This window comes from Phoxinus phoxinus (genome assembly GCF_949152265.1).
Source record: "Phoxinus phoxinus genome assembly, chromosome: 23".
Lineage (NCBI taxonomy): Eukaryota > Metazoa > Chordata > Actinopteri > Cypriniformes > Leuciscidae > Phoxinus > Phoxinus phoxinus.
Genome location: NC_136898.1, coordinates 23,002,509 through 23,125,099, shown reverse-complemented (window position 1 = coordinate 23,125,099; position 122,591 = coordinate 23,002,509). Strand labels below are relative to the sequence as shown.

General features: G+C 41.6%; 2 protein-coding genes and 1 long non-coding RNA gene across 4 annotated transcripts in view; 1 reads left to right on the top strand and 2 right to left on the bottom strand.

Annotated features, from left to right (window-relative positions):
• Positions 1-1,345, bottom strand: part of LOC306991629 — a 1,533-nt gene extending 188 nt beyond the window's left edge. Inside the window, exons 1-3 of the long non-coding RNA XR_013796136.1 lie at positions 898-1,345; positions 405-436; positions 1-279 (exon numbers count right to left, since the gene is read on the bottom strand). The exon at positions 1-279 is cut by the window's left edge and continues 188 nt beyond it. This is a non-coding gene — a long non-coding RNA (uncharacterized lncRNA). The remainder of the gene's footprint in view (positions 280-404; positions 437-897) is intronic.
• Positions 1,346-67,135: 65,790 nt separating this feature from the next.
• tmem267 (transmembrane protein 267) lies at positions 67,136-73,535 on the top strand. 2 transcript variants are annotated; one of them, XM_079600719.1, is made up of 3 exons: positions 67,136-67,314; positions 68,179-68,589; positions 71,314-73,535. In XM_079600719.1, the coding sequence occupies exons 2-3, from the start codon at positions 68,218-68,220 to the stop codon at positions 71,647-71,649; spliced, it is 708 nt and encodes a 235-aa protein (XP_079456845.1). In that variant the 5' UTR covers positions 67,136-67,314; positions 68,179-68,217; the 3' UTR covers positions 71,650-73,535. The 2 variants fall into 2 exon arrangements, with proteins under 2 accessions (XP_079456845.1, XP_079456846.1); XM_079600720.1 differs by having other exon boundaries at positions 67,243-67,314; positions 68,182-68,589.
• A 3,364-nt stretch (positions 73,536-76,899) lies between these two features.
• On the bottom strand, positions 76,900-122,251 carry il11ra (interleukin 11 receptor subunit alpha). Its single transcript, XM_079600434.1, has 12 exons — positions 122,070-122,251; positions 103,183-103,279; positions 96,505-96,571; positions 95,886-96,046; positions 91,502-91,616; positions 90,196-90,365; positions 89,869-90,038; positions 85,481-85,628; positions 83,906-83,995; positions 82,295-82,394; positions 82,098-82,177; positions 76,900-79,935 (listed from the first exon to the last, which is right to left on the bottom strand). Exons 2-11 carry the CDS (start codon positions 103,277-103,279, stop codon positions 82,099-82,101), a joined length of 1,197 nt encoding a protein of 398 aa, XP_079456560.1. The 5' UTR covers positions 122,070-122,251; the 3' UTR covers positions 76,900-79,935; position 82,098.
• Between the last annotated feature and the right edge of the window lie 340 nt (positions 122,252-122,591).

Genomic DNA, 122,591 nt, shown 5'->3' with positions numbered 1-122,591 from the left:
CGCCTCTGCAGTCCCATGTCTTCTCTAATCAAGTCAAAAACTCGTCCTCTCGGTCTCTTCTTCGTGGTGCTGATGCTGGTGCTCGTGCTGGTGCCTCTGGCTCCTCCTCACCGTGGGCACCCACTGCTGAACTTGACCCTGGTTTGTCCTCAGGGATTAAGGCAATGAGGACAGGGAGTGCCTCTGTCCCAACACCTCATCCATGAGGACAAACCAGGGCCAAGTTTCAGCAGTGGGTTTCCCACTCACACCCTCACCTGTCCCAGGACACTTGCAATCCTAAGGCAGAGCAAATTAACCATGGCTTGTTAACAACAACAGCACAATACATTTCAGCTAAGATGTGTGTATTAACTTTCTTACTTGGTATTTTTTTTTTTTTGGCCTGTATGAGAGTTAATTACCTTCCCCAGCAGACCCATTTTCTCCAGAATTGCTATAAAAAAGCAGAAAAGGGTACATGAAAAATTAAAACCTTAAATTATAGTTAAAGGTTTTAACCTTATAGTTAAAACCTTTGTAGACGTAGCTTGCATGACACCACTACAAAAACACATAAAAGTAAAACCCCATTGCCTTGTCTACTGCTTTTCTTATTGTTGTGGGCTTTATAGGGTGAGTGATATTTCTTATAATACACAAGTGAGACAGACTAGTGCAAATATTACAATAAAAATGTATTTAATTTATTTATTTAATTGCAATTTAATAAATTGAGCTGTCTGCTCCTTGCTCCCTGAAACAATTATTAAACTAAATATTAGGACAAGTTGTATACCACCTTACAAATGAAGCCACGCAATGGTGATGAATGAGTTAAGATGAAGTTTGTAAGAAAGAAAAACTTGTGGCTTTTAACTCACTAGCTATTTGAGTAAATGAAAACATAATACTTACATTTAAATGTGAATTTGCCGTCCACCACCGAACTCTCGGCCGTCATTTTTTATAATAATAATGCTGTCGTCACCGGCGCGCGATGGCTTATGGGATAGAATCAGGCCGCAAGGATCCGTTTATGCATCCTTTCTTTCACGGGGAAATGAAGGGTGCATTTGGCGTCGCTTTTGAATCAGGGTAGCCTTCGTCGCGCCGCGATGACTCAACCGGCCTTCGAATACGGCCTTTGGATGATGCCGAATTGAATTGGGACAGCCTTCATCGCGCCGCGGTGACGCAATCGGCCTTAAAATGCGACCTCCAGGTGTGCAGCCTTTGAATTGGGACATCCTTCGTCGCGCCGCTGTGACGTTTCGTCGTGCCGCTGTGACGCAATCGGCCTTCAAATACGGCCAATCGGCCTTCAAATACGGACTTCGGAGGCTGTAGCCTTCACATTGGGACACAGCTATAGGCTACTTGTGTTTAGAACAGGTCTTTCTGATTCTGATCAGAACCGAAACCGTGTGTAATGAACAACGTTGATTAATTTTTTTGTACTTATATAAAAAAATTTGAGGGTGTACTTATAGTTTTAGACAAATCAATCCATTTTACAGTTTATAATAATCATGACTAAAACAGAAAGTCCTAATCTATAATATCAATTAAATTCGATGTGAAAAAATGGCCCAGTTCTCTTAACAAACAAATGTTTCCCCAACAGATGGCAGCATATTTGTTTTCATTTTGCGTGCATGGACGTTTTAGTTCATAAAATTGCATTTCTTTTTCATAATACAAATATTTGAAGTATAATTTTCCTATAGAAGGCATAATAGGAATTTTCTGTATCAACAGTACAGTGACATTACACTAAAGATGCACACCAACCATTGACAATATATAGGCTAAATCCAGCTAAGTGATGCTTAAGAGGGTCTAAACGTGGATCAATAGGCTGTTGGTCCACCAACAATACAGCAGAACTCGCTCTTTTCTTGTGTCGCAGAGGGGAGAAAGGTGGTGACGGTTCCCACTATTTCAACCAAGGAGGTTGAACCCAGGACACTATACCTACGGCCCACTTGTGGTATGAGGCCCACCAATATGAAGTATTAAACCTTAAATATCTCTGGTGTGACGGTTGAACCCTCGCCAGGCCTGGTGGGCATTAGGCGCATTCACACCAAGAATGATCATTAGTAGATAACTAGCTAAAGATAACTATAGCGATAACTATATTAGCGTCCACACCAGCGGATGATATCGTTCTGTTTATTATATGAGTGCGCTTGTCTGCAGCTTTAAATGCTCAAGCTCTTTAATAAAGCAGGATGGATTCTGATTGGCTGTCAATGTTTAATCGTTCATTTTCACCAGCTAGAGCATTTAGAGCAAAAACCGTTCTGAAAGTGATTCCAACAATATTGTATCGTAATAGCTGAGGTGTGGACTCTGCTATTCACTTATATTTAGTATGATTTTTGGATCTATATATCTTTATCGTTATCATTCTAGGTTTTGTCCTTGGGGTGAACATTGTTTCAGTCTCGTTTCCTTCAGACCCTCTCACTTATGGGGTTAGAGTTGTTCCATTATATACATAGATTATGATCCACAAGAGATTCACAAAAATGAAATAAATTCACAAATAAATCACTTCTTGTGCATTTGTGGAACACAAATTGATCATAAATTCGAACAAAGCACCCATAGAATACAAAATGAATCTGTTCCTACCCCAAGTGTAAAGCAAAACGTGATTGGTTGTAGTGAGAATGTGCTACGATTGGTCAGCACAATGTGGCCGTTATCTGATTGGCTTGAGTAGACGGTGGGTTTTTAGTGGATTTGTGTGCACATCTTGATGCTAGAAATGTTTCAAAATCCACAAAAGAGTGCGGTGATCCACTGGTGATCCACAAATGAGTGCGGTGATCCACAAATGAGTGCGGTGATCCACAGGTGATCCACCAATGAATGCCAGGAAGAGTTGTGTTTGTGACATACAAATATATTTATTTTTATTTGGAATAATGGAACTCCTCTCTGTCTGCTATGCACTCAAAAAAAAAAAAAAAATAGGAAGGTTGTGCACTTTACATATATTTATATTTAGTTTACTTATAATAATTGTGTTTGTTGACTTTAAATGTGTTTTTTTTTTCTATTAAGGTCCACATAATTATGTCTCAATTATTTAACAGTAAAAAAATCCTGACGTGTTGTCTAAACACAAACCATTTATGTTAAGTAAAAAATTCTTACATCCAGAGGGTGGCGGTATAGTGCGACGCCAACTGCAAAGTTTGCCCTAACTTAATTTGATTGTGTTCAATCTGCTTAAATATATGTACAATTTAAGTTGACTTAATCCGTTTGTGTTGGATTACATGAATGATTTGTGTTGCATTAACTGAAGCTGGGCGGTGCTTGTTAGTTCCCAGCATGCTTTGCATGTGGTTGAATTAAGAGAGAATAAATGTTCAAATTAATATGTTTTTTTGAGAAAATGAGAAAAGGGGAAGACTTGATAGTGTGTAATTGTGTTTAATGTTCAATTACATTGGAATTATTAGAACCATTTAAATTACAGTGGTTACCATGTGATTAATTTCAACTATATTGGCTGAAGGAGCATGTAAATCTTAGCATTTAAGATGCTAATATGTGCTACTGCTAGCAAATAGCTTACTATAGTCTATCTATCAATTTAGTTATGTGTCACTAAAATAAACGGAATATTAAAGGACAAGTTCGGTATTTTACACTTAAAGCCCTGATTACAGATCGTATCTGATCAAATATAACGGTTAAGATTAAAATTTGGACACATGCTCCTGTCCCGAGAATTTTAGTTTTATTTAGCTTTCCCCCCCCCCACCCCCACAATGGTTGTCTATGTGCACTGGCAGATTCCTTCCTAAAACACATTAAACTTTCGTTTACAAAGACGTGAAACTCACCGAGTGGTCAGGGGTGTTCACTGATACGGCCCAAAAAAAAAACGCTGAAAAAGATGCTTTCCAACAGGTTTTATCGTAGTGTTTGTCCAACTCCATTGATTGTATTGAATGTGCTGTGTGACGTTATTCCTCCGCCGCTTCTTCTTCTGCTTCTTCTGTGTATTAAATGAAATGCCAGCGGTTTGCTTGCAATTGGCAAAGGTGCATTATCGCCACCAACTGGTGTCTATTATTCAAGCTCTCAACGGAAGAATCTGGGTGTGACGCGTTTGGCAAAATAGGTCCACAAACGCTAAATAAAACAAAAATTCTCGGGACAGGAGCATGTGTCCAAATTTTAATCTTAACCGTTCTATTTCATCAGATACGATCTGTAAACAGGGCTTTAAGTGTAAAATACCGAACTTGTCCTTTAATGGATGAATGAATAGAAGGAACACCTAAATCATGTCAGGAAGCCTTTAAAAATTCACTTTGAGACTATTAAAATAGGGGTCGCTTAAAATGACTTAATTCCATGATGTTGAAGTTACATGAAAAAATTATGTTTGTTTAACGTAACCCAGTTATGTGTGACCAGTTGACATAAAAACCTGTTTTTGAGTGTGTGGCGAAGTCTCCTCGCCACCTTCCCATGAGCAAGCTCTCTCTGTTGCCTGTCCCACATCACCCCTGGTCACACAGGGCCGTTGCTACGGCACGGGTTGTTGCTGTTGGTTCCGGGTGGGGAGTCCCTATGGTACGTCTACAGCTAGAGGACACAGAAACGCTATAATGTCATTCAGAAACTCCAGTCTCCCTGAAGGCACGAGGTCCTCAGTTCATCTCCCAAGTCTAGAAGGCATTCTCCCTCCTAGTGTCAGTCAGCCTTCCGTCTAGTTACCACTCTCGGACAAACTACCACATCGACTGGGAGGGGTACAGCACATAAGAGTCTCCTGGATCTGGCCTTACTTACCAGCTTCCACACGGATAATGATTTCAATTACTGAACTAGATTAAAAAGTTCGTTGAAACAAACTTTAAGTTGGCTTGTGAAAGTTTGGACCAGATAGTTTGAAAAAGTTTAAAGTTTAAAGTAGTTTGAAGTTTAAATTAGTTTAAAGTTTAAAACAGTTTAAAGTAGATTTAAGTTTAAAGTAGTTTACAGTTTAAAAAAGTTTGAAGTTTAAATTAGTTTGAAGTTTAAAGTAGTTTAAAGTAGTTTAAAGTTTAAAGTAGTTTACAGTTTAAAGTAATTTAAAGTAGATTGAAGTTTAAAGTAGTTTACAGTTTAAAGTAGATTGAAGTTTAAAATAGTTTGAAGTTTAAATTAGTTTGAAGTTTAAATTAGTTTAAAGTAGTTTAAAGTAGTTTAAAGTTTAAAGTAGTTTAAAGTTTAAAGTAGTTTACAGTTAAAAATAGTTTAAAGTTTAAATTAGTTTAAACTAAAGTAGTTTACAGTTTAAAGTAATTTAAAGTAGATTGAAGTTTAAAGTAGTTTACAGTTTAAAGTAGTTTAAAGTTTAAAATAGTTTGAAGTTTAAATTAGTTTGAAGTTTAAATTAGTTTAAATTAGTTTGAAGTTTAAATTAGTTTAAAGTGATTTGAAGTTTGAAGTAGTTTAAAGTTTAAAATAGTTTAAAGTATAGTTTGAAGTAGTTTAAAGTTACTAGGGTGTTTCTAGAGGGTTGCTAAGGTGTTCTGAGTGGTTGCTAGGTGGTTGCTAGGGTATTTTGGGTGGTTGCTAGGGTATTTTGGGTGGTTGCTAGGGTGTTATGGATGGTTGCTATGGTGTTGCTAGGGAGTTCTGAGGTATTTTGGGTGGTTGCTAGGGTGTTGCTAGGGAGTTCTGAGGTATTTTGGGTGGTTGCTATGGTGTTGCTAGGGAGTTCTGAGGTATTTTGGGTGGTTGCTATGGTGTTGCTAGGGAGTTCTGAGGTGTTTTGGGTGGTTGCTAGGGAGTTCTAAGGTGTTTAGGGTGGTTGCTATGGTGTTGCTAGGGTGTTCTAAGGTATTTTGGGTGGTTGCTAGGGTGTTGCTAGGGAGTTCTGAGGTATTTTGGGTGGTTGCTATGGTGTTGCTAGGGAGTTCTAAGGTATTTTGGGTGGTTGCTAGGGTGTTGCTAGGGAGTTCTAAGGTGTTTTGGGTGGTTGCTATGGTGTTGCTAGGGAGTTCTAAGGTATTTTGGGTGGTTGCTAGGGTGTTATGGGTGGTTGCTATGGTGTTGCTAGGGTGTTCTAAGGTATTTTGGGTGGTTGCTAGGGTGTTATGGGTGGTTACTATGGTGTTGCTAGGGAGTTCTAAGGTATTTTAGGCAGTTTCTAAGGTGTTATGGGTGGTTGCTATGGTGTTGCTAGGGTGTTCTAACACAGACACACACACACACTCAAGAGTTTTTGAGTTTAGAGTTTAGTGAATGCATGAGTTTAAAGTAGTTTATAAGTTTACATGAGTCTATGAGTTCAGAGTTTAATGTATATTAGCATCGGTTAGGGCTGAGGATAGGCACTCGGCCTGCGGCCTCGTGCCTACGAGTGAGTTGTAGTTTGAAGTTTAAATTAGTTAAAAGTTTAAAATAGTTTGAAGTGGATAGATAGATGAGTTTATGAGTTTACATGAATCTAAGAGTTCAGAGTTTAGTGTATATTAGCATCCTGGAGTTAGGGCTAAGGTGAGGCACAAGGCCTGCGGCCTTGTGCCTACGAGCGAGTTTTTATAGTTTTTATTCATAAAAAGTTTAAATTAGTTTAAAGTTTAAATTAGTTTGAAGTTTAAAATAGTTTGAGGTGGATAGATAGATGAGTTTAATGAGTTTAATTGAGTCTCAATGGCTCATATAGTGTATAGAATGGCAGTTTGATTTAGTCTAGGCTTTCAAGGGATTTTGATTTGAATTTTTGGCAGTTATGGCAGTTTGAAACCCTGAACATTCCGCAATGTTAAGTCAATGGGAAATTCAAATGGTTTTTTCCGAGTTTTGATCGTCATTTATAGGAAAACCGTAAGTCCGATCAGTCTGAAAAGATAAAGCAACGCGAGTCAGAACAGTTTCCGTGTCTGAGCCGAGTTTGGTGTATGTAGAGTTAAAGCTCTAGGAGGAGTTAGAGTCAGAATTTTTTCCGCTCAGAAGAAGAATAATAACTAGATTAAAAAGTTCGTTGAAACAAACTTTAAGTTGGCTTGTGAAAGTTTGGACCAGATAGTTTGAAAAAGTTTAAAGTTTAAAGTAGTTTGAAGTTTAAATTAGTTTAAAGTTTAAAGCAGTATAAAGTAGATTTAAGTTTAAAGTAGTTTACAGTTTAAAAAAGTTTGAAGTTTAAATTAGTTTGAAGTTTAAAGTAGTTTGAAGTTTAAATTAGTGTAAAGTTTAAAATAGTTTAAAGTTTAAAGTAGTTTAAAGTTTAAAGTAGTTTACAGTTAAAAATAGTTTGAACTTTAAAGTAATTTGAAGTTTAAATTAGTGTAAAGTTTAAATTAGTTTAAAGTAGTTTAAAGTTTAAATTAGTTTGAAGTTTAAATTAGTTTAAAGTGATTTGAAGTTTGAAGTAGTTTAAAGTTTAAAATAGTTTAAAGTATAGTTTGAAGTAGTTTAAAGTTACTAGGGTGTTTCTAGAGGGTTGCTAAGGTGTTCTGAGTGGTTGCTAGGCGGTTGCTAGGGTATTTTGGGTGGTTGCTAGGGTGTTCTCGGTGGTTGCTAGGGTGTTATGGATGGTTGCTATGGTGTTGCTAGGGAGTTCTGAGGTATTTTGGGTGGTTGCTAGGGTGTTGCTAGGGAGTTCTAATGTGTTTTGGGTGGTTGCTAGGGTGTTGCTAGGGAGTTCTAAGGTATTTTGGGTGGTTGCTAGGGTGTTGCTAGGGAGTTCTGAGGTATTTTTGGTGGTTGCTAGGGTGTTGCTAGCGAGTTCTAAGGTGTTTTGGGTGGTTGCTAGGGTGTTGCCAGGGAGTTCTGAGGTATTTTGGGTGGTTGCTAGGGTGTTGCTAGGGAGTTCTGAGCTATTTTGGGTGGTTGCTAGGGTGTTGCTAGGGAGTTCTGAGCTATTTTTGGTGGTTGCTAGGGTGTTGCTAGGGAGTTCTAAGGTATTTTTGGTGGTTGCTAGGGTGTTGCTAGGGAGTTCCGAGGTATTTTGGGTGGTTGCTATGGTGTTGCTAGGGAGTTCTAAGGTATTTTGGGTGGTTGCTATGGTGTTATGGGTGGTTGCTATGGTGTTGCTAGGGAGTTCTAAGGTGTTTTGGGTGGTTGCTAGGGTGTTGCTAGGGAGTTCTAAGGTATTTTTGGTGGTTGCTAGGGTGTTGCTAGGGAGTTCCGAGGTATTTTGGGTGGTTGCTATGGTGTTGCTAGGGAGTTCTAAGGTATTTTGGGTGGTTGCTAGGGTGTTATGGGTGGTTGCTATGGTGTTGCTAGGGAGTTCTAAGGTGTTTTGGGTGGTTGCTAGGGTGTTATGGGTGGTTACTATAGTGTTGCTAGGGAGTTCTAAGGTATTTTAGGCAGTTTCTAGGGTGTTATGGGTGGTTGCTATGGTGTTGCTAGGGTGTTCTAACACACACACACACACACACTCAATAGTTTTTGAGTTTAGAGTTTAGTGAATGCATGAGTTTATAAGTTTACATGAGTCTAAGAGTTCAGAGTTTAATGTATATTAGCATCGGTTAGGGCTGAGGATAGGCACTCGGCCTGCGGCCTCGTGCCTACGAGTGAGTTGTAGTTTGAAGTTTAAATTAGTTTGAAGTTTAAAATAGTTTGAAGTGGATAGATAGATGAGTTTATGAGTTTACATGAGTCTAAGAGTTCAGAGTTTAGTGTATATTAGCATCCTGGAGTTAGGGCTAAGGTGAGGCACAAGGCCTGCGGCCTTGTGCCTACGAGCCAGTTTTTATAGTTTTTATTCATAAAAAGTTTAAATTAGTTTGAAGTTTAAATTAGTTTGAAGTTTAAAATAGTTTGAAGTGGATAGATAGATGAGTTTAATGAGTTTACATGAGTCTCAATGGCTCATATAGTGTATAGAATGGCAGTTTGATTTAGTCTAGGCTTTCAAGGGATTTTGATTTGAATTTTTGGCAGTTGGGGAGTTTGAAAATCTGAACATTCCACCATGTTAAGTCAATGGGAGTTTTTCCGAGTTTGATCGTCATTTATAGGAAAACCGTAAGTCCGATCAGTCTAAAAAGATATAGCAACGCGAGTCAGAACAGTTTGAGTGTCTGAGCCGAGTTTGGAGTATGTAGAGTTAAAGCTCTAGGAGGAGTTAGAGTTGTAAATTTTAGGCAGAAGAATAATAATAACTAGAACGTACATTTCCAGAAGAAAATGTGAATGGTGCTTGCAGTGGCAAAAAACACGACCCGGTTGCTAGAGTGTGGTAGGCTACATGATTGCATACGAGCCAACAACCATGTCTGTACGATGTTCTGCTGCTGAGATATGGCTTATTCATGTTGTTCGGTTGGTTGCTAGGGTGTTCTGGGTGGTTGCTAGGTGGTTGCTAGGGTGTTCTGGGTGGTTGCTAGGGCGTTGCTAGGTGGTTGCTAGGGTATTCTGGGTGGTTGCTATGCGGTTGCTAGGGTGTTCTGGGTGGTTACTATGGTGTTCTGGGTGGTTGCTAGGGTGTTATGGATGGTTGCTATGGTGTTGCTAGGGAGTTCTTAGGTATTTTGGGTGGTTGCTATGGTGTTGCTAGGGAGTTCTAAGGTATTTTGGGTGGTTGCTATGGTGTTGCTAGGGAGTTCTGAGGTATTTTGGGTGGTTGTTAGGGTGTTATGTGTGGTTCCTAGGGTGTTCTAAGGTGTTGGGTGGTTGCTATGGTGTTGCTAGGGAGTTCTAAGGTATTTTGGGTGGTTGCTAGGGTGTTGCTAGGGAGTTCTAAGGTATTTTGGGTGGTTGCTATGGTGTTGCTAGGGAGTTCTGAGGTATTTTGGGTGGTTGCTAGGGTGTTATGAGTGTTTAAAATCTCTATTAAACGAGTGCATTATAATGAGTGCACGAGGCCTGCGGCCTCGTGCCTATGAGTGAGTTTTTATAGAGTATTTAAAATCTCTATTAAACGAGTGCATTATAATGAGTGCACGAGGCCTGCGGCCTCGTGCCTATAGCCTATGGTTGCTAGGGTGCTGTAACTGGTTGCTATGATGTGGCTATGAAGATTTTAGGCCATTACTTATTGGCTGCTGGATAATATAAATCCTCTGAGGGAGAGAGAGGGGGAGACATGCAGGGGTGTCAGGCCCTTTGTGTCTGTGTGTGTGAAAAATGACAGTTGGGATTTGAATTTCTGAAAATTCCGCAATGTTAAGTCAATGGGACTTTTTTGGCCGCTTTTTCGTCCGCTGTGCGAACATCGTACACCCGATCGCTTAGAAAAGATATAGCACACCTCTCCTCAATGAGCCGGTCGTTTTGACACCTCACTCAGGGGTCTGTGACAAACGGTGCGGGGCGAGTTTCGCGCCAAACTTTGTCCAGAATAAAAAGAAGAAGAAGAATAATAAGTATGAGCAATAACAATACTGTTGCCTTGCTAAAGCAAGCACCAGTAACTAGAACGTACATTTCCAGAAGAAAATGTGAATGGTGCTTGCAGTGGCAAAACTCATCACTCGGTTGCTAGAGTGTGGTACATGATTGCATACGAGCCAACAACCATGTCTGTACGATGTTCTGCTGCTGAGATATGGCTTATTCATGTTTTGGGTTGGTTGCTAGGGTGTTCTGGGTGGTTACTAGGGTGTTTTGGGTGGTTGCTAGGCAGTTGCTAGGGTGTTCTAGGTGGTTACTAGGCAGTTGCTAGGGTGTTCTGGGTGGTTGCTAGGCGGTTGCTAGGGTGTTCTGGGTGGTTGCTAGGCGGTTGCTAGGGAGTTCTGAGGTATTTTGGGTGGTTGCTAGGGTGTTGCTAGGGAGTTCTAAGGTATTTTGGGTGGTTGCTATGGTGTTACTAGGGAGTTCTGAGGTATTTTGGGTGGTTGCTAGGGAGTTATGAGGTATTTTGGGTGGTTGCTATGGTGTTGCTAGGGAGTTCTAAGGTATTTTGGGTGGTTGTTAGGGTGTTTTGGGTGGTTGCTAGGGTGTTCTAAGGTGTTTTGGGTGGTTGCTATGGTGTTGCTAGGGAGTTCTAAGGTATTTTGGGTGGTTGCTAGGGTGTTGCTAGGGAGTTCTAAGGTATTTTGAGTGGTTGTGTTATTAAACGAGTGCATTATAATGAGTGCACGAGGCCTGCGGCCTCGTGCCTATAGCCTATGGTTGCTAGGGTGCTGTAACTGGTTGCTATGGTGTGGCTATGAAGATTTTAGGCCATTACTTATTGGCTGCTGGATAATATAAATCCTCTGAGGGAGAGAGAGGGGGAGACATGCAGGGGTGTCAGGCCCTTTGTGTCTGTGTGTGTGAAAAATGACAGTTGGGATTTGAATTTCTGAAAATTCCGCAATGTTAAGTCAATGGGACTTTTTTGGCCGCTTTTTCGTCCGCTGCGCGAACATCGTACACCCGATCGCTTAGAAAAGATATAGCACACCTCTCCTAAATGAGCCGGTCGTTTTGACACCTCACTCAGGGGTCTGTGACAAATGGTGCGGGGCGAGTTTCGCGCCAAACTTTGTCCAGAATAAAAAGAAGAATAATAACTAGAAGGTACATTTCCAGAAGAAAATGTGAATGGTGCTTGCAGTGGCAAAAAACACGACCCGGTTGCTAGGGTGAGATACATGATTGCGTACGAGCCAACAACCATGTCTGTACGATGTTCTGCTGCTGAGATATGGCTTATTCATGTTGTCCGGGTGGTTGCTAGGGTGTTCTGGATGGTTGCTAGGCAGTTGCTAGGGTGTTCTGGATGGTTGCTAGGCAGTTGCTAGGGTGTTATGGGCGGTTGCTGGGCAGTTGCTAGGCGGTTGCTAGGGTGTTCTGGGTGGTTGTTAGGCGGTTGCTAGGGAGTTCTGGGTGGTTGCTAGGTGGTTGCTAGGGTGTTCTGGGTGGTTGCTAGGCGGTTGCTAGGTGGTTGCTAGGGTGTTATGGGCGGTTGCTGGGCAGTTGCTAGGCGGTTGCTAGGGTGTTCTGGGTGGTTGTTAGGCGGTTGCTAGGGAGTTCTGGGTGGTTGCTAGGTGGTTGCTAGGGTGTTCTGGGTGGTTGCTAGGCGGTTGCTAGGTGGTTGCTAGGGTGTTCTGGGTGGTTGCTAGGCGGTTGCTAGGTGGTTGCTAGGGTGTTCTGGGTGGTTGCTAGGCGGTTGCTAGGCGGTTGCTAGGGTGTTCTGGGTGGTTGCTAGGTGGTTGCTAGGCAGTTGCTAGGGTATTTTTTGTGGTCGCTAGGGCGTTGCTAGGCAGTTGCTAGGGTATTCTGGGTAGTTGCTATGGTGTTACTAGGTGGTTGGTAGTTGTCACAGATGGTTACTATGGTGTTTGTAGCATTTTCTTGGCATGATTTAGCACTTAGCTAATCAAAATTAGCATGTAGCTATTCACTGCTAGCATGTGTAGCATGTAGCAAGTCCTGTTTGCTAGCATGAGTCAAAAGAGCCAACCCCCATCTCTATACGATGTTCTGATGCAGAGATATACGCCTTGCAAAACGGTTGCTAGGGTAATCTGTTTGGTTGCTAGGGAGTGGCTTGGCAGCTGCCTATCATGAAGCTCCGAAGTCAGTGTGAATGTATAAACCAACCCCCATCTCCATACGATGTTTTGATGCAGAGATATAGGTCTTGCAAAATGGTTGCTAGGGTACTCTGTTTTGTTGCTAGGGAGTGGCTTGGCAGCTGCCAATCATGAAACTCCAAAGGCTGCTTGTCAGTATGAATGATATAAACCAACTCCCATGCCTCTGTGACATTCAGAATGGAAGATATCCCTGTCTGGATTTTGGTTGCTAAGGTACTCGACAATGGTTGCTAGGGAGGGGCTAGGAATTGTTGAGGTGATTCGGGATTGGCTGTTTTCTGCCCCGAGTCAAACGAGCCAACCCTCATGTTTCTATGACACTTCTATCCAGAGATATCCATTTGATGTCTTTCAATGGAAGTCTATGGATTTTGTTGCTAAGGTGCTCTAAATGGTTGCTAGGGGCGTGGCCTGATAGCTTCACAATGATCCTGAGAGACTGATTGGTCGTCTGAGTAAAATGAGCCCGCCCCCTTGTCTCTATGACACTGTGATCCAGAGTTATGTTCAATACAAATGCGGTTTCTATGGTGTAGGACAGCCCATTTCATGGGCTGTCCTACACCATAGTACGTGAATGGGGCAACTTTGGGCCGGTCCTGCCCCCCAGGGGTGCAACTTTTACCCCATTGTGTGGTATGTTGTTACAGAGCCTACCAGCCTCTTCAAATGTGATCCAGAGTTATGTTCAATAGAATATCGCTTACTATGGTGTAGGACAGCCCATTTCATGGGCTGTCCTACACCATAGTACTTCATTGGGGCAACTTTGGGCCCCTCCTGCCCCCCAGGGGTGCAACTTTTACCCCATTGTGTGGTATGTTCTTACAGAGCCTGCCAGTCTCTTTAAATGTGCCAAATTACACGTTTCTGCGACATCCTTGCTCTGAGCTATGAGTCTGTGAATTTTGGTTGCTAAGCTGCTCGACAATGGTTGCTAGGGAGGGGCTAGGAAGTGTTGATGTGATTCATGATTGGCTGTTTGCTGCCCTGAGTCAAACGAGACCACCCTCATGTTTCTATGACTCTTCTATCCAGAGATATCCATTTGATCTTTTTCAATGGAAGTCTATGGAACTTGTTGCTAAGGTGCTCTAAATGGTTGCTAGGGGCGTGGCCTGATAGCTTCACAATGATCCTGAGAGACTGATTGGTCGTCTGAGTAAAATGAGCCCGCCCCGTTGTCTCTATGACACTGTGATCCAGAGTTATGTTCAATACAAAATCGCTTACTATGGTGTAGGACGGCCCATTTCATGGGCCGTCCTATGCCATAGACAATGAATGGGAAAACTTTGGGCCGCTCCTGCCCCCCAGGGGTGCAACTTTTACCCCATTGTGAGGTATATTCTTAAAGAGCCTGCCAGCCTCTACAAATGTCGTAAATTTCACATTTCTACGAAATCCTCGCTCTGAGCTATGAGGCGTTTTACGTTTTTTTCAATGTAAGTCAATGCGTTTTTTTTCGCTGCTATTTCGCCCGTCGGGCGAACATCGTACGCCGGATCGCTTATAAAAGTCATAGCACACCATTCCCAAATAGGCCGCACGTTTTGACACCTCATTCATGGGTCTGTGACAAAAACTGCGGGAGGAGTAGCGAGACGAAAAAAAAGTGGAAGAAGAAGAAGAAGAACTAGAACGTACATTTCCAGAAGAAAATGTGAATGGTGCTTGCAGTGGCAAAAAACACGACCCGGTTGCTAGGGTGTTCTTGGAGTTTGCTATGAAGATGCAAAGGTGTTCTGGGTGGTTGCTAGGGTGTTCTGGGTGGTTGCTAGGGTGTTGCTAGGCGGTTGCTAGGGTGTTCTGGGTGGTTGCTAGGCGGTTGCTAGGGAGTTCTGGGTGGTTGCTAGGCGGTTGCTAGGGTGTTCTGGGTGGTTGCTAGGCGGTTGCTAGGCGGTTGCTAGGGTGTTCTGGGTGGTTGCTAGGCGGTTGCTAGGGAGTTCTGGGTGGTTGCTAGGCGGTTGCTAGGGTGTTCTGGGTGGTTGCTAGGCGGTTGCTAGGGTGTTCTGGGTGGTTGCTAGGCGGTTGCTAGGGTGTTCTGGGTGGTTGCTAGGCGGTTGCTAGGCGGTTGCTAGGCGGTTGCTAGGGTGTTCTGGGTGGTTGCTAGGCAGTTGCTAGGGTGTTCTGGGTAGTTGCTATGGTGTTACTAGGTGGTTGGTAGTTGTCACAGATGGTTACTATGGTGTTTGTAGCATTTTCTTGGCATGATTTAGCACTTAGCTAATCAAAATTAGCATGTAGCTATTCACTGCTAGCATGTGTAGCATGTATCAAGTCCTGTTTGCTAGCATGAGTCAAAAGAGCCAACCCCCATCTCTATACGATGTTCTGATGCAGAGATATACGTCTTGCAAAACGGTTGCTAGGGTAATCTGTTTGGTTGCTAGGGAGTGGCTTGGCAGCTGCCAATCATGAAGCTCCAAAGTCAGTGTGAATGTATAAACCAACCCCCATCTCTATACGATGTTTTGATGCAGAGATATAGGTCATGCAAAATGGTTGCTAGGGTACTCTCTTTTGTTGCTAGGGAGTGGCTTGGCAGCTGCCAATCATGAAACTCCAAAGGCTGCTTGTCAGTATGAATGATATAAACCAACTCCCACGTCTCTGTGACATTCAGAATGGAAGATATCCCTCTTTGGATTTTGGTTGCTAAGGTGCTCGACAATGGTTGCTAGGGAGGGGCTAGGATGTGTTGAGGTGATTGGGGATTGGCTGTTTGCTGCCCTGAGTCAAACGAGCCCACCCTCATGTTTCTATGACATTTATATCCTGAGATATCCCTTTGATGTCTTTCAATGGAAGTCTATGGAGCTTGTTGCTAAGGAGCTCTAAATGGTTGCTAGGGCGTGGCTTGAAAGCTTCACAATGATCTTGAGAGACTGATTGGTCGTCTGAGTAAAATGAGCCCGCCCCCTTGTCTCTATGACACTGTGATCCAGAGTTATGTTCAATACAAATGCGGTTTCTATGGTGTAGGACAGCCCATTTCATGGGCTGTCCTACACCATAGTACGTGAATGGGGCAACTTTGGGCCGGTCCTGCCCCCCAGGGGTGCAACTTTTACCCCATTGTGTGGTATGTTGTTACAGAGCCTACCAGCCTCTTCAAATGTGATCCAGAGTTATGTTCAATAGAATATCGCTTACTATGGTGTAGGACAGCCCATTTCATGGGCTGTCCTACACCATAGTACGTGAATGGGGCAACTTTGGGCCCCTCCTACCCCCCAGGGGTGCAACTTTTACCCCATTGTGTGGTATGTTGTTACAGAGCCTACCAGCCTCTTCAAATGTGATCCAGAGTTATGTTCAATAGAATATCGCTTACTATGGTGTAGGACAGCCCATTTCATGGGCTGTCCTACACCATAGTACTTCATTGGGGCAACTTTGGGCCCCTCCTGCCCCCCAGGGGTGCAACTTTTACCCCATTGTGTGGTATGTTCTTACAGAGCCTGCCAGTCTCTTTAAATGTGCCAAATTACACGTTTCTGCGACATTCTTGCTCTGAGCCATGAGTCTGTGAATTTTGGTTGCTAAGGTGCTCGACAATGGTTGCTAGGGAGGGGCTAGGAAGTGTTGATGTGATTCATGATTGGCTGTTTGCTGCCCCGAGTCAAACGAGACCACCCTCATGTTTCTATGACTCTTCTATCCAGAGATATCCATTTGATCTCTTTCAATGGAAGTCTATGGAACTTGTTGCTAAGGTGCTCTAAATGGTTGCTAGGGGCGTGGCCTGATAGCTTCACAATGATCCGGAGAGACTGATTGGTCGTCTGAGTAAAATGAGCCCGCCCCCTTGTCTCTATGACACTGTGATCCAGAGTTATGTTCAATACAAAATCGCTTACTATGGTGTAGGACGGCCCATTTCATGGGCCGTCCTATGCCATAGACAATGAATGGGAAAACTTTGGGGCGCTCCTGCCCCCCAGGGGTGCAACTTTTACCCCATTGTGAGGCATATTCTTAAAGAGCCTGCCAGCCTCTTCAAATGTCGTAAATTTCACATTTCTACGAAATCCTCGCTCTGAGCTATGAGGCGTTTTACGTTTTTTTCAATGTAAGTCAATGCGTTTTTTTTCGCTGCTATTTCGCCCGTCGGGCGAACATCGTACGCCGGATCGCTTATAAAAGTCATAGCACACCATTCCCAAATAGGCCGCACGTTTTGACACCTCATTCATGGGTCTGTGACAAAAACTGCAGGAGGAGTAGCGAGACGAAAAAAAAGTGGAAGAAGAAGAAGAAGAATAATAAGTATGAGCAATAACAATAATGATGCCTTGCTAAAGCAAGCACCATTAACTAGAACGTACATTTCCAGAAGAAAATGTGAATGGTGCTTGCAGTGGCAAAAAACACGACCCGGTTGCTAGGGTGTTCTGGGTGGTTGCTAGGCGGTTGCTAGGGTGTTTTGGGTGGTTGCTAGGTGGTTGCTAGGGTGTTCTGGGTGGTTGCTAGGCGGTTGCTAGGTGGTTGCTAGGCGGTTGCTAGGGTGTTCTGGGTGGTTGCTAGGCGGTTGCTAGGGTGTTCTGGGTGGTTGCTAGGCGGTTGCTAGGGTGTTCTGGATGGTTGCTAGGCGGTTGCTAGGGTGTTCTGGATGGTTGCTAGGCGGTTGCTAGGTGGTTGCTAGGCGGTTGCTAGGGTGTTTTGGGTGGTTGCTAGGCAGTTGCTATGGTATTCTGGGTAGTTGCTATGGTGTTACTAGGTGGTTGGAAGTTGTCACAGATGGTTACTATGGTGTTTGTAGCATTTTATTGGCATGATTTAGCACTTAGCTAATCAATATTAGCATGTAGCTATTCACTGCTAGCATGTGTAGCATGTAGCAAGTCCTGTTTGCTAGCATGAGTCAAAAGAGCCAACCCCCATCTCTATACGATGTTCTGATGCAGAGATATACGCCATGCAAAACGGTTGCTAGGGTAATCTGTTTGGTTGCTAGGGAGTGTCTTGGCATTTGCCAATCATGAAGCTCCAAAGTCAGTGTGAATGTATAAACCAACCCCCATCTCTATACGATGTTTTGATGCAGAGATATAGGTCTTGTAAAATGGTTGCTAGGGTACTCTCTTTTGTTGCTAGGGAGTGGCTTGGCAGCTGCCAATCATGAAACTCCAAAGGCTGCTTGTCAGTATGAATGATATAAACCAACTCCCACGTCTCTGTGACATTCAGAATGGAAGATATCCCTCTTTGGATTTTGGTTGCTAAGGTGCTCGACAATGGTTGCTAGGGAGGGGCTAGGAAGTGTTGATGTGATTCACGATTGGCTGTTTGCTGCCCCGAGTCAAACGAGCCCACCCTCGTGTTTCTATGACTCTTCTATCCAGAGATATCCATTTGATCTCTTTCAATGGAAGTCTATGGAACTTGTTGCTAAGGTGCTCTAAATGGTTGCTAGGGGCGTGGCCTGATAGCTTCACAATGATCCGGGGAGACTGATTGGTCGTCTGAGTAAAATGAGCCCGCCCCCTTGTCTCTATGACACTGTGATCCAGAGTTATGTTCAATACAAAATCGCTTACTATGGTGTAGGACGGCCCATTTCATGGGCCGTCCTATGCCATAGACAATGAATGGGAAAACTTTGGGCCGCTCCTGCCCCCCAGGGGTGCAACTTTTACCCCATTGTGAGGTATATTCTTAAAGAGCCTGCCAGCCTCTACAAATGTCGTAAATTTCACATTTCTACGAAATCCTCGCTCTGAGCTATGAGGCGTTTTACGTTTTTTTCAATGTAAGTCTATGCGTTTTTTTTCGCTGCTATTTCGCCCGGCGGGCGAACATCGTACGCCCGATCGCTTATAAAAGTCATAGCACACCATTCCCAAATAGGACGCACGTTTTGACACCTCATTCATGGGTCTGTGACAAAAACTGCGGGAGGAGTAGCGAGACGAAAAAAAAGTGGAAGAAGAAGAAGAAGAATAATAAGTATGAGCAATAACAATAATGATGCCTTGCTAAAGCAAGCACCATTAACTAGAACGTACATTTCCAGAAGAAAATGTGAATGGTGCTTGCAGTGGCAAAAAACACGACCCGGTTGCTAGGGTGTTCTGGGTGGTTGCTAGGCGGTTGCTAGGGTGTTTTGGGTGGTTGCTAGGTGGTTGCTAGGGTGTTCTGGGTGGTTGCTAGGCGGTTGCTAGGTGGTTGCTAGGCGGTTGCTAGGGTGTTCTGGGTGGTTGCTAGGCGGTTGCTAGGGTGTTCTGGGTGGTTGCTAGGCGGTTGCTAGGGTGTTCTGGATGGTTGCTAGGCGGTTGCTAGGGTGTTCTGGATGGTTGCTAGGCGGTTGCTAGGTGGTTGCTAGGCGGTTGCTAGGGTGTTTTGGGTGGTTGCTAGGCAGTTGCTATGGTATTCTGGGTAGTTGCTATGGTGTTACTAGGTGGTTGGAAGTTGTCACAGATGGTTACTATGGTGTTTGTAGCATTTTATTGGCATGATTTAGCACTTAGCTAATCAATATTAGCATGTAGCTATTCACTGCTAGCATGTGTAGCATGTAGCAAGTCCTGTTTGCTAGCATGAGTCAAAAGAGCCAACCCCCATCTCTATACGATGTTCTGATGCAGAGATATACGCCATGCAAAACGGTTGCTAGGGTAATCTGTTTGGTTGCTAGGGAGTGTCTTGGCATTTGCCAATCATGAAGCTCCAAAGTCAGTGTGAATGTATAAACCAACCCCCATCTCTATACGATGTTTTGATGCAGAGATATAGGTCTTGTAAAATGGTTGCTAGGGTACTCTCTTTTGTTGCTAGGGAGTGGCTTGGCAGCTGCCAATCATGAAACTCCAAAGGCTGCTTGTCAGTATGAATGATATAAACCAACTCCCACGTCTCTGTGACATTCAGAATGGAAGATATCCCTCTTTGGATTTTGGTTGCTAAGGTGCTCGACAATGGTTGCTAGGGAGGGGCTAGGAAGTGTTGATGTGATTCACGATTGGCTGTTTGCTGCCCCGAGTCAAACGAGCCCACCCTCGTGTTTCTATGACTCTTCTATCCAGAGATATCCATTTGATCTCTTTCAATGGAAGTCTATGGAACTTGTTGCTAAGGTGCTCTAAATGGTTGCTAGGGGCGTGGCCTGATAGCTTCACAATGATCCGGGGAGACTGATTGGTCGTCTGAGTAAAATGAGCCCGCCCCCTTGTCTCTATGACACTGTGATCCAGAGTTATGTTCAATACAAAATCGCTTACTATGGTGTAGGACGGCCCATTTCATGGGCCGTCCTATGCCATAGACAATGAATGGGAAAACTTTGGGCCGCTCCTGCCCCCCAGGGGTGCAACTTTTACCCCATTGTGAGGTATATTCTTAAAGAGCCTGCCAGCCTCTACAAATGTCGTAAATTTCACATTTCTACGAAATCCTCGCTCTGAGCTATGAGGCGTTTTACGTTTTTTTCAATGTAAGTCTATGCGTTTTTTTTCGCTGCTATTTCGCCCGGCGGGCGAACATCGTACGCCCGATCGCTTATAAAAGTCATAGCACACCATTCCCAAATAGGACGCACGTTTTGACACCTCATTCATGGGTCTGTGACAAAAACTGCGGGAGGAGTAGCGAGACGAAAAAAAAGTGGAAGAAGAAGAAGAAGAATAATAAGTATGAGCAATAACAATAATGATGCCTTGCTAAAGCAAGCACCATTAACTAGAACGTACATTTCCAGAAGAAAATGTGAATGGTGCTTGCAGTGGCAAAAAACACGACCCGGTTGCTAGGGTGTTCTTGGAGTTTGCTATGAAGATGCAAAGGTGTTCTGGGTGGTTGCTAGGGTGTTCTGGGTGGTTGCTAGGGTGTTGCTAGGCGGTTGCTAGGGTGTTCTGGGTGGTTGCTAGGCGGTTGCTAGGGAGTTCTGGGTGGTTGCTAGGCGGTTGCTAGGGTGTTCTGGGTGGTTGCTAGGCGGTTGCTAGGCGGTTGCTAGGGTGTTCTGGGTGGTTGCTAGGCGGTTGCTAGGGAGTTCTGGGTGGTTGCTAGGCGGTTGCTAGGGTGTTCTGGGTGGTTGCTAGGCGGTTGCTAGGGTGTTCTGGGTGGTTGCTAGGCGGTTGCTAGGGTGTTCTGGGTGGTTGCTAGGCGGTTGCTAGGCGGTTGCTAGGCGGTTGCTAGGGTGTTCTGGGTGGTTGCTAGGCAGTTGCTAGGGTGTTCTGGGTAGTTGCTATGGTGTTACTAGGTGGTTGGTAGTTGTCACAGATGGTTACTATGGTGTTTGTAGCATTTTCTTGGCATGATTTAGCACTTAGCTAATCAAAATTAGCATGTAGCTATTCACTGCTAGCATGTGTAGCATGTATCAAGTCCTGTTTGCTAGCATGAGTCAAAAGAGCCAACCCCCATCTCTATACGATGTTCTGATGCAGAGATATACGTCTTGCAAAACGGTTGCTAGGGTAATCTGTTTGGTTGCTAGGGAGTGGCTTGGCAGCTGCCAATCATGAAGCTCCAAAGTCAGTGTGAATGTATAAACCAACCCCCATCTCTATACGATGTTTTGATGCAGAGATATAGGTCATGCAAAATGGTTGCTAGGGTACTCTCTTTTGTTGCTAGGGAGTGGCTTGGCAGCTGCCAATCATGAAACTCCAAAGGCTGCTTGTCAGTATGAATGATATAAACCAACTCCCACGTCTCTGTGACATTCAGAATGGAAGATATCCCTCTTTGGATTTTGGTTGCTAAGGTGCTCGACAATGGTTGCTAGGGAGGGGCTAGGATGTGTTGAGGTGATTGGGGATTGGCTGTTTGCTGCCCTGAGTCAAACGAGCCCACCCTCATGTTTCTATGACATTTATATCCTGAGATATCCCTTTGATGTCTTTCAATGGAAGTCTATGGAGCTTGTTGCTAAGGAGCTCTAAATGGTTGCTAGGGCGTGGCTTGAAAGCTTCACAATGATCTTGAGAGACTGATTGGTCGTCTGAGTAAAATGAGCCCGCCCCCTTGTCTCTATGACACTGTGATCCAGAGTTATGTTCAATACAAATGCGGTTTCTATGGTGTAGGACAGCCCATTTCATGGGCTGTCCTACACCATAGTACGTGAATGGGGCAACTTTGGGCCGGTCCTGCCCCCCAGGGGTGCAACTTTTACCCCATTGTGTGGTATGTTGTTACAGAGCCTACCAGCCTCTTCAAATGTGATCCAGAGTTATGTTCAATAGAATATCGCTTACTATGGTGTAGGACAGCCCATTTCATGGGCTGTCCTACACCATAGTACGTGAATGGGGCAACTTTGGGCCCCTCCTACCCCCCAGGGGTGCAACTTTTACCCCATTGTGTGGTATGTTGTTACAGAGCCTACCAGCCTCTTCAAATGTGATCCAGAGTTATGTTCAATAGAATATCGCTTACTATGGTGTAGGACAGCCCATTTCATGGGCTGTCCTACACCATAGTACTTCATTGGGGCAACTTTGGGCCCCTCCTGCCCCCCAGGGGTGCAACTTTTACCCCATTGTGTGGTATGTTCTTACAGAGCCTGCCAGTCTCTTTAAATGTGCCAAATTACACGTTTCTGCGACATTCTTGCTCTGAGCCATGAGTCTGTGAATTTTGGTTGCTAAGGTGCTCGACAATGGTTGCTAGGGAGGGGCTAGGAAGTGTTGATGTGATTCATGATTGGCTGTTTGCTGCCCCGAGTCAAACGAGACCACCCTCATGTTTCTATGACTCTTCTATCCAGAGATATCCATTTGATCTCTTTCAATGGAAGTCTATGGAACTTGTTGCTAAGGTGCTCTAAATGGTTGCTAGGGGCGTGGCCTGATAGCTTCACAATGATCCGGAGAGACTGATTGGTCGTCTGAGTAAAATGAGCCCGCCCCCTTGTCTCTATGACACTGTGATCCAGAGTTATGTTCAATACAAAATCGCTTACTATGGTGTAGGACGGCCCATTTCATGGGCCGTCCTATGCCATAGACAATGAATGGGAAAACTTTGGGGCGCTCCTGCCCCCCAGGGGTGCAACTTTTACCCCATTGTGAGGCATATTCTTAAAGAGCCTGCCAGCCTCTTCAAATGTCGTAAATTTCACATTTCTACGAAATCCTCGCTCTGAGCTATGAGGCGTTTTACGTTTTTTTCAATGTAAGTCAATGCGTTTTTTTTCGCTGCTATTTCGCCCGTCGGGCGAACATCGTACGCCGGATCGCTTATAAAAGTCATAGCACACCATTCCCAAATAGGCCGCACGTTTTGACACCTCATTCATGGGTCTGTGACAAAAACTGCAGGAGGAGTAGCGAGACGAAAAAAAAGTGGAAGAAGAAGAAGAAGAATAATAAGTATGAGCAATAACAATAATGATGCCTTGCTAAAGCAAGCACCATTAACTAGAACGTACATTTCCAGAAGAAAATGTGAATGGTGCTTGCAGTGGCAAAAAACACGACCCGGTTGCTAGGGTGTTCTGGGTGGTTGCTAGGCGGTTGCTAGGGTGTTTTGGGTGGTTGCTAGGTGGTTGCTAGGGTGTTCTGGGTGGTTGCTAGGCGGTTGCTAGGTGGTTGCTAGGCGGTTGCTAGGGTGTTCTGGGTGGTTGCTAGGCGGTTGCTAGGGTGTTCTGGGTGGTTGCTAGGCGGTTGCTAGGGTGTTCTGGATGGTTGCTAGGCGGTTGCTAGGGTGTTCTGGATGGTTGCTAGGCGGTTGCTAGGTGGTTGCTAGGCGGTTGCTAGGGTGTTTTGGGTGGTTGCTAGGCAGTTGCTATGGTATTCTGGGTAGTTGCTATGGTGTTACTAGGTGGTTGGAAGTTGTCACAGATGGTTACTATGGTGTTTGTAGCATTTTATTGGCATGATTTAGCACTTAGCTAATCAATATTAGCATGTAGCTATTCACTGCTAGCATGTGTAGCATGTAGCAAGTCCTGTTTGCTAGCATGAGTCAAAAGAGCCAACCCCCATCTCTATACGATGTTCTGATGCAGAGATATACGCCATGCAAAACGGTTGCTAGGGTAATCTGTTTGGTTGCTAGGGAGTGTCTTGGCATTTGCCAATCATGAAGCTCCAAAGTCAGTGTGAATGTATAAACCAACCCCCATCTCTATACGATGTTTTGATGCAGAGATATAGGTCTTGTAAAATGGTTGCTAGGGTACTCTCTTTTGTTGCTAGGGAGTGGCTTGGCAGCTGCCAATCATGAAACTCCAAAGGCTGCTTGTCAGTATGAATGATATAAACCAACTCCCACGTCTCTGTGACATTCAGAATGGAAGATATCCCTCTTTGGATTTTGGTTGCTAAGGTGCTCGACAATGGTTGCTAGGGAGGGGCTAGGAAGTGTTGATGTGATTCACGATTGGCTGTTTGCTGCCCCGAGTCAAACGAGCCCACCCTCGTGTTTCTATGACTCTTCTATCCAGAGATATCCATTTGATCTCTTTCAATGGAAGTCTATGGAACTTGTTGCTAAGGTGCTCTAAATGGTTGCTAGGGGCGTGGCCTGATAGCTTCACAATGATCCGGGGAGACTGATTGGTCGTCTGAGTAAAATGAGCCCGCCCCCTTGTCTCTATGACACTGTGATCCAGAGTTATGTTCAATACAAAATCGCTTACTATGGTGTAGGACGGCCCATTTCATGGGCCGTCCTATGCCATAGACAATGAATGGGAAAACTTTGGGCCGCTCCTGCCCCCCAGGGGTGCAACTTTTACCCCATTGTGAGGTATATTCTTAAAGAGCCTGCCAGCCTCTACAAATGTCGTAAATTTCACATTTCTACGAAATCCTCGCTCTGAGCTATGAGGCGTTTTACGTTTTTTTCAATGTAAGTCTATGCGTTTTTTTTCGCTGCTATTTCGCCCGGCGGGCGAACATCGTACGCCCGATCGCTTATAAAAGTCATAGCACACCATTCCCAAATAGGACGCACGTTTTGACACCTCATTCATGGGTCTGTGACAAAAACTGCGGGAGGAGTAGCGAGACGAAAAAAAAGTGGAAGAAGAAGAAGAAGAATAATAAGTATGAGCAATAACAATAATGATGCCTTGCTAAAGCAAGCACCATTAACTAGAACGTACATTTCCAGAAGAAAATGTGAATGGTGCTTGCAGTGGCAAAAAACACGACCCGGTTGCTAGGGTGTTCTGGGTGGTTGCTAGGCGGTTGCTAGGGTGTTTTGGGTGGTTGCTAGGTGGTTGCTAGGGTGTTCTGGGTGGTTGCTAGGCGGTTGCTAGGTGGTTGCTAGGCGGTTGCTAGGGTGTTCTGGGTGGTTGCTAGGCGGTTGCTAGGGTGTTCTGGGTGGTTGCTAGGCGGTTGCTAGGGTGTTCTGGATGGTTGCTAGGCGGTTGCTAGGGTGTTCTGGATGGTTGCTAGGCGGTTGCTAGGTGGTTGCTAGGCGGTTGCTAGGGTGTTTTGGGTGGTTGCTAGGCAGTTGCTATGGTATTCTGGGTAGTTGCTATGGTGTTACTAGGTGGTTGGAAGTTGTCACAGATGGTTACTATGGTGTTTGTAGCATTTTATTGGCATGATTTAGCACTTAGCTAATCAATATTAGCATGTAGCTATTCACTGCTAGCATGTGTAGCATGTAGCAAGTCCTGTTTGCTAGCATGAGTCAAAAGAGCCAACCCCCATCTCTATACGATGTTCTGATGCAGAGATATACGCCATGCAAAACGGTTGCTAGGGTAATCTGTTTGGTTGCTAGGGAGTGTCTTGGCATTTGCCAATCATGAAGCTCCAAAGTCAGTGTGAATGTATAAACCAACCCCCATCTCTATACGATGTTTTGATGCAGAGATATAGGTCTTGTAAAATGGTTGCTAGGGTACTCTCTTTTGTTGCTAGGGAGTGGCTTGGCAGCTGCCAATCATGAAACTCCAAAGGCTGCTTGTCAGTATGAATGATATAAACCAACTCCCACGTCTCTGTGACATTCAGAATGGAAGATATCCCTCTTTGGATTTTGGTTGCTAAGGTGCTCGACAATGGTTGCTAGGGAGGGGCTAGGAAGTGTTGATGTGATTCACGATTGGCTGTTTGCTGCCCCGAGTCAAACGAGCCCACCCTCGTGTTTCTATGACTCTTCTATCCAGAGATATCCATTTGATCTCTTTCAATGGAAGTCTATGGAACTTGTTGCTAAGGTGCTCTAAATGGTTGCTAGGGGCGTGGCCTGATAGCTTCACAATGATCCGGGGAGACTGATTGGTCGTCTGAGTAAAATGAGCCCGCCCCCTTGTCTCTATGACACTGTGATCCAGAGTTATGTTCAATACAAAATCGCTTACTATGGTGTAGGACGGCCCATTTCATGGGCCGTCCTATGCCATAGACAATGAATGGGAAAACTTTGGGCCGCTCCTGCCCCCCAGGGGTGCAACTTTTACCCCATTGTGAGGTATATTCTTAAAGAGCCTGCCAGCCTCTACAAATGTCGTAAATTTCACATTTCTACGAAATCCTCGCTCTGAGCTATGAGGCGTTTTACGTTTTTTTCAATGTAAGTCTATGCGTTTTTTTTCGCTGCTATTTCGCCCGGCGGGCGAACATCGTACGCCCGATCGCTTATAAAAGTCATAGCACACCATTCCCAAATAGGACGCACGTTTTGACACCTCATTCATGGGTCTGTGACAAAAACTGCGGGAGGAGTAGCGAGACGAAAAAAAAGTGGAAGAAGAAGAAGAAGAATAATAAGTATGAGCAATAACAATAATGATGCCTTGCTAAAGCAAGCACCATTAACTAGAACGTACATTTCCAGAAGAAAATGTGAATGGTGCTTGCAGTGGCAAAAAACACGACCCGGTTGCTAGGGTGTTCTGGGTGGTTGCTAGGCGGTTGCTAGGGTGTTTTGGGTGGTTGCTAGGTGGTTGCTAGGGTGTTCTGGGTGGTTGCTAGGCGGTTGCTAGGTGGTTGCTAGGCGGTTGCTAGGGTGTTCTGGGTGGTTGCTAGGCGGTTGCTAGGGTGTTCTGGGTGGTTGCTAGGCGGTTGCTAGGGTGTTCTGGATGGTTGCTAGGCGGTTGCTAGGGTGTTCTGGATGGTTGCTAGGCGGTTGCTAGGTGGTTGCTAGGCGGTTGCTAGGGTGTTTTGGGTGGTTGCTAGGCAGTTGCTATGGTATTCTGGGTAGTTGCTATGGTGTTACTAGGTGGTTGGAAGTTGTCACAGATGGTTACTATGGTGTTTGTAGCATTTTATTGGCATGATTTAGCACTTAGCTAATCAATATTAGCATGTAGCTATTCACTGCTAGCATGTGTAGCATGTAGCAAGTCCTGTTTGCTAGCATGAGTCAAAAGAGCCAACCCCCATCTCTATACGATGTTCTGATGCAGAGATATACGCCATGCAAAACGGTTGCTAGGGTAATCTGTTTGGTTGCTAGGGAGTGTCTTGGCATTTGCCAATCATGAAGCTCCAAAGTCAGTGTGAATGTATAAACCAACCCCCATCTCTATACGATGTTTTGATGCAGAGATATAGGTCTTGTAAAATGGTTGCTAGGGTACTCTCTTTTGTTGCTAGGGAGTGGCTTGGCAGCTGCCAATCATGAAACTCCAAAGGCTGCTTGTCAGTATGAATGATATAAACCAACTCCCACGTCTCTGTGACATTCAGAATGGAAGATATCCCTCTTTGGATTTTGGTTGCTAAGGTGCTCGACAATGGTTGCTAGGGAGGGGCTAGGAAGTGTTGATGTGATTCACGATTGGCTGTTTGCTGCCCCGAGTCAAACGAGCCCACCCTCGTGTTTCTATGACTCTTCTATCCAGAGATATCCATTTGATCTCTTTCAATGGAAGTCTATGGAACTTGTTGCTAAGGTGCTCTAAATGGTTGCTAGGGGCGTGGCCTGATAGCTTCACAATGATCCGGGGAGACTGATTGGTCGTCTGAGTAAAATGAGCCCGCCCCCTTGTCTCTATGACACTGTGATCCAGAGTTATGTTCAATACAAAATCGCTTACTATGGTGTAGGACGGCCCATTTCATGGGCCGTCCTATGCCATAGACAATGAATGGGAAAACTTTGGGCCGCTCCTGCCCCCCAGGGGTGCAACTTTTACCCCATTGTGAGGTATATTCTTAAAGAGCCTGCCAGCCTCTACAAATGTCGTAAATTTCACATTTCTACGAAATCCTCGCTCTGAGCTATGAGGCGTTTTACGTTTTTTTCAATGTAAGTCTATGCGTTTTTTTTCGCTGCTATTTCGCCCGGCGGGCGAACATCGTACGCCCGATCGCTTATAAAAGTCATAGCACACCATTCCCAAATAGGACGCACGTTTTGACACCTCATTCATGGGTCTGTGACAAAAACTGCGGGAGGAGTAGCGAGACGAAAAAAAAGTGGAAGAAGAAGAAGAAGAACTAGAACGTACATTTCCAGAAGAAAATGTGAATGGTGCTTGCAGTGGCAAAAAACACGACCCGGTTGCTAGGGTGTTCTTGGAGTTTGCTATGAAGATGCTAAGGTGTTCTGGGTGGTTGCTAGGGTGTTCTGGGTGGTTGCTAGGGTGTTGCTAGGCGGTTGCTAGGGTGTTCTGGGTGGTTGCTAGGCGGTTGCTAGGGAGTTCTGGGTGGTTGCTAGGCGGTTGCTAGGGTGTTCTGGATGGTTGCTAGGCGGTTGCTAGGGTGTTCTGGGTGGTTGCTAGGCGGTTGCTAGGGTGTTCTGGGTGGTTGCTAGGCGGTTGCTAGGGTGTTCTGGGTGGTTGCTAGGCGGTTGCTAGGGTGTTCTGGGTGGTTGCTAGGCGGTTGCTAGGGTGTTCTGGGTGGTTGCTAGGGTGTTGCTAGGCAGTTGCTAGGGTTTTCTGGGTGGTTGCTAGGGCTTTGCTAGGCGGTTGCTAGGGTATTTTTTTTGTGGTTGCTAGGGCGTTGCTAGGCAGTTGCTAGGGTATTCTGGGTAGTTGCTATGGTGTTACTAGGTGGTTGGTAGGTGTCACAGATGGTTACTACGGTGTTTGTAGCATTTTATTGGCATGATTTAGCACTTAGCTAATCAATATTAGCATGTAGCTATTCACTGCTAGCATGTGTAGCATGTAGCAAGTCCTGTTTGCTAGCATGAGTCAAAAGAGCCAACCCCCATCTCTATACGATGTTCTGATGCAGAGATATACGCCTTGCAAAACAGTTGCTAGGGTAATCTGTTTGGTTGCTAGGGACAGGCTTGGCAGCTGCCAATCATGAAGCTCCAAAGTCAGTGTGAATGTATAAACCAACCCCCATCTCTATACGATGTTTTGATGCAGAGATATAGGTCTTGCAAAATGGTTGCTAGGGTACTCTCTTTTGTTGCTAGGGAGTGGCTTGGCAGCTGCCAATCATGAAACTCCAAAGGCTGCTTGTCAGTATGAATGATATAAACCAACTCCCACGTCTCTGTGACATTCAGAATGGAAGATATCCCTCTTTGGATTTTGGTTGCTAAGGTGCTCGAGAATGGTTGCTAGGGAGGGGCTAGGATGTGTTGAGGTGATTGGGGATTGGCTGTTTGCTGCCCCGAGTCAAACGAGCCCACCCTCATGTTTCTATGACACTTCTATCCTGAGATATCCCTTTGATGTCTTTCAATGGAAGTCTATGGAGCTTGTTGCTAAGGAGTTCTAAATTGTTGCTAGGGCGTGGCTTGAAAGCTTAACAATGATCCTGAGAGACTGATTGGTCGTCTGAGTAAAATGAGCCCGCCCCCTTGTCTCTATGACACTGTGATCCAGAGTTATGTTCAATACAAATGCGGTTTCTATGGTGTAGGACAGCCCATTTCATGGGCTGTCCTACACCATAGTACGTGAATGGGGCAACTTTGGGCCGGTCCTGCCCCCCAGGGGTGCAACTTTTACCCCATTGTGTGGTATGTTGTTACAGAGCCTAACAGCCTCTTCAAATGTGATCCAGAGTTATGTTCAATACAAATGCGGTTTCTATGGTGTAGGACAGCCCATTTCATGGGCTGTCCTACACCATAGTACTTTATTGGGGCAACTTTGGGCCCCTCCTGCCCCCCAGGGGTGTAACTTTTACCCCATTGTGTGGTATGTTCTTACAGAGCCTACCAGCCTCTTCAAATGTGATCCAGAGTTATGTTCAGTAGAATATCGCTTACTATGGTGTAGGACAGCCCATTTCATGGGCTGTCCTACACCATAGTACTTTATTGGGGCAACTTTGGGCCCCTCCTGCCCCCCAGGGGTGCAACTTTTACCCCATTGTGTGGTATGTTCTTACAGAGCCTGCCAGTCTCTTTAAATGTGCCAAATTACACGTTTGTGCGACATCCTTGCTCTGAGCTATGAGTCTGTGAATTTTGGTTGCTAAGGTGCTCGACAATGGTTGCTAGGGAGGGGCTAGGAAGTGTTGATGTGATTCATGATTGGCTGTTTGCTGCCCTGAGTCAAACGAGCCCACCCTCATGTTTCTATGACTCTTCTATCCAGAGAAATCCATTTGATCTCTTTCAATGGAAGTCTATGGAGCTTGTTGCTAAGGAGCTCTAAATGGTTGCTAGGGCGTGGCTTGAAAGCTTCACAATGATCCTGAGAGACTGATTGGTCGTCTGAGTAAAATGAGCCCGCCCCCTTGTCTCTATGACACTGTGATCCAGAGTTATGTTCAATACAAATGCGGTTTCTATGGTGTAGGACAGCCCATTTCATGGGCTGTCCTACACCATAGTACGTGAATGGGGCAACTTTGGGCCGGTCCTGCCCCCCAGGGGTGCAACTTTTACCCCATTGTGTGGTATGTTGTTACAGAGCCTACCAGCCTCTTCATATGTGATCCAGTGTTATGTTCAATACAAATGCGGTTTCTATGGTGTAGGACAGCCCATTTCATGGGCTGTCCTACACCATAGTACTTCATTGGGGCAACTTTGGGCCCCTCCTGCCCCCCAGGGGTGCAACTTTTACCCCATTGTGTGGTATGTTCTTACAGAGCCTATCAGCCTCTTCAAATGTGCCAAATTACACGTTTCTGCGACATCCTTGCTCTGAGCTATGAGTCTGTGAATTTTGGTTGCTAAGCTGCTCGACAATGGTTGCTAGGGAGGGGCTAGGACGTGTTGAGGTGATTCATGATTGGCTGTTTGCTGCCCCGAGTCAAACGAGCCCACCCTCATGTTTCTATGACTCTTCTATCCAAAGATATCCCTTTGATCTCTTTCAATGGAAGTCTATGGAACTTGTTGCTAAGGTGCTCTAAATGGTTGCTAGGGGCGTGGCCTGATAGCTTCACAATGATCATGAGAGACTGATTGGTCGTCTGAGTAAAATGAGCCCGCCCCCTTGTCTCTATGACACAGTGAACCAGAGTTATGTTCAATACAAAATCGCTTACTCTCTCTCTCTCTCTCCATTTCATGGGACGTCCTACACCATGTTAAGTCAATAGGAAAAGTTTGGGCCGCTCCTGCCCCCCAGGGGTGCAACTTTTACCCCATTGTGAGGTATGTTCTTACAGAGCCTGCCAGCCTCTCCAAATGTGGTAAATTTCACATTTCTACGAAATCCCAACTCTGAGCTATGACTCGTCAAAGTTTGACGTAATGTTAAGTCTATGCGTTTTTTCGTCGACTTTTTCGCCCCTGGTGCGACCACCGCACCCCCGATCGCTTATAAACGTCATAGCACACCATTCCCGAATAGGCCGCACGATTTGACACCTCATTCATGGGTCTGTGACAAAAACTGCGGGAGGAGTAGCGCGTCAAAAAAGCGGCGGAATAAAAAGAAGTAAAAGAAGAATAATAAGTATGAGCAATAACAATAATGATGCCTTGCTAAAGCAAGCACCATTAATAATAAGTATGAGCAATAACAATAATGATGCCTTGCTAAAGCAAGCACCATTAACTAGAACGTACATTTCCAGAAGAAAATGTGAATGGTGCTTGCAGTGGCAAAAAACACGACCCGGTTGCTAGGGTGTTCTGGGTGGTTGCTAGGCGGTTGCTAGGGTGTTTTGGGTGGTTGCTAGGTGGTTGCTAGGGTGTTCTGGGTGGTTGCTAGGCGGTTGCTAGGTGGTTGCTAGGCGGTTGCTAGGGTGTTCTGGGTGGTTGCTAGGCGGTTGCTAGGGTGTTCTGGGTGGTTGCTAGGCGGTTGCTAGGGTGTTCTGGATGGTTGCTAGGCGGTTGCTAGGGTGTTCTGGATGGTTGCTAGGCGGTTGCTAGGTGGTTGCTAGGCGGTTGCTAGGGTGTTTTGGGTGGTTGCTAGACAGTTGCTATGGTATTCTGGGTAGTTGCTATGGTGTTACTAGGTGGTTGGAAGTTGTCACAGATGGTTACTATGGTGTTTGTAGCATTTTATTGGCATGATTTAGCACTTAGCTAATCAATATTAGCATGTAGCTATTCACTGCTAGCATGTGTAGCATGTAGCAAGTCCTGTTTGCTAGCATGAGTCAAAAGAGCCAACCCCCATCTCTATACGATGTTCTGATGCAGAGATATACGCCATGCAAAACGGTTGCTAGGGTAATCTGTTTGGTTGCTAGGGAGTGTCTTGGCATTTGCCAATCATGAAGCTCCAAAGTCAGTGTGAATGTATAAACCAACCCCCATCTCTATACGATGTTTTGATGCAGAGATATAGGTCTTGTAAAATGGTTGCTAGGGTACTCTCTTTTGTTGCTAGGGAGTGGCTTGGCAGCTGCCAATCATGAAACTCCAAAGGCTGCTTGTCAGTATGAATGATATAAACCAACTCCCACGTCTCTGTGACATTCAGAATGGAAGATATCCCTCTTTGGATTTTGGTTGCTAAGGTGCTCGACAATGGTTGCTAGGGAGGGGCTAGGAAGTGTTGATGTGATTCACGATTGGCTGTTTGCTGCCCCGAGTCAAACGAGCCCACCCTCGTGTTTCTATGACTCTTCTATCCAGAGATATCCATTTGATCTCTTTCAATGGAAGTCTATGGAACTTGTTGCTAAGGTGCTCTAAATGGTTGCTAGGGGCGTGGCCTGATAGCTTCACAATGATCCGGGGAGACTGATTGGTCGTCTGAGTAAAATGAGCCCGCCCCCTTGTCTCTATGACACTGTGATCCAGAGTTATGTTCAATACAAAATCGCTTACTATGGTGTAGGACGGCCCATTTCATGGGCCGTCCTATGCCATAGACAATGAATGGGAAAACTTTGGGCCGCTCCTGCCCCCCAGGGGTGCAACTTTTACCCCATTGTGAGGTATATTCTTAAAGAGCCTGCCAGCCTCTACAAATGTCGTAAATTTCACATTTCTACGAAATCCTCGCTCTGAGCTATGAGGCGTTTTACGTTTTTTTCAATGTAAGTCTATGCGTTTTTTTTCGCTGCTATTTCGCCCGGCGGGCGAACATCGTACGCCCGATCGCTTATAAAAGTCATAGCACACCATTCCCAAATAGGACGCACGTTTTGACACCTCATTCATGGGTCTGTGACAAAAACTGCGGGAGGAGTAGCGAGACGAAAAAAAAGTGGAAGAAGAAGAAGAAGAATAACTAGAACGTACATTTCCAGAAGAAAATGTGAATGGTGCTTGCAGTGGCAAAAAACACGACCCGGTTGCTAGGGTGTTCTTGGAGTTTGCTATGAAGATGCTAAGGTGTTCTGGGTGGTTGCTAGGGTGTTCTGGGTGGTTGCTAGGCGGTTGCTAGGGTGTTATGGGTGGTTGCTAGGGTGTTATGGGGGGTTGCTAGGCGGTTGCTAGGGAGTTCTGGGTGGTTGCTAGGCGGTTGCTAGGGTGTTCTGGGTGGTTGCTAGGCGGTTGCTAGGGTGTTCTGGGTGGTTGCTAGGCGGTTGCTAGGCGGTTGCTAGGGTGTTCTGGGTGGTTGCTAGGCGGTTGCTAGGGTGTTCTGGGTGGTTGCTAGGGTGTTCTGGGTGGTTGCTAGGTGGTTGCTAGGCGGTTGCTAGGGTGTTCTGGGTGGTTGCTAGGCAGTTGCTAGGGTGTTCTGGGTAGTTGCTATGGTGTTACTAGGTGGTTGGTAGTTGTCACATATGGTTACTATGGTGTTTGTAGCATTTTCTTGGCATGATTTAGCACTTAGCTAATCAAAATTAGCATGTAGCTATTCACTGCTAGCATGTGTAGCATGTAGCAAGTCCTGTTTGCTAGCATGAGTCAAAAGAGCCAACCCACATCTCTATACGATGTTCTGATGCAGAGATATACATCTTGCAAAACGGTTGCTAGGGTAATCTGTTTGGTTGCTAGGGAGTGGCTTGGCAGCTGCCAATCATGAAGCTCCAAAGTCAGTGTGAATGTATAAACCAACCCCCATCTCTATACGATGTTTTGATGCAGAGATATAGGTCTTGCAAAATGGTTGCTAGGGTACTCTGTTTTGTTGCTAGGGAGTGGCTCGGCAGCTGCCAATCATGAAACTCCAAAGGCTACTTGTCAGTATGAATGATATAAACTAACTCCCATGCCTCTGTGACATTCAGAATGCAAGATATCCCTGTCTGGGTTTTGGTTGCTAAGGTACTCGACAATGGTTGCTAGGGAGGGGCTAGGAAGTGTTGAGGTGATTCGGGATTGGCTGTTTGCTTCCCCGAGTCAAACGAGCCAACCCTCGTGTTTCTATGACACTTCTATCCAGAGATATCCATTTGATGTCTTTCAATGGAAGTCTATGGATTTTGTTGCTAAGGTGCTCTAAATGGTTGCTAGGGCGTGGCTTGATAGCTTCACAGTGATCCTGAGAGACTGATTGGTCGTCTGAGTAAAATTAGCCCGCCCCCTTGTCTCTATGACACTGTGATCCAGAGTTATGTTCAATACAAATGCGGTTTCTATGGTGTAGGACAGCCCATTTCATGGGCTGTCCTACACCATAGTACGTGATTGGGGCAACTTTGGGCCCCTCCTGCCCCCCAGGGGTGCAACTTTTACCCCATTGTGTGGTATGTTGTTACAGAGCCTAACAGCCTCTTCAAATGTGATCCAGAGTTATGTTCAATAGAATATCGCTTACTATGGTGTAGGACAGCCCATTTCATGGGCTGTCCTACACCATAGTACTTTATTGGGGCAACTTTGGGCCCCTCCTGCCCCCCAGGGGTGCAACTTTTACCCCATTGTGTGGTATGTTCTTACAGAGCCTGCCAATCTCTTTAAATATGCCAAATTACACATTTCTGCGACATCCTTGCTCTGAGCTATGAGTCTGTGAATTTTGGTTGCTAAGGTGCTCGACAATGGTTGCTAGGGAGGGGCTAGGAAGTGTTGATGTGATTCATGATTGGCTGTTTGCTGCCCTGAGTCAAACGAGACCACTCTCATGTTTCTATGACTCTTCTATCCAGAGATATCCATTTGATCTCTTTCAATGGAAGTCTATGGAACTTGTTGCTAAGGTGCTCTAAATGGTTGCTAGGGACGTGGCCTGATAGCTTAACAATGATCCTGAGAGACTGATTGGTCGTCTGAGTAAAATGAGCCCGCCCCCTTGTCTCTATGACACTGTGATCCAGAGTTATGTTCAATACAAAATCGCTTACTCTCTCTCTCTCTCTCTCCATTTCATGGGCCGTCCTACACCATGTTAAGTCAATAGGAAAAGTTTGGGCCGCTCCTGCCCCCCAGGGGTGCAACTTTTACCCCATTGTGAGGTATGTTCTTACAGAGCCTGCCAGCCTCTCCAAATGTGGTAAATTTCACATTTCTACGAAATCCTCGCTCTGAGCTATGACTCGTCAAAGTTTGACGTAATGTTAAGTCTATGGGATTTTTCGTCGACTTTTTCGCCCCTGGGGCGACCACCGCACCCCCGATCGCTTATAAAAGTCATAGCACACCATTCCCGAATAGGCCGCACATTTTGACACCTCATTCATGGGTCTGTGACAAAAACTGCGGGAGGAGTAGCGCGTCAAAAAAGCGGCGGAATAAAAAGAAGTAAAATAATAAGTATGAGCAATAACACTAATGTTGCTTTGCCATAGGCAAGCACCATTAATAAGTATGAGCAATAACAATAATGATGCCTTGCTAAAGCAAGCACCATTAATAAGTATGCAAGAGAACACTAATGTTGCTTTGCCATAGGCAAGCACCATTAACTAGAACGTACATTTCCAGAAGAAAATGTGAATGGTGCTTGCAGTGGCAAAACTCGACACTCGGTTGCTAGAGTGTGGTACATAATTGCATACGAGCAAACAACCATGTCTGTACGATGTTCTGCTGCTGAGATATGGCTTATTCATGTTGTTCAGGTGGTTGCTAGGGTGTTCTGGGTGGTTGCTAGGTGGTTGCTAGGGTGTTCTGGGTGGTTGCTAGGCAGTTGCTAGGGTGTTCTGGGTGGTTGCTAGGTAGTTGCTAGGGTATTCTGGGTGGTTGCTATGCGGTTGCTAGGGTGTTCTGAGTGGTTGCTAGGCGGTTGCTAGGGTCTTCTGGGTGGTTGCTAGGGCGTTGCTAGGCAGTTGCTAGGGTGTTTTGGGTGGTTGGTAGGGTGTTGCTAGGCGGTTGCTAGGGTGTTCTGGGTGGTTGCTAGGCGGTTGCTAGGGTGTTCTGGGTGGTTGCTAGGCGGTTGCTAGGGTCTTCTGGGTGGTTGCTAGGGCGTTGCTAGGCAGTTGCTAGGGTGTTTTGGGTGGTTGGTAGGGTGTTGCTAGGCGGTTGCTAGGGTGTTCTGGGTGGTTGCTAGGCGGTTGCTAGGCAGTTACTAGGGTGTTCTGGGTGGTTGCTAGGCAGTTGCTAGGGTGTTCTGGGTGGTTGCTAGGTGTTTGCTAGGGTGTTCTGGGTGGTCGCTAGGCGGTTGCTAGGCAGTTGCTAGGGACTTCAGGGTGGTTGCTAGGGCTCCACAGATGGTTACTATGGGGTTAGGGCTAAGGTTAGGCACGAGGCCTGCGGCCTCGTGCCTATGAGTGAGTTTTTATAGAGTATTTAAAATCTCTATTAAACGAGTGCATTATAATGAGTGCCTATGGTTAGTGCCTATAGCCTATGGTTGCTAGGGTGCTGTAACTGGTTGCTATGGTGTGGCTATGAAGATTTTAGGCCATTACTTATTGGCTGCTGGATAATATAAATCCTCTGAGGGAGAGAGAGGGGGAGACATGCAGGGGTGTCAGGCCCTTTGTGTCTGTGTGTGTGAAAAATGACAGTTGGGATTTGAATTTCTGAAAATTCCGCAATGTTAAGTCAATGGGACTTTTTTGGCCGCTTTTTCGTCCGCTGTGCGAACATCGTACACCCGATCGCTTAGAAAAGATATAGCACACCTCTCCTCAATGAGCCGGTCGATTTGACACCTCACTCAGGGGTCTGTGACAAACGGTGCGGGGCGAGTTTCGCGCCAAACTTTGTCCAGAATAAAAAGAATAAAAAGAAAAATAATAAGTATGAGCAATAACAATACTGTTGCCTTGCTAAAGCAAGCACCAGTAACTAGAACGTACATTTCCAGAAGAAAATGTGAATGGTGCTTGCAGTGGCAAAACTCGACACTCGGTTGCTAGAGTGTGGTACATGATTGCATACGAGCCAACAACCATGTCTGTACGATGTTCTGCTGCTGAGATATGGCTTATTCATGTTGTTCGGGTCGTTGCTAGGGTGTTCTGAGTGGTTGCTAGGGTGTATTGGGTGGTTGCTAGGCGGTTGCTAGGGTGTTCTGGGTGGTTGCTAGGCGGTTGCTAGGTGGTTGCTAGGGTGTTCTGGGTGGTTGCTAGGCGGTTGCTAGGCAGTTGCTAGGGTGTTCTGGGTGGTTGCTAGGGCACCACAGATGGTTACTATGGGGTTAGGACTAAGGTAACGAGTGCATTATAATGAGTGCACGAGGCCAGCGGCCTCGTGCCTATAGCTTATGGTTGCTAGGGTGCTGTAACTGGTTGCTATGGTGTGGCTATGAAGATTTTAGGCCATTCTGGGTGGTTGCTAGGTGGTTGCTAGGCAGTTGCTAGGGTGTTCTGGGTGGTTTCTATGGTGTTCTGGGTGGTTGCTAGGCAGTTGCTAGGGTGTTCTGGGTGGTTGCTAGGGCACCACAGATGGTTACTATGGGGTTAGGACTAAGGTAACGAGTGCATTATAATGAGTGCACGAGGCCTGCGGCCTCGTGCCTATAGCTTATGGTTGCTAGGGTGCTGTAACTGGTTGCTATGGTGTGGCTATGAAGATTTTAGGCCATTCTGGGTGGTTGCTAGGTGGTTGCTAGGCAGTTGCTAGGGTGTTCTGGGTGGTTTCTATGGTGTTCTGGGTGGTTGCTAGGCAGTTGCTAGGGTGTTCTGGGTGGTTGCTAGGGCACCACAGATGGTTACTATGGGGTTAGGGCTAAGGTAAGGCACGAGGCCTGCGGCCTCGTGCCTATGAGTGAGTTTTTATAGAGTATTTAAAATCTCTATTAAACGAGTGCATTATAATGAGTGCACGAGGCCTGCGGCCTCGTGCCTATAGCCTATGGTTGCTAGGGTGCTGTAACTGGTTGCTATGGTGTGGCTATGAAGATTTTAGGCCATTACTTATTGGCTGCTTGATAATATAAATCCTCTGAGGGAGAGAGAGGGGGAGACATGCAGGGGTGTCAGGCCCTTTGTGTCTGTGTGTGTGAAAAATGACAGTTGGGATTTGAATTTCTGAAAATTCCGCAATGTTAAGTCAATGGGACTTTTTTGGCCGCTTTTTCGTCCGCTGCGCGAACATCGTACACCCGATCGCTTAGAAAAGATATAGCACACCTCTCCTCAATGGGCCGGTCGATTTGACACCTCACTCAGGGGTCTGTGACAAACGGTGCGGGGCGAGTTTCGCGCCAAACTTTGTCCAGAATAAAAAGAAGAATAATAACTAGAACGTACATTTCCAGAAGAAAATGTGAATGGTGCTTGCAGTGGCAAAAAACACCACCCGGTTGCTAGAGTGTTGTACATGATTGCATACGAGCCAACAACCATATCTGTACGATGTTCTGCTGCTGAGATATGGCTTATTCATGTTGTTCGGGTGGTTGCTAGGGTGTTCTGGATGGTTGCTAGGCAGTTGCTAGGGTGTTCTGGATGGTTGCTAGGCAGTTGCTAGGGTGTTATGGGTGGTTGCTAGGCAGTTGCTAGGGTATTCTGGGTAGTTGCTATGGTGTTACTAGGTGGTTGGTAGTTGTCACAGATGGTTACTATGGTGTTTGTAGCATTTTCTTGGCATGATTTAGCACTTAGCTAATCAAAATTAGCATGTAGCTATTCACTGCTAGCATGTGTAGCATGTAGCAAGTCCTGTTTGCTAGCATGAGTCAAAAGAGCCAACCCCCATCTCTATACGATGTTCTGATGCAGAGATATACGCCTTGCAAAACGGTTGCTAGGGTAATCTGTTTGGTTGCTAGGGAGTGGCTTGGCAGCTGCCAATCATGAAGCTCCGAAGTCAGTGTGAATGTATAAACCAACTCCCATCTCTATACGATGTTTTGATGCAGAGATATAGGTCTTGCAAAATGGTTGCTAGGGTACTCTGTTTTGTTGCTAGGGAGTGGCTTGGCAGCTGCCAATCATGAAACTCCAAAGGCTGCTTGTCAGTATGAATGATATAAACCAACTCCCATGCCTCTGTGACATTCAGAATGGAAGATATCCCTGTCTGGATTTTGGTTGCTAAGGTACTCGACAATGGTTGCTAGGGAGGGGCTAGGAGGTGTTGAGGTGATTCGGGATTGGCTGTTTTCTGCCCCGAGTCAAACGAGCCAACCCTCATGTTTCTATGACACTTCTATCCAGAGATATCCATTTGATGTCTTTCAATGGAAGTCTATTGATTTTGTTGCTAAGGTGCTCTAAATGGTTGCTAGGGCGTGGCTTGATAGCTTCACAGTGATCCTGAGAGACTGATTGGTTGTCTGAGTAAAATGAGCCCGCCCCTTTGTCTCTATGACACTGTGATCCAGAGTTATGTTCAATACAAATGCGGTTTCTATGGTGTAGGACAGCCCATTTCATGGGCTGTCCTACACCATAGTAAGTCAATGGGCCAACTTTGGGCCTGTCCTGCCCCTCAGGGGTGCAACTTTTACCCCATTGTGTGGTATGTTGTTACAGAGCCTACCAGCCTCTTCAAATGTGATCCAGAGTTATGTTCAATGGTGGTTGCTAGGCAGTTGCTAGGGTGTTCTGGGTGGTTGCTAGGGCACCACAGATGGTTACTATGGGGTTAGGGCTAAGGTTAGGCACGAGGCCTGCGGCCTCGTGCCTATGAGTGAGTTTTTATAGAGTATTTAAAATCTCTATTAAACGAGTGCATTATAATGAGTGCACGAGGCCTGCGGCCTCGTGCCTATAGCCTATGGTTGCTAGGGTGCTGTAACTGGTTGCTATGGTGTGGCTATGAAGATTTTAGGCCATTACTTATTGGCTGCTGGATAATATAAATCCTCTGAGGGAGAGAGAGGGGGAGACATGCAGGGGTGTCAGGCCCTTTGTGTCTGTGTGTGTGAAAAATGACAGTTGGGATTTGAATTTCTGAAAATTCCGCAATGTTAAGTCAATGGGACTTTTTTGGCCGCTTTTTCGTCCGCTGTGCGAACATCGTACACCCGATCGCTTAGAAAAGATATAGCACACCTCTCCTCAATGAGCCGGTCGATTTGACACCTCAATCAGGGGTCTGTGACAAACGGTGCGGGGCGAGTTACGCGCCAAACTTTGTCCAGAATAAAAAGAAGAAGAAGCAGAACTAGAACGTACATTTCCAGAAGAAAATGTGAATGGTGCTTGCAGTGGCAAAAAACACGACCCGGTTGCTAGAGTGTGGTACATGATTGCATACGAGCCAACAACCATGTCTGTACGATGTTCTGCTGCTGAGATATGGCTTATTCATGTTGTTCGGTTGGTTGCTAGGGTGTTCTGGGTGGTTGCTAGGGTGTTCTGGGTGGTTGCTAGGCAGTTGCTAGGGTGTTCTGGGTGGTTGCTAGGACGTTGCTAGGGTATTCTGGGTGGTTGCTATGCGGTTGCTAGGGTGTTCTGGGTGGTTACTATGGTGTTCTGGGTGGTTGCTAGGGTGTTATGGATGGTTGCTATGGTGTTGCTAGGGAGTTCTTAGGTATTTTGGGTGGTTGCTATGGTGTTGCTAGGGAGTTCTAAGGTATTTTGGGTGGTTGCTAGGGTGTTATGTGTGGTTCCTAGGGTGTTCTAAGGTGTTTTGGGTGGTTGCCAATGTGTTGCTAGGGAGTTCTAAGGTATTTGGGGTGGTTGCTAGGGTGTTGCTAGGGAGTTCTAAGGTATTTTGAGTGGTTGCTATGGTGTTGCTAGGGAGTTCTGAGGTATTTTGGGTGGTTGTTAGGGTGTTATGGGTGGTTGCTAGGGTGTTCTAAGGTGTTTTGGGTGGTTGCTATGGTGTTGCTAGGGAGTTCTAAGGTATTTTGGGTGGTTGCTAGGGTGTTGCTAGGGAGTTCTAAGGTATTTTGGGTGGTTGCTAGGGTGTGCCGGGTGGTTTCTAGGCAATTGCTAAGGTTTTCTGGGTGGTTGTTAGGGTATTTCTAGGCGGTTCCTAGGGTGTTCAGGGCGGTTGCTAAGGTATTTTTGGTGGTTGCTATGGTGTTACTAGGTGGTTGGTAGTTTTCACAGATGGTTACTATGGGGTTAGGGCTAAGGTTAGGCACTCGGCCGCAGAGTATTTAAAATCTCTATTAAACGAGTGCATTATAATGAGTGCACGAGGCCTGCGGCCTCGTGCCTATGAGTGAGTTTTTATAGAGTATTTAAAATCTCTATTAAACGAGTGCATTATAATGAGTGCACGAGGCCTGCGGCCTCGTGCCTATAGCCTATGGTTGCTAGGGTGCTGTAACTGGTTGCTATGGTGTGGCTATGAAGATTTTAGGCCATTACTTATTGGCTGCTGGATAATATAAATCCTCTGAGGGAGAGAGAGGGGGAGACATGCAGGGGTGTCAGGCCCTTTGTGTCTGTGTGTGTGAAAAATGACAGTTGGGATTTGAATTTCTGAAAATTCCGCAATGTTAAGTCAATGGGACTTTTTTGGCCGCTTTTTCGTCCGCTGTGCGAACATCGTACACCCGATCGCTTAGAAAAGATATAGCACACCTCTCCTCAATGAGCCGGTCGATTTGACACCTCAATCAGGGGTCTGTGACAAACGGTGCGGGGCGAGTTTCGCGCCAAACTTTGTCCAGAATAAAAAGAAAAATAATAATAACTAGAACGTACATTTCCAGAAGAAAATGTGAATGGTGCTTGCAGTGGCAAAAAACACGACCCGGTTGCTAGGGTGTTCTTGGAGTTTGCTAGGCGGTTGCTAGGGTGTTCTGGGTGGTTGCTAGGGTGTTCTGGGTGGTTGCTAGGGTGTTCTGGGTGGTTGCTAGGGTGTTCTAGGTGGTTGCTAGGCGGTTGCTAGGGTGTTCTGAGTGGTTGGTAGGCGGTTGCTAGGGTGTTCTGGGTGGTTGCTAGGCGGTTGCTAGGGTGTTCTGGGTGGTTGCTAGGCGGTTGCTAGGGTGTTCTGGGTGGTTGCTAGGCGGTTGCTAGGGTGATCTGGGTGGTTGCTAGGCGGTTGCTAGGCGGTTGCTAGGTGGTTGCTAGGGTGTTCTGGGTGGTTGCTAGGTGGTTGCTAGGGTGTTCTGGGTGGTTGCTAGGGTGTTCTGAGTGGTTGCTAGGCGGTTGCTAGGGTGATCTGGGTGGTTGCTAGGGTGTTCTGGGTGGTTACTAGGGCGTTGCTAGGCAGTTGCTAGGGTATTTTTGTGGTTGCTAAGGCGTTGCTAGGCAGTTGCTAGGGTATTTTGGGTAGTTGCTATGGTGTTACTAGGTGGTTGGTAGTTGTCACAGATGGTTACTATGGAGTTTGTAGCATTTTATTGGCATGATTTAGCACTTAGCTAATCAATATTAGCATGTAGCTATTCACTGCTAGCATGTGTAGCATGTAGCAAGTCCTGTTTGTTAGCATGAGTCAAAAGAGCCAACCCCCATCTCTATACGATGTTCTGATGCAGAGATATACGCCTTGCAAAACGGTTGCTAGGGTAATCTGTTTGGTTGCTAGGGAGTGTCTTGGCATTTGCCAATCATGAAGCTCCAAAGTCAGTGTGAATGTATAAACCAACCCCCATCTCTATACGATGTTTTGATGCAGAGATATAGGTCTTGCAAAATGGTTGCTAGGGTACTCTCTTTTGTTGCTAGGGAGTGGCTTGGCAGCTGCCAATCATGAAACTCCAAAGGCTGCTTGTCAGTATGAATGATATAAACCAACTCCCACGTCTCTGTGACATTCAGAATGGAAGATATCCCTCTTTGGATTTTGGTTGCTAAGGTGCTCGACAATGGTTGCTAGGGAGGGGCTAGGATGTGTTGAGGTGATTGGGGATTGGCTGTTTGCTGCCCCGAGTCAAACGAGCCCACCCTCATGTTTCTATGACACTTATATCCTGAGATATCCCTTTGATGTCTTTCAATGGAAGTCTATGTAGCTTGTTGCTAAGGAGCTCTAAATGGTTGCTAGGGCGTGGCTTGAAAGCTTCACAATGATCCTGAGAGACTGATTGGTCGTCTGAGTAAAATGAGCCCGCCCCCTTGTCTCTATGACACTGTGATCCAGAGTTATGTTCAATACAAATGCGGTTTCTATGGTGTAGGACAGCCCATTTCATGGGCTGTCCTACACCATAGTACGTGAATGGGGCAACTTTGGGCCGGTCCTGCCCCCCAGGGGTGCAACTTTTACCCCATTGTGTGGTATGTTGTTACAGAGCCTACCAGCCTCTTCAAATGTGATCCAGTGTTATGTTCAATACAAATGCGGTTTCTATGGTGTAGGACAGCCCATTTCATGGGCTGTCCTACACCATAGTACGTGAATGGGGCAACTTTGGGCCGGTCCTGCCCCCCAAGGGGTGCAACTTTTACCCCATTGTGTGGTATGTTGTTACAGAGCCTACCAGCCTCTTCAAATGTGATCCAGAGTTATGTTCAATAGAATATCGCTTACTATGGTGTAGGACAGCCCATTTCATGGGCTGTCCTACACCATAGTACGTGAATGGGGCAACTGTGGGCCGGTCCTGCCCCCCAGGGGTGCAACTTTTACCCCATTGTGTGGTATGTTGTTACAGAGCCTAACAGCCTCTTCAAATGTGATCCAGAGTTATGTTCAATACAAATGCGGTTTCTATGGTGTAGGACAGCCCATTTCATGGGCTGTCCTACACCATAGTACTTTATTGGGGCAACTTTGGGCCCCTCCTGCCCCCCAGGGGTGTAACTTTTACACCATTGTGTGGTATGTTCTTACAGAGCCTACCAGCCTCTTCAAATGTGATCCAGAGTTATGTTCAGTAGAATATCGCTTACTATGGTGTAGGACAGCCCATTTCATGGGCTGTCCTACACCATAGTACTTTATTGGGGCAACTTTGGGCCCCTCCTGCCCCCCAGGGGTGCAACTTTTACCCCATTGTGTGGTATGTTCTTACAGAGCCTGCCAGTCTCTTTAAATGTGCCAAATTACACGTTTCTGCGACATCCTTGCTCTGAGCTATGAGTCTGTGAATTTTGGTTGCTAAGGTGCTCGACAATGGTTGCTAGGGAGGGGCTAGGAAGTGTTGATGTGATTCATGATTGGCTGTTTGCTGCCCCGAGTCAAACGAGCCCACCCTCATGTTTCTATGACTCTTCTATCCAGAGATATCCATTTGATCTCTTTCAATGGAAGTCTATGGAACTTGTTGCTAAGGTGCTCTAAATGGTTGCTAGGGGCGTGGCCTGATAGCTTCACAATGATCCTGAGAGACTGATTGGTCGTCTGAGTAAAATGAGCCCGCCCCCTTGTCTCTATGACACTGTGATCCAGAGTTATGTTCAATACAAAATCGCTTGCTCTCTCTCTCTCTCCATTTCATGGGACGTCCTACACCATGTTAAGTCAATAGGAAAAGTTTGGGCCGCTCCTGCCCCCCAGGGGTGCAACTTTTACCCCATTGTGAGGTATGTTCTTACAGAGCCTGCCAGCCTCTCCAAATGTGGTAAATTTCACATTTCTACGAAATCCCAACTCTGAGCTATGACTCGTCAAAGTTTGACGTAATGTTAAGTCTATGCGTTTTTTCGTCGACTTTTTCGCCCCTGGGGCGACCACCGCACCCCCGATCGCTTATAAAAGTCATAGCACACCATTCCCGAATAGGCCGCACGTTTTGACACCTCATTCAGGGGTCTGTGACAAAAGCTGCGGTAGGAGTAGCGCGTCAAAAAAGCGGCGGAATAAAAAGAATAAAAAGAACTAGAACGTACATTTCCAGAAGAAAATGTGAATGGTGCTTGCAGTGGCAAAAAACACGACCCGGTTGCTAGGGTGTTCTTGGAGTTTGCTAGGCGGTTGCTAGGGTGTTCTGGGTGGTTGCTAGGGTGTTCTGGGTGGTTGCTAGGGTGTTCTGGGTGGTTGCTAGGGTGTTCTAGGTGGTTGCTAGGCGGTTGCTAGGGTGTTCTGAGTGGTTGGTAGGCGGTTGCTAGGGTGTTCTGGGTGGTTGCTAGGCGGTTGCTAGGGTGTTCTGGGTGGTTGCTAGGCGGTTGCTAGGGTGTTCTGGGTGGTTGCTAGGCGGTTGCTAGGGTGATCTGGGTGGTTGCTAGGCGGTTGCTAGGCGGTTGCTAGGTGGTTGCTAGGGTGTTCTGGGTGGTTGCTAGGTGGTTGCTAGGGTGTTCTGGGTGGTTGCTAGGGTGTTCTGAGTGGTTGCTAGGCGGTTGCTAGGGTGATCTGGGTGGTTGCTAGGGTGTTCTGGGTGGTTACTAGGGCGTTGCTAGGCAGTTGCTAGGGTATTTTTGTGGTTGCTAAGGCGTTGCTAGGCAGTTGCTAGGGTATTTTGGGTAGTTGCTATGGTGTTACTAGGTGGTTGGTAGTTGTCACAGATGGTTACTATGGAGTTTGTAGCATTTTATTGGCATGATTTAGCACTTAGCTAATCAATATTAGCATGTAGCTATTCACTGCTAGCATGTGTAGCATGTAGCAAGTCCTGTTTGTTAGCATGAGTCAAAAGAGCCAACCCCCATCTCTATACGATGTTCTGATGCAGAGATATACGCCTTGCAAAACGGTTGCTAGGGTAATCTGTTTGGTTGCTAGGGAGTGTCTTGGCATTTGCCAATCATGAAGCTCCAAAGTCAGTGTGAATGTATAAACCAACCCCCATCTCTATACGATGTTTTGATGCAGAGATATAGGTCTTGCAAAATGGTTGCTAGGGTACTCTCTTTTGTTGCTAGGGAGTGGCTTGGCAGCTGCCAATCATGAAACTCCAAAGGCTGCTTGTCAGTATGAATGATATAAACCAACTCCCACGTCTCTGTGACATTCAGAATGGAAGATATCCCTCTTTGGATTTTGGTTGCTAAGGTGCTCGACAATGGTTGCTAGGGAGGGGCTAGGATGTGTTGAGGTGATTGGGGATTGGCTGTTTGCTGCCCCGAGTCAAACGAGCCCACCCTCATGTTTCTATGACACTTATATCCTGAGATATCCCTTTGATGTCTTTCAATGGAAGTCTATGTAGCTTGTTGCTAAGGAGCTCTAAATGGTTGCTAGGGCGTGGCTTGAAAGCTTCACAATGATCCTGAGAGACTGATTGGTCGTCTGAGTAAAATGAGCCCGCCCCCTTGTCTCTATGACACTGTGATCCAGAGTTATGTTCAATACAAATGCGGTTTCTATGGTGTAGGACAGCCCATTTCATGGGCTGTCCTACACCATAGTACGTGAATGGGGCAACTTTGGGCCGGTCCTGCCCCCCAGGGGTGCAACTTTTACCCCATTGTGTGGTATGTTGTTACAGAGCCTACCAGCCTCTTCAAATGTGATCCAGTGTTATGTTCAATACAAATGCGGTTTCTATGGTGTAGGACAGCCCATTTCATGGGCTGTCCTACACCATAGTACGTGAATGGGGCAACTTTGGGCCGGTCCTGCCCCCCAAGGGGTGCAACTTTTACCCCATTGTGTGGTATGTTGTTACAGAGCCTACCAGCCTCTTCAAATGTGATCCAGAGTTATGTTCAATAGAATATCGCTTACTATGGTGTAGGACAGCCCATTTCATGGGCTGTCCTACACCATAGTACGTGAATGGGGCAACTGTGGGCCGGTCCTGCCCCCCAGGGGTGCAACTTTTACCCCATTGTGTGGTATGTTGTTACAGAGCCTAACAGCCTCTTCAAATGTGATCCAGAGTTATGTTCAATACAAATGCGGTTTCTATGGTGTAGGACAGCCCATTTCATGGGCTGTCCTACACCATAGTACTTTATTGGGGCAACTTTGGGCCCCTCCTGCCCCCCAGGGGTGTAACTTTTACACCATTGTGTGGTATGTTCTTACAGAGCCTACCAGCCTCTTCAAATGTGATCCAGAGTTATGTTCAGTAGAATATCGCTTACTATGGTGTAGGACAGCCCATTTCATGGGCTGTCCTACACCATAGTACTTTATTGGGGCAACTTTGGGCCCCTCCTGCCCCCCAGGGGTGCAACTTTTACCCCATTGTGTGGTATGTTCTTACAGAGCCTGCCAGTCTCTTTAAATGTGCCAAATTACACGTTTCTGCGACATCCTTGCTCTGAGCTATGAGTCTGTGAATTTTGGTTGCTAAGGTGCTCGACAATGGTTGCTAGGGAGGGGCTAGGAAGTGTTGATGTGATTCATGATTGGCTGTTTGCTGCCCCGAGTCAAACGAGCCCACCCTCATGTTTCTATGACTCTTCTATCCAGAGATATCCATTTGATCTCTTTCAATGGAAGTCTATGGAACTTGTTGCTAAGGTGCTCTAAATGGTTGCTAGGGGCGTGGCCTGATAGCTTCACAATGATCCTGAGAGACTGATTGGTCGTCTGAGTAAAATGAGCCCGCCCCCTTGTCTCTATGACACTGTGATCCAGAGTTATGTTCAATACAAAATCGCTTGCTCTCTCTCTCTCTCCATTTCATGGGACGTCCTACACCATGTTAAGTCAATAGGAAAAGTTTGGGCCGCTCCTGCCCCCCAGGGGTGCAACTTTTACCCCATTGTGAGGTATGTTCTTACAGAGCCTGCCAGCCTCTCCAAATGTGGTAAATTTCACATTTCTACGAAATCCCAACTCTGAGCTATGACTCGTCAAAGTTTGACGTAATGTTAAGTCTATGCGTTTTTTCGTCGACTTTTTCGCCCCTGGGGCGACCACCGCACCCCCGATCGCTTATAAAAGTCATAGCACACCATTCCCGAATAGGCCGCACGTTTTGACACCTCATTCAGGGGTCTGTGACAAAAGCTGCGGTAGGAGTAGCGCGTCAAAAAAGCGGCGGAATAAAAAGAATAAAAAGAATAATAAGTATGAGCAATAACACTAATGTTGCTTTGCCTATAGGCAAGCACCATTAATAAGTATGAGCAATAACAATACTGTTGCCTTGCTAAAGCAAGCACCAGTAATAATAAGTATGAGCAATAACAATACTGTTGCCTTGCTAAAGCAAGCACCAGTAATAAGTATGCAAGAGAACACTAATGTTGCTTTGCCTATAGGCAAGCACCATTAACTAGAACGTACATTTCCAGAAGAAAATGTGAATGGTGCTTGCAGTGGCAAAACACGACCCGGTTGCTAGAGTGTGGTACATGATTGCATACGAGCCAACAACCATGTCTGTACGATGTTCTGCTGCTGAGATATGGCTTATTCATGTTGTTCGGGTCGTTGCTAGGGTGTTCTGGGTGGTTGCTAGGGTGTATTGGGTGGTTGCTAGGCGGTTGCTAGGGTGTTCTGGGTGGTTGCTAGGCAGTTGCTAGGGTGTTCTGGGTGGTTGCTAGGCGGTTGCTAGGGTGTTCTGGGTGGTTGCTAGGCGGTTGCTAGGCAGTTGCTAGGGTGTTCTGGTTGGTTGCTAGGGCACCACAGATGGTAACTATGGGGTTAGGGCTAAGGCCTGTGGCCTCGTGCCTATAGCCTATGGTTGCTAGGGTGCTGTAACTGGTTGCTATGGTGTTACTAGGTGGTTGGTAGTTTTCACAGATGGTTACAATGGGGTTAGGGCTAAGGTTTGGCACTCGGCCTGCGGCCTCGTGCCTACGAGTGAGTTTTTATAGAGTATTTAAAATCTCTATTAAACGAGTGCATTATAATGAGTGCAGGCCTCGTGCCTATGAGTGAGTTTTTATAGAGTATTTAAAATCTCTATTAAACGAGTGCATTATAATGAGTGCACGAGGCCTACGGCCTCGTGCCTATAGCCTATGGTTGCTAGGGTGCTGTAACTGGTTGCTATGGTGTGGCTATGAAGATTTTAGGCCATTACTTATTGGCTGCTGGATAATATAAATCCTCTGAGGGAGAGAGAGGGGGAGACATGCAGGGGTGTCAGGCCCTTTGTGTCTGTGTGTGTGAAAAATGACAGTTGGGATTTGAATTTCTGAAAATTCCGCAATGTTAAGTCAATGGGACTTTTTTGGCCGCTTTTTCGTCCGCTGTGCGAACATCGTACACCCGATCGCTTAGAAAAGATATAGCACACCTCTCCTCAATGAGCCGGTCGTTTTGACACCTTACTCAGGGGTCTGTGACAAACGGTGCGGGGCGAGTTTCGCGCCAAACTTTGTCCAGAATAAAAAGAAGAATAATAACTAGAACGTACATTTCCAGAAGAAAATGTGAATGGTGCTTGCAGTGGCAAAAAACACGACCCGGTTGCTAGGGTGTTCTGGGTGGTTGCTAGGCGGTTGCTAGGGTGTTTTGGGTGGTTGCTAGGTGGTTGCTAGGGTGTTCTGGGTGGTTGCTAGGCGGTTGCTAGGTGGTTGCTAGGCGGTTGCTAGGGTGTTCTGGGTGGTTGTTACGCGGTTGCTAGGGTGTTCTGGGTGGTTGCTAGGTGGTTGCTAGGCGGTTGCTAGGGTGTTCTGGGTGGTTGCTAGGCGGTTGCTAGGCGGTTGCTAGGGTGTTCTGGGTGGTTGCTAGGCGGTTGCTAGGTGGTTGCTAGGCGGTTGCCAGGGTGTTCTGGATGGTTGCTAGGCGGTTGCTAGGTGGTTGCTAGGCGGTTGCTAGGGTGTTATGGGTGGTTGCTAGGCAGTTGCTATGGTATTCTGGATAGTTGCTATGGTGTTACTAGGTGGTTGGAAGTTGTCACAGATGGTTACTATGGTGTTTGTAGCATTTTATTGGCATGATTTAGCACTTAGCTAATCAATATTAGCATGTAGCTATTCACTGCTAGCATGTGTAGCATGTAGCAAGTCCTGTTTGCTAGCATGAGTCAAAAGAGCCAACCCCCATCTCTATACGATGTTCTGATGCAGAGATATACGCCATGCAAAACGGTTGCTAGGGTAATCTGTTTGGTTGCTAGGGAGTGTCTTGGCATTTGCCAATCATGAAGCTCCAAAGTCAGTGTGAATGTATAAACCAACCCCCATCTCTATACGATGTTTTGATGCAGAGATATAGGTCTTGTAAAATGGTTGCTAGGGTACTCTCTTTTGTTGCTAGGGAGTGGCTTGACAGCTGCCAATCATGAAACTCCAAAGGCTGCTTGTCAGTATGAATGATATAAACCAACTCCCACGTCTCTGTGACATTCAGAATGGAAGATATCCCTCTTTGGATTTTGGTTGCTAAGGTGCTCGACAATGGTTGCTAGGGAGGGGCTAGGATGTGTTGAGGTGATTGGGGATTGGCTGTTTTCTGCCCCGAGTCAAACGAGCCAACCCTCATGTTTCTATGACACTTCTATCCAGAGATATCCATTTGATGTCTTTCAATGGAAGTCTATGGATTTTGTTGCTAAGGTGCTCTAAATGGTTGCTAGGGCGTGGCTTGATAGCTTCACAGTGATCCTGAGAGACTGATTGGTCGTCTGAGTAAAATGAGCCCGCCCCCTTGTCTCTATGACATTGTGATCCAGAGTTATGTTCAATACAAATGCGGTTTCTATGGTGTAGGACAGCCCATTTCATGGGCTGTCCTACACCATAGTACGTGAATGGGGCAACATTGGGCCGGTCCTGCCCCCCAGGGGTGCAAATTTTACCCCATTGTGTGGTATGTTGTTACAGAGCCTACCAGCCTCTTCAAATGTGACCCAGAGTTATGTTCAATAGAATATCGCTTACTATAGTGTAGGACAGCCCATTTCATGGGCTGTCCTATACCATAGTACTTCATTGGGGCAACTTTGGGCCCCTCCTGCCCCCCAGGGGTGCAACTTTTACCCCATTGTGTGGTATGTTCTTACAGAGCCTACCAGCCTCTTCAAATGTGATCCAGAGTTATGTTCAATAGAATATCGCTTACTATGGTGTAGGACAGCCCATTTCATGGGCTGTCCTACACCATAGTACTTTATTGGGGCAACTTTGGGCCCCTCCTGCCCCCCAGGGGTGCAACTTTTACCCCATTGTGTGGTATGTTCTTACAGAGCCTGCCAGTCTCTTTAAATGTGCCAAATTACACGTTTCTGCGACATCCTTGCTCTGAGCTATGAGTCTGTGAATTTTGGTTGCTAAGGTGCTCGACAATGGTTGCTAGGGAGGGGCTAGGAAGTGTTGATGTGATTCATGATTGGCTGTTTGCTGCCCCGAGTCAAACGAGCCCACCCTCATGTTTCTATGACTCTTCTATCCAGAGATATCCATTTGATCTCTTTCAATGGAAGTCTATGGAACTTGTTGCTAAGGTGCTCTAAATGGTTGCTAGGGGCGTGGCCTGATAGCTTCACAATGATCCTGAGAGACTGATTGGTCGTCTGAGTAAAATGAGCCCGCCCCCTTGTCTCTATGACACTGTGATCTAGAGTTATGTTCAATACAAAATCGCTTACTATGGTGTAGGACGGCCCATTTCATGGGCCGTCCTATGCCATAGACAATGAATGGGAAAACTTTGGGCCGCTCCTGCCCCCCAGGGGTGCAACTTTTACCCCATTGTGAGGCATATTCTTAAAGAGCCTGCCAGCCTCTTCAAATGTCGTAAATTTCACATTTCTACGAAATCCTCGCTCTGAGCTATGAGGCGTTTTACGTTTTTTTCAATGTAAGTCTATGCGTTTTTTTTCGCTGCTATTTCGCCCGGCGGGCGAACATCGTACGCCCGATCGCTTATAAAAGTCATAGCACACCATTCCCAAATAGGACGCACGTTTTGACACCTCATTCATGGGTCTGTGACAAAAACTGCGGGAGGAGTAGCGAGACGAAAAAAAAGTGGAAGAAGAAGAAGAAGAAGAACTAGAACGTACATTTCCAGAAGAAAATGTGAATGGTGCTTGCAGTGGCAAAAAACACGACCCGGTTGCTAGGGTGAGATACATGATTGCGTACGAGCCAACAACCATGTCTGTACGATGTTCTGCTGCTGAGATATGGCTTATTCATGTTGTCCGGGTGGTTGCTAGGGTGTTCTGGATGGTTGCTAGGCAGTTGCTAGGGTGTTCTGGATGGTTGCTAGGCAGTTGCTAGGGTGTTATGGGTGGTTGCTGGGCAGTTGCTAGGCGGTTGCTAGGGTGTTCTGGGTGGTTGCTAGGCGGTTGCTAGGTGGTTGCTAGGGTGTTCTGGGTGGTTGCTAGGCGGTTGCTAGGTGGTTGCTAGGGTGTTCTGGGTGGTTGCTAGGCGGTTGCTAGGTGGTTGCTAGGGTGTTCTGGGTGGTTGCTAGGCGGTTGCTAGGCGGTTGCTAGGGTGTTATGGGTGGTTGCTAGGCGGTTGCTAGGCGGTTGCTAGGCGGTTGCTAGGGTGTTCTGGGTGGTCGCTAGGCGGTTGCTAGGGTATTCTGGGTGGTTGCTAGGGCGTTGCTAGGCAGTTGCTAGGGTATTCTGGGTAGTTGCTATGGTGTTACTAGGTGGTTGGTAGTTGTCATAGATGGTTACTATGGTGTTTGTAGCATTTTCTTGGCATGATTTAGCACTTAGCTAATCAAAATTAGCATGTAGCTATTCACTGCTAGCACGTGTAGCATGTAGCAAGTCCTGTTTGCTAGCATGAGTCAAAAGAGCCAACCCCCATCTCTATACGATGTTCTGATGCAGAGATATCCGCCTTGCAAAACGGTTGCTAGGGTAATCTGTTTGGTTGCTAGGGAGTCGCTTAGCAGCTGCCAATCAAGAAGCTCCAAAGTCAGTGTGAATGTATAAACCAACCCCCATCTCTATACGATGTTTTGATGCAGAGATATAGGTCTTGCAAAATGGTTGCTAGGGTACTCTCTTTTGTTGCTAGGGAGTGGCTTGGCAGCTGCCAATCATGAAACTCCAAAGGCTGCTTGTCAGTATGAATGATATAAACCAACTCCCACGTCTCTGTGACATTCAGAATGGAAGATATCCCTCTTTGGATTTTGGTTGCTAAGGTGCTCGACAATGGTTGCTAGGGAGGGGCTAGGATGTGTTGAGGTGATTGGGGATTGGCTGTTTGCTTCCCCGAGTCAAACGAGCCCACCCTCATGTTTCTATGACACCTATATCCTGAGATATCCCTTTGATGTCTTTCAATGGAAGTCTATGGAGCTTGTTGCTAAGGAGCTCTAAATGGTTGCTAGGGCGTGGCTTGAAAGCTTCACAATGATCATGAGAGACTGATTGGTCGTCTGAGTAAAATGAGCCCGCCCCCTTGTCTCTATGACACTGTGATCCAGAGTTATGTTCAATACAAATGCGGTTTCTATGGTGTAGGACAGCCCATTTCATGGGCTGTCCTACACCATAGTACGTGAATGGGGCAACTTTGGGCCGGTCCTGCCCCCCAGGGGTGCAACTTTTACCCCATTGTGTGGTATGTTGTTACAGAGCCTACCAGCCTCTTCAAATGTGATCCAGAGTTATGTTCAATAGAATATCGCTTACTATGGTGTAGGACAGCCCATTTCATGGGCTGTCCTACACCATAGTACTTCATTGGGGCAACTTTGGGCCCCTCCTGCCCCCCAGGGGTGCAACTTTTACCCCATTGTGTGGTATGTTCTTACAGAGCCTGCCAGTCTCTTTAAATGTGCCAAATTACACGTTTCTGCGACATCCTTGCTCTGAGCTATGAGTCTGTGAATTTTGGTTGCTAAGGTGCTCGACAATGGTTGCTAGGGAGGGGCTAGGAAGTGTTGATGTGATTCACGATTGGCTGTTTGCTGCCCCGAGTCAAACGAGCCCACCCTCATGTTTCTATGACTCTTCTATCCAGAGATATCCATTTGATCTCTTTCAATGGAAGTCTATGGAACTTGTTGCTAAGGTGCTCTAAATGGTTGCTAGGGGCGTGGCCTGATAGCTTCACAATGATCCGGAGAGACTGATTGGTCGTCTGAGTAAAATGAGCCCGCCCCCTTGTCTCTATGACACTGTGATCCAGAGTTATGTTCAATACAAAATCGCTTGCTCTCTCTCTCTCTCCATTTCATGGGACGTCCTACACCATGTTAAGTCAATAGGAAAAGTTTGGGCCGCTCCTGCCCCCCAGGGGTGCAACTTTTACCCCATTGTGAGGTATGTTCTTACAGAGCCTGCCAGCCTCTCCAAATGTGGTAAATTTCACATTTCTACGAAATCCCAACTCTGAGCTATGACTCGTCAAAGTTTGACGTAATGTTAAGTCTATGCGTTTTTTCGTCGACTTTTTCGCCCCTGGGGCGACCACCGCACCCCCGATCGCTTATAAAAGTCATAGCACACCATTCCCGAATAGGCCGCACGTTTTGACACCTCATTCAGGGGTCTGTGACAAAAGCTGCGGGAGGAGTAGCGCGTCAAAAAAGCGGCGGAATAAAAAGAATAAAAAGAATAATAAGTATGAGCAATAACACTAATGTTGCTTTGCCTATAGGCAAGCACCATTAATAATAATAAGTATGAGCAATAACACTAATGTTGCTTTGCCTATAGGCAAGCACCATTAATAAGTATGCAAGAGAACACTAATGTTGCTTTGCCATATGCAAGCACCATTAACTAGATTAAAAAGTTCGTTGAAACAAACTTTAAGTTGGCTTGTGAAAGTTTGGAACAGATAGTTTGAAAAAGTTTAAAGTTTAAAGTAGTTTGAAGTTTAAATTAGTTTAAAGTTTAAAGCAGTATAAAGTAGATTTAAGTTTAAAGTAGTTTACAGTTTAAAAAAGTTTGAAGTTTAAATTAGTTTGAAGTTTAAAGTAGTTTGAAGTTTAAATTAGTGTAAAGTTTAAAATAGTTTAAAGTTTAAAGTAGTTTAAAGTTTAAAGTAGTTTACAGTTAAAAATAGTTTGAACTTTAAAGTAATTTGAAGTTTAAATTAGTGTAAAGTTTAAATTAGTTTAAAGTAGTTTAAAGTTTAAATTAGTTTGAAGTTTAAATTAGTTTAAATTGATTTGAAGTTTGAAGTAGTTTAAAGTTTAAAATAGTTTAAAGTATAGTTTGAAGTAGTTTAAAGTTACTAGGGTGTTTCTAGAGGGTTGCTAAGGTGTTCTGAGTGGTTGCTAGGCGGTTGCTAGGGTATTTTGGGTGGTTGCTAGGGTGTTCTCGGTGGTTGCTAGGGTGTTATGGATGGTTGCTAGGGTGTTGCTAGGGAGTTCTAAGGTATTTTGGGTGGTTGCTAGGGTGTTGCTATGGAGTTCTGAGGTATTTTAGGTGGTTGCTAGGGTGTTGCTAGGGAGTTCTGAGGTATTTTGGGTGGTTGCTAGGGTGTTGCTAGGGAGTTCTAAGGTGTTTTGGGTGGTTGCTAGGGTGTTGCTAGGGAGTTCTAAGGTATTTTGGGTGGTTGCTAGGGTGTTGCTAGGGAGTTCTGAGGTATTTTTTGTGGTTGCTAGGGTGTTGCTATGGAGTTCTGAGGTATTTTGGGTGGTTGCTAGGGTGTTGCTAGGGAGTTCTAAGGTGTTTTGGGTGGTTGCTAGGGTGTTGCTAGGGAGTTCTAAGGTATTTTTGGTGGTTGCTAGGGTGTTGCTAGGGAGTTCCGAGGTATTTTGGGTGGTTGCTAGGGTGTTATGGGTGGTTGCTATGGTGTTGCTAGGGAGTTCTAAGGTGTTTTGGGTGGTTACTATAGTGTTGCTAGGGAGTTCTAAGGTATTTTAGGCAGTTTCTAGGGTGTTATGGGTGGTTGCTATGGTGTTGCTAGGGTGTTCTAACACACACACACACACACACACACACACACACACACACACACACTCAAGAGTTTTTGAGTTTAGAGTTTAGTGAATGCATGAGTTTATAAGTTTACATGAGTCTAAGAGTTCAGAGTTTAATGTATATTAGCATCGGTTAGGGCTGAGGATAGGCACTCGGCCTGCGGCCTCGTGCCTACGAGTGAGTTGTAGTTTGAAGTTTAAATTAGTTAAAAGTTTAAAATAGTTTGAAGTGGATAGATAGATGGGTTTATGAGTTTACATGAGTCTAGAGTTCAGAGTTTAGTGTATATTAGCATCCTGGAGTTAGGGCTAAGGTGAGGCACAAGGCCTGCGGCCTTGTGCCTACGAGCCAGTTTTTATAGTTTTTATTCATAAAAAGTTTAAATTAGTTTAAAGTTTAAATTAGTTTGAAGTTTAAATTAGTTTGAGGTGGATAGATAGATGAGTTTAATGAGTTTACATGAGTCTCAATGGCTCATATAGTGTATAGAATGGCAGTTTGATTCAGTCTAGGCTTTCAAGGGATTTTGATTTGAATTTTTGGCAGTTGGGGAGTTTGAAAATCTAAACATTCCGCAATGTTAAGTCAATGGGATTTTTTCCGAGTTTGATCGTCATTTATAGGAAAACCGTAAGTCCGATCAGTCTAAAAAGATATAGCATACCGAGTCAGAACAGTTTGAGTGTCTGAGCCGAGTTTGGAGTATGTAGAGTTAAAGCTCTAGGACGAGATAGAGTTGTAAATGTAAGAAGAATAATAATAATAACTAGATTAAAAAGTTCGTTGAAACAAACTTTAAGTTGGCTTGTGAAAGTTTGGACCAGATAGTTTGAAAAAGTTTAAAGTTTAAAGCAGTTTAAAAAAGTTTGAAGTTTAAATTAGTTTGAAGTTTAAATTAGTTTAAAGTTTAAAATAGTTTAAAGTAGTTTAAAGTTTAAAGTAGTTTACAGTTAAAAATAGTTTAAAGTAGTTTGAAGTTTAAATTAGTTTGAAGTTTAAAGTAGTTTGAAGTTTAAATTAGTTTAAAGTAGATTAAAGTTTAAATTAGTGTAAAGTTTAAAATAGTTTAAAGTTTAAAGTAGTTTAAAGTTTAAAGTAGTTTACAGTTAAAAATAGTTTAAAGTAGTTTGAAGTTTAAATTAGTTTGAAGTTTAAATTAGTGTAAAGTTTAAAATAGTTTAAAGTTTAAAGTAGTTTACAGTTAAAAATAGTTTGAACTTTAAAGTAATTTGAAGTTTAAATTAGTGTAAAGTTTAAATTAGTTTAAAGTAGTTTAAAGTTTAAAGTAGTTTACAGTTAAAAATAGTTTAAACTTTAAAGTAGTTTGAAGTTTAAATTAGTTTAAAGTAGTTTAAAGTTTAAAGTAGTTTACAGTTAAAAATAGTTTAAAGTAGATTAAAGTTTAAATTAGTTTGAAGTTTAAATTAGTTTAAAGTGATTTGAAGTTTGAAGTAGTTTAAAGTTTAAAGTATAGTTTGAAGTAGTTTAAAGTTACTAGGGTGTTTCTAGAGGGTTGCTAAGGTGTTCTGAGTGGTTGCTAGGTGGTTGCTAGGGTATTTTGGGTGGTTGCTAGGGTGTTATGGATGGTTGCTATGGTGTTGCTAGGGAGTTCTGAGGTATTTTTGGTGGTTGCTAGGGTGTTGCTAGGGAGTTCTAATGTGTTTTGGGTGGCTGCTAGGGTGTTGCTAGGGAGTTGTAAGGTGTTTTTGGTGGTTGCTAGGGTGTTGCTAGGGAGTTGTAAGGTGTTTTGGGTGGTTGCTAGGGTGTTGCTAGGGAGTTCTGAGGCGTTTTGGGTGGTTGCTAGGGTGTTGCTAGGGAGTTCTGAGGTGTTTTGGGTGGTTGCTAGGGTGTTGCTAGGGAGTTCTGAGGTGTTTTGGGTGGTTGCTAGGGTGTTGCTAGGGAGTTCTAAGGTATTTTGGGTGGTTGCTAGGGTGTTGCTAGGGAGTTCTGAGGTGTTTTGGGTGGTTGCTAGGGTGTTGCTAGGGAGTTCTAAGGTATTTTGGGTGGTTGCTAGGGTGTTGCTAGGGAGTTCTGAGGTATTTTGGGTGGTTGCTAGGGTGTTACTAGGGAGTTCTAAGGTGTTTTGGGTGGTTGCTATGGTGTTGCTAGGTAGTTCTAAGGTATTTTGGGTGGTTGCTCGGGTGTTATGGGTGGTTGCTATGGTGTTCCTAGGGTGTTCTAAGGTATTTTGGGTGGTTGCTAGGGTGTTATGGGTGGTTACTATAGTGTTGCTAGGGAGTTCTAAGGTATTTTAGGCAGTTTCTAGGGTGTTATGGGTGGTTGCTATGGTGTTGCTAGGGTGTTCTAACACACACACACAGACACTCAAGAGTTTTTGAGTTTAGAGTTTAGTGAATGCATGAGTTTAAAGTAGTTTATAAGTTTACATGAGTCTAAGAGTTCAGAGTTTAATGTATATTAGCATCGGTTAGGGCTGAGGATAGGCACTCGGCCTGCGGCCTCGTGCCTACGAGTGAGTTGTAGTTTGAAGTTTAAATTAGTTAAAAGTTTAAAATAGTTTGAAGTGGATAGATAGATGAGTTTATGAGTTTACATGAGTCTAAGAGTTCAGAGTTTTGTGTATATTAGCATCCTGGAGTTAGGGCTAAGGTGAGGCACAAGGCCTGCGGCCTTGTGCCTACGAGCGAGTTTTTATAGTTTTTATTCATAAAAAGTTTAAATTAGTTTGAAGTTTAAATTAGTTTGAAGTTTAAAATAGTTTGAGGTGGATAGATAGATGAGTTTAATGAGTTTACATGAGTCTCAATGGCTCATATAGTGTATAGAATGGCAGTTTGATTTAGTCTAGGCTTTCAAGGGATTTTGATTTGAATTTTTGGCAGTTGGGGAGTTTGAAAATCTGAACATTCCGCAATGTTAAGTCAATGGGATTTTTTCCGAGTTTGATCGTCATTTATAGGAAAACCGTAAGTCCGATGAGTTAGAAAAGATATAGCATACCGAGTCAGAACAGTTTGAGTGTCTGAGCCGAGTTTGGAGTTTGTAGAGTTAAAGCTCTAGGAGGAGATAGAATTGTAAATTTTAGTCAGAAGAATAATAACTAGATTAAAAAGTTCGTTGAAACAAACTTTAAGTTGGCTTGTGAAAGTTTGGACCAGATAGTTTGAAAAATTTTGAAGTTTAAATTAGTGTAAAGTTTAAAATAGTTTAAAGTTTAAATTAGTTTAAAGTAGTTTAAAGTTTAAAGTAGTTTACAGTTAAAAATAGTTTAAAGTAGATTAAAGTTTAAATTAGTTTGAAGTTTAAATTAGTTTAAAGTAGTTTAAAGTTTAAAGTAGTTTACAGTTAAAAATAGTTTAAAGTAGATTAAAGTTTTAATTAGTTTAAAGTGATTTGAAGTTTGAAGTAGTTTAAAGTTTAAAATAGTTTAAAGTATAGTTTGAAGTAGTTTAAAGTTACTAGGGTGTTTCTAGAGGGTTGCTAAGGTGTTCTGGGTGGTTGGTAGGCGGTTGCTAGGGTGTTCTGGGTGGTTGCTATGGTGTTGCTAGGCGGTTGCTAGGGTATTTTGGGTGGTTGCTAGGGTATTTTGGGTGGTTGCTAGGGTGTTATGGGTGGTTGCCATGGTGTTGCTAGGGAGTTCTGAGGTATTTTGGGTGGTTGCTAGGGTGTTGCTAGGGAGTTCTAAGGTATTTGGGGTGGTTGCTAGGGTGTTGCTAGGGAGTTCTGAGGTATTTTGGGTGGTTGCTAGGGTGTTGCTAGGGAGTTCTAAGGTGTTATGGGTGGTTGCTATGGTGTTACTAGGGAGTTCTAAGGTATTTTGGGTGGTTTCTAGGGTGTTCTGAGTGGTTGCTAAGGTATTTTGGGTGGTTGCTAGGGTGTTCTAAGGTATTTTGGGTGGTTGCTAGGGTGTTATGGGTGGTTGCTATGGTGTTGCTAGGGTGTTCTAAGATATTTTGGGTGGTTGCTAGGGTGTTGTGGGTGGTTGCTAGGGTGTTCTAAGGTATTTTGGTTGGTTGCTAGGGTGTTCTAAGGTATTTTGGGTGGTTGCTAGGGTCTCATGAGTGGTTGCTATGGTGTTGCTAGGGAGTTCTAAGGTATTTTAGGCAGTTTCTAGGGTGTTATGGGTGGTTGCTATGGTGTTGCTAGGGTGTTATAACACACACTAACTTGCTCACACACACATGCGCATACACACACACACACACACACACACACACACACAAGAGTTTTTGAGTTTAGAGTTTAGTGAATGCATGAGTTTATGAGTTTAAAGTAGTTTGAAGTTTACATGAGTCTAAGAGTTCAGAGTTTAGTGTATATTAGCATCCTGGAGTTAGGGCTAAGGTGAGGCACAAGGCCTGCGGCCTTGTGCCTACGAGCCAGTTTTTATAGTTTTTAATCATAAAAAGTTTAAATTAGTTAAAAGTTTAAATTAGTTTGAAGTGGATAGATAGATGAGTTTACATGAGTCTAAGAGTTCAGAGTTTAGTGTATATTAGCATCCTGGAGTTAGGGCTAAGGTGAGGCACAAGGCCTGCGGCCTTGTGCCTACGAGCCAGTTTTTATAGTTTTTATTCATAAAAAGTTTAAATTAGTTTGAAGTTTAAAATAGTTTGAGGTGGATAGATCGATGAGTTTAATGAGTTTAAATGAGTCTCAATGGCTCATATAGTGTATAGAATGGCAGTTTGATTTAGTCTAGGCTTTCAAGGGATTTTGATTTGAATTTTTGGCAGTTGGGGAGTTTGAAAATCTGAACATTCCGCAATGTTAAGTCAATGGGAGTTTTTTCCGAGTTTGATCGTCATTTATAGGAAAACCGTAAGTCCGATTAGTCTGAAAAGATATAGCAACTAACTTCAGAACAGTTTGAGTGTCTGAGCCGAGTTTGGAGTATGTAGAGTTAAAGCTCTAGGACGAGATAGAGTCAACAGTTTTGGAAGAAGAATAATAATAAGTTTAAATAGGATTTCAATAAATTGGCTTTCACAAGCCAACTTAACTAGAACGTACATTTCCAGAAGAAAATGTGAATGGTGCTTGCAGTGGCAAAAAACACGACCCGGTTGCTAGGGTGAGATACATGATTGCGTACGAGCCAACAACCATGTCTGTACAATGTTCTGCTGCTGAGAAATGGCTTATTCATGTTGTCCGGGTGGTTGCTAGGGTGTTCTGGATGGTTGCTAGGCAGTTGCTAGGGTGTTCTGGATGGTTGCTAGGCAGTTGCTAGGGTGTTATGGGCGGTTGCTAGGCAGTTGCTAGGGTGTTCTGGGTGGTTGCTAGGCGGTTGCTAGGGTGTTCTGGGTGGTTGCTAGGGAGTTCTGGGTGGTTGCTAGGCTGTTGCTAGGTGGTTGCTAGGGTGTTCTGGGTGGTTGCTAGGCGGTTGCTAGGGTGTTCTGGGTGGTTGCTAGGCAGTTGCTAGGGTGTTCTGGGTGGTTGCTAGGCGGTTGCTAGGGTGTTCTGGGTGGTTGCTAGGTGGTTGCTAGGGTATTCTGGGTGGTTGCTAGGGTGTTGCTAGGCAGTTGCTAGGGTGTTCTGGGTGGTTGCTAGGGCGTTGCTAGGCAGTTGCTAGGGTATTTTTGTGGTCGCTAGGGCGTTGTTAGGCAGCTGCTAGGGTATTCTGGGTAGTTGCTATGGTGTTACTAGGTGGTTGGTAGTTGTCACAGATGGTTACTATGGTGTTTGTAGCATTTTCTTGGCATGATTTAGCACTTAGCTAATCAAAATTAGCATGTAGCTATTCACTGCTAGCATGTGTAGCATGTAGCAAGTCCTGTTTGCTAGCATGAGTCAAAAGAGCCAACCCCCATCTCTATACGATGTTCTGATGCAGAGATATACGCCTTGCAAAACGGTTGCTAGGGTAATCTGTTTGGTTGCTAGGGAGTGGCTTGGCAGCTGCCAATCATGAAGCTCCGAAGTCAGTGTGAATGTATAAACCAACCCCCATCTCTATACGATGTTTTGATGCAGAGATATAGGTCTTGCAAAATGGTTGCTAGGGTACTCTCTTTTGTTGCTAGGGAGTGGCTTGGCAGCTGCCAATCATGAAACTCCATAGGCTGCTTGTCAGTATGAATGATATAAACCAACTCCCACGTCTCTGTGGCATTCAGAATGGAAGATATCCCTCTTTGGATTTTGGTTGCTAAGGTGCTCGACAATGGTTGCTAGGGAGGGGCTAGGATGTGTTGAGGTGATTGGGGATTGGCTGTTTGCTGCCCCGAGTCAAACGAGCCCACCCTCATGTTTCTATGACACTTATATCCCGAGACATCCCTTTGATGTCTTTCAAAGGAAGTCTATGGAGCTTGTTGCTAAGGAGCTCTAAATGGTTGCTAGGGCGTGGCTTGAAAGCTTCACAATGATCCTGAGAGACTGATTGGTCGTCTGAGTAAAATGAGCCCGCCCCCTTGTCTCTATGACACTGTGATCCAGAGTTATGTTCAATACAAATGCGGTTTCTATGGTGTAGGACAGCCCATTTCATGGGCTGTCCTACACCATAGTAAGTTAATGGGCCAACTTTGGGCCGGTCCTGCCCCCCAGGGGTGCAACTTTTACCCCATTGTGTGGTATGTTCTTACAGAGCCTGCCAGTCTCTTTAAATGTGCCAAATTACACGTTTCTGCGACATCCTTGCTCTGAGCTATGAGTCTGTGAATTTTGGTTGCTAAGCTGCTCGACAATGGTTGCTAGGGAGGGGCTAGGAAGTGTTGATGTGATTCATGATTGGCTGTTTGCTGCCCCGAGTCAAACGAGCCCACCCTCATGTTTCTATGACACTTATATCCTGAGATATCCCTTTGATGTCTTTCAATGGAAGTCTATGGAGCTTGTTGCTAAGGAGCTCTAAATGGTTGCTAGGGCATGGTCTGATAGCTTCACAATGATCATGAGAGACTGATTGGTTGTCTGAGTAAAATGAGCCCGCCCCCTTGTCTCTATGACACTGTGATCCAGAGTTATGTTGAATACAAAATCGCTTACTCTCTCTCTCTCTCCATTTCATGGGACGTCCTACACCATGTTAAGTCAATAGGAAAAGTTTGGACCGCTCCAGCCCCCCAGGGGTGCAACTTTTACCCCATTGTGAGGTATGTTCTTACAGAGCCTGCCAACCTCTCCAAATGTGGTAAATTTCACATTTCTACGAAATCCTCGCTCTGAGCTATGACTCGTCAAAGTTTGACGTAATGTTAAGTCTATGGGATTTTTCGTCGACTTTTTCGCCCCTGGGGCGAACACCGCACCCCCGATCGCTTACAAAAGTCATAGCACACCATTCCCGAATAGGCCGCACGATTTGACACCTCATTCATGGGTCTGTGACAAAAGCTGCGGGAGGAGTAGCGCGCCAAAAAAGCGGCGGAATAAAAAGAAGAACTAGAAAGTACATTTCCAGAAGAAAATGTGAATGGTGCTTGCAGTGGCAACAAACACGTCCCGGTTGCTAGGGTGTTCTTGGAGTTTGCTATGAAGATGCTAAGGTGTTCTGGGTGGTTGCTAGGTGGTTGCTAGGGTGTATTGGGTGGTTGCTAGGCGGTTGCTAGGGTGTTCTAGGTGGTTGCTAGGCGGTTGCTAAGTGGTTGCAAGGGTGTTCTGGGTGGTTGCTAGGTGGTTGCTAGTTTGTTCTGGGCGGTTGCTAGGCAGTTGCTAGGGTGTTCTGGATGGTTGCTAGGCGGTTGCTAGGGTGTTCTGGGTGGTTGCTTGGGTGGTTGCTAGGTGGTTGCTAGGGTATTCTGGGTGTTTGCTAGGTGGTTGCTAGGCGGTCGGTTGCTAGGGTGTTCTGGATGGTTGCTAGGCGGTTGCTAGGGTGTTCTGGGTGGTTGCTAGGTGGTTGCTAGGGTGTTCTGGGCGGTTGCTCGGCAGTTGCTAGGGTGTTCTGAGTGGTTGCTAGGTGGTTGCTAGGGTGTTGCTAGGCAGTTGCTAGGGTGTTCTGAGTGTTTGCTAGGGCGTTGCTAGGCAGTTGCTAGGGTATTTTTTGTGGTTGCTAGGGCGTTGCTAGGGTATTCTGGGTAGTTGCTATGGTGTTACTAGGTGGTTGGTAGTTGTCACAGATGGTTACTATGGTGTTTGTAGCATTTTCTTGGCATGATTTAGCACTTAGCTAATCAAAATTAGCATGTAGCTATTCACTGCTAGCATGTGTAGCATGTAGCAAGTCCTGTTTGCTAGCATGAGTCAAAAGAGCCAACCCCCATCTCTATACGATGTTCTGATGCAGAGATATACGCCTTGCAAAACGGTTGCTAGGGTAATCTGTTTGGTTGCTAGGGAGTGGCTTGGCAGCTGCCAATCATGAAGCTCCAAAGTCAGTGTGAATGTATAAACCAACCCCCATCTCTATACGATGTTTTGATGCAGAGATATAGGTCTTGCAAAATGGTTGCTAGGGTACTCTCTTTTGTTGCTAGGGAGTGGCTTGGCAGCTGCCAATCATGAAACTCCAAAGGCTGCTTGTCAGTATGAATGATATACACCAACTCCCATGCCTCTGTGACATTCAGAATGGAAGATACCCCTGCTGGATTTTGGTTGCTAAGGTACTCGACAATGGTTGCTAGGGAGGGGCTAGGAAGTGTTGAGGTGATTCATGATTGGCTGTTTGCTGCCCCGAGTCAAACGAGCCAACCCTCGTGTTTCTATGACACTTCTATCCAGAGATATCCATTTGATGTCTTTCAATGGAAGTCTATGGATTTTGTTGCTAATGCACTCTAAATGGTTGCTAGGGCGTGGCTTGATAGCTTCACAGTGATCCTGAGAGACTGATTGGTCGTCTGAGTAAAATGAGCACGCCCCCTTGTCTCTATGACACTGTGATCCAGAGTTATGTTCAATACAAATGCGGTTTCTATGGTGTAGGACAGCCCATTTCATGGGCTGTCCTACACCATAGTACGTGAATGGGGCAACTTTGGGCCGGTCCTGCCCCCCAGGGGTGCAACTTTTACCCCATTGTGTGGTATGTTGTTACAGAGCCTACCAGCCTCTTCAAATGTGATCCAGAGTTATGTTCAATAGAATATCGCTTACTATGGTGTAGGACAGCCCATTTCATGGGCTGTCCTACACCATAGTACTTCATTGGGGCAACTTTGGGCCCCTCCTGCCCCCCAGGGGTGCAACTTTTACCCCATTGTGTGGTATGTTCTTACAGAGCCTGCCAGTCTCTTTAAATGTGCCAAATTACACGTTTCTGCGACATCCTTGCTCTGAGCTATGAGTCTGTGAATTTTGGTTGCTAAGGTGCTCGACAATGGTTGCTAGGGAGGGCTAGGAAGTGTTGATGTGATTCACGATTGGCTGTTTGCTGCCCCGAGTCAAACGAGCCCACCCTCATGTTTCTATGACTCTTCTATCCAGAGATATCCATTTGATCTCTTTCAATGGAAGTCTATGGAACTTGTTGCTAAGGTGCTCTAAATGGTTGCTAGGGGCGTGGCCTGATAGCTTCACAATGATCCTGAGAGACTGATTGGTCATCTGAGTAAAATGAGCCCGCCCCCTTGTCTCTATGACACTGTGATCCAGAGTTATGTTCAATACAAAATCGCTTACTCTCTCTCTCTCTCCATTTCATGGGCCGTCCTACACCATGTTAAGTCAATAGGAAAAGTTTGGGCCGCTCCTGCCCCCCAGGGGTGCAACTTTTACCCCATTGTGAGGTATGTTCTTACAGAGCCTGCCAGCCTCTCCAAATGTGGTAAATTTCACATTTCTACGAAATCCTCGCTCTGAGCTATGACTCGTCAAAGTTTGACGTAATGTTAAGTCTATGGGATTTTTCGTCGACTTTTTCGCCCCTGGGGCGAACACTGCACCCCCGATCGCTTATAAAAGTCATAGCACACCATTCCCGAATAGGCCGCACGTTTTGACACCTCATTCATGGGTCTGTGACAAAAACTGCGGGAGGAGTAGCGCGTCAAAAAAGCGGCGGAATAAAAAGAAGTAAAATAATAAGTATGAGCAATAACACTAATGTTGCTTTGCCATAGGCAAGCACCATTAATAATAAGTATGACGGATAACAATAATGATGCCTTGCTAAAGCAAGCACCATTAATAAGTTTAAATAGGATTTCAGTATGTTGGCTTTCACAAGCCAACTTAATAAGTTTAAGTACAATATCAGTAAGTTGGCTCTCACAAGCCAACTTAATAAGTTTAAATAGGATTTCAGTATGTTGGCTTTCACAAGCCAACTTAATTAAAATCCATTTTGATATTTGTCAGGGTGATATTTGTCATATCAAATGTCAGGGTGATGCAACTGTCCGGATATCACCTGAAGAAAAAATTAAATAAAATACAATTCTTAAATAATACTACTACTACTAATGGTTTGGCATAAACTTTTAGGCAAAGTCATGTTATTTTAATTCATGAATATCTTATTTGTGACCCTGGACCACAAAATCAGTCACATGGGTCAATTTTTTTGAAATTGAGATTTATACAAGCTAAATAAATAAGCATTTTATTGATGTATGGTTTGTTAGGATATGACAATATTTGGGTGAGATACAACTATTTGAAAATCTGGAATCTGATAAAAACTTTGAGAAAATCTCCTTTAAAGTTGTCCATTTATGCACAACATTTTTCCACTTTTGCAACAAAAACAGCAGGTTTACTGTCAAAAAAATTGTCCTGGCTTGAAATATTTTTGTGGTCTTTATCACCTCTCTTCCCAATTATTATTTCCCGTCGACCCAAATGCCATCCTGTCTACTATAACTAAAGAACATGCGTAAAATATTTCAGATGGTATTAACACACAGCGATGCAGATGCAGTGTATGAGGATTGACTATATATAATAGTTCTGTTCATATTGAAAGCTAATATCTATAGTATATATTTTAAAATAATCGAAACATATCTGAAACTAGTTGTGAGGACTGACTTTCTCTACGCTGGTTTGGGTTGATGTGCAGAAAGATGGGACAGCCGTCTGGTTATTACTTAGCATTTAACAATTATCACCACAACCATCTTTTATTAAGCCACTTACTCAGATGTTCCTTCTCCTACATTGGTTCAATTTTGTATAATGCAGAATTACAATTGACCTTTGCTGAAGAGAAGATCTCACCTTCTGACAAGCCATCTTTGGTCCAGAAATTATCATTCATGTTTTCCAGGTTGAAAATTGTCATTCTGACCCCTTCTACAACAGTAAATTACTCAGTAAATATACATCCATCACATTTAATAATTTGACTTCTTCATTTATGCCTGTCTTTCTTCAGACTATTCTTAAAACAAAATCAAAATTTTGTCAAAATTTTTTTGTCTGATTTTGACATGACGGAATGACCCAAATGTGTTTATGCCCGAGAACCTTTGATAGCCTACGCCCTTTTATAAACATTATTAACTGCAAATACTGCTCTGTTACATGCTCTGTGTGTGGTAGTACAGTAGGCTACATAATATTTTGAGTGTCCCTTATTTTCCTATAAAGAACCACGATTGTCCCTTATTTTCCTTTCCAGAAGTTGGCAACCCTAGTTTTTGAAAAGAGGATATATAAAATATCTCCCTTTGGCTTTGTAACCTTGCAGTTCTTTTTTATGCTCAAACAGCAAATTTAGCCTACATAATAAACAAGTGAAAAAGCATAATAGGACCCCTTTAAATACCTTGATCTGCCCTTTTCTTAATAAAACGACTATACTTTGAGGGCATACAATACTATACGTAGTCGAAGTTAGAAAGCATAATGTTTAGGTCCTCCTCAGTCGTGTTATCATTCCAGTTCGACTCGCGAATTAATTCAATGGAACCGATTCATTGATTCGCGATCACGAATCAAACATCACTAAAAGAACAAACAGTCCGTCCGTCAGACCGCCGAGCTGAATGAAATGAGGTGAGGAAACGGCATGTGTAAATACATTATATGTCTGGTGCTTTTGTGTTATTCACAGCTATATGAAACCGGTATCTGTTAACATTTTTAGTTGAATGATGTTATGTTGGCTAATAAATGTAACGTTAGTGACTTGCCTTGAGCAGTGGATTAGCTGATGAGCTAGTTAGCAGCTAATGCTATTTTCTTTTTAATAAACCTCGCTTGGCAAATATATCCTATTAAAATACTGATTTATATGTATCCATTTAAATATAAAAGCACTATTGTATTGCAGTTTTGCGAGACGTAGAAAACAACGCGACATATCTAGACAACCTTCATGACATTTTGCAATGTCTATACTAATTGTCCTTTTTTTAGCTATATGTTTATATATATATATATATATATATATCGATAAAAAAAAGACAATTAGTTATATATATTACACACACACACACACATTACTTAACATGCATACATATGTGTTCATAATACGTATGTGTGTATATAAATCTATTATTAATATTCTTACAAATGTTTGACCCGTTCATGCCTTTATTGATGATGTTGTAGTCATGAAAATATCTTGTGGTCATGATTCACACAGTTTACTGGAGGATTTAAACAGTTCTGGACAATCTGTTGATGGTGACAGTTTATCTATTGAAAAATTATTTGTCATATCATATGTTATTAGTATGAGATGACTTTAAAACCGCAATTGAGAGGACAAACTGAAAGTGCACTGAAACTGTTAAAGTCTCATCTGCCCTTAGTCAAGTCATAACTTTTAGAGCATCATAACTATTAGCCTAAACACTACCTCATTAGTAAGGGCGCGTGCTTTAATGTGTGTGTGTGTGTGCTTGTGTCTTCCAGCAGATCAGGTTTCTGACCCCTCCATGGAAGAGGCCAGCGATGAGGGGCTTTTACTCAAAGCTGGATACCTCATCTTTAGGCATGTCTGTGCCTCTGAACCTGGCCGTGGAGACTGAGAAAGCTCAGGCCCTGCTCCAGACCTTCAGCACCGCCTCTCTGTTAGCCAGCGCAGGCCTGGGCGCTTTCTGCTTCCTCATCGACCACTTTCTGACGCTCCCCTTCATCCAACACCATCTGTGGCTCAGGGCTGTCTTTGATAACGCCATCCATGGCATCATTGGACTCTGGTCCTGGGCCATCGTGATCGGGTTGAGGAAGAAAAGTGACTTCTATGAAGTCGTCTTGGCTGGGTTTCTGGCCTCTATCATTGACCTGGACCACTTCTACATGGCTGGATCGTTGTCGCTCAAAGTGAGACCTTTTTGTGTCTTTTATTAGCATCTGAAAACTTTTTTTTTTTTTTTTTTTCACTTGAACTGAAACAGTAATTACTTGTGTACGCTGATTCCTAAATATTTAGTTAGGAGCGTGTGTAGCTCCTTAATTTTTCTTTTTTTTATGTAAGTGTTAAATATCTTAAATGGTACAACATCTTCATACTCCTTATATGATGTCTTAAGTTTGGGGATGGGCAAACATGAATCGCGATACAGCCGAATGTGATTATTAAACTTCAAAAGACTGATTTCATTAAATAAACATGAGCACTGCACGTTTCAGAGTAAACGCTTGCAAATTTCTAATTGTATCCCTTTATTAAGGAAAGCACATAAATTGATACATTTCTATTGTGCCACAAAAGTTTTCTTTTAATCCGTTCCTAAATATTTCCTGTTAGGAGCATGTGATCCCTGGGGGGAAAAAACTAAGCGTCAAGCCCTGTTATTTATAATATCATAATCATAATTGGAATGAACAATTCTTCTGGCAAGTAAAATCATTTATTATCCTGACCATAATCTGTATAAGGTTTGCCTAGAAACATAGAAGCTTTGTTCATTAATATAGCCTAAACATTTGTTTTATTAATTTTAGAGTCTCTTATGCCAAATTTATACAGAAAAGTTGGCACAGAAGTGTGTCTGTAGTGGCCTTTAGGTGTCTTTGCATAGACTTGTTTAATGCTCCTCAAAGAGACTATGGGCTGAAGTGGGTCCAAAACGCAACAAATTTACTTAAATTCACAATAAAAACTCCGCTAACACACCTAACCCAGCTACAATAACTTAACCCTACATAAGTTTACAGTACTAGTAACAGCAAAATAGTCCGTATTCTTGGTATGCTACAAACCAGCTTCAAATTTCAGCAGATTTGACCAGATTTGCCTTCTCTAGCAAAATACGACAGACACCTCTCCTGACTTATTGCATATCCTGCACAGAAGAAAACCCTGTCAGATGGTGTCGATGAGGCCTGTACACACAGGTGTTTGAAAGTGCAGACAATATGGGGAGGCTGTCCCGCTTCCCCCGCCTCCAGGCTACAGGGTCTTGTCCTGATGGGATTGAAGGCAGACGTGTGTAGATCTCAATCTGTTCAGCTATGGAGAGGGCACCACTTTTAGTGGCCGTTGCCTGAAGTAGCTCTCGGTCCTCTTCTAGGGCTGACTTCTTGGCACACTTCTTGTGAGATGGAGACTTAAAAAAATAAAAAAAAATAAAAAAAAACATACATGCATACAAGGAGTGTTTAGACAAATAGCCTATTCCAAGATAATGAACTTACACGTTCTTCTGCCTTGTCCTCCTCATGGTCATCCGATCCTTCTTCCTTAATGTCCTGAAGGCCCTCCATTGTACGCTGTAGAAATAATATTGCACATATAAATAGCAATACTTCATCATAAAAGCAGTAACATGGCACACATGGGAAACAACGCTGAGCATAAAATACCTGTTCTGTTACTCCAACCGGCCCCAAGCGTCAGCAACAGCACATCCAAGTTTGCCTCTGAAGCGAGGGTCCATCAAAGTGGCCTCCTGGAGGAAGTTCTGTATGTCTACAGTGTCTAACAGTTAAAATGATGTGGTGGTTAGCCACCTTTCTTTTTAAAGGGACGGTTCAGAGTAATTTCAACCTAGGGTCCTTTGCACCATGACCTTGCACCAGCTTGTGTTTATCTGGAATTTCTCTAGATTGCAAGTGATCTCGTCTGCCACCACGATGCCCGTCTGTGACTCATACCCTGCTTTAGTGTCTAGCACCTTCTGCTTAATGTGGCCATCACTGGTGTGGAGCACCGTAACTGTGAAATAGTGGTCCTGTGCCACTTGAAGCAAGAGCCAATGAGGTTCATTCTTGTTACGCAGCACGTTTGAACTTCTTCAGGAACCAATGAGGTTCATTCTTGTTACGCAGCACGTTTGAGCTTCAGCAAGAACCAATGAGGTTCATTCTCTTGTTACGCAGCACGTTTGAACTTCTTCAGGAACCAATGAGATTCATTCTCTTGTTACGCAGCACGTTTGAACTTCTTCAGGAACCAATGAGGTTCATTCTCGTGTTACACAGCACGTTTGAACTTCTTCAGGAACCAATGAGGTTCATTCTTGTTACGCAGCACGTTTGAACTTCTTCAGGAACCAATGAGGTTCATTCTTGTTACGCAGCACGTTTGAACTTCAGCAAGAACCAATGAGGTTCATTCTCTTGTTACGCAGCACGTTTGAACTTCTTCAGGAACCAATGAGGTTCTTTCTTGTTACGCAGCACGTTTGAACTTTTTTTGTTGTTGAGTGAACGAACTCTTTAACTCCGTGGTGTAAATATGACTTTAGACATTTTTGACTTGTTGTGAACTGTTGGACCTGTTGTCCAATACAATATTTGAAATATTTCAGGTTACATCTTTTTTTTTTTTAAGCATTTTAATTTAGATTTTCTTTTAAATCTAGATATATTCATATATTTAAAGATGACTAAGTGTTCACTAAGTTAAAAAAGATTAAAGTTTTTAAATAAATGTGCATCTGGATTTAAAATAATCATGGTTAATGACTGCAATTACTGCATTTCTACAGTGACACCAGTTATTTAAAACTTTTGCGACATTTCCACAGCAAGCGCGGCAATTTAAACAAAAACACGAAGCTTTCTCCTGATCGTTAGTGTGTGTGCTGTTCCTCTCCACAGGCTGCGGTGAGTCTGCCGCACAGGCCTCCTCTGCACTGCTCCAGCCTGATCCCAGCGCTGTGCGTGTCTCTGCGCCTCCTCATGTGGGTCTGTCGGCTCAAGGACTCCTGGTGCTCCCTGCCCTGGATGCTGTTCATCTCGCTGACGTCACACCACATCCGCGACGGCGTTCGCCACGGCCTCTGGGTGTTTCCGTTCGGCAACACGGCGCCCATCTCCTTCTGGCTGTACGTCACCGTCACGGCCACCCTCCCTCACCTGTGCTCTGTGCTCATGTATCTGACCGGCACGAGAGACATGATCTCCACCAAACACGGAGTCGCCATAGACGTCTGATACACTCTTAATTGTGGATGTTTGTTTGTTTATGTTTCCCAGCACAAACATGGCACTGGAAATATGTCCATCAGCTCTTCTCTGCATCTTTGCCATTCCAACACTTTTTGTCTTTTTTCCTTCAGAGATTTCCAGTCTGTTTGATACTTTTAACTACTGCAGTTGTTCAGGTATCAGTGTGAAATCAGGTTGCATTGACTGTGAAGACTGTGAATATTTTAATATGTATGGTGAGGTTTAGCGTTGGGCGAAGTTAAATTCTAGATCTATTTTGCAGCATTTTTAGTACAATTTTTCCTATAAAAATCTATCTGAGCAAATAGAGAAGTGACATTAGGAATTTTTGCAGGTTTTTGGCCTAATTCATTTCAGTGTGTGTGTATAATATATATATATATATATACATATACACATATACACACACACACACTTTAGTAAACATTTGAAGTGGATCAAAACCTTTCACCAAAGTTATACATGAATTTTGAACAATACCCGTTCTTGTCTTAGGACAACTTTGAACTTTTTTGATCTACTTCAAATGTTGACTACCCTGATATATATATTTTTTTCATATAAAAAGTCAAAAGGCTTCAAAATGCAGACTTTTTTGAAATGATTATTTCTATGTTTGCTCTACATTTGTTCTGATCTGGATCCAAGATCTCCATAGTAGTAGATAATACTTAAAGTAGTTGGTAATATTTAATAATTGATTAATTTTAGCCAATATAACAATAGTTATACAACATTTACCCAAGTACTGTATATTAAGACACCACAAAAAGGCTTCAGTGAGTGATAATGCAAACAAATTGCTGATTTATCGTTTTGAATTCATTTTGGCAGCAAAAAAAGGCCCATTAAAGTCGCTTTTAAAACAAGCAGCTTTTTTTTTGGACAATTTGGCAAATCCGTATGACTAACTTAAACACTTCGGGAAATCTGTCAGCCTCGTGCAATTCCCGATCACTTGGATTTCCATCATTAATACCCCTGTTGCTACTAAGATTAAAAGTTATGTTATTAATGCTAATGAGAAAATGAAGGATTGCGAAGTGACTTAAACTTAATGGCTAAATAAAAAGTGCTTTTAAATCTAGTGCGATTAATTAATATTGCTAGCAGAATCATAGTGAATATTTGATATTGTCGCCCGGCCCTAGTGTAGAAGGTTAGGAAGCACCCTTATAAACCTTATTTGAAAGCTTCAGCATCGTGTTATTCATATTTAGCTTAGACTTGTCTATTCAAATAATGCCATTTTACTGCATTGATTTTCCAAAGGAACCACAGGCAACAAGGCCGGATTCATACTCGACTCCCGATGTGTCACGCGTCCAGGAATAGGCTTTGGGAATGGATGTTGATGGTCTCAGTGATTCTGTGTTGTGTGTGTGTGTGCAGTTGAAGTCACTGTAGGCGTACTTGAAGGATGTGCTTCTCTCTGTAGTGTTAGGAAAACACTGCCCTTAAGAATCGGATAACCTTTTAAAACAGTCCAGAAATACTTTCTGTTGTTACTGAAGATTATATTTGCCTTTTTAGCCACAGGCTCTGGAATAACTGTACATACTTGCCAACTTGGGTTTTATTTCCGAACTTTTAAATTATTAAATTATAACGGATATTAACCGTCTTTGTATACAAACTGCAGTTCTGCTTCTTGACAATTAATCTAGCTCCACCGGTTCATTTAGTTTTTATTCAGTTGTTGTTTTAATAATTTAAAGTTGATGTGAAGCGCAAACGTGTTCCTGAAAGCTTCAGATGTTGGACTGAATGCTCACCTCTGCTTTTTTCAGGTCGAATTATAAATCAGACACTGGTCAATATTAGCGTTTACAGTACAGTGCATCGTTGCAGTTGGCATTGTGTATGTATAATTTTTTTTTTTTTTGGTAATATTAATATTTTCAATAGCGTACTGGGGTTATGTTGTGCCCAAAACTCGTATCTTCGCTGTCACATTCACTGCACCCATTTCAAACAATGAATTTCCAATAAATGGACACAGTTTGCATTTGTCTGCTAAACTAATTCGCATTATGCAAAGATGTTAAATATTTTAAGATTTTGAAAATGTCCATTCAAACTTTTGATTGGTGGTGTATATAAAATGTGTGTGTGTGAGATGCGGAGTTGATTTAAATGGATCAGGAAACACATGTATTCTTGTTGTCTACACAGGTATTTGACTTTGAGTTACAGCAGTGCACTGATATGCTTATTTTAATAAGTAGTGATAGTATTGCACATTTATTTATAATGGTATTAAGGGTAACAATGTTTAAATAATATTTTTGCTTTGACTGCGTCAAACCTGCAGAGGGAGCTGTAGACCAACTCCAGACAATGTGTTTTTTGTTCCTTTATAGTTTAATTTTTGGTTGTTTTTTTGTTAACTATGTAAGTGGTGTAAATATTTTATTTATATGCTTTTTTGTTTCACTTAATTGAGATTTGTCAATAATGTGGTGTTGATGCATTGTCAAGAAATTGCTGAAAGCATTTTTTTCTGTCACCAGTCACACTAAAGGTTCATTTGCACTCTTCTATTATAATTGGTTTCGGTCTTTATTTGTTGCTTCTGAACCCTTTGGTTTTTAACAGCCATAATGAAGCTTAATTAGATATGCTTAGAAATGCTGTTGTCTTCTCAGGCGTTTGTTTAAAGTCACAGTTAAGTCAAGATAATAGTAGGGTAAGATTGGAAAAGATGCCACACTTGAAAACAGAGCGTGTTTACTGGTAAATTGTAACATTTCGAGATGAGTTCAGCATGTAGGATGGTGATGCATCGTCCAATGTGTAATTAAAGTGATAGTTTATCCAGAGAGAAAAGTGCTGTCTTCATTTATTCACCCCCATACTTCCAAACCTGTATGATTTTCAGTGCTAAACATTCTTCAAAATCTTGTGTATGTGTGTTATGTGTAACAACATGAGGGTGAGTAAATGACGACAGAACAGACGTTTAATTTTTGGGTGAAATATCCCTTTAAGGAATGTCATATGGCAATAAACTTAATTCATAGTAAACAATAATTACTAAAATAATGAACACTGCGACAACATTTAAATATGCAATGCCCACACTAAAAAAAATCAGTTAAATTTACGGTAAAATACTGGCAGCTGTGATTGCCAGAAATGTACCTTATAAAATACGGTAGCATCATTTTAGGTTTTACAGACCTAACTTAAAATTGACAATACACTGGCAACCAACAATCACAGCAATGTGATGAGTCACATGATCAATCAAAGCTCAACACAAAGTTAATACTAATATATAGAAGCTGCACCGTGTCATTCACACAAACATTAAACACCATCATGGTAACACACATTAAATTTTAAAAATGCAATAAACATTAATTTAACAACATTAAATGTAATATAAAATCCTAATGTACATAACTGATTAGAAAAAAAATTATGCATGGAATTGTGGGAATGTCAATTTAAGTTTTGTTTTACTGTAAATTATACTGCGAGTTCTTTTTCACTTTCAAAAACTGTACATTTAACGGTATGTTACAGTAAAATTACATTAAATGTACCATTAGATCGATCACAGTTATTCACCGTATATAGTACGGAAACTTTCTGTTAACCAATTAACAGTTTTTCACTGTAGCATTTTTTACATTCTTTTACCGTTAAAATCACGAACATTTTACAGTGCACACTATTATGCCTTTTCAAATATTATCTTTCATGTAGTGTGTAATATGGCTGTTTGTGAATGTAAAAGGTCTGCAAAGTGCAGGTAAATGTAGTTGTGTCCCAAAAAAACGATTCTGAATTGCCTGAAAAGAGTTGTCAGTAATTCCAGTCTTTCTATTTGCTCGAATCTATGTAGGTTTGTAACAAATTTGCATAAAGCTTCTTCATTGGCTCCCTACGAACAACTTTTTATTTGACCCGCTCTCAAACACTGTAGCTGGGACTGGAAGAGTTTGGTTTGTGTTGTCGACATGTCATCCAGTGGATGAGGACTTTCTCGAATTGATACAGCAAAACTGACACCATTGTTACTGTTCATACCAGTGTGTATCAAACGCTGAGGAAGATCCGGAGCTGAAATTCAGATATAGTAATGGCCGTTTGGTTTCCAGCCAGTGTTGTAAGGGGGAGACCAAACACAACAGAACGTGCCGTCAGACCAATCAGAGCAGAGTAGACCAATCACAATAGACTGGTTCATCTGACCAATCAGAGCAGAGTAGACCAATCACAACAGACTGGTTCATCTGACCAATCAGAGCAGAGTAGACCAATCACAACAGACTGGTTCATCTGACCAATCAGAGCAGAGTAGACCAATCACAACAGACTGGTTCATCTGACCAATCAGAGCAGACTGTCGGAAAGGCAGGGTTTGCTGAATCCATGATTTACCCGTTTCAGACACTGTGAAAACATAAACTGTATATTCCATATTGTATATACATATTTTCATATTGTATATGTATTGTATATATGTTATATGTATAATGTTTAATGTATTTATGCATAAGATAATGTATATTATGAGAAAAAATCTTAATATTTTCTGACCTTGGTTGCAAAACAAAACTACGAACCTTTAAAATCTTTAATCTGAACATTAAAATCGGTGACAAATTTATGTTAAAGTACCCCTATTAATAATAATCACAGCCATTCAATAAACATGTCGAGAGGAATGATCGAGAGGAAAAGATAAAGGTACAATATTTCACTTTAACGGGAGTTTCACGTTCCCTCAAACCCCTTCACATGCTGGTCTTGTTCGTATCACACTGGCTTTATTCCATGGACCAGCCAGACAAAACTAAACCTGTGCCGCTATTGACACGCCATAATCAAGCTCTTAATACGCAGCATAAATGATTCAGAAGAACATGTAAATATTAGGACTATATGATTTAAAGTCAGTATAACATGTAAATCCCAATAGACTACAAATCGCCACGCTCAAATATTGGAGGTATATTATTTTACCGAAACCTTGGCCGAGTAACAGCGGGCTAATTTTGCTGTATAAACTCCATGAGCAACTCAATCCCTTGCCTCATTTTCATGATTAAATATTTGCCAATTGGTTGGAAGCGAGTTGCTGAATGTTCCTGTAGAAACAAACTTGACAGTATCAGTGAAAAGATCTGTCGCCGATCCATGACTAAAGTCGTTCTTCACATAACCATCAATAACCTCCTGTCCTGAATATCATAACGTTAAGAAAATCACGTCATTTTTCTTCAGATAAAATAATTTTTATTTCACAAAAATATAAACAGGGGAATAATAAAACAGCTTATGTTGTACAGAAAAATATACTATGTACATTTACTGTGGACGCTTTTGTGTTCACCTTTCCCTCTTTACCAGGCAACTGTAGTCCATCTTCCCAATACATCTGGATTTGACACCATGCATGCAACATTACAAAAAAAGCAAACTGGAAATATACATTTTTTTTTCTCCAAGAACCTGTCCTGCTTGAAGAGTATCTCCTCTCCATCCTGCCAGGAACAGATGATTCCTCATCGATCGGCTTGTTTCCTCTGGTTGGGGTTTCTGGAAGCGAATGGTGAGGTTGGGGTTTCTCTGATGCGAGACTTGATGGTCAGTGTGGAGTGACTATAACGGCACGCCGGGCCAATAACACGCCATTAATGAGTCACTTTACAGATGCAGTTATATGGTAGAGGTCTAAAAATAAACAGAAATCTGATATTTTCGGCCTGTTATAGTGTTCGGACGCTTTACTGAAGTGGTTCTCAACTGGTCACGACCCAAACAATGCTGAACGCACCGAGTTAGCTGCAACAAAACCATGTGCACATCGACGGCAATCAATTGGTGTTTTAGTAAAAATACGCACACTAGCAAAATTAGACGGACGTTAAATTGAGGCGGGAAAATCAATATGATCCATATTTGCAATGAGGATAAACATAACTTGTTGGGTCTCATTTTTATGGCACCCGAGAGAACAGAAATGTTAATATTTTGTGGGCAGGTGCAGATTATAGTTATATTAATACGTTTGATTTTAATCATTTTTTGTTTACTTTGTATGATTAACAATGTGGTACTGCATTGGGCGCCACATGAAGTCGGGAGCAAAACCAGTTGAGAACCACAGACTTTACTGAATGCTGATAATCATCATATTTAATCAAAAAAAAAATTCACTCTAGAATAACACTTACCAAATATATACTTTCAACATGCGAGACAACTTTAAACAAAGCAGGGAAGGAAGAAAATATGACCGACTCAACTTTAAACCAAAAGGGTTGGCTAGTCTCAAATATGAATGACTGACAAAATCAAACACTTTTTTTTTTTTTTTTTACATATCTGCTTTTTTTGCATTGGAAAATGTGTTATGATGCATAGGTTGAAGAATCAAAATCTATTTGAAAGGGTATATCATAACAGCACAGATCCCATAAGCCACTTCCAGTAAATACTGCCGTTTTAAAAATACACAAATCATCTTGCTGTTGGAAAGGAAAAGGCAAAAAAAAAAAAAAAAAAAAAAAAGGAACATGAATGTAGACGTTACAAGCAAATGGTGCAAAAATGCATGAAGATATGTAAAAAAAAATAAAAAAATAATAATAATCTGGCAAACTTCTTCAGTCAATGTTTATGCCGGGTTCAGACTAGATATTTAAATTTGTTATGATAGTCACTGTATCTGATTATGCGATTTTCCTAAATTCTTGTCGTGTCGTGGTCAGACTACATTGCTTCCCAACCAATCATGGAACAACGTCTTTAACAACGCGTGTGATGTCACTGAGGTGGAACTAGCGACTGACTTCTGGAAACAAGAGCGTAAACAATGGCTACTGTTAGCTTAATGCTAACTCCAGAACACACAGTTTCTGAAGTGGTGAACGATAGCGGAGATGCTTCAGAAACTGTGATATCTGGAGTTAGCATTAAGCTAACGGTAGCCATTGTTTACGCTCTTGTTACGCTCAATGACATCACACGCGTGCCGACGCCCGTTATTGTTTACGAATCACCACAACACACTACGCCAAACGGATCGTGCCAAAATCATGTAGTCTGAACCCGGCATTAAAAGAAATGATCACAGTGACATCTTAACAAATATTTAAAAAAAATTGCCCTAATTATTTTTAATTGCACAAGGATAACATTTGGAGATAGTAACTTATACATACACAATAACCATTTTATGACCTTGTCTGGACAATGTTCATTATTTTTTGTATGTACCTATAGGAAGGATAAGTATGCTAAAATCTTATAATTCAATAAAATCAAACATTTTCAAAGAATTACAAAATAAACGCATGCATTGAGCTTTATGACACTGGAGAGCAATGTACAACAGAGCAGTGTGCTGTGTAGAAACTATTATACAGTATAACGGCATAAATGTATAACAAACAATATAACTTTATAGATGAGCTTCCATAGAATTTAATATCGCGGATATCTATTAGCTTCGACAGAAACAATCAGCTTTAATCACCTTACAAATGTGTGCATGTGACACCGTAAGACTGATTTACATTCATGTCTCGATTCAATGCTTTTATAAAGGAAAAGTCAGAGAAATGAAATGCATTTATTGCATTGAAGGTCCTTTTTTTGTTTGTTGAACACCAGCTCACCGAAAGCTTCGTTACTGGCGTAAACTTTAGTTTCAAGACATGAACTCATGATGAAATGCATTTCTACGGGAGTTTATTGCCGAGAACTTGAGGCTGGCTGGAAACTGACCAGACGAAAGCAATCGAGCGCAGATGCGTCCGCCTGTCATGAACTCGTTTCTTGTGAAGAGGTTTCGCAGGAAGAAAGACAAAACCGTCTTTGTGTCTCCAAAGAAAGTGCCAAGACTTTCCGTCTTCCAAAGATAGCAGCCGTCTAAAGGTTACAGGGTGTCTTTTTTCGCCAGAGGAGTGAGTTTGAGGACTGAAATTCTCCATAATGCCCCGTTTGCTGCGCACAAAGCCAAAGCCTTTCCACAGCGCTCCATGAGTCCCCAGCGGAGAATATCGGGAAGAGGGAATGACACACAAATATGGTTTTCATTTGCTGTGAGCAGAAGAAAGCAAAGAGAGGAAGAAATCCTTGTTTTTCCATTGCGTTGTGCTACATTGCAGACTGTACATGTTCACAGTTGGCGTCCCTCAGAGCTCTGCTGAGAGGAGAGGTGTATTGTGGGTAACGGAGTCTGTCGGCTGTGGTGGTTCCCTATACTGATGCCCTATGAGGGCTGGACTGGAGACGGACAACTTTTCAAATCTAGAGTTAAACGAGAAAAAATAAAAATAAAATGTAACAAAACACAATGTGCAACAATTAATAAATAAATAAATAAATAAAAATACTACTGCTAAAGACACTATACCATTTAAAATGGTTATGTCAGTTTATATATATATATATATATATATAAAAGAAAAAAAAATATATATTTTTTTTAAGAAATTAATGCTTTTAAAATAAATCCTGTTTTTTTAATGTATCACAAACGTATTAAACAGCTCAACTGTTTTCAACGTTGATAATAATAAGATTTAATATAATGATTTCTGAAGGATCATGTGACTGAACATTGGAGTAATGATGCTGAATTCACATTTTAAAATATATTCAAATAAAAACAGTTATTTTAAATTGTCATCATATTTCACAATACCACTGTTTTTACTGTATTTTTGATCAAATAAATGCAGACTTGGTGAGATTATGGAAGCTCATTTCTGCCATGGAATAATAAATAAAAAATAATAATAAAAAAATGGTAATTTCAACTTTTTATCTGAAAAAAAGGGAAACAAACTCACAATTGTGAGAAAATTGTATTGCAAGTTTATATCCCACAATTCTGACTTTTATTTTCTCATATAAACTTCCATTTTTGAAAAAGAAAAGTCAGAATTGTCAGATATAAAGTGGAAATTACTATTTGTATTTTATTCATAAGCTTCCATATAAGATAATTCTTTCAAAAAAAAAAAAAAAAAAAACTTTTCATTGGTAGTGTATTTTGTTGTACATTTTGTATTTACTTTGATATTTTATATTGTCTTAAAAAAAATCATAATTCATTTATCACCCTCATCTTTTGAAACATGAATGCTGGGTTTTTTAACCGTAAACATGTAATAAATAAATAACCGCATACAGATTGGAATGACATGAGAGTGAGTAAATAATGACATAACGTTCATTTTCATTGAAGTATTAATCATTCCACCGTGTGAGAGTTTGGAAGACTACAGGCTAATCTAGAGCAGACATTTCTCATATAAATCATCGTGTTTACATCTTTTCCCACTGGAGGCACAGATTTAGATCTGAAGATGAATGAAAAGACGCAAAGTTCAAAGTGAAATATGCAGTTTATGTCTTCAGTTTTTAGCATTACTAACTTACAACATTCGGAGCTCATATAAAGACTACAAACTATTACTGTAAACGGACCTGCTAATATTAATAAGCAACGTTTTTGTCCTAATCAATAATGGCAAATGGCAATTTTGAGAGCATAATCGCTCACTGTACTTACATGAATCCTTATTAATAAAACACCAGCAGAACCAATTTCTGTAAATCACATGTAAGATCATCCCTATGTAAATAGGAATTTCTATTATCTCATTCAATGTGATTTGACCAATCACTGAGCTCCGCCCCCTGATTCACGTTCAGATCTGATTGGTCCATTTCTACAATGCATTGACTATGATAATGTGAACTCTTTCGCTGCTATATGGCCATTAATATGACATGAACTGATGTACTTTATATGGAAGTTTCTCTCTTATGAACAACTTGAAAAATAGAGAATCAGAGGTATTTGTCTTGACTCGTTTGTAAATTACTATCTCTAAACACGTCTCTCGCACAAGTCCTGCGGTCTATCTGCAAACCACATTGAGAGAGAGAGAGAGAGAGAGAGAGAGAGAGAGAGAGAGAGATCAACAATAACACAACACACAGAGCCCTTGTTGACGGAGATTTACTAACAATAAAACATCTCAAGTCGCTAATATTACTAACTCAAAATGATCGGGTTAAGCTATTTTTTGTTCATGGCCGCAAGATACGAAAACATTGATTTGGTTATAACTATGTCAAGCGCTGTAAGTTCAGGAGTGACTATTATATTCTGTAAACACCTGCAACTATAAATTAGGGGATTCACTCACACATTTATTATGTGCTGTGTGTATTTGGCGCTCCCTGAAGCTCAGGAAAAGTCACGAAGTTGGTTTTGTTGACTCCATTTTTAACTGAGTTTGTTTTCTATGCAGTAAAAACGGACGGCTGGACACTGATGATATACTCCAAGTATCCACACAGTAACCATAAATGGATCGTTTAGGCTCTTCCACACTGTTTAAAGCGAGATGGGCCAGTCGCCAGGAATGTGAGAACGGAGACAGAAGTCAGCTTACTTTAGATCGGTATGGACTTCATCTTCACCATGGAAGTCAGTTCCTGTTTCTTCACATTGTCTTGTTTCCTTTGCCTCACCCTGTAAAGGGAACAGTTAAGAGATCAATAAACAAATTGTCTTTGTCATATACTGTAGCTGCAGCCAATGTGTATGTATTTAGCTGTGAAATATAGATATATGTAGCACAGTTTTCACCATAGAAGCACGATGATGGTTAATAACACAGCCACCATGACCGCTGCAAACAGCCCCAACAACACCAGCAGACCGGGGCTCCCGCTCGAGTGTAACGAATCTGAGGACAAAACAAAACACATGAAATGAAACAACACACAAAAACAAAAAACACAGCACAAAACATACAACAAAACACAACACAAAACAAAACAAACACAAAACAAAAAACAACAAGAACAACACACACACAGACATAACACAAACACAAAACAAAAAGCACAAAAAACATAATGAAACAACACAAAACAAAGAAAAACAAATACAAAGCAACACCAAAAATAAAAGCAAACACAATAAACAAAACACAAACACATACGCAAAACAAAAATAGTTTGTTTTCACACAAAACAATACAGAAAAACCAAACACAAAAACACAACACAAAACAAACATAAAACAACAAAAAACACAAAACATAAAACAAAACAACGCACAAAAAAAGAAAACACAAAACAAATCTAAATGCAAAACAAAAAAATAAACATACAACAAAAAACACAACGCACAAACATAAAACATTGATGTTTATTGATTTCCTGGTCATTTTTTTTCTGTAAATGTTACTGTGTATAACATTTTTACAACTAATACCAAAAAAAGAAAAAAAATATGAATATAAAATAATTTTGAAAAATATTATTAATTATAATAATGATTTCCTCCTTTTTGTTAAAAAGTGATTTAATTTTTTTTTTTTACTTGCCTTAAAACTGTTGTCTTCAACCATAAACTACATTACAAGTGAAACTTGAAAAATTAGAATATCGTGCAAAAGTTAATTTATTTCAGTAATTCAACTTAACAGGTGAAACTAATATATTATATAGACTCATTATATACAAAGTGAGATATTTCAAGCCTTTTCTTATTATAATTTTGATGATTATGGCTTACAGTTTATGAAAACCCAAAATTCTAGAATATTATGAAAAGGTTGTCATAAGCTATAATCATCCAAATATAATAAGTAAAGGCTTGAAATATCTCACTTTGTATGTAATGAGTCTATATAATATATTAGTTTCACCTTTTAAGTTGAATTACTGAAATAAATTAACTTTTGCAAAATATTCAAATTTTTCAAGTTTCACCTGTATTGCCATTTTTAGCCAAACGTTAGTTTGAGTATTTTATAGGTGAAATATATTTACTTCACTCCAGGCTTGAGCTGATAAATATGACTCTTGCTATTGTACAGCATGTACACACACTAGATGAGCAGTTATAATTAACCGGCCTGGAAACAGTTAGCTAATGAGGAGCAGCATGAGTCATGCTGGTGTCTGCCACATAACTGCATTACGGAGCTCTGATTGGCCAAGGCCAGATGATGGGGAAAACTCCGCCCACCACAAACAAGACCAAACCATCTGGATAACATTTAGGGGGTGAACAACAAAAAAAAAATCTGGCAGAGATCTCAAATACATCTGACACTTTGTTATGCGTAACATTCCCTGCCAAGAGTTCTCAGTTACTGAGCAAAACGATTATTTGTTGCAAAATGCATTTTTAACAAACTAAATAATTAAATAAAACACATGGAGAATGAAACTGTAAAGCAAATACCTGGGGACTTGCCTGTTGTCCTCACTAGAGATGACAAATTGTCAATTGGATAGTTCAAATCTGGTTCCTCTGTTGGCTCTTCCCAAGGCTCTACAATTGCAAAACAAATATAATTATATATATTTATACTACCATACTTATGAATTATTCATGAGCAGCTCCCCTCAAAAGTCACGTCTCAACAGTTTATCATTTAATCTGCATTCATACAGTGGACAGCACACATTTTTACAATCTGACAACCAGAACAATATTAAACAATATTATGTTGGTAGTTTTCTTTATAGTACAGTAAGTCTGACCCAGAGAGACATCTGCACACTGTGTTCTCCTCAGCAAACCACGAGACATGTGTCATGAGCAAATCTGCAGAACATCGAAATATAATGATCTTCCTTTATTAGATTATCAGACATCTGCCTTCGAACACAGTCTAACTGTGATATTATTTGATTTACACTATAATTACATTAGTCATCGGAAGGATTTGATAGATGATGGGTAATATATGGTTTTGATTCATACATGTGCATTGTGTTGTGATTGGTTGTGCGGATCAAGAGGTAATTACACTGTAAAAAAAAACAAATTTGATGGAAAATAACTACATTTTTGTAGTACTTTTCTGTTATTTTAAATGATAATCAAAACTCTGTAAAATATACAAACAATTGATCTAAAACTGTTAACAGTGTATTAGTATATGGGTGGCTGATTTCACTAGACTAGTTTATTTTGAATGTTCCTATGGTGTGACAAATTAAATATATAGAAATATTTGTAATTTGTACGTGTGTGTCTCTCTCTCTCTCTCTCTCTGTGTGTGTGTGTGTGTGTGTGTATATGTGTCTGTGAGTGTGTGTCTCTCTCTGTGTGTATGTGTGTGTGTGTGTGTGTGTGTGTGTGTGTGTGTGTGTGTGTGTGTCTGTGAGTGAGTGTGTGTGTGTGTGTGTGTGTGTGTGTGTGTGTGTGTGTGTGTGTGTGTGTGTGTGTGTGTGTGTGTGTGTGTGTGTGTGTGTGTGTGTGTGTGCATTTGACGTGTTTATGGAGGACTCTTACTGCTCTAAGACTAAGAAATATCAGTCATTGATATCGACCATTGAGAACCTTGGGTACAAATGGCAGCTTATTGTGCTAGTGTTTGGTAGTCTAGGTCATGTACACAGGCTGGCGACTAGTGGACTTTGCATTGGGGGGATTTCTAAAACAGGGGCTAAACAGTTGGAAAAGTACTGTTCAATATCAGCAACTATAGGACGCATAACAATGTGCTGATGTGTTTTAATCTGTTGGATTATTGAAAAAAAAATTGATTCCTAATGAAATTTAACTTGTAATGTGGAATCAAATAAATGTATATAAAATGTTTCTGTGTGTGTGTGTGTGTGTTTGTGTGTGCGTGTATGTGTGTGTGTGTGTGTCTGTGATTGTGTGTCTATGTGTGCGTGCATGCGTGCGTGTGTGTGTGTGTGTGTGTGTATGTGTGTGTGTCTGTGATTGTGTGTCTATGTGTGCGTGCATGCGTGCGTGTGTGTGTGTGTGCGTGTGTGCGTGCGTGCGTGTGTGTGGACTGACCGATCCAGGGCCGGGCCTCCACCACATGGCTCCACTCGCTCCACTGGCTGTGGTTGATCAGGGCGTCCTGAGCTCGGATCTGGATCTGATGAGAGTGACCCACCAGAGCATCCATGATCTTCAGACTCGTGTTCTCCTCCATCTCCAGCTGAGGGATAACACACACACACACACACACACTTAACAAAGGACACTGAGTTCACTGACGCTGTCATGATGATCATAGACTTTAGTGACGAAAATGTGTATATATACTACCGTTCAAAATGTTGGAGTCGGTAAGATTTTTTCGTTTTTTAATGTTTAAAATATGTTTTATAAATGTCATTTATTCCTGTGATTAAATGTTTTGTAACATTATATAAATGTCTCTACTGTCACTTTTGATCAATTTAATGTTCTCTCCCCTTACACTAACCCTACCCCTAAACCTACCCAACACACACACACACACACACACACACACACACACACAGGGATCTAAAGACAGCCAACATCTGGTTGTCTGATGAAAGGCCAAGCTGCCTGGTGAAAGCAGATAAGATCAGCCCATGACTGTGGGGCTCTGAGATATGAGAGCTGTGTGTGTGTGTGTGTGTGTGTGTGTGTGTGTGTGTGTGTGTGTGTGTGTGTGTGTGTGTGTGTGTGTGTGTGTGTGTGTGTGTGTGTGTGTGTGTGTGACTGACTGAGTGAGTGAGTGAGTGAGTGAGTGAGTGTGTGTGTGTGTGTGTGTGTGTGTGTGTGACTGACTGAGTGAGTGAGTGAGTGAGTGAGTGAGTGAGTGAGTGAGTGTGTGTCTGTGTGTGACTGAGTGAGTGAGTGAGTGAGTGAGTGAGTGAGTGAGTGAGTGTGTGTGTGTGTGTGTGTGTGTGTGAGTGAGTGAGTGAGTGTGTGTCTGTCTGTGTGTGACTGAGTGAGTGATTGACTGAGTGAGTGAGTGAGTGAGTGAGTGAGTGAGTGAGTGAGTGTGTGAGTGAGTGAGTGAGTGAGTGAGTGAGTGTGTGTGTTTGTTTATGCAATTTATGAGGACACAAATTTGTATAATGACATATGTATTACACTGGTATTACAACTTAAACATGGTTTATGACATTTAATGAGTCCTCGTAATACAAATAGCTTAAAGGGATAGTTCACTTTGAAAATTAAATGTTGGTATGTTTTAGCTTACCTCAAGGTCATCCAAGATGTTGGTGTCTTTGTTTCCGCAGTAGTTTCAATTTTGATATTTTTAGGTCAGACCGTTCTTGTCTGTCAGTCATATAATGCAGGTCTATGGTCACTGTCTCAAAGAGCATATACAGAGTCCAAATTAAAACAATTCCCCATCATAAGTACACATTGATGGCCTAAGACACGAAACGAGCGGTTTGTGTGAGAAAACGAACGGTATTTATATCGTTTTTACCTCTTGTAACACAGCCACGTCCAAGTGATCTGAGCGCGCATGCTTCCTGGTGTGTGACGTGTGCGCAGACTGGTGCATAGAAATATATACACTAGATGTCGCCTTGGCTACGGCAGTTCATTGGAACGAATGTCTTTAATGCGACATCTAGTGTATATATTTCTATGCTCCAGTCTGCGCATACGTCACACACCAGGAAGCGCCCGCGCCCTCAGATCACTTGGTCGTGGCTGTGTTACAAGAGGTAAAAACGATATAAATACCGTTCGTTTTCTTACACAAACCGCTCGTTTCGTGTCTTAGGCCATCAATGTGTACTTACGATGGGGAATTGTTTAATTTGGACGATGGGGAATTGTTTCATTTGGACTTCTCTGTGCATGCTCTTTGAGACAGTGACCATAGACCTGCATGATATGACTGTCAGACAAGAACGGTTTGACCTAAAAATATCAAAATTGAAACTACTGTGGAGACAAAGACACCAACATCTTGGATGCCCTTGAGGTAAGCTAAAACATACCAACATTTAATTTCAAAGTGAACTATCCCTTTAAAAAACATAAAAAACAATGTTTTATTGAAAATGTAAAAATGCAGAATGTTTCCCGTGATGGGTAGGTTTAGGGATAGGGGCAGTGTGTGTGTGTGTGTGTGTGTGTGTGTGTGTGTGTGTGTGTGTGTGTGTGTGTGTGTGTGTGTGTGTGTGTGTGTGTGTGTGTGTGTGTTGTGTGTGTGTGTGTGATGGGTAGTTTTAGGGATAGGGGCAGTGTAAGGGGGTAGAATATACAGTTTGTACAGCATAAAAACCATTACGCCTATGTGTGTGTGTGTGTGTGTGTGTGTCCTGGTAAATCCTGCATTATGGGGACAAATCGCCCCCACAAAGATGGCAATATCCTAACTCCTAGTCCTTGTGGGAAAATGTTTTGGTCCCCAATGAGGAAAACAGCTTTAAATCACACTGAGTGATGTTTTCTGAACATGTGAAAATGCAGGAAGTTTTGTGTGATGGGTAGGTTTAGGGATAGGGGCAGTGTGTTGTGTGTGTGTGTGTGTGTGTGTGTGTGTGTGTGTGTGTGTGCACGCATGTGTGTGTTCTTTTTGAACTACACGAGAGTAAAAAATATCTGATTTGTTATTATTCAGTTTAATTGTTCTTTTGACTTAGGATTAGAGCCCTGCACGGGCCTCAAATCTAGGCCCTAGCCCGGCCCTGGCCCGAGACGCTCAGGCCCTAGCCCGGCCCGTGTCCGACAGCTCATCATAGTTATCAGCCCGAGTCCGACCCGAGCCCGTTTTTTTTTTTTTTTTTTTTTTTTTTTTTTTATATAGGCTACATGTAGCCTGGTCTAGGGCAAACTAACTATTTGCAGCCATTAAAATAGTTCCGTTTTGTTAGTTATGTTTTTTTTTCATTTCTTTATTAAGTTAATTTAGACAAATGTTTCTTTTTGTTTTTTTTTAATGACGACCAAGCAGCCGACAGCGAGTTAAACATGTTTGATCCATTTAGGATCGCTGGAAGAGGTGTTAGTGTGGCCAGCAGGGGGCGCTCACCCTGTGGTCTGTGAGGGTCCTAACACCCCAGTGTAGTGACGGGGACACTATACTGACAAAGAGCGCCGTCCTTCGGATGAGACGTTAAACCGAGGTCCTGACTCTCTGTGGTCATTAAAAATCCCAGGATGTCTTTCGAAAGAGTAGGGGTGTAACCCCGGCATCCTGGCCAAATTTGCCCAGTGGCCTCTGTCCATCATGGCCTCCTAATCATCCTCCTATATATACACTAATTGGCTTCATCACTGTCTCCTCTCCACCAGTAAGCTGGTGTGTGGTGGGCGTTCTGGCGCAATATGGCTGCCGTCGCATCATCCAGGTGGATGCTGCACATTGGTGGTGGTTGAGGAGATTCCCCCCTTCTATGTAAAGCGCTTTGGGTGTCCAGAAAAGCGCTATATAAAATGTAATGAATTATTATTATTATTATTATTATTATTTAGCCTCTCAAATCAACACTTTACTTGGCTACAATAAAATCCATAAAACACCTTAAGCATATCACACATAGACAGTTATAGTTTAAACGTTTATTATCATTTTTTAAAATCTGAGGCAAACTGCTCTGCTGCTCACAGTCGCAACAGCGCTCGCAAACGAAATGAGCTATAGCCCATAAACAAATAAAATAAATGGCATTAAATTAAAAACAAACATGCACATTATCTTACCTCAAAAATCAAGTCTTCACTACAGAACATGGCCATTCTTATTTCCAATAGTTTCCAACAGACTGATGAAAATAAAGTCGTTTTCAAACGAAAGCCAACAAGACAGCCCCCTATCATGGCTAAGAACAGTTACAGAGCATCGTGAAGAAAAATCACAGCATCCACAGTGGAAGGTTTTAATCCAGTCGTACTTTTTTCTTGAACTATTCCAGCTGCGCTGAAGTCACGCTCGCTATACTTCTGCTGCTGGCGGGGACACTAAAAACAGCGAGCTGGTCGCGCAAATCTTGGGTCGTGCCGCCGGGAAACCTGTGTGCGTGCGTGTGTGTGTGTGCGCGAGCGCGAGCAGACTGTCATGTGTCAGTCATATGTCAGTGTGATAGGTTTAAAACGTCTTTCTATGTTTGTTTTTCCATCGTCAACTTCTCATATTTAATTTTAATACATGTCAAAAATAGGCTATAAAGAGAAGGATACGCCTAAAACAGGCCCGAGGCCCGGCCCGCGTGTGAACTATGACGTGAAAATTGGCCCGGAGCCCGGCCCTAGGGGCGTAAATAAGTCGGGGCCCGTCGGGCTCGGGCTGAAATGCAGGGCTCTACTTAGGATGTGTAAAAACAGAGTAATAAAACAATGTATCTGGTGATACATTATTATTATTATGATTATTGCTACACACTTGACTAACCACAGAAGATATGATAGGATTGTCAGACAGTTATATCCACTGTTCTGCATAAGCTCCTCACCATTGACCAGAAGTTGGAGCCGACCGGCCGGTAGTGCAGCTGGAATGTTAAGGGGAAAGCCGGAATGCTTTCAGCCGGCCAGGATGAAGGATAACTCCACCGGACCGATAACTGTGTGGGCCGACCTTCCAGCGGAAGAACTCGGACATCGTCCGGAGGGTCCGGTTTCACTGAAGACACATAATAAAAGACATCAATTCGTATTATGCAGAGCAGGAAAAAAAGAAAAAAAAGAAAAGTGAAATGAAATGCTACTCACTGATTACTCGTCGAGGCTGGGAAGAGGATATATGAATATGATAAGAATAAGAAGGCATATAAACTCACAGAGTTCATGAGCATCTATTTGTACAATGGTGGAGTTGGATCCCAGCGGGTTGGTTTCAGTGATGTTGACCAGGAACTTCGAGGTGCTCCAGAGCGGTGGGTCAGTGATTGTGCACTCGTTCACACCAATGTGCTTCTGCTCGCAGGAATCGACCCATCGGCCCCTCACACTGCAGCGCACAGCAGAAGAAACAGGGAAGCGGGTGAATCTCAAAAACAGTAATATTGTGGAATATTACTACAATTTAAAAGAACTGTTTAATATGTGAATATATTGTAAAATGTAATTCATTCCTGTGATCAAATTAATTAAATCTTCAGTGTCACATGATCCTTCAGAGATCACTCTAATATGATGATTTGACGCTCAAGAAACATTTATGATTATTATCAATGTTGAAAACAGTTGGGCTGCTTCATATTTTTATTACTTCATTTTTTTTTTTTTCAGGATTCTTAGTAAAGTTGAAAGTTCGTAAAATAAGTTGCTAATTAAGCATATTCATTTCTTATTTTATATATATATATATATATATATATATATATATATATATATATATATATATATATATATATATATATATTCTTTCATACAGTATGTGGTCTTTTCACACACTTTCATATGAGGTCCAAGGTCACACACATATGTGACCCTGGACCACATATGAAATTTGAATAAATAGGCTTTCCATTGATGTATGGTTTGTTATGATTTAGCCGAGATACAACTAACTGAAAATCTTGAATCTGAGGGTGCAAAAATATCAAAACATTGAGAAAATCTCCTTTAAAGTTCGTGATTGTGCTGCATTCACTCACAACAATAAATAATTTATATATTTACGGTAGGGAATTTACTAAAAATCATGGAAAAGTATATTTACTTTATCCTAATGATTTCTGGCATATACTGTATATATGAAATAAATAAATAATATTTCATATTTATAATTAATAATTCAATTCACATTTATTTGTATAGCGTTTTCACAATACACATCGTTTCAAAGTGGCTTTACAGAAAACGTACAGAAAATGCATTACAATTCAGATTGATCTGTTTTCAGAGGGAACTGTCTAAGTTATGTATTTCAGAAATGTACAAAATCACATTTAGCAACAAAAATTTTAATTTAAACAATGTAATAAGTTAAGGGAGAAACAATGACCTCATTGAAGTAATGAATACTTGTTTGCTAACAAATGATTGACATAAATGTGTAGCATTGGTGCATGTTGATAATTATATATATAATTTATTATTATTATATATTATAATGTTATACGACACCAGATGAGACTGCACCTGTAGGAGGTTCTGTAGATTGTGGGCAGGTGTGTTGTCTTCGTCTGTGTCCAGGAACAGTGGATTTTCATATGAAAAGGCATCTGGCAAGAAACACTGACGAAATGAGGCGGATCTAAAAAAAGAAGAAGAAGAAGAAAACAAAAATGTCTCATGGGATAAGTTTAGACACAATAAACTATCTGTGGACGCAATCTTCGACACAAGAGAACGGTTTATACCGCATGCGCTGCGTTCAAGGACACTAATACGGTAGACTAGATGAACACACACGCAATCTCACCCTTCCTATCAGAAACCGGGGAGCTGTGATGTGGGGACTTCCTGTTAGCGGAAGTGGCCGGAGTTAAACAGAGAGGGCGTAGAACTGCACACTTTCTTTAGGAGCTCCCGGGGCACAGAGTGCTTCCGTTTTACAAGCACATTTCCTGGCTTTCCAAGGATTGGTATACACACACACACACACACACACACACACACACATACAGACCTGTGATCCATATTTGGGTTGCAATCCACCAATTTAGAACCACTTTCCCATTGAAGCACCATTGTAGAGGCCTCAAGCACTTCATGGATATGTGATCCGAGACAAAATGTGTAATGAGTCTAGACCATGATTCAAAGTGTATCAGATCTGTTATGTTTATGTTGCTACAACACTTTTATTTGTGTAAGCCAACATAATTTTTAAAGACGAAAGAATCAAATGGAACTTGGTCGAGGTAAATGCCATATTTAATTTTCTATATGAATGAAAATGAGGCTGTGAGGGATAAACGGTGTTGAACGGTGTTAGGGTTATGAAGGAATGCCCAGCGTTCTGTACAAGTTAAGTCCAATCAAGAGCATTTTGAAGACAGAACATTATTTAGATTTGTCCTAAAAGCAGATAGATAGATAGACAGATAGATAGATAGATAGATAGATAGATAGATAGATAGATAGATAGATAGATAGATAGATAGATAGATAGATAGATAGATAGATAGATAGATAGATAGATAGATAGACAGACAGACAGACAGACAGATAGACAGACAGACAGACAGACAGACAGATAGACAGACAGACAGACAGACAGACAGACAGATAGACAGACAGACAGACAGACAGACAGACAGACAGACAGATAGATAGCATCCCTAGTGGTCTAGTTTTCATTAACATTCAATTAAATATGGCCCTGAGACAATTATTTAACCTTCATGCTGCATTAGGCCATTTTTGGTCATTTTCAGTTTAATTTCTTTGACCATTTTGGCTGTTTTAATGCAAATGGTATGTAATTTGGCAAAATTTTGACTTTTTGGATAAATTTACAAATTTTGATCCCATGTTGCATAATATGTATAACACACACTGTGTAGATCAAATAGGAACACCTAGCACCATAATGACCAAAAATGGCCCATTGAAACCCATTAAAACGTTGTTTAAAGCCAGGGCCGTCATTAATACATGAATCATGACTTATGTTGAAACATCCTTTCATTTTGAAGCAAAAGCATTATATTTGCATTATATAGTGTATTTCACCAGATGACGTCACTACATAGGTATTCCCTATGGGGGGAAATGCACGTTATTTTCCTGGTTTCCACTAGGGGCACTATTGAAGGTGTTATGAAGCATTTTAATGGCTCAATGATCTAAAATTATGTTTCTGAGTTGGTGTGGATGTCTGAGAGCAATGTGTGTCTGGGTTGACAAAAGTGTGTGTGTGTGTGTGTGTGTGTAGGGCCTAAATATAATACATGGTGTTTAGGCGAGTGACAAAAATCATAATATCCTGAAGGTCATATTTTACCCTTTCTGTCTATACTCTCTCTCTCTCTCTCTCTCTCTCTCCCTCTCTCTCTGTGTGTGTGTAGGCGTGTATGTGCAATAGAATTTAGAAAAAGAAAAAAATCATGTTCATTGTGATCTTGTAGTTTTGCTTTCTTTCTAGAGCAAATTTTGATGTGTAGGGAGACAGGCACAGGTTATAGTCACCTAGTAGAAATCAGGAAAATGTTTGCAATACTGCAGATGTTTGCATTATGTCAATTATATGAAAAATGGTACCAACTGGTAGCCTGGGTTTCCCCATGCTGCCTTGCGCGCAGCTCGATTTTATTCACGCTGCTAGGCAGCCTGGATTAGCCTGACTACGTCAGACTTCGTACTACCGCTCAATTTCATTTCGCTTCTGTACTTAGTCTGAGACATCGACATGTCTCTCAGTTTTCCTCCGGCCTGAAAACAGCCGGCCAATCAACGAACAGAGGGCGGGCTGAGAGCCGTTACGTAGACGCTAAGCGCCGAGTTTGAGATTGGGGAAATCGAAAATGACCGTATGTTCACTCCGGTATTTCTCTCGATGGTTTCGTTTTCGCATTATTTATAATGTGTTTACAGTGGCAGTTCGATGCTGCTGAGCTGGCGCATAACAAAGTCATAACCAAACGTTATGTGATTGGCTTACGGGTAACCAATGATTTTATACTTCAGACGAGCGCCCCCCCCGCGATAAAGAAAACACTTTTCAATGATGCCATGTCAGACTCTGTCTATGAAGCAAAGCGAAGTAGCAGAGTTTGGTATTACCAGGCTGCCTGGATACCATGGACTAGATTTTCACCTCAGCGAGGGGACGAATCACAGAACGGGGAGGGAGCAGCAAGACGATGACGACGTCTATGCGACACACCGAAGCAGTTTGTTTATATCAACATGTGCACTGCAGATTTACCTTCTACCCTCATGTTTGTCTTGGACAAACGGCAATAGTCGCTGAACATTGACACCATCGTGTACACATAAATCTATGACCCATCGTCTTCTTCCTTGTCGAATTTCTGTCGCTCTACATACGTCATCTGGTATAATTGAAACGATTGCCTATGGGCTACGTACAGGCGCATTTGATAGACCTTCGTAGCGCCCAATAAACGGCTCTGGGCATTCGTAAACCACGCCTCAAATACGAGAAAATGAACATGTGGTTCCACGTTAGCTAGACTAACCAACTGGTGGAAAACAGTAAAAAGTAAATATTTTACCCCAAGGCTTGGTCATGACAGGATATTTGAATAGAAATTATGATTTTATGATATTATGACAGTGGGTTCAAATGTTTTTATTTTAATGGGTTTAAATAGGATCAACTTTGTCCTTAACGCGCTATGTGTGATTTTGGAAAAAAATCTGACATTGCACAAAAAAAAAAAATGCACAAAAAATTTTTTTTCTGTTAATCTTTGACATATTCAAGACTGTGATAATCCAAAGCTAAAGTTTTCACTTTGCATTTAGTGTATGGAAAATAATTACATTTTTGTGTTTTTTCCTCTTATACAAATTGATGGTATCGTCACCAAAACTGGAATTTAAAGGGTTAAAATCCTGAAATTAAATAAATATTTGGCAGTTATGATGAGGTCTGATGCTGGTTAAAATATTTAACTCAGTAAAAGTGGAAAATAATAATAATATATAATATTTTAGGCAGTGTTTAATGTGACCATTTTTGGTCCTTAACGCGCTAAGTGTGATTTTTTTTTTTTTTAAATCTGACATAACACAAAGATTAGGGGCAACATTATTTCTGCTGCATTTACAGATTTTGACATATTCAAGACTGTGATAATCCAAAGCTAAAGTTTTCTCTTTGCATTTAGTGTATGGAAAATAATTGCATTTTTGTGTTTTTTCCTCTTATACAAATTGATGGTCTCATCACCAAAACTGGAATTTAAAGGGTTAAAATCCTGAAATTAAATAAATATTTGGTAGTTATGATGAGGACTGATGCTGGTTAAAAGATCTAACTTAGTAAAAGTGGAAAATAATAATAAATAATATTTAGGCAGTGTTTAATATGTGACGATTTTTGGTCCTTAATGCGCTAAGTGTGATCTTTTTATTTTATCTGACATAACACAAAAAATAAAAATGCGTAAAAATCAATGTTGCTGCTAATCATGGACATATACCAGGCTGTGATAATTCCCTCCCAAGAAATCCACCTAGCATGTAGTACACAATTGTTTTACATTTTTTTTATGTTTTTTCCATCGATAAAAACAGTGGCATCATGTAAACAAATGGCATTTAAGGGGTTAAAATTCTGAAAAATAAATAAATATTTGGTAGTTATTTTCAGGACTGATGTTGGTTAAAATATTTAACTCAGTGAAAGTGGAATTTTTTTTTAAATATATAATTGTTTTATGGCAGTGTTTAGATTGGACATTTTTGTCCCTTAATGCACTCAACGTCGTAAAATATATAATGAGGCATAAAGGTTAAACCCTTTGTTTCTTATATATTTTATCAAATGATTCACATTGTGAGTCAAAACACGAAACAAGGGACTCTTGTATCACTGAAGTTGACTTACGGCCCAGGCGTAGTTTGATGGACTGCAGTAACGTTCCTCGTTCATCATGGCAGCTGTAGTTGCCTTCCATCGAGTGTGTGGCGTTCAGTAGTGCGAGCGAGCCCTCGTGTGTTTGCCACGTCGGTACTGAGCTCCCATTGAACCGCCATTCCACCGGAGACCTGCCGACCCCGTCCAAAACTCAAAGTCAACATCTCACTCAAGAACCTTCACCTAGTTTCCTTGCAACCCTGCTTTAATCAAAGATATACCTACGACCAAATAACAGCTATCAACACCAACTGGACCTACGTATCGCGTTACTCGTTTGTGTGTCTTGCAAATCTTATTTTTGGCAGCCGTATTCTCTTGGATTGAATCTCTTCTTTGGCGAGAAATGTGATTTCTCAACAACTGCATTTATATGAAACATAAGGCTTGCCAAAATCTGAGGCTGGGGAATCAACCCCCCCACCCCCTCCCCCTCTAAATAGCCTCAATGTGTCCAAACCCTATAAGGACTGGCCCCGTGCCCCTACAGAGGGTGGTTAAGCACACTATTATCACTCCTTACAGGAAAGCTTAGCTCTGGAGTCTGATGGAGTTCTAGCAAAAACTTAATATAGACCGGAGTACGTACCCGCCATGTGAGCCTCCGCATGTGAGGGTGACCCTGGAACCCAGTCCACCGAACTGGACGTCTGAAACTGAAAGCAGGAGACATGTGAGCTGTGCTATTCCAGAGCTGTCCAGTGATTATGTTATCAACAAGCCAATAGCACTGGGATTTAAGTGTGCCGCACACAGCCTGAAAAGTGAAGCCTAAACATGTTGATCGCCCCCTGGTGGCTGGCTGCAGTATAGGTCATAAACCCCGCCCCTTTTTTAACTAAAAAATCCAATTACACTTTTTGTAATTTTGTAATAAAAGACGGTTTTTAGGTAGTTCACACTGAGGTATGTTCAAGTGTTCTTTTTTCCAATAAGTTTGGTTTTAGTTATTCGTATACCGCGACTCTATATGACATCATTAACAATGACTGTTCCAGCCGGCACCGATAGCCTCGTGGTCAGAGCGCCGACATATAGCGCCGTTGCGCTTCGGGTGACCCGAGTTCGAATCCCGGCTCGTGACCCTTTCCCGATCCCGTCTCCCACCTCGCTTCCTGTCCACTCTATACTATCTTATCACAATAAAGGCAACAATCACCCAAAACAAACAATGACTGTTTTAGGGATATTTTAGCATCATTTTTCTACAGTGGAAGGAAGTTTCTACGTCTTTTTTACAGTCTATGGTCGTTTTTTTTTTTTTACTATAAACTATCAAATAAAATACATTAAATAAAGTGCATAAATATGCTTAAAAAAGTAATTTTTTCAGTGTCTTTAATGCATTTATACATTTAATGAATTAACAAATGTCTTCATCATGAAAAGTTCGTCATTCTTAGACATTTTACGGTGAATGCCGATAGAGCCGTGCAGGACAGCAGCGAAAACACCTTCATGTAAGATTATGTCCATAAAGTGGTGGGGAAAGTTTATTTATTTGATTTGTTGCAGTCTAACCAAATAATGATAACTATAAAGATAACTACAGTAGTCAACATTTGAAGTGGATAAAAAAAAAATCATCAAAGTTGTCCTTAGACAAGAATGGGAATCGTTCAAAATTCATGTATAACTTTGATGAAAGGTTTTGATCCACTTCAAGTGTTGACTACTGTATAACGAACTATATTTGCGTCCACACCAACGAACGATAACGTTCTGTTTATTCTAAGCTCGCGCTGCGGTTTCACAGTGAACAGCGTCATTGAACATGTTTTTACTCTTCTCGTTGCATTTAGGCAAGGCAAGTTTATTTATATAGCACATTTCATACACAATGGTAATTCAAAGTGCTTTACATAGAATAGTTCTTTTTATTTTCAAGAATACATGGCCTCTCGGCCCATAATTCCAAAGTTAAACTAGCATGACAGATGCTCTTTTTTTCATTCCATGATGTATGTAAAGTGCTAATTTCCATGCATGCTCTGACTCACAAACCTGTGACACATCAACACAAACATCACCAACAAGTGTGATATCATTCAAATATTTCTTACGCAGATCTATGTACAAAAAACAGTCATACAAAAAGTGCTTCTCATCTTCAATTGTAGAGATATTACTTAGTTTACAATAACTACAGATTCTTTCTGTCATTGGTGTATTACTCCATCTACCCGTTTCTATGGCCAAACAGTGTCCTGAGCATCTGAATAACAACAAAGATCGCACCAACTGTATATTATGCACAGATGCAATGTAGCTCTCCTGCACCACCTTCGATTTGCATTGTGAGTATATATTTAATTTATTATTATCTAAGACTGATGTGTACCATGCCCTTTGTGCTCTTTCTCTCAATCGTTGATTTAGAATGGATTTAAATATTCTTATATCACCCACACTTTGGGCCTCCCACGCACTAGAGAAACCATTGAGATACAATAAAACTCGAATGCGTGTAACCCATGTTTTCCTACCCACTTCATCTAACTGGAGGAGTATATTGTAACATTTTCTTGGATACCGATAATTAGGCATGGTCACTAATTTTATCCAATACATGATGCACCTTTTCATATAGGTAGTGGATAATGCAAATCTACCCAGGTCGCCCAAAACAGCTACATTGCTCACACCTGTACTGATACACAAAAGCTTTTTACAGAAGGATAACTGAACATTCTCAATACACTCCACAGGCTCAAAGCCCCATATTTCAGATCCATAATACAATATGGGTGCAACCATATGGTCAAACAGATACAACGCTTGGTTACAGCTACATTTCTGCTTACGGACAAACCTTAATAAAGAAAGCATCGCCTTCTTTCCTTGGTTTGCTAAATGTTGTCTTGTTTTCCACCATGACAGTTTTGGTGTAAACCACATACCCAGATATTTATAAGCATTAACCACCTCAATATGTTCTCCAGCAAAATACCATGTTTCATTCTTGTTTAAAACGCCCCCTCTTCTAAAAACCATAACTTTAGTTTTATTCAAATTCACTCTCATACCATAATAGTTACAGAATATTTCAAGCTGTTCAATCTCCCTCTGCAATCCACCAACTGTATCTGACACATTGGCCATGTCATCAGCATACAACAAGGTCTGCACTTCTGTTATATTTTCAATCTGAATACCTTTTCCCTTACAATTTTCCTTTATCATCGTTATATATTCGTTTAGGAAAAGAACAAACAGAAGAGGACTTACCATGCAGCCTTGTCGCACGCCAATGCTACAATCAAAATACTTAGTCAAACCATCAATTCCTTTCACACATGATTTAAGTTGGGAATACATAGATTTCAGTACACAAAAAACTTTTCCACCGATACCATTCTTAATAAGTGTAAAGTACAAGAGACTATGTTGGACACTATCAAAAGCTTTAGAGAAATCAATAAATACACAGTACATCCTTCCTTTTCTCTTCGTGATATATTTCTGTACGACTGACTGTAGGATAAAAATATTGTCCATTGTGGAATAACCTGACCTGTAACCTGATTGTTCTTCATAAAACCTGTTATTTACTTCTACAAAAGCGGTTAGCCTCCTGTTCAGAATCTTTGTAAAAATTTTGCCGAGTACATTAAGCAATGAGATTCCTCTATAATTTTCGACGTTATTTCTATCACCGCTTTTATATAATGGGCAAATCACGGCCTCACACCAGGCCTCAGGGAAGTCACCTGAGTCTAATATTTTATTATATAGACAAAGCATAGTGGGACATAACATGTGTGGTGCTGCTTTAATCATCTCGAAAATAATACCGTCTGGGCCAGGGGCTTTTTCATTGCTCAACGACATAATAGTTTTAAGCAATTCATCATAAGTAATGTGACTCTCTAGAACCTCAAATTGCTTAAAAGTTTTAGCCTGATAAAAAGTGGCACTTTCATGAGTGTTCAGACAATCTACTACAACAGTTTCGAGGTCCTTATCCATATCAAATTTTGAATCGGACAATAACCTCATAAAATATTCTAACCACTTGTCATCCTTAATATTATTTTCTTTTATGTTAGATTTTCCATGACTTTTGATTTTCTTCCACAACTGTTGTGTATTCATGTCATTCTGTAACACATTGTCTAAAACATAAGAACTGTGCTGCTTTTTCTTACTATTACATACATTTTTAAAATGTTGCCTCTCGAGAACATAACTGTTCAAATTGCACACATTACCTGTTCTTCTGAATCGATTTAAAGCGCTATTCTTTACAAATTTTTGAGCTGAACATAGAATAAATTAAAATAATCACACATTTACACAACTTTAACCAGCAGATGTCCTCAGCATGCTGTGTTTTGAGTGAAGCTAGTGTAGTCGAGCTAATAATCTAACAGTGAATTTAGCTGACGTAGTCAATATAGAGGAATAAAAACAACACCTAGGCCCCGTTTACACGTACATGGTTATTTTTGAAAAAACAACATTTCCCTTCGTTTGTGCCCTTCGTTTACACGCAAACGGAGAATTCGCCTCTGAAAACGATTCTTTCTAAAAACTGACTTGTGTCTAAAAACCAGAGTGGAGATTTTGGAAAACTTTGTTTGCACATTTGCATATACACTGAGAAAAAAGTTTTACTAGGCAGCCGATGTCACAGTATGTGACTATTTTCTGGATTCTGATTGGCTACCGTGGGCTTGAGCTTCTCGTTACACTGCCACCTACAGGTTTGGCATGCTCTTGACGGCATATACACGGGTTTGTGTAAACCAGTGGTGGGCCGTCAGGGCCAGCAAGGCCTTCTCTGCTGGCCTAAACACTATGAGAATCACTGACTTGCACTTTAATATTTTTTTTTTATGAATGAGTAATAAATTATTCCCAATAGTCTGTTCTCATAATTTCATAGCTTTTCTCTTGGTTGTGCTGCTTCCAGTAGTGTATATTTATTTTAGTGCTTTTATCCAATCATATTTCAGTCATCATCATGTGTTGCCAGGGTCAAATATATCTGCTTCGAGGCCTTCAGAATCGATAGTGCAGGCGCCTGTAGCTTAAATGAATAGCAATGAAACTGTTGCTTTAACCAATCAGATAATCGGTCAGATTTAATCAGCCAATCAGATATCGAGTTGATTGCACCGGGGCCATCTAGCAGGCGGACAATAACGTAAGCATTTCCACGCCCTTTGATTGGATGGTCAGAGCGTGTACTATTATTACTGGTAGTCAGAGCTAGCTAACCGCATCTGTTGTGAACTGTGTAAACTAAAATACCTGTAGATTTAATAGTTTTTAAACCCACAAGATAATGTTTATTTCCTTCCTCGACCACCAGCAGGTTCAAACCTACCGGAAAAAATCCCTTATCCAGCTTACGCAGAGTCTCGGAACTCTATCGATCTGTCCGGGTAAAAACAGAATAGACTGTAATGTAAAGTTATGCCAGGACTGATTTTAAAGGCAAAAGTCCCGCTGATCTCAATGATATTGTTCAAAAATCTGTGTGAGAGCTTGTGTCGGCTGTAACGACTGAAAAGCACAGACAACCTGTACAACCAAGTAATTCAAGTCTTTTTGAGGAAAGAAATTAGGATGGATTTTGTGTAAAAAATCAGTTTTGGAGAGTATAATACATTTTTTTGCCCCCGTTTTTGTCCGTGCTGAATATGATTTTCTTCCTAATTTTTCTTGTAAATTTATGATCGAAACAACTTCTTTTTTTCAAACATTAATACTTGTAGCCATTGAAGGATAAGACAGGGATGAGGATCCGTTTCTGAATTTATTATCGGAACGCAAGAACCACAAAAGCCGAACTCACTCGCTCGTTTCTCTCTACCCGGCCTTTCGCGAACTCACCGCATTAACCCTATAACTGCCGGTGCAAAATAAAAACAGGAATTTCACAACAATTATAGAGAGTATGTGCGTGCGCTGCTACACTATTAAAAGTTATTAATTCAGGGTGGACATCACCGAAGGCACGCCACTGGTGTAAACGAACACTTTTCTGAAAACTGACTGGTGTGCACAATGTTATTTTTGAAAACGCAGAAGGGTGAAATGTCCGTTTATAAAAATAGCCGTCCACGTGTAAAAGTAGCCCTAGTCTTTTTCACTGGAAATTCAAAGGAAGCAAGACAATGTTTTTGAAATGAGCGCTGGATACCAGAGGTACTGTACTTCACACCAATTTATTCAGAGGGTATGAACGATTGTTTCAATGCCAATTTTCTTGAAAAGTGGCTTGACTTGTCAAACAGTAGTGTTTTTTTCTGGACCTCGGCGAGTAACTTCTCCGCAATGCCGTCTTCCCTTTTAAATGAGCGCGCCCTTAAACTAGAATAGATTCTGATTGGCTGTCAGTGTTTTATAGATCAACAGCTGTAAAAACAAATAATTCCGAAAGTGATCCCAACGATATCGTTTCTCTATATCGTTATAGCTGTGGTCTGAACGGCTATTCTTTAATATTGAGAACGATTTTTAGAACTATATCTTTATCGCTATCTTTATTGTTATCGTCCTTGGTGTGAACAGACCTTAATAGTTGCTTTCCTCAAATTCCACTGCTTCAAACGTTCATCATTAAAAGCCTAGCAGAGATTCTATAGCAAGAATCGAGGTGTTTACGTTACTGTGCTTTTCTGCCTAGTCAGAACTCAGTATTTATACCAGACGTTTACTGCCAAGAGTTAAACAAAGAAAGGCAAACACACACGCGCACAGAGACACACACACTGGGAGTGGCGTCGTTCCAGTGGCAGGGATTTTAACTGCGCGCAAGAAACGCTCGTGCTCAATGTCGGCTTTCAGGAAATATTGGCAAAAGCATATTATTTGAAATCCCACCACATTTCTCAAATTTCTCCCTCTCTGGCCAGCGAAATAGCAGCCATAACACACACACACACACACACACGTACACACACGTACACACACACATGCATGCACGCAAGCCAGAGTTGCTAACATTAATTGACCAATTCATATGTAGGGCAATGGAGACTGGGAGTTTTAAACAAAGATGTTTATTGTTCTAAAAAACAAGGCCATCTATGTCCCTGGTATGGATTAAAATGAAATGTTCACATGATGAATCTATTTGCTATCTGGAGTAGTTGTACAGTATAATTTCACCCTGCTTTGACTAAACGAAGACACGCTACAAAGACTTCTGACCAATTCCATATGCAGGAACACAAATCCAAATACTAGCAGCAACCCAATGCTAATGCGACTAGCTATCCTGATGCACTTCGGCTCAAATAAAAGTAATCTGTACCTTCATTGGTCCATATCTCTGATTTGACGTGGTCAGAGAAGAGGATGATGATTCCAGTGACTATTAGATCGCCAAGGCATGACACTAAACCGGGCATCTGTGAGGGAGGGAGGGAAAAAACAACAGTTTAGGCTGTTAGTCGAAGGGAAGTTAATGGGTATCATCCTGTGTAAAACGTCCACCTGCTTAGCAACCATCAAGGCTGTGCAACAACATAACAATTAACCGCTCTAACTTTAATAGGCAAACAAGACACCGTGGCAATACGTGCGTGACCATCTGATATTTCTGTATAAACAGCACAGAGAATCAACATCACTGCAAACCTGTGTTGCCATGAATGATGGTCGATTTTAACATTTCTGCAGAATTCTGGGAAGTTATTTGGCTAAAGTACATTCGCAATAATTGACTGTTGAGGACATTCTGGCTTATGACGTCAAATGAAAAGGGCCCGCTATCTGAAATACGGCCCCGAGGAGCCTTGTGTCAACAGACTGTAAACATTTTAAACAAATACTGTAACTGACAGGACACATCTGTCATGTATGCGGCTGGGATTTGCCTAGCAGGCATGATCGGTTTATGACAAACGGATGCATCTAAAGCGTAAAGGAAAAGCAAAGTAAATGCAGGAAATATCTTCACATTCCAATAGCCGAGGTCACTAAACCTCACAACAACACTCAGGCGAATTTATTAATTCATTAATAGCAGAAAATGATTTCCAAACGGAAGCGATAAACAAAAGTTATAAATGATTTAAAAAACTTATTTTTGGTAAACTTAAATTTCAACAAACTACACAATTTGAGAGCAAAAACAAGTAGAAAGGAAAATAAGTGCATTAAATAATTAAATATTAAATAATTACATTTAAAATAATAACTTTTTTTAAGTTATATAATGCGGTAATTTTTTTTTTTTTTTTTTTTGAGTGATGATAATAGAAAACGTAAATCTGAAGCAGATCGTTTTTTAATTTAAGGTATATCTTGCTTTGAGAATGTGGTATTTAACATCATACAGCACAGTGAAATTGTACATTAATAACAATACATTAATAAAAAATTAAACACACACACACACACACAAAAAAAGACACTGAAAGTTGCTGACAGTTACAGTACACACTGAAATAAGCGCTGTGAAAGATTTTTACTTTCATGTTTATTTTACTTCAGGGCATCACCTTATCATATTTGGATAGGTCTCCAGACAGGACATTAATTTGTTAATAAAATCACATTGTCTTGACTCGCGCATGTAATAAATGACGCATCAGACCGCTGTCAGTTTGGCAAACTATCGTTCTCAAACCACAATGTGTGCTGATATCCACAGAAGAAAAACAAAGACACCGTTAAACCACTGGGCTTCCCAGTAAGAACCATGGAACCAAATTTATCTGGTGTCTTTCCTGCTACTTCCAGCTAAATGTGATTAAACCATAGTGTTGTGCGATGTATATCATCTACGATAATATCCCTATGTTTGTTTTAATGATATGCAAGCCGGCATTATCGAGAATGTCAGTTGCTTTACAAGAACCAAACAAACACACTTTCAGTTCATGACGTACTGTAGTCTGGCCATTTTTTTCCTCCTTGGGTTTAGTCTTATATCAAATGATTAATGATAGCAATGTCACACGAGAGTGCTCGACTGAATATCAGCACACATTTCATGAATGATTCAATGACCAAATGAATCAGCCCTTTGAATAAATGACTCAATGACTCAACTCGTGAATCAGCCAAATATAGAGTACAGTATAGTAATAAAATAAACTTCAGAAGATCTAAGAACTGGATTCACTGACGTTTGTGGCATTACATTTATTAGATATGCAAATACTTGTTTAATTTAAATAAATCCGCATTTGTTGAATGTAATAATGTCTTAGTTCAAGACTTAACACTTAACCAAATATTTGTCATTTTGTCTTTGTCCTTGTTATCATTGTCATTGTCAACTTCTCGAGCATCATGGGATGCCAATGCAGACGGGTCAGAGAAAAGCTCAGGATTTTGTCATCATTCTTGGCGGCTGTAACCGGGTAGCCTAATTGTAGAAGATTATATAGGCCTAGTAGTAATCAAGAGACACATATTTGAGTGAAAACGACACAATCCTCCACAGTAAATCAGGTTTCAGAGAGGGGAAAGTGAGACTAAAACTCACAGAGCAGTAAAAACATTCTTGATTTTTATTTCAATATGGTTTAGTCATCATTATTATCTGACATCTCTTGGTAATTCAGAATATATGAATTTTCCTCAGTGCATCAGAAGAGTTTGACTTCTCAAAACCGCAGGCTGAAGTTGTTCCCCATTAGTTTTATGCTACTTTATTGCAGGACTGCACCAATCTGCAATGTTTTTCCCTCACTGCTAATCTAAAACACAGGCTTATAATGCCTTGAAATGATCCTATTATGCTTTTTCAGATTGTAGATTTCATGCACTGTGTGATAGCTGTTTGTGAATGTCAAAAGTCTGCAGCGTTTTAAAGATTGCAATTGTTGTTTCCCCAAAGAAAGAAGTGATTCTGAACTTACTTCTTGCCTATACCTACGTAGGTTTGTAACACATTTGCATAATGCCAGTCTATGGTCTTCATTGTCTGAACGTGAACAGCGTCTACTTTAACCCTCAAACACTGTAGTTGTTGCTGAGACTGAAAGAGTTTGGTTCGTGTTGTTGTCATGTCAAGAAGACGCTGTTTTCTGTGCTGCAAAAGCAACTTCCAACGGATGAGGACCTGTGCTAAAATTGATATGGTAAAACCTATGCCATGGTAACTGTTTCTGTCTCTGTGTATACAAGTGCTGAGGAAGATTGAAATTCAGATATGGTAATGGGTGTTTGGTCTCTGACACATGCAGAGCAGAGTAGACCAATCACAACAGACTGGGCCATCTGACCAATCACAGCAGAGTATACCAATCACAACAGACTGGGCCATCTGACCAATCAGAGCAGAGTAGACCAATCACAACAGACTGGGCCATCTGACCAATCAGAGCAGAGTAGACCAATCACAACAGACTGGGCCATCTGACCAATCAGAGCAGAGTAGACCAATCACAACAGACTGGGCCATCTGACCGATCAGGACAGAGTATACTAATCACAACAGACTGGGTCATCTGACCAATAAGAGCAGGGTATACCAATCACAACAGACTGGGTCATCTGACCAATAAGAGCAGAGTAAACCAATCACAACAGACTGAGCAATCTGACCAATCAAAGCAGGGTAGACCAATCACAACAGACTGAGCCATCTGACCAATCAAAGCAGGGTAGACCAATCACAACAGACTGAGCAATCTGACCAATCAAAGCAGGGTATACCAATCACAACAGACTGGGTCATCTGACCAATCAGAGCAGATTATACCAATCACAACAGACTGAGCAATCTGACCAATCAAAGCAGGGTAGACCAATCACAACAGACTGGGTCATCTGACCAATTAAAGCAGGGTAGACCAATCACAACAGACTGGGCCATCTGACCAATCAGAGCAGAGTAGACTCTCAGAAAGGAGGGGTTTAGAGAGGCTGAATCCTTGATCTTGGATGCATGTAAACATATTGAAGGAGACCTTCAAAACAAAATCTTTAACACCAACAACCTTTAAAATAGCATTTAGCATAAAAATAGCACTTTAAAAGTTTCAAAATGTGAGTTAAGATCACAGAATGAACAATAAATCCTGCACACGTGTATCTTAGGCTGCCAAACCCGAGGGCATCTCAAAGCCAGCAGTGCTCATTCTCTTATTTGACGTAGTGTGTTATCTGGACGGCCTCCATGTTCTCCACTCTCAAAAGACTGTCAAATTCAGCATCGAGGTGCAGCTCCTGTCACCTTCCATGAAGACCTTCTGCATGTTATCATCAAGCATTCGCAAGACTAAAGTGTTTTTCTGTTGGCCTGATGTGGGACATCGCACTTTAAACCACATAAAGACTGCCTGATTATAATAACAGTGGTCGCACAGTGTTGACTGAATGTTTCTGGGAGAAATGATCAATATCTTAATTATGTTTATGTTTATGTTGTTGTTGGTAAATGATTTAATAAATCTACAGAGTTTTGCCTGTTTCACTGTCGACTCTAAGCTCTTGCTTAAAATCAGGCCTTAATCATTACAATATACAGCTAAAAATATATATATAATATTTTATCTCTTCTGAAACTTTTCAAAAGGAAAAAAATTATAAACTAATTAAACAAACAACAATTCTAATATTAACTGTCAATACCACAATACAATTACTATATAAATATATAATATACAGTACCTCTCAACATTTCGGTGTGTGTCTGTGTCTGTGTGTGTGTGTGTGTGTGTGTGTGTGTGTGTGTGTGTGTGTGTGTGTGTGTGTGTGTGTGTGTGTGTGTGTGTGTGTGTGTGTGTGTGTGTGTAAACCATGTGAAAAAAATTATTATTGCTAAATGAGTGAGAAGAGAAAAGCTAATAAACAGTATTTTGTGACTAATACAAATATGGTAACCGTAGCATGTTATGTTGTTTATTAATTAAAAAATATATAGAAATTATTCAAATAAAATGGATTTACACACGTTGCATGTTAGACAGGATCATGTCATAATACAACATCAATTGTTCTGCCATGAGATCTGTTTGCCTTTCGAATCCCTCACAGAGTGGATGCACCTGCGGCTTTTTGCCACGGAGCCAAAGAGGGCAGCGCTACGATCCGGCTTCATCAACCCCCTCCCGATGAATGCTTCCACTTTTCCTTAACCACAAAAATGCATCTCCACACAAGAGCTCTACCTTCCACATGTCAAACCCACAGCGTGAAAAACCAAGAGCTAAACGGTGACCACAAGCCAGTGGTAAATTATATATCAGGGGCATATCCTTATATATTATTTAGTCTGTCGCCTGTTGTTGCTCAGGACGGCTGGTTCGAACGCAACAGAACGACGGAGCATCTGGCGAAGATAAACATAGAGCTGCTAATCCATGTTAAAAACAGACCCTCAGGACCCATAACATCCTTTAACTTTTCCCAACATTATGGGCGGGTCTAAAAGTTTTTAAATAATAATAATAAATTGAAAATATGTGTATACTGTGTATAAATATTCTGTATTTATAAATACATCACACATGAATGTATATATTAAGACAAATGTGTTATTTATATCTAAAATATTTATAAATATATACAGTATATACATGCAAATATTCCAAATATAAACATGCATGTGTGTGTATTTATATACAAAATAATTATACACAGTACACATATATTATGTAAACACAAACTTTTATTTTGGATGCGATTAATAACGATTAATCGTTGTCATATATTCAACAATACCCTTTTATTTCAGCCTTTTACAATTAGATTTTTTTTCAACATATGAGTATTTTAAAAATAGTACCCATTGAGATCACCCACAATACAGATGTTGCAAGAATAATATAGTTTCTGCATGCTATAAGTATCCTATGACAATCATTCACAAAAGAGGTTTTGTTTATGTGCCATTACAAGACAGTGGTATCAAATGTTCCTAAAATTGCCATGAAAATTTAATGGCTTTGGAGAATTTTTCCAACCACCCGTTTTCGTATTTGAATACTCAATGCCAAAGCAAACACATACACACACAAATGCACATATGCCAGCCAGATGTTGAGTTTGCATATTCAAGCATGTAAAAAACAGAAATGTAAAAATTTACGACCACAACGCATGGCAACTATAAGGTTCTGGAACACAAACACACACACACACACACACACACACACACACACACACACACACACACACACACACACACACGGATAACCTTCCAAAAATCTGAATCATCAGAAAACCCACACGCAACTGTAACTGCTCATACATTAGAACCAACCCCACATCACTACACCAATCCAGTCAAACACTACGGCTCTGCTCCAAAACCTATATATAGAAAACCAACTTACATTACAATTTTAAATGTTGCCTTGGCAACTAACTAAGATAAAATAATTTTAAGTTGAAAGTTGAACATTAATTGATGTAAACATCAGTTTGGCATCAGCATAAAAACAGACAACCCGATCTCACGGCAATTCGTACGAATTTTACGAGGTGGCTAATTCGTACCAATTCATACGACCTCACTCGTACAAATTTGTAAGTTTTTTGCTAAATCGTACATATTTTACGATTTGCCAAAATCGTATGAATTCATACGAATGGTTTAGACAAATCGTACAAATTCGAACGAGTGAGGTCGTACAAATTCGTACGAATTAGCCACCTTTTAATCACTCGTACAAATTGGTTGTGAGACAGCGTTGAAACAGATACACATTATACAAAACTTTAGTAATAGCAAAGTAATAGAGTTAGTAGCAAAACACTTGATGCGGCAAGTTGTAACGTAGATCAACAGCTGTAGCAATTCAACTGTATTTTGCGTTGTGCCTAATGAATACCTTTAAATAAGCTCAATTTGATTTTATTCTAAAAATGTATTCAAAATTACTAAAACATTTTTGTCATCTTGTGTAACTAACTGTGCTAATACTGTGGTATAAAAAAAAAAAAAACAGTATAGCAAGATATTTGCCAATATATTTCTATGGTTGCACAGAATACCATCATATCACCCAACATTAGCAAAACTATTTAAGTCTCGAATGATTTCTTAAAATACTCTCTTTAAAGGTCAAATTAAGTCCTCAGTACTTAGTCGCTAATCGTTTTGTAGGAAAGACAATGGACCAGAAGTGGGGGGGAGGTGAAGGAGAATAGAGGGACCTTGGGGGACTCAAGTTGCCTCTAAGTAGGAACGACAGCCAAGAAAGTGCGAAGGAATGTGCAAGTCTCGCCAACATTTTATGTTTCTTTCCATTGAATTCCAGCGTTTGCTCCGTAGGGTTGCTACGCCTGCCAATAGAGGCCAACTCTCAAAGTGCTATAATAACAAGAGATAAGACTCTTATGTGAGTCTTTTTTCTGATATAATATCATTTTTACTGTCAGCTGAGCTGCAACAATTATATCTCCATCTGCTTCACAAGCTTATCGCCCATCGCCAATGTTTGTATATGGAAAATTGAAAAGGCATTGTTGATAAAAGGCGTAGAAGTAAAGACATCCTGTGGCCTTGTGTGAGGTAGTGCTCGAAAAAAGAACAATGCCTCCGCCGACTGCAAGCACACTTTTTGGTACGCACACACTTTGCAGCATCTTCTGTTTGTACATCTAGGAAACAAGTTTACTCATTTCAGAAGGTGTTTGTCTCTCTTTCCAGCTCTAATTATTAGGACCCTTGCGGTGTAATGCAAGTCTAAGCATATATCGCAAATATGACTCATGAAGTAACATGCTGTCTTTTTACGAGGGAAAATGCAGATAGGACGACCAGAAATAGACAGCGTTCCCTCTTTGGCACATTCCAACTCATCCAACACGCTTGAATGGAAAACAGGACCGCCTGACAAATTGAAAGGCTCACGTGAGGAATGTGAGGCACATTTGCCCTGGTTTCCATGCATTCTTCTCTGACAGTATAGCCACACATGGATCCGGAGGCGGTGAGCGTTTCAGACAAAATAATTAATCAGTGCAAGTGACATTTCTCTAGATTATCACCTTTGCAAAGGGCAGCGGTTGAGAACAATAACCCTACGAGAGAGCTGATGGTGCACTGGACAAAACTGGCCTTTACGTTAATCTCCAGTGTGTAATGAGCCTGGTCAACAGGAAAATAAAATGTGTTGTGTGAACTTTAACACTTGATCTGGGGTCACCTAATTTGGGCAACAGACGCTTGATGGAAGCTGACGATAGCATAACGGAAAACCAGTATAGTAGTTTTTAATAAAGTAAACTTGAATGATTTTTGCGTATTGGTCAATGATTAGCCGTGATTAGTATCACATTGCAGAAGTGACATGTTTATATCTTATTAATAAGAAGGTCAGACTTTGAATTGAATTTTGACTGAAATCATTTGCAAACTACTGGATTAAAATTAGTTTAGCAATTTTTTAGAGCATAAAGTCAAATATGTTGGGGTGACACTGTAAAACTGATTGATAATGACAAAAAATATATATGTTTTTACTTTATCCTTGATGGTTACACCACAGGACATTTAAATTTAAACTTTTCTTGAAAACGGATTGAGTTTTCGGCACATGTGTTTTACATTAGATTTCCCCTTAGTTCTCATGAACCTTATTCCAAGTTGCTATCCAACCAGAAAAAGTAAACACAGTTACTTATTGTATCTACAAAAGTAAACAAAAATCTACAGATGGATTAATATAGAACACTGGTAACACTTTTGTTTGGGTCCAATTCTTCTAGTTACTTATTAGCATGCATATTACTAGGAAATTGGATGTTAAAAAGTACTTATAAAGTACATATGAATGCCTTATTCTGTATGACCACATCCATTAATCTAGCCAATACTAAAACTTAACCACTACAACAACTTCCTTACTAACTACTAATAAGCAGTAAATTAGGAGTATATTGAGGCAAAAGTCATAGTTAATAGTGAATATGCGTTGCCCAAACTAAAGTGTGTCCAGAACATTATATTAGTTGGGGATTAATACATTGTTTGGTAACACTTTAGTTCAGGGTCCAATTCTCACTGTTAACTAGTTGCTTGTTAGCTTGCATATTACTAGGATATTGGCTACACTTATAATGCACATATCATTCTGCATGGCCATATTCTACATTCCTTAATCCTACCCAATACCTGAACTTAACAACTACCTTACTAACTATTAATAAGCAGTAATTAGGAGTTATTGAGGCAAAAGTTGTAGTTAGTTAATAGTAAATAAAACAATAGACCGTAATCTAGTGTGATCAATTTTTTCTATTATATTATTATTAAAATACCCCTTCCTCATACTTAAATAACTTTAAGTGGCCCGAGACGTATCGCTTTAATCTTGTTGTATTCACTTGTGAACAGCTAAACAACATGAACATATAGTTTAGCCAAAGAAAATAAATAAATGAAAATCATAAACAAACATTTCTTTAATGTCTTGCTAATGTAGTCTAACCACGCCCTTCTTGAAAAGCCATTTAGCTAAATCTTGAAAAAATAGTTTGATTTCCTACTAGTGTCCTTGTAAGTCTGAGACGATTGGATGCGTTTTCCCAGAGTTGCCTGCGGTGCAGGGCCACTGCAGGTCTTCGGAAAAAGAAAGAGAGCGGTTCAAGCACATCTTCGCAACAAGAGACGAGTTTCAAGGGATTCAAGGAAAATAAAGCTGTAAGTAATCTTCCCTGTTGTTTGAATGGGCAGAGGTTGCTAAACAGTCCAGGATGTGGACACACAGGGGACCAGGGCTTGTGTTCTCTCTTCGTAACTTGAATATAGACCACCCATTGCCCTTCAGATAAAGGTGTGGTTTACAGATAATTGACTGGCAGTGCTTGCAAAATATGAGCCCTAATATACAGCATTATTCTAAAAGAATGGAGATGGGTCCGAGTCTACTGAGAGAGAGGTTGCCCATTTCAGGAAGAATGGGTTGGGATGTTTTCTTCATCTGAAGATATGGACTTTGTCCAGACATAAACACTAGGCACAAGATGAAGTCTAGTTGGGCAACAACTGGTAGTTTTCAGGCTTACAAAGAAATGCTGGAATTTCTGTTACCATGAGAACAGCACCTAAATTATGTTGTGCACTGCCAGCTTGTATAAGGCAAATAATACTTAATGACTTTTAACTTTTTCTGGATCTGGAAGGACATGGAACACAACATGATGTAACTTTGAATACCACAAATCAGACTATCAATCTCCTGTCAGAGTTCAGTGCTGTCGGGCAGAAACATTGCATCTTAAATTTTCGTCATTTTTATTTCTTTTCATAAATAATTACTATTGGTCAGCCTTCACGTATTTCTATGGGTTTTGCAAAAACGTAACCAATGAAACGTATAAAAAAAACATGTGACTAAACCTAGTATCACCATTGGATCTTCAAACTCAAACTGTCAGTCATACCTTGTAACTCCGCACTTGTTCCCTGAATAAGTACAACATCTTCTTTACTCAAGAAACACTATAAATATATAAATATTAATGATTAAATATTAATGATTTATGCAGAGACGAGTGTTTTATTCTAGCATTTATCATCGAGTCAATAATTAAATAGCTTGTGTGCAGCACTCTATTTTTAATAACATGAGATTGTGGTCAAATTATAGACAAAAAAAAAATTGACTTAACCACAGTAAACTTTATTAACTGTAAGCTGGTGAAAACGTAATGTGATGCACTTACCGTCTCGGATGTGGCTGTTCTAATGACAGACAAAACATGTATGTCTGAAATTCGCTGGTCAAAAACCTCATAATTAAATTTGAAGCTTAATTTAATAGTTCAATGACACATGCAAGTGTCTGACTATATATAAAGCCACAATATCAACATTGACAATGTTGTGTTTAATTGTTTAAAAAATATAGTGTTTTTTTCCATTTCTTGAAAAGTAGCGTTTTTTTGGCGTTACAATATTATACTGTATTGATACTGTCCTGATATTATCATCTGTAGAAATCTAACACAAACTTCCAATGTTAATGTAGGTAACAGGAACTGTTCATCTAAAAATGGAACTTTTGTTCTTATTTACTCACTTTCATGTAATTCCAAAGCTTTTCCAATTTATTTACTCCATGGGACACAATGATTATTTTTTTGAGGAATATGTATGAGGACTGGGGTGGTCCTGAAAGAAGTGTTCGATTTGTGAACGAATTGTACTTTTGTACTTCAGATATTTTCATTGAATCAGTTAACACAACACTGTATGAATGATTAATTTCTGAATTGGACTGGTCCAGTTCTCAGTGACTCAGTACAACAATGTATGACTTTGTTAGTCATATGGAATAACTTATATGATACTTTTATTGAGCTTTTGCACTCTTTAAAGCCTGTAAGCTCTGGTCCCCATTCATCGTAATTGTGTGGAAAATAATGACCAGTACTTAATTCAAAGTCTTCCCTTTTCAGTTCTATGGAAGAAAGTAATGATGAAAGAATATTTATATTTTGGTGAACTAATCTTTTAGGTGTAGCTCAATGGCAAATTGTTGCCGAACTATGTAGACTGGATAACATCCATGACAATTATGGTTGCAGATCAAAAGGAAAAAAAGTTATCATCCACATTGTGAAAAGACGTCAACCTTTCTGCAAGGCTCCAGTGTCTCTAAGGAAGTGTAGAAGTAAATTTAACCTGGGTAATGACACAGAAAGCAAATAAACAAGTGAGCCAATGCATATTTCAAGTTGCCCACCCAAAGCCTCTGTGATACCCTTCTACATGGGGAAAGCAGATTATCCAACTAGGCAAAGAAAGAAAATAGCATCTGTTTGTGGACTGCTCACAGTCAATGTTTGTGCAGTTTGACAGACGCCGCCAAAAGTCTTTTCGAAAGGGGTAAATTACGCACATTTGGACCTGGCTTTGAAAACGGGCATCAGTTTGACGTGAAACGGGGATAAGGCTGCGGAGCACAAGAGCTATCATAGCCACTCAAGGCTGGAATTTCCTCAGGCACTGGCCAGAATAAGATGGCTACCAGATGCCAGCTATTCACTAAGCTTTTGGCTGGTTTCCCAGGAGAATTGCAGCCTCAGCCAGTTCTGCTTGAAGGTAGACTGTGCGTGAACACTTACCCTCATTTTTACTCAACGCAGGATTAAACAGAGAGGACAAAAGCATCCCCGACTGATTGATTGCCTTGTTCTGTGGTTCCAAACATGGCCTGAAGACTTGATTACAACTTAGTATGGCACAAACTTTCTCTTGGAAGCAGCACCTTTCATGGAAGTTGCACTTTGGAGCGTTCTCGGTTTATGACACCAGTCATTTACCCCAAACAAGAGGTTTCCGTATACCGCAGTTGTGAGTCACAGTTAAAGCCAAACTTGGAAACGTTCATTGACCCAACAACCTCTGCACCATGTGATAGCCACTATCTGCTCTTCGAAAGCAGACGTCGCCGCGCTCAAGGAATAAGAAGATCTCTTTGAAGAAGGACCTCATCGACAATGACAGCTCAACACCAGCCTCGGCTGCTTGGCATTTAAAATGGCGCCACAGTCCCGCTGCATGTAATTATGGAGGCCGTACGGGCCAAAGCTCACTTCGACAAGCTACCACATCACGAACAGCACGAAACTCCACAACGCCAACATGTCATTTCAGCAAACGAGCAAAAGCAAATAAATGTCAGACAACACAAAGCTCAGACCAGCAGCTGCAAGAGCCTGTTTCTTGAATCTGTATCTGGCATGAGGAATATGGCACTGGATCTGCAGAGTCTCTTTATATTCAATCAATGCCAAGTGAGTCATGGCGAGTATAAACCCCTGGAGTGCATTGTGAAGTGCTCTGAATGGCTTGTTGAACGTTCTCCAGCGTCGTTTATCAAGTCTCAGGCTGGTTGAAGGTTGACACAACTCCCTGCGGAGGTGATACCGTTTGACCTGCTGCATGTCATAGGGGCTGAATAGAGAAGTCTCACAAACAACTGAAGATGATCCATTGGTAAAAGGTTTGCTTAGCATAAAACAACATGACAGCTAGAGTATCAGGTGTTGCCTGCAGGTATATGCATTTGTATGGGAGGTTTCTCCAGAAGATAAAGTACTTTCTTTGTGCATATGACTCACACCTGCTGGGAAACGGCACACATATTCTCTTACCACTGTTCCAACATGCTTGGCTCATAGAATGACCGTCTCTGGCATGAGAGGGGAAGCAAAAAACGCACAGCATAAAGACACAAGCACTGCAGCACAATCGAACCTTCTGCAGACAGAACTTTGTTTGAATATCCTTACTGATAGCAGTCATATGACTACCAAACATTCATTCTTGTAATGTGTGCATAGTGAGGCCATTCCTCAAACGGATTACAACCATTTGAAACCCCTTATTAAATCTGAGTGGCAGCGAGAGATCTTCAGAGATAAAAGGCTTTAGCTGAATCAAAGCGAGTTGCCATGACAGGCCCGAGCCAAGAGAATTCTTACCGCCTAAAATCAAACTGCCAACACTTATGAGGTAATTAGAACCCTTATGTCTCATAAGAGGATTTAAAAAAGGAAAGCATCATACTAGTTTTAAAATTTGGATATACTTTTAACTTTGTTGAATCTATTATTTTCTTATTTTTTAAGAGGTTTTTTTTTTTCTGTCCCCCATTCAGACTTTCTAAAAGTATAAAGTTTTAGGGTGTTTTCACACCTGGCTCGTTTGGAGCGTTTGTTTCAGAACCTTGTGAGTTTTCCCCCTCACTTTGGTTCTCTTAGGCATATATGAGCACGGAAATCGTGTTCGGATCCGCACCAAACAATCGCTTCAGTTGAGGTGAGAAAGCAATCTGACCCAACGGACCAACTAACCAAGCAGTATTAAAATTCATAATGGGAAATGTGTTATATAAAAAGCAGCAGTGTCTGATTCTGTGAGTGAGAACATTATCGCACTTGAAAACCAAAAAGCGCTTTTTCATCTTAAAATGTTGTGTACAGTAAGTACTATTCTCCGTGCATTGAAAGAATGCAGTCCCAGTGAAGCCTTGTGTGGCAAGCAGGACGAGGCCGAGAGTTGTGGGAGCGGGGCGAGCTCACGGAGGAGCATAAAAGGTGGAGCGACAACAGTGAAGGACGAGAGAGGACCAGGCCTGGACTATTACGTCATGTTTTGTTTACCTGTGTGTGGCAGTCGTCCCCGAGGGGCTGCCGCTTTTACTTTCGTTTTGTGTTTGTTTACTTTATAATTAAAGTCTTTAAACGTTTGCATGTTCCCGCCTCCTTCCCTGAACTAACACACTAGGGCTGTCAATCTTCCTCTATAATACTATTCGAATTCCATTCCTTATTTTATTTAATATTCGAATAATATTCGAATATTAAATGCTCAAATTCATCCTATTATTAATATTTGCGACATTACACAGGCTTATGGATCGTCAATGCCACTATAGCATTTGGTTGTTGTTGTTACACGTTCTGTCCACTAGAGGGACAGCTAACATTACAGTATTTAGAAACGGGTGATCGCGTTTTTTTATTAACAATAAAACAGCGGAACAAAATTAATTACTTTAATTTGGCAACTTGAATGGACATTTTTCCACTGATCAGTTGTCTGATGTTGTGTCAGATTTTCACAACTCTGTCAGTGATTGTTGCGCGGCTAGGACAGCAGACAGCTGGTAAGCCCCGTGATGAAGAGAAGAAAATAAGTCATTCTTGCCTGTTTTAGCAGCGGTTCCTTGGACAGATCGCCTATAGCTTGTCATGGTGTAGCGTTGTCAGATGTGCCCTAATGGTGCGTTCACACCGGACGCGAATAGCGCGTCAGGCGCGAAAGGACACAAAAGTGGTCAAGTGTATAACTAGACACGGCAGGCGCGAATTTGACGCGCTATTCGCGTCCGGTGTGAACGCACAGTAAGGTTGCAAGTTGAGGAGTGATATTTCATTCAGACTTTATTTGTGATTTAATTTTCCCATTTATGATTTGAAATCCAAACAACTTCCACACATCGCTTCTCAAATTGTCAGGAGTGGTGATCTCCGTTTCCATGGAGACATTGCTCGCCGCCATTATTGACAGTATTGTTATGACGATGCAGCGTGGATAACGCGCACAATTGTGTTACGATTCAATTTTTTAATTGTTTATCAGACGAAACAAAAGCATTTCATTTTCACATGCCTGTGTAAGCCAAGTTGGCGAGAAAGGCAAGATATCATATAATAAAAAAATAAATAAAATAAAAAAAAAGCAATATTCGAATAGTAACTTCAGCATTCGAATAGTATTGATTTTTTTAATATTCGAATTATATTCGAATTTCGAAATTCGTTCCAACAGCCCTATAACACACCTTACTATACCTTTATTACCGCTAAAACTCCTAATTACAATGAACAATACATTAGTTACAATATTATTAATCTTTGTTAATGTTAATGTTAGTTTATTAATAGAGGTGTTCATTGTTTGTTCATGTCAGTACACAGTGCATTAACTAATGTTAACAGATGCAACTTTTGATTTTAATAATGTATTAGTAAATGTTGAAATTAACATTAAACAAGATTAATAAATGCTGTCGAAGTAGGGATGGGCGATATACTGGTATACATGACAAACCAGAAGACATTGGTCAACCGGTAGAGATTTTGAACTGTCGTCTCTATCGCGGTTACGCTCACCTGTTGTGAGGTCATGAAAGCGTATCGTTTGCATGCGTTTTTAAGCACTAAACTGAGCTTTTTTTTTAGAACTAATGACCATGTACTTGCAAGTAAACAAATTAATTTATGTCTTAAGTGAACGTAAATAATTGAGAAAAAAAAAAAAACACACAAGTATATTGGATTCATGCAGTTGGTCTTAAAGTGACAGCATCCATATGTACTAGCTGTCATTATTAATGCTAATCAAAATACAACAAAAGAGAGAAAATCTCTCACTGCTCTGGATTTAATCACTTTTGTAACTTTAATAAGAATAAATGTATATTTAATTTAGCTAAGACTATGCATTTTTATACATTTACTTTAAATGTATAAAATGTATAAAAAAATGTATAAAAAAACTTTATTTACTTTATTCATTTTATGTAGTATTTCTAGTGCTTAAAGTTTCTCAGGTAGTCCTTTTTCATGTGTCTTTGTTCTTTTGTAGCTTGTTTTCATTGCGTTATCATTTTCAGTTTACTTGTCTTCAGTAAGCTTGAGAGTTTTTTCATGATATATATTGTTATTGTGAAATAAAATGACTCATATTGCGATATAAGATTTTGGTCATATCGCCCACCCCCATGTAGAAGTATAAATTATTACACTCTAAAAAATGCTGGGTTGTTTTAACCCAATTTTGGGTCAAATATGGACAAACCCAAACGTTGGATCAAAAATGCAATTTAAAAATTGAACCCAATGGCTGGGTTTGTCCATATTTGACCCGAAATTGGGTTAAAACAACCCAGCATTTTTTAGAGTGTATTATTAGTTGTAGTTCACCAATGTTAACTAAACAACTGTAAAGTATTACTAAAAACAGTACAGATTACGCAACATAAATGCTAGATGAAAATGCTTTCAAATGATGATGGTGAACATATGCAAAAACATTATATCATTTCATTATAGAAAAACTCTAGTCAAGTCAAAATGTGTGTACTGAGAGAACAAAAAAAACTGAATTTGATTTTCAACACAAAAATAAACTCGCTTCTTGCACAACCTGCCATGTCCAGCATTTCACCAAGTAGACTTCAAAGACCTGGACAAACATCCTCTATTTCAGTTTAATTACCGCATTTCCCAACTGTGGGGCTTCACCAGACCTCGACACTTTCAACTCATAAACAAACCCTTAACGAACGTGAACTCTTCTGCAATGACTCACCCTGCCCTCGCATTACAGTTTCAAGGAAAATGACAAAAGCTAAAGCATCACGCTGCATAATTAGTCGCCCGATAACTGTCCAATGCATATATATATCTTTTGTAGGGAAACTGATACTGAGCAAAATCATACGAAACCGTTTAGGCAGCCTAAGCAAAATGTATGAAATCCCATCTAGGGCCTCAAGCAAGTTAAAGCTTGGAGCAGCGTAGAGCCAACACGCCGTCGGTGTGCCAGTGAGATAGTCGACCACGTCCCCTTCGCTGAGGCCCTTTTCCCCTGACAGAACAAAGAGCACTCAAGTCTAATTCGAAATTGATTACAGCCACTCATAATGCGTGCTGAAATATGCATTGGGAACGAGCGCGCTGAATGAGGAACAGAGCTTGGCAAGTCAGAAAACCAGAGAGGATTCAGAGGGGATGGAGCCGTGCATTCCACCGCCAAACAAACTTTGCAGACGTATCGCTTTCCTGCATTTAGAGGGTTTAAAAAAAAAAAAAAAAAACATGTTTTTCTCATGTTTGCATTCCGCTTTCTAGTATTTACAGTTTGTAAACTTTCTTACATATGAGGAATGCACATCTGGGCAGATGTTGTCTATGTAGGGTTCAGCTGCTGTGATGATGTCCTTCATACCTGGCTCAAGCGAGGCCTGATGTGGAAACTAAGAGAGTGGTCTGTATTTAAGGAGTTTTTCAAAAGTAGTCGAGACAGTTTGGACTGTGCAACCAGTGTACACTGGATCCAAGGTTAAAATACACAAAGAGATTCAGCACAAATGACTGGAGACACTGTTCCCAAACAGTTTAAAAACAAAGACCCTTCCAAGAGATTATACGCATTAAACGGCTCGTTCTGTTTTACGTCTAAGATGTACAAACAATTATATTCACCGTCCACTGTAACTGCGCAGACAAGCTTATGAAAGCACGCTGGAGTAAAGAAGAGTACGGGAAAGCAATGGCAACTGTTAATGCCCGGATTCTGATTGGCTGTTAATGTTTTTCTTTCATCAACTGAAAAAAACACACACACACACACAAAAAACAAAGTGAAAGTGCTATCTAACGCTGTTATCGTTATAGTTGTTGTGTGGACTCTGCTATTCTTTTACATTTAGAACAATTTTCAAAACTATATTGTTATCGCTAATAGTTGTGTGAATAGGCCTAAAAACACAAAAATGTAAAATCAGAACCTTTTGTAACGCATATTCCATTGGTCTTGCTTTTATATGAAGTCTCAATATAACTTTTAAACGTCCTTCTTAATCATTAAGATATGTCTAGTTTTTAAAGACGTTGTGCTTTGATTATCATATACACATTACAAAATATTGATTTGTTGTTACATTTATCACAAATCTCCATTACAATTATAGAGCAATAGTGTTACAAAAATGTAACATTGGCCTAGTTACACCTTTAAGTGATTTTAGTAATGACTGCTAATATGTCAAAGTTGTTTGAGGCAAACTGCTATCTATGCTCTCCTCTATTTAGTCATGTGACGCTGGCAGTTTATTTTTGGACACATAGGCTTGCTATTGTTAACAGTTATTTATTTCCTCAGTATCCGAAACAGGACGGACACAAAGTATCCAGCTTGACAGTAAACTGAAAAAGTATGGCTGATCAAGCCCATAAGGGGACAGGATCCCCAACATTCAAACTAATGACAAATTAATATGCGTTTCAATTTTTTTTTTTTTTTTTTTTTGTAAAATGAAAATAATAATAAAAGAAGATTTTTAATGGTATTCACATTTGGTTAGGTTATCAAAGATGAAGATTACTGACATAAATAAAAATTATAAATATGAAAATTTATAATAAAAAAAATACATTTAAAACATGGAAAAACAACTTTTAAAAGACTTTAAAACGCCATTATTTTTAAATGACAGAAGAAAAGCTCATGAAAAATACTGAGAATAGGCACTCTATCAAATATATTTTAAAGTGCCTAAATAAATAAATACTATGTTTTTTAATATTTTTTTCCCCCAAAAGTCCAGTAAATTTGCTGTACGTAACATTAATACGTAGTGCACAAGTTACTGTAGATGAACGTTTTAACAAATAACGATGTTCGTCTGTTCCACAATAAATACATCATCACGTAGGCTACTCAACAGGTATCGAGCTGCTAGTTACTGTGTACATGCGAAGTTATTTCCGTTTTCCAAATGCAAATACTTAAAACATAACGTTTTTTTGACATAATAAACTGCTTATCTTCACTGCAGCGGACACCAAGCGCGGCTCCCAGAGCTCCCAGTTACATGATCTCCCTGGGGTCGCCGAAACTTTGTTCTCACTGTCACTATGATGCCAATTCTAACACATACAACATTTTCCCAAAATGTGGCTCTTAAAGTGCTTCTGGTCAATCCTTACCTTACTTTTCTTCAAACATTAAACGAGCATTTTGACGCGGTTCCTCTCCATTGCTTTGGCTTCGCTTCACCTTCGTAGTAGAGTCAGAGGATTTAGCAGACTTCCCCTCCTCTCTTCCCATTGGAGAAGAGCTCTGTCAGTACACACATGCTCGCGCCAGGATTTCCTGTCCTGGGCGGTGTTTCCACTGGCATACTACCATTCTTTTCGTACTTACATAAAAAAAAAAAAAGTGTGTAGGATGCCTTCTGCACATTTCTATGTGATTTCTGTAATTACTGGACCAATCTTGATTGTTTTTAATTATTATGATTACAGATGAACAGTACAATTTTTAATCTCAATCAAAAAAGAAAGAAAGTACAAACTAATTACAGTCTCCACTAAGCTTACAAAAAAACGTTGGTAGCGTTTATAATTAAATTATACTAATTATACTTAATTATACCTAAATTCATTATTAATAATGAACACATGCATACGCCTATATTAAAACTCATGAAGTAGACAAGAAATTGAAGT

Coding starts and splice junctions, on each gene's coding strand:
- il11ra (XM_079600434.1), bottom strand. CDS start 103,279: ATGCCCGGTTTAGTGTCATGCCTTGGCGATCTAATAGTCACTGGAATC. Junction 96,572..103,182: donor AGAGATATGGACCAATGAAG/GTACAGATTACT, acceptor TCCTGCTTTCAG/TTTCAGACGTCCAGTTCGGT. Junction 85,629..89,868: donor GCTCCAACTTCTGGTCAATG/GTGAGGAGCTTA, acceptor GTTATCCCTCAG/CTGGAGATGGAGGAGAACAC.
- tmem267 (XM_079600719.1), top strand. CDS start 68,218: ATGAGGGGCTTTTACTCAAAGCTGGATACCTCATCTTTAGGCATGTCT. Junction 68,590..71,313: donor CTGGATCGTTGTCGCTCAAA/GTGAGACCTTTT, acceptor TCCTCTCCACAG/GCTGCGGTGAGTCTGCCGCA.